Below are 110,528 nucleotides of genomic sequence, written 5' to 3' on the forward strand. Positions count from 1 at the left end.
CATGTGACTCATTATGTGACTCACGGTCACAGTCTCTGGAATTGTATACTGCACACACTTGAACGTCACTGCTTCTCTTGGACATTCATGACAAAATTCCTCCTAGTTATTCTAGTTTTATTAGTTTTCATTCAAAGTATTTCTAATGACAGTTATTAGGCCGTTATTTACCTTTCTGGATTACAGACTATGTTTGTTTGATTCTTTCAATCCCTGTATTTCCTACTGTGCTCTGTTGCCAATATACTGCCTGACTGCTTGTGTTTTGTTTTGTTTTGTTTTACTTTGAGTTGGTTTGTTTGCTCTGTGGATGGTAACAAAACTGCATTTGTGTCCAACTCTGTGCATGATTCATGCCAACATAACATTAAGCTTTTGCTGCAGTACACTATCATTAAGAATTCAATATTTTTAGGTCACTAATGGCAAACTAAAGATATTCAATCGTATGACTCCAAATAATAAAGATTGTTAATGTCAAAAAGTCTGACGTGTTGGCTCATCAATTTGGTTGGTGTGGTCAGTGGGCCACGCAATAGTCCGCTTTTGGGTTTGCTAACTAAAGTTGCTCGTTCAAATGTCCATTGCACAATGATGAAATGAACTTAGAGTGTCCTGTTATTATTCAAAATGGCTATGCTTCATTCTAGGGTGGCACTGGCTACTTCCGGCCAGGGCCGTAGCCAGCATTTTAAAATCACTGAGGTCCGTAATGCGCAAAGCGTGCCCCGAAAAATTTTCAACATATTAATGAGAGGGGTGAATTACATGTCACACAAGAGATCTCATCTCATCTCATTATCTCTAGCCGCTTTATCCTTCTACAGGGTCGCAGGCAAGCTGGAGCCTATCCCAGCTGACTACAGGCGAAAGGCGGGGTACACCCTGGACAAGTCGCCAGGTCATCACAGGGCTGACACATAGACACAGACAACCATTCACACCTACGGTCAATTTAGAGTCACCAGTTAACCTAACCTGCATGTCTTTGGACTGTGGGGGAAACCGGAGCACCCGGAGGAAACCCACGCGGACACGGGGAGAACATGCAAACTCCACACAGAAAGGCCCTTGCCAGCCCCGGGGCTCAAACCCAGGACCTTCTTGCTGTGAGGCGACAGCGCTAACCACTACACCACCGTGCTGCACACAAGAGATCTATTCCTGAAATTACTTTTAATGGTGTTTGAAAAAAAAATCATATATGTGGCAAGAGTAAGAATAATTTAAGCTTGTTTAATGGTTTGATCTGGCCCAAGCAATGAGGACAAAACTGCACTGCTTTGAAAATGTAAATTTAACAGCTTCATGAAAATGCGCTGATGGTGACCATGAAAACCCTGTGTCTCCTGCACTGCGTTCCTCCCCTGAGTCGCGCACTCATTCATTTTTGTGTTCTTGGTCTCAGAGCCACGCTCACGAAACAGACACAGAAGACAGAATCGACGTTTAACATAATTAACAATGCACTTTTTACGGAGACGTTTTAATGTTATTCTTTATTTTTTTATCCAGTTGAATATTTAGCGTACAAATGTATTTTCAGGGGGTGGCACGGTGGTGTAGTGGTTAGCGCTGTCACCTCACAGCAAGAAGGTCCTGGGTTCGAGCCCTGTGGCTGACGAGGGCCTTTCTGTGCGGAGTTTGCATGTTCTCCCCGTGTTCGCGTGGGTTTTCTCCGGGTGCTCCGGTTTTCCCCACAGTCCAAAGACATGCAGGTTAGGTTAACTGGTGACTCTAAATTGACCGTAGGTGTGAATGTGAGTGTGAATGGTTGTCTGTGTCTATGTGTCAGCCCTGTGATGACCTGGCGACTTGTCCAGGGTGTACCCCGCCTTTCGCCCGTAGTCAGCTGGGATAGGCTCCAGCTTGCCTGCGACCCTGTAGAACAGGATAAAGCGGCTAGAGATGAATGAGATGAATATTTAGCGTACAAATGTATTTTCAGGGGGCAACACGGTGGTGTAGTGGTTAGCGCTGTCGCCTCACAGCAAGAAGGTCCTGGGTTCAAGCCCCGTGGCCGGCGAGGGCCTTTCTGTGCGGAGTTTGCATGTTCTCCCCGTGTCCGCATGGGTTTCCTCCAGGTGCTCCGGTTTCCCCCACAGTCCAAAGACATGCAGGTTAGGTTAACTGGTGACTCTAAATTGACCGTAGGTGTGAATGGTTGTCTGTGTCACTTGTCCAGGGTGTACCCCGCCTTTTGCCCGTAGTCAGCTGGGATAGGCTCCAGCTTGCCTGCGACCCTGTAGAAGGATAAAGCGGCTAGAGATAATGAGATGAGATGAGATTGCATTGTTACAACTGGACCCGCTCTCCCCTACAGAATATGGGCCTCTGAAACACTGCAACTCTTTAATTTATTTAAAAAATATTTTTATTTAAGTAAAATAATAATAATGACAAGGTGTGCACATTTGCCCTGCTTTTTTCTCCTGATACATTTTACACAAGCAGCTAAAAACACCTTCGTACAGAAACAACATTTTGATGTAAACAACAACAAGCCCTCCTGCGTGATGACGTCAGACGTTACGTCCGCTCTCGAAGCGAGTGAGCCAAGATGGCGGACTCGGTAGCGGCGGGGCTTGGAGATGAAAAAGAGACGGAAAATGAAGATAAGGAGAGAGAGAAACTGGCTTTCCGCGCTATTTCCAAGACAGAAATAAATAGTGGTGCTTCGGAGCTGACGGAGACTTTGGGGTTTTATGAGAAAAAGGCGAAAAAACGGGACAAGAGCAGCAGTGTGTCGGGTAAGAGCCGAACTGTCAAACGCTAGCTTAGGTGGCTAACAGCTGTGTGTTTATATCCGTGTTATTTGCAAACAGCACGCGCGAGTAATGCTTCTCTCGTGTTCTGAAAACTTAGCGGCCATTTAATAGCATCAGAACAATTCATATATAGAAAAAAACCTCCAAGATACTTTATTTCTGCTGTATTTTGTTTATCTTTAATGATAGTTGCTACGGTACAAACTTGCAGCCAGGTAACAGGCTAACAAAGCTAGTTACGAAGTTACTTAGCAAGTTGTCGTGAAGACGCTTAGTAACAGGACAGAGTTACTTCATGAGCAATCATGCTTCTGCTCTTATCGAGGTTTAAATAGTTCTGGCTTCTTTTTTTTTTTAATAAAAACTTTCCTGTACAGTTTTGCCTGCTGTTCAGTCCAGCATTCCTGTTGTGTGGTGAAAATGTTTACACCCATGCACGTGTTCACACAATTAAAACATCATTTAAAGGTGTCTCAGCTTGCAAAGTGGATAAGACTTACTTTCCCAGAATGCACTGCAAAACTTTACCTGCACGTCCACCATTACCTGGTGTTTCTTTTTTTTAAATTAATTATTAACTCTAATCAGCAGGGCTGCCAACTTTTCGAAATTCCTTGGAGTGAGGTTTTTTTTGGGGGGGGGTCGACGGCAAAATTTTTCCGGACACCATGCAGTAAGTGGGAATTTTGTATTGTTTGATATTCACTTGTCCCCCTGCATTCTGGTGTTTTGTTTGTGGGTCGTCCAGCTGGAGAGGGACAATGGGGGGTTTGAGATTTTGGATTTAGTAGATGTTCCTGCATTCTGGTGGATTTTTGGAGTGGCCTGCTGTGCCATACCTACATTCTTAAGGCCAATTTATGCTGACAACGCAGTCCTTGCAGATGGTGTCTGCGTAGCCCCCCCCCTTCGCAGACGCTCTGCGTGCACCTCCCAAAAATTGTGACCACCGCAGAAGCCTTGCAGACAGCGTCGCAGACAAGAGGGCTCTGATTGGTCCACTCTACATCCGCTGTACACGCACTTCCGCTTCCCTACTTTCCCGGTTTGTTTTGTTTTCACTACCGCCATTTTTAAAAACACGAGCGAAGATGGAGCAGCACGAAGAGCGGTTGATCAAGGAAGTGAGGAAGTACGTACATCTATACGACTCCAGTTCTAGTCATTATAAGTAACCGGAGGATAAACACTCCACTAACCACACCCACCAACTACTCCTAGCGATTTCGCGACTTTGCGCTCCCTTGCGTTGTGGCGGTGAATAACATCGCGCACGCCTATTACTCCCCGCTCAACGATAAATTACAACTGTCTGCGAAAAGCTATCTGCGAAAGCCTTGTCGCAAGAGCATGCAGAGGCCTTTACACAATCTGACTTGCCAGGCCTTCAGCTTGTGGCCAACAAAAGCACCAAGTTTTGGCTTAAAAGCCCCCACACTAGAAAATTACAGATGACTGCCAATGTTCCTGTAGCCCTATAGACCTGTGTTTCAGATTTAAAGGCAAGTTCATGTTTGAAAATATTTCATCAGCTAAGCCTAAACACCTTCTGAATTGAAACTAAATGTTAAGTTTTTAATAACTGTTGCAAAAAATAAGATTGTCCCTCACTGACTATTCATTATGCATTTAAGGGCTTTCCCCACCACTGGGTTCAGCAGAAGATTGGCATGGGGAAAAATATCAACAGCAAAAGAACAAATAAAATGCTTAAACAGTAAGCAAAATGTGCATGTGCTACAAGAAACATTAAAATGATTAAGTTTGAACAGTACTGAAACACAAAAAGCTGAACCTTGGCCATAGGTGGGAATGTGCACACAAAGTTGGGCTTAAAAATTTTGGTCATACTTAAATAAACTATATTAATATATTTCTTATTAATTTATTTCTTATCTATGTTTCTTATTAGTAATAGAGCAGTCTGACAAATATTCTCTACCTGTCTTGCCCTCTTTGAAACCCTGTCTCCTCAGTATATTGTTCTGTCTTTTTTTTTTTTTTTTATTATTCACAAGTTCAAGTTCTTTGATATTACAGGTGACCATGCTTTATTTACTTTAACTAAGCAATTACATACATCATAAATAATTAAAAATAAATACCCTGTAAATAAACAATAGGTATGGTGGCTAATGGCTCTTCTTGCATTTTTAATATCTCTTACTTTATTTTACAGCATTTCCAGTATGGCTTCAAATAAAGTCATAAAGTATGATAACATACAGTAAACAAACTAAAAATGCGCCTTAATAACCGTGTGCTAAAGAGGTGCTCTCCCGTGCTGCTTGTTGGGGAAGATAGAGGCTGTGGCACGGCAGGAGGCCTATAATGATTTAGCATGCCTAGTACACAGCTCTCGATATGGCATTAAATATTCTCACAACACTTATAGGCTAAAACGATTAAGAAACTTTAAGTTCATAATTACGCCAGTAACACCACACATTGGCGTGCATATGTACAAACCTGTCTGAGACACCCATCTTCAACTCGGATACCTTCTCTCTCCTCTTCCTCTAAATTGACGGTAGGCAATTATCCAACTTCCGGCGAGTGCAGCATCATTAGATGCGCCACCTACCATAGGGGAGTGTGTTCAGAAGGGAACACCTCTCTGCCTGTTTAGCCGTGCGTAAGGCGTAATTGATCAATCGCAAGTGGTTGGCGCGATGCAATGGGTAGCCTAGATTAGATAGATAAACTAGATTTTTTTCTAGCGTGAGAAATCAGAGGTATGGCGTGTGAGCGTGTGAAGACAATCAAATGTGTGTGTGTCACGCTCGTTGCGTGAGTTGGCAGCCCAGCTAATCAGTTAAATCTCCAGGCAAAGAAGAAACCTTTATTTGTCACATACACACTTCAAGCACATCCTCTGCATTTAACCCATCTGAAGCAGTGAGCAGCCACACCAGAGCGCCCGGGGAGCAGTCAGGGATCAGGTAGCTTGCTCAAGCAAACTGCACACAGAAAGGCCCTTGCCAGCTGCTGGGTTCGAACCCGGAACCTTCTTGCTGTGAGGCGACCGTGCTAACCACTACACCACCGTGCCAATCTCATCTCATTATCTCTAGCCGCTTTATCCTGTTCTACAGGGTCGCAGGCAAGCTGGAGCCTATCCCAGCTGACTACGGGCGAAAGGCGGGGTACACCCTGGACAAGTCGCCAGGTCATCACAGGGCCGACACATAGACACAGACAACCATTCATATGCCGTCAACAGGCAAAGTCGAGGTTCCGTTTTACTGATGCTTATTACACACAAGCACACCAACACTGTTGTGCAGACACCGTAAACACCGTAGAACTAAAGAAACGCATAAAGAAAACAATAGAGATCTTGCAGTCACGTGACCGGAATGTAAACAGCCGCCATCTTGTCGGTAAAAAACAACGCTGAATACTGCTGCACTTGTATACAAAATGGATCAATTTCAACCGACGGACTACACGGCTCATTTTTCTAATGAACAGATAATTAGATGTATGTCTAAAATAAACGACCTACAGATTAGTGACCCTTATGGTAGGGGTTGACCGATAATCGGCCTGGCCGATATTCTGCATTTTTAGGGTTATCGGTATCAGCCATAATTTCCACCGATATGCCGATAACATGCCTTTTTGCAGCCATTTCGTTCCTAACGCGACTGTCACTGCACGTCCTTTCCTGCACTCGCCTCTCTGAGTTCAAGAACACGGTCCTGCCCACCACAACATCTGATTTGTTTGGCACAAGAGATATAGCAAATCGACACGTGTAGCTAAATGCTGTGAACTGTTTCAAGGCGGCCGTACGCGCACTCGGGCAGAAGCGGCACAAGGGATACAGCCAATCAACACGCATAGCTAAACGCTGTGAACTGTTTCAAGGCGGCCGTACGGGCACTCTGGCAGAAGCAGATCCCACTTCAAGGTAAGGACACGCTGCTTTTGCCGTAATAAGTCATAAACACACAAGTTGCAAAAGCACAACATCATTATAATGTTTACATTCTTCATCTACTACTCGTTAAAATTGTCCATTTGCATCTGTGTAGCCAGGCAAACTTAGCTTACGGAAGGAAGCACTTGAATTAGCCTACAACCAACTAGTCTCGCTGAAACTACATGTAATGTTGTCCATAGTAAGCAGTCCCCAGCATAACGTAGGCTGCAGTCATTTTTAAATCCCCATCTGGAAACGTTGTGAATGTGTCAGTAGTTCTACTCGAACAGTAGAATGACAGCCATACAGAGAGGTGGTCAAGGGAAGACGAAATTAAACGTAGTGTTTGTGCTCTGTAGGCTAGCGCAAGCCTACTGGCTATTTGTTATGGTGATGAGTAAACTTCATGACGTGACTCGTGCTCAAAAAGCGCATTGCACTTGTACATGTTGGGTAACTTTATAAAGCGCTATTTGAACATTTAAACAAGCCAGGTGTGATATGGTGCTAGTAGGCTATGTAATACTGTAGGGAGTTTGTCAGGACGCTTGTTGTGGGCTCAGTAATTAATTGTGTCGTGGATGCACACTTGCTTGGATAAACGCTAATGAACGAAATACATCAATTAAACTCTTAACTTAAATGTTCTTATGCTACTTCACATTGCGCTGTAATGTACTCCACTAGTATTTATAATTCTTGCGCAAGTGATTCTCCTCGCTAGCGCTTCTGATTCGGAAAGCGATATACTCTTAAAGGAGCAGAGCCGCGCGGGGCCGCCCCCTCACTCCGACTTCCGTTCTCTGAACAGACTCTTAAAGGAGCAGCCGCTCCTTTTAACCAGAGCTTTTAACGGTCCATTCTCACTTTCTCTATCCTGGCCGTTCTCATCTACATTAGAATGTAGATGGTTACTTGTTAAGTTGTTACATAATAGGGAGTGATAGCCTACTTTGTTTGATTTTACTTTTTAAAAAAATGCTGCAGGCAGCTCCCTACACTTGATTTGTTATTTAAAAACTACTTGAAGTTGGTAAGTCTTACTTTAGTTCTTAGTGTAAAAGAATCCAGAGTGTATTTTCATTTATTTTCCACTGAAAATGGTGAGCTGTAATATAGTAGGGAGTGATTTTATTTTTTTTATTGGTGAATATTTATTTTATTATTATTTTATTTCTCATTTTATTCTAACTAATGTTTGACTTTATTGTACAAATGCTGCTGGCATCTCCCTGCACAAAATTTCATGTTCAATTTTACAATTAAACATACATTTCATGGATATGAAGGTCTGTGTCAGTGTGTGCCATGTTTAATTTCATGTGAATTATAATGTTTTACATTTATCGGTTGCACATATCGGTTATCGGCATCCCAATTCCATAATAATCGGTATCGGCCCTGAAAAAAACATATCGGTCGATCCCTACCTTATGGCTTACCGGATGTAGTTTTCACAACCGTGTCAGTGGATATTGAACTGCCAGAGGTGGAATACCCAGACGTGCATAATTACCTCATTAACTTTCCCTCGCTGTTCAGTAGTGAAGCACTGCGTGCTTATAAATCTCTGGACAGTTATCTTTACAGAAATTCAGGATTTGTCAGCCGCCCTCAGATGTGGCATCTTGTAAACAAGAAAATAACAATCCTCATTGGATGGGTAAGTCACTTAAGTATTACTAGTACTGATATCAGTAGTATCTAGTATAGTACTGACCAGCCGATTATAGAATAAGGTAATTCCAGCTGTAATTCCAAATCGTCCGTCTTGTTTACCATGGATCTGGCGTTGGAGAGGTAGAGGCTTGGCAGTGGAGATTTGAGTGGCTGCTTTCTGAGCTTAGTCCACAGGCCGGCTCTGCCTGCAGCCTCGCTTTTGCTTCCGCTCCCGACGCCGCCTCCTTCGCCTGCCAGACCCGATGACAATCCACGGAGACCCCGCTGGTCTCGCTATCTCGTCCGGAATGTTGTGCATGCGATGGAAATCGCTACAAACCGTCATTTTCTGCTGGAAACCAATGTCCAGTAAGTCCATACGGTTGTAGTGGATATTGAAGTCCGGTACAGACGAACAACACGCAAAAATACACACAAAAAACATAAACGTGCACAGGTAGGGAGAGCTTGTAGCCGCAGCCATTGTAGAATTGTATATAGTAGGGTTTTCCAGAAGAAAAGGTAGAAGTAGAACCAGAAGTAGAACTAGAAGTAGAAGGCGGAAATATGGCGTTTGACCGACAAGATGGCGTCTGTTACAATCTGGATCGGCTGTGACGTCACATGCAAGATCTCTATAGGCTGTGACTGAATACAGCTCCAGCACAATTGAAGTTTTATTTCATTTTTATTTTCTTTTGTCACACATGTCTGAACTGAGACACAGTAGTATGTGACTACATGTTTTATATTTGAGACTACAGCTCCCTAATCCATCACAAAATCCAATTTTGTGTTTTGTATGTTCAGTACTGCCTAGTTTGTGAGTGAATAAACTCCCTTACCATTTTCTCTTGTCCCAGCAGTTTTTAACAAGTACTTTTAGCATAAAATGTGTTCACTATTTTAATTGTAACACAGGGTTTCCCATACATAGACCATTGTGTGGCACAGCGCCACACAATGGATTCCTAGCGCCACACAATCAGACTCGCGATTTTGAAAAAAAAAAATTCCGTTGCATATCGTTCTGTTCATTCATAGTGCTCTTTCTTCTCGTGCACGCGCGTGCACACACCCACACACAGAGAGAGAGAGAGACGGAGAGGCGTGTACACAGGCCTGCCGTTGCGCATATACCCGGTGTCATGGTCTGATCGCGCGCTGGTATAAATTTACCATGCGCATGCGCAGACCGATTTTATTTTATTTTTTTTTCCCCGGTCAACTTCCGGGAAGTCTAAATTTACCATTTCTTGCTGCGATTTTTGTACTGAGCATTTCAACACATTTGTGGACTAATAGAACGCGAATTGTGACTACAATTGTGAGATTTGATTATCAGTAGACAAGCTGTTGAATATGGATGAGGAAACAATCATTTCCCAGTCACAAAATGAAGATCAGCAAAACACACAGTCCAAAGAGGCACGAGACCAGCAAGTCGCCATTTTCAAAAGAAAGATAACCCAATTCTGACTCGGTCCAATGACAGGAGTCTAATTATACCAGGTTGGTAAATTTGACAGAATAACTATATTATAATCATGATGAGTCTCACTCAAACAAATCAATATTCATCAAGATAAAGTGAAAATAATTTTTTTGTGGATCAAGTATGATCATAAATCTCCTATCATATTGGGCTGGTAAATTCTGACTAGGCCCAATGACAGCAGTCTAATTATACCAAGTTGGTAAATTTTAGAGAATAACTAAATTATTATAATCATGAGGAGTCTTACTTAAACAAATCAATATTCATCAAGATAAAGTGTAAATAATTCAAGTATGAACATGAACATGAATTTCATATTAGGCTGGTAAATTCAGACTAGGCCCAATTATACCAAGTTGGTAAATTTATACCGTGGTAGGGTTAGACCGTGGCTGCTACAGTTTAAATTTACTTGGTAAATTCAGACTGGTGGTAAATTCAGACCGTGACACCGGACTGCAAGTAGGCCTGTTAGGCTAATTAAAAATAACGCAGCCTTCCCGATTCGCCTTCTGACCCCTTATTTTAAAAGGTAGCCTACGTCGTGCTCGTGATGAGCTTCATCATAGCGTTCTTGGCTTACATGAAACGGACATCCCTGAGTCAGGCTATAAACCAATTTTGATGCATACAGTAGCAGCTTGACGCGAGGAACCAGCCTTATTGCATTATCCCGTTTATCCTGCTTCAGCATTAATGCAAGTTATTAATAATGGCTTGACATTCACAATAAATAAGGATTTCCCACTAGCCTAAATAAAATGTTATACTTGCGGGGATACCTAGTTGATGCTATCTGAAGCATAAAATCTGAATATTTTAAGAAACAATGCGGTAGTTGAGAGAGGCTACTGTAGGATGCCCATAGGCTAATAATAACTTCGTATTTATTTGACTATTATAATTTCATTGACTCTCAATGTTTGCTGCTTTAACCCAGATGAGTATTGAAAAGTTTTCTTCTGAATTGTGAGCGGGATTTCTCAGCTATGAATAGGGTAAGCACATAGAAATTCGGTATTCCTTTATTTTTTTTTGATGTAATGGAAATTTTTAGTGCTTTGATGATGAAGAAAATGTACTTTTTTTTTATCCATAGATTAAAACAGACCTCAGGAATAGGTTGCAAGGGGAACACCTGGCAGCCTGCTTACGAATCTCCATAAATGGTCCCGAACCCAATGACTACGTTTACATGCACGTCCAAATCGAGCTGCTGTTGGTAATCGAGCAAAGGGTCCCAGCAGGGGTGCCAGAGAAATCCAATCCTACATGCACAAGTGAAATCGGGCTATTGTGCAAGGTGCATTGTGCACCCGAGCCACACGTGGCGCTACACGCCCCATCGTGTTGGTACACTTCCGGTTGTCGTCATGAAGAAGAGCTATAGTGTTGCCAGATACTGCTGACGTTTTCCAGCCCAAAACATGTTCAAATCCGCTAAAATGCCCTTAAAACCCCCAATCTGGCAACACTAGCAGTTCCGTGTTCAAGCTGTTAGGCTTGCTCTAACAGACTATGGCTACAAACTGTCCGGCGCAGACCACTGTTTTGTAAGACAACTTATTTTGCACAATAATATTTTTCTAAAGTCCTTTTTTTTTTTTTTGCTTACAATTTAACTTATGTCTTAATAAACACAAAAAGTTCAATTGTTTTGTTTTTATTGACATTCTTCAGATGTTGGACATATACACACACACATACAATGACTTATTTATGTACACAATTCACAGCTATGCAACAGCTGTACAGATGTATTTGGTGATACAGTAAGTGAGCTAAATTTTAACAGTGCAAACAATGCCACAAAAAGAAAAGATTCATGCTGTTGTCATGATTCGTTGTCATGCCGACCGAGGCTGTTGTGTTTCCTGCTTGTGGTCTCGTCACTCGTCACTTCCGGAAGTAGCTCGACAACTAGCTCGATAGGGTATACATGCACAAAGTAGCTCGGCAGAAATCGCATAAACTAGGTCGTGTAGCTCGATTCCGAGAAATCAAGTTCGGTTCAATTTCAGCCGAATTAAGGTGTATACATGGCATTTTGAACTTCGATTTCAGTCGAGCAACGGCAGAAATTCGATTCTCTCTATGTGCATGTAAACGTAGTGACTGACTTCCCTTATGATAGGGTACTTGAGTTTTTTTTTTTTTTTTTTTTTCTTTCTTTCTTTTCCAGGAAGCCACACAGAATTAAATGTTCTGATAGGGCATGCAGGCTTTGCACCAGTTAGGGTAATGCTTTTTCATTATTGTTAGTTGCCTTGGTGTTACCTTAAGTGGTTTCTTACATCTAATTATGATATTTTATTATTATTTTGTTGTTACATTATACTATTTATTTCATTTTAGTATTGGTTGAGGTAAGTGTTGAGTTCAATATTTTAAAATAAAAACCTCCAGCTTGTTTTTTGCAATTTATTCCTTGAATGTCAACTAAAGAATGATTGAAAGATTGCCACCAAAAAGGCAAAAAACTAAGGTAAAAAATTTCAATTTTGGTGAGTAATTTTCATAAATTTAAAAGACAGGTTTTCCACCAACATCAAGCCCAGCAAACTAATGACCTGCCCTGTAATGTAAAGTTGGGTCGAGGAATGAAACCAGGCAGGGTTCTGGTAAAAATTGTTTTAGCTGTCTTCTCTTAAAGAACTTAAGAATTTAGATTGAACTGAATAATCTCAAATGCTTCTTGTAGCTTTAAAATAGTCCCAGCAGGTGACTCTGAAGAAAAATACTGTGTGTTTGAACACCGCCCGCTGTAAACACTTTGCATACACCCCAATGACCGACTCCACCGACCGCCACGACACCACCGCGCACGATTCCCTCATCGGCACAGTGGAGCATCACAAATTGCTACCTGGTCTGTGGGAAACACTGTAACATTTCACTTTAAAAGCCTTATTCATTTACATAGATTTAAAAAAAATTCGATTAATCGTGATTAACTATATGAAATTCTGAGATTAATCGCGATTAATTTTTTTAATCGTTTGACAGCCCTAATCTATTTATTTATTTAAATGGTTAAGGAACCACATCTAATACCCATGTTGATAATCTCTAGCCTCAACCAGATGCCCTGTGAACCTTTCTGGCAAATGATGCTCCGCCACATGTTCTGTCTGAATAGCATGTTCATTAGGGCCCGAATGATGAGGGATTTTTGGCACCAATAATGATGATTAAAAAAAGGTCTGTGATTTCCAATAACCGATATTATATTATAACTGCTGATATCCACCCCTTGAAAAAAAAAAATCACCTGAATAGAAATGTATTAAAATATTGTAAATAGTACAAAAACAGTCAAGCAGTCCTAAAAATGCATTTAAAAACGTTTTAGGCCAATATACTTTCTCGCACACATTCTGTTCTTACATACTTGAATACTTAATTTTGTTAGAGCCTTGCCATTTAAAGACAAAACACGTGTCAGTCAATAAACAATGAAATAGCAAAATACTCAATACACTCTTGGGGCCCGTCCACACGAGTACGTTTTTGTCGAATCTGCATAAATACTTTATCGTTTCGGCCTCGTGTCCAGACGGATCTGGCTTTTTCGAGGTGTGAAACCGGTATTTTTTGAAAACGGGTCCCAGAGTGGGAAAATCCTAAAACGACGGATAGCCCGGAGTCGTCTGGACGGCGAATGCGGATTTTTTCAGAAACGATGACGTATAAGCCCCGCCTCTCTAACCTTTAACCTCAGCCGCCACCGCTAGACGCGTCATAACAACAATAATGGCGGACTACAGCCTTCTACCATATAGTTCCACTTCATTGTCGGTCCACACAAAAGACTCTCCTCTTCCTCTCAGTTGCGCTGGCCATGATCGTCCTCTTCTCGTGTTATGAGCTTGTTTGTAAACAGACCTTTATACGCATGCTCCATGGCTTCTCTTCTGGTTTTAGTGTATTGGTGTGACGGCGTCACAGCACCACATACAGGCCTGGCATATGTACTACAGTGTTTTGGGTCGTTTCCAGTGAATCCATGTGGACGCAGATACAGTGGGGCAAAAAAGTATTTAGTCAGCCACCAATTGTGCAAGTTCTCCCACTTGATGAGAGAGGCCTGTAATTTTCATCATAGGTACACTTCAACTATGAGAGACAGAATGGGGGGAAAGAATCCAGGAAATCACATTGTAGGATTTTTAATGAATTAATTGGTAAATTCCTCGGTAAAATAAGTATTTGGTCACCTACAAACAAGCAAGATTTCTGGCTCTCACAGACCTGTAACAACTTCTTTAAGAGGCTCCTCTGTCCTCCACTCGTTACCTGTATTAATGGCACCTGTTTGAACTCGTTATCAATATAAAAGACACCTGTTCACAACCTCAAACAGTCACACTCCAAACTCCACTATGGCCAAGACCAAAGAGCTGTCAAAGGACACCAGAAACAAAATTGTAGACCTGCACCAGGCTGGGAAGACTGAATCTGCAATAGGTAAGCAGCTTGGTGTGAAGAAATCAACTGTGGGAGCAATTACTAGAAAATGGAAGACATACAAGACCACTGATAATCTCCCTCGATCTGGGGCTCCACGCAAGATCTCACCCTGTGGGGTCAAAATGATCACAAGAATGGTGAGCAAAAATCCCAGAACCACACGGGGGGACCTAGTGAATGACCTACAGAGAGCTGGGACCAAAGTAACAAAGGCTACCATCAGTAACACACTACGCCGCCAGGGACTCAAATCCTGCAGTACCAGACGTGTCCCCCTGCTTAAGCCAGTACATGTCCAGGCCCGTCTGAAGTTTGCTAGAGAGCATTTGGATGATCCAGAAGAGGATTGGGAGAATGTCATATGGTCAGATGAAACCAAAATAGAATTTTTTTGGTAAAAACTCAACTTGTCGTGTTTGGAGGAGAAAGAATGCTGAGTTGCATCCAAAGAACACCATACCTACTGTGAAGCATGGGGGTGGAAACATCATGCTTTGGGGCTGTTTTTCTGCAAAGGGACCAGGACGACTGATCTGTGTAAAGGAAAGAATGAATGGGGCCATGTATCGTGAGATTTTGAGTGAAAACCTCCTCCCATCAGCAAGGGCATTGAAGATGAAACGTGGCTGGGTCTTTCAGCATGACAATGATCCCAAACACACCGCCCGGACGAAGGAGTGGCTTCGTAAGAAGCATTTCAAGGTCCTGGAGTGGCCTAGCCAGTCTCCAGATCTCAACCCCGTAGAAAATCTTTGGAGGGAGTTGAAAGTCCGTGTTGCCCAGCGACAGCCCCAAAACATCACTGCTCTAGAGGAGATCTGCATGGAGGAATGGGCCAAAATACCAGCAACAGTGTGTGAAAACCTTGTGACGACTTACAGAAAACGTTTGACCTCTGTCATTGCCAACAAAGGGTATATAACAAAGTATTGAGATGAACTTTTGTTAATGACCAAATACTTATTTTCCGCCATAATTTGCAAATAAATTCTTTAAAAATCAGACAATGTGATTTTCTGGATTTTTTTTTTTCTCATTTTGTCTCTCATAGTTGAGGTATACCTATGATGAAAATTACAGGCCTCTCATCTTTTTAAGTGGGAGAACTTGCACAATTGGTGACTGACTAAATACTTTTTTGCCCCACTGTATTTCTGGAAACGACGCCGTGTTTACGGAGATTTTTTTCAAAACGACAGTGTATTGGGTGAGGCCACGTACTCGTGTGGACGGGCCCTTAAGGCCAATTTATGCTGACAACCCAGTCCTCGCAGATGGTGTCGCAGATGGCGTCTGCGTAGCCCCCCCCCTTCACAGACGCTCTGCGCGCACCTCCCAAAAATTGTGACCACCGTAGAAGCCTCGCAGACAAGAGGGCTCTGATTGGTCCACTCTACATCCGCTGTACACGCACTTCCGCTTCCCTACTTTCCCGGTTTGTTTTGTTTTCACTACCGCCATTTTTAAAAACACTAGCGAAGATGGAGCAGCACGAAGAGCGGTTGACCGAGGAAGTGAGGAAGTATGTACATCTATACGACTCCAGTTCTAGTCATTATAAGTAACCGGAGGATAAACACTCCACTAACCACACCCACCAACTACTCCTAGCGATTTCGCGACTTTGCGCCCCCTTGCGTTGTGGCGGTGAATAACATCGCGCACGCCTATTACTCCCCGCTCAATGATAAATTACAACTGTCTGCGAAAAGCTATCTGCGAAAGCCTTGTCGCAAGAGCATGCAGAGGCCCTTAGTGACCAAACTCTAGTAGAGAGAGTGTGTGTGCATGTGTGTGTGCTGGAGGAGCTCGGGAGACACAAATGCACGCACACTGCGGAGCTTGAACTTGATGGAGTGAAGGCTGCAAATCTGAGGTGGACCCATTTCTGTTGAGTTATTTTGATTTTGTTGAGTTTTGAAAGTGTGTTGAAAAGCATAGACTGAATAAACATGAGCTAAAATCCGGCCTGTTGGGAGGCAGGATCCCAGCTAGCTTACTAATGTCAGCTATGTTCACATTACCAGGTTGAAGTGACTCAAATATGATGATTTTTTTTTGCTTTCGACAGCGAAGTTTCGACACTGGGATTTCTTATTAAACAGATGCACACAATGTATGGTACCAGTCAAAAGTTTGTACATCTCTACTCATTCATAGGTTTTTCTGTATTTTGACGATTCTCTACATTGGAGAACAATACTGAAGACATCAGAACTATGAAATAACATATATGGCATTATGCAGTTAACAAGAAAGTGTTTAAAAAAAATCCCCAACAAAGTTCCATATTTTAGATTCTTCAAAGTATCCAGCATTTACCTTGATGGTGCTTTGCACACTGTTGTCATTACCTCATGAAGCTGGAATGCTTTTCAATTAACAGGTGTGCCTCATCAAAAGTTAATTAGTGGACGAGTTTCTTGCCTTAATGTGTTTGTGATCCAACAGTGAATCGTAAACAATAACAATGCAGTAAATAGCCCTATTCCACAACTGCAGTAATCCATATTATGTCAAGAACTGCTCAACTAAGTAAAGAGAAACGACATCCATCATTACTTTAAGACATTTTTTTTAAACTAATAAAAATAAAGAAAAAAACATTTGAATTAGAAGGTGGGCAAACTTTTGACTGGTACTGTGTGTGGCACCTTTTCTGCTCACTGCTCATCATAGCTGCATGTGTGGTGAATCCTCAGACTAATTCGATGTGTAACTCAGAATAAAGGAGTCTTCTCGGCCCGTGATCAGCCTCGTTTCAGCTGATACAGATAAGGTTATTACACACCATCATCATCTGATCTGATATATTGGTCAGGCCCTAGTATTCATATTCAGTTATATCCTTGACTTGTGCATGTATTGCTTTTGTCCTGGCCTGAGTTTCCCAAAAGCATCATAGCACAAAGATCATTGTTAAATGGTAGAGCGAGCAGCACAATGAATGCTCTCTCTCCTAGTTAAGATGCTCTTAGCGTTAAGAGGCTTTTGGCAAACCCACCCCGATCAGTTATTGCTTTCTTTGTGAAATATGTCCAGGCGATGAGTTAAACATCAAATCCTATATAATATGGAATCAGTATCTACTTTTGTGACATCTAATCACAATTTCTGCTAGTAATCATCCTATTCTATGAGCAAATGTCCCTCAGTAGACATACAGTGTAGTGCAGTTCTCATAATGATGATCCAAAATAACATTGTGTGTGTGCAGATCTGTCTCTGCTGCGGTTTGTCAGAGCTGAACTGACGAGAGGATATTTTTTGGAACACAATGAGGCCAAATACACAGAAAGGAGAGAGAGAGTCTATACCTGCCTGCGCATCCCCAAAGAACTGGAGAAGGTAAGGCAGCTCACTAATACGATACTAATAAAACACTACATGCTTTAACATAACATGGCTCACCACAGGGAAGTACCTTTTAAAATGAACACACAACGAAAGTGTGTAGGATTTTATTTAAAAAACAAAGCAAAACCTCTTTGTTGTACCTAAGCTATCATGAGTCGTTCTAACATTCCTGTAAAGGTAATTCACAGCCAGATCACATAACGGATTTGGTGAGAAATACAGTACTGTGCAAAAGTCTTAGTCATACAGGCACCTAAATAAATTCACTCTTCCCTATGACTCCGTGAAAATATAGTTATGATTTTCACCCACAATGCGATTGTGAATAATAAGCCTTTGATGATTTAAAAAAAAAAAAGCAGCACGATCGAGCAGACGGGATCTGCGGCGCCTTGTTGTGACATAGATCGGGGAACCTCCAGAAACCAGAAGTGCGTGCAGTGTCTGAAGCCAGGACTTTTAAACATCGTTTTCCATCACTACCAAAGGAATACAGATAAGCCCTGTCACAGAATAACATGGCAGTTTATTTAGAAATATTGTGTTTATTAATGCAGTATTCCTTTGTGGTACTTTACAATCCTGAAAAGGTTTTAAAATAATACTGAGACCTAAATAAATTCACTCTTCTCTGTGACTCCGTGAAAATAAAGCAGTCTGGCCGACAGATGGCGCACTCTACTGTACACGTACTCCGTTACTCCAGAGTGTTGAAAATGCTTGAAAACAGTGACGGACACAGGCTTGAACAGTGGGTCGGTACTCTGAGGTAGCTGGAAAAGTACAACCCCGATTCCAAAAATGTTGGGACAAAGTACAAATTGTAAATAAAAATGGAATGCAATAATTTACAAATCTCAAAAACTTCTATTGTATTCACAATAGAACATAGACAACATATCAAATGTCAAAAGTGAGACATTTTGAAATTTCATGCCAAATATTGGCTCATTTGAAATTTCAGGACAGCAACACATCTCAAAAAAATTGGGACGGGCAATAAGAGGCTGGAAAAGTTAAAGGTACAAAAAAGGAACAGCTGGAGGACCAAATTGCAACTCATTAGGTCAATTGGCAATAGGTCATTAACATGACTGGGTATAAAAAGAGCATCTTGGAGTGGCAGTGGCTCTCAGAAGTAAAGATGGGAAGAGGATCACCAATCCCCCTAATTCTGCGCCGACAAATAGTGGAGCAATATCAGAAAGGAGTTCGACAGTGTAAAATTGCAAAGAGTTTGAACATATCATCTACAGTGCATAATATCATCAAAAGATTCAGAGAATCTGGAAGAATCTCTGTGCGTAAGGGTCAAGGCCGGAAAACCATACTGGGTGCCCGTGATATTCGGGCCCTTAGACGGCACTGCATCACATACAGGCATGCTTCTGTATTGGAAATCACAAAATGGGGCCCAGGAATATTTCCAGAGAACATCATCTGTGAACACAATTCACCGTGCCATCCGCCGTTGCCAGCTAAAACTCTGTAGTTCAAAGAAGAAGCCGTATCTAAACATGATCCAGAAGTGCAGACGTCTTCTCTGGGCCAAGGCTCATTTAAAATGGACTGTGGCAAAGTGGAAAACTGTTCTGTGGTCAGATGAATCAAAATGTGAAGTTCTTTATGGAAATCAGGGACGCCGTGTCATTCGGACTAAAGAGGAGAAGGACGACCCAAGTTGTTATCAGCGCTGAGTTCAGAAGCCTGCATCTCTGATGGTATGGGGTTGCATTAGTGCATGTGGCATGGGCAGCTTACACATCTGGAAAGACACCATCAATGCTGAAAGGTATATCCAGGTTCTAGAGCAACATATGCTCCCATCCAGACGACGTCTCTTTCAGGGAAGACCTTGCATTTTCCAACATGACAATGCCAAACCACACACTGCATCAATTACAGCATCATGGCTGCGTAGAAGAAGGGTCCGGGTACTGAACTGGCCAGCCTGCAGTCCAGATCTTTCACCCATAGAAAACATTTGGCGCATCATAAAACGGAAGATACGACAAAAAAGACCTAAGACAGTTGAGCAACTAGAATCCTACATTAGACAAGAATGGGTTAACATTCCTATCCCTAAACTTGAGCAACTTGTCTCCTCAGTCCCCAGACGTTTACAGACTGTTGTAAAGAGAAAAGGGGATGTCTCACAGTGGTAAACATGGCCTTGTCCCAACTTTTTTGAGATGTTGTTGTCATGAAATTTAAAATCACCTAATTTTTCTCTTTAAATGATACATTTTCTCAGTTTAAACATTTGATATGTCATCTTTGTTCTATTCTGAATAAAATATGGAATTTTGAAACTTCCACATCATTGCATTCCGTTTTTATTTACAATTTGTACTTTGTCCCAATTTTTTTTGGAATTGGGGCTGTATTTTATTTTAGCCTTCAGGTAATAAAATAAGTAGAGTAGATCTAAACCAGCACTGTTCTGGTACACTGGCTGCAGTCTCGTGACTACTTTCTATGACAGTTGTCTACACTAAGCGACATAACTCTGTGCCACGCTGTGCTTTTGGGAGGTCGGTATTCAGAAGGCGATTGCCGAATTGGAACAAAAACAATTATTTTATCTTAGCCTGAGTTATAACTTATTGACAGGAGTTACTATTAGACTAACAGTTACAGCAGTAAAAGATTCTAACAGCAGCTGGTATTTACGGAGTCGTAGAGGGGACATGGTGAATAAAAAAATAACAAAGCGTGGGAACGACTTATAAGGCGTGTGCACGAGATATTAATGCGCGCGCACGAGTTATAACCCGTGCGCACGCTTTGCGTTAAGGAGTGCGCTCGGGTAGTTAAAAGTGAGGGGACGAGTTACAAATCGTTCCCTCGCTTTCATTAAGGCGTGTGCACGAGATATTAAATCATTCCCTCGCTTTCATTAAGGCGTGAGCACGAGATATTAATACGTGCGCTCGAGTTATAAAGGCGTGCGCACGGGTTATTAAAAAGTGAGGGAACGTCTTAAAACGCGTTCCCTCGGTTTATATCCAAGGCGTGGGAATGATATCCTATGTCGTTCCCTCGACTTATTAAAATATTCCCACAATATCCTTGTTTTCGTTGATCTCGTTGCGTACACACAGGCTGTAGGTCACCATGGTAGCTCCGGAAATACTAGACGCTATTTTATTATATTTTAATACTGGACTCAGATACACAGAAATCCTCGATGCACTTGCATCCCAACATGGCTTTATTATCAGAGGTGTCAAGTAACGAAGTACAAATACTTCGTTACTTTACTTAAGTAGAAATTTTGATACTTTCTACTTTACTGGAGTAATAATTTTTCAACCTACTTTTTATCTCTACTCGTTACATTTTCAAGCATTTACTTTTACTTCGTTACGTTTATAATAGTCTCGTTACTTGCATTTCATTGCGCCAATCTTTATATTACTTATATTACTTTGTCCACCTAATAAACTGCCACTCAGGGCGCTCCAAGCACACAGCAATCAGAGCTCCGACTTCAACACCGTTAGTAAATTGCGGGCTCTCGTTCGTTTGTCAGGAGTGGAATCCCCCCCCTCCCCCCACGAACCATGCGGCATTCTCTTTTCTGAGTCAGGTTAAGTTTACAAACGCAGTTATGGTATCTTGGTGGGGGTTAGTGAGTAAAGTGACAGGTCTTAGCTTAGTAAACGTTATATTAGCTTGTAGTGTGTCGGCATTCCAGCGGCCGCCCTTTCTCTCCTCGCCTGTGTTCAGCCTCGCATTGCTGGAACACAAATATTCTGTTGACTTCTCTCGGTGAGCCAGTAACTAGTAGGGATGAGAGTGTTTTTCTTGCATTTTAACTGGAACCTGCTGCCTCTACTGCACGTCCCATATGAAAAAGAAAAAAACTGTAATTTTACAGTAGTGTTAGTGTAGTATTCATTCATTCATAGCATTCATTCATAGCATTCAAATACTGTATTATTACTGCCGTTTAGACAGTGAATGCAATGCAACTTTGGACACAAAATGATTGCCAGCATACTGCAAAAATATTGCGTTATACAATATTTTGGACATTACAATGCTGCAATCTTTTCAAATAAATCGTATTACTTTAGTTGTTTTTTCCATCTGTGTGGATCAGTAGGATGGGGTGATGTGGTCGAGACGTGTGTGTGTGTGTGTGTGTGTGTGTGTGTGTGTGTGTGTGTGTTTTAATATATACATTTTCAATAAAAATGTATTGATAACTAACTTCTGAGGTATGAAGTTTTACACCATTACAACACTTACAGACAACAAGTCATTATTACTTGTGCTCCATGAAACACATTTTAATGGGTCAGGAGAATGGACTGTATTTGGACTTCTAGGCTGCGCCTTTGTCCTTAATAGCATTTTTTTCCTCTTTCATTACTTTTACTTTTGTACTTTAAAGTAGTTTAGAAATCAGTATACTTTTTACTTTTACTTGAGTAAAAAGCTTCAGTTGATACTTTTACTTCATGAAAAGTATTTCTAAACCATAGTATCTATACTTCTATTTGAGTAATAAATGGTAATACTTTTGACACCTCTGTTTATTATAAGTCTGAGACACCTCAAGAGAGTTCTGAGAGAGAATGGGCTTCGCCGTCGTAGTTTTTCTGACCTAGGAACGACTATAGATTTCATCATCAGCCAACTAAATAGCCCAGGTCGCCTCCACGGGTACCGCTGGATGCACGCAAAGTGCCTGGAACATGGCATTCAGGAAAAACAGAGGATGTACGGATTATCCTTCAACTACTGGACCCAGAGTGTGTTGCGCTACGCCGTCGTCGTACACTTCAGCGCAGACAGTACTTTTCCAAAGGACCCAATTTCATTTGGCATGTCGATTCTTATGACAAACTAAAACCGTTCGGAATCTGCATAAACGGATGCATAGACGGGTTTTCCCGTAGGATCGTCTGGCTGAAAGCCGCACACACAAGTAGTAACCCGCGAGTGATTGGCAGTTACTATGTGGATGCAGTGGAGAGGTTAGGTGGATGCCCGAGAATCGTACGAACTGATTTTGGAACTGAGAATGTGACTGTGCGAGACATCCAGAAGTTCTTCAGGCGTGACGGAGAAGACGACAGGGCAGGGGACCGAAGCTACATCTCCGGGGCCAGCACTGCAAATCAGCGTATTGAATCTTGGTGGGGCCAGTTGCGTAGACAAGGGGCTGAATACTGGATCGAGTTCTTCGGAGAGCTGAAGAACTTCTGGATGTCTCGCACAGTCACATTCTCAGTTCCTAAATCAGTTCGTACGATTCTCGGGCATCCACCTAACCTCTCCACTGCATCCACATAGTAACTGCCAATCACTCGCGGATTACTACTTGTGTGTGCGGCTTTCAGCCAGACGATCCTACGGGAAAACCCATCTATGCATCCGTTTATGCAGATTCCGAACGGTTTTAGTTTGTCATAAGAATCGACATGCCAAATGAAATTGGGTCCTTTGGAAAAGTACTGTCTGCGCTGAAGTGTACGACGACGGCGTAGCGCAACACTCTCTGGGTCCAGTAGTTGAAGGATAATCCGTACATCCTCTGTTTTTCCTGAATGCCATGTTCCAGGCACTTTGCGTGCATCCAGCGGTACCCGTGGAGGCGACCTGGGCTATTTAGTTGGCTGATGATGAAATCTATAGTCGTTCCTAGGTCAGAAAAACTACGACGGCGAAGCCCATTCTCTCTCAGAACTCTCTTGAGGTGTCTCAGACTTATAATAAAGCCATATTGGGATGCAAGTGCATCGAGGATTTCTGTGTATCTGAGTCCAGTATTAAAATATAATAAAATAGCGTCTAGTATTTCCGGAGCTACCATGGTGACCTACAGCCTGTGTGTACGTGTGTGTGTGTGTGTGTGTGTAGGCAACGAGATCAACGAAAACAAGGATATTGTGGGAATATTTTAATAAGTCGAGGAAACGACATAGGATATCATTCCCACGCCTTGGATATAAACCGAGGGAACGCGTTTTAAGACGTTCCCTCACTTTTTAATAACCCGTGCGCACGCCTTTTATAACTCGAGCGCACGTATTAATATCTCGTGCTCACGCCTTAATGAAAGCGAGGGAACGATTTAATATCTCGTGCACACGCCTTAATGAAAGCGAGGGAACGATTTGTAACTCGTCCCCTCACTTTTAACTACCCGAGCGCACGCCTTAACGCAAAGCGTGCGCACGGGTTATAACTCGTGCGCGGGCATTAATATCTCGTGCACACGCCTTATAAGTCGTTCCCACGCTTTATTTTTTTATTCACCATGTCCCCTCTACGGCTCCGTAGGTATTGGTAATTATTAATGTAAACAAAACCAGGTGGTCTGTTACAATCATTCCTCCACCATGTCCACTCATCAGCCTGCCGAGATCTGAGTGCCACTCACTCACCTCATTGCGGTTGTTAATGTGACGGTCCTGGTACAGGCTCAAACCAGTAGGGCTCCATCCCGAGCCCTACATTCTCCCTCTCCCCTTCTCCAAACTCCTCTTCCCCAACTAACTCCTCTTCATCCCCATCATACAAGACATGCGCTGTGTCCGAAATCACTCACTGCTCACTATATGGTGGACTATATAGTGAGTTTGGCATTTTGTAGTGCTGTCTGAATGTATAGTGAGAATTATTACGACAGAGAGGAGCACACGGTGCAGCAATGAGAGAATATTTAATTAAAAATAATAAGAGAATAGAAAATAAGCTAAAAGAGAATAAGACAGATAAAATGCAAGAATAAAAGTTAGAGTGCAGAGCGAGGAATTAATCAAAAGCCTCAAATTTGCTTGAATAAAAGGCAGCGACAAAGAAGAAAGTATTCAGCCTTGATTTAAAAGAACTGAAAGATGCAGCAGACACAAAATACTATATAGTCTAATACTATAGTCCTCTTTATGGAATTCCCTAGATAGTGAGTCGGGAGTAGTGAATGAGTGAGTGATTTCAGACACAGCTCATAGCTCCTAGCCTCAACACCAGGCATTGCCTGAATGCCTGATTTGCCCGACCAAGACGTTCAGGCAGAAATATTTTAGCGAGTTAGGCCCATTTGGGCACACCTATGGTCGGCTTCTTTAAGCACAAAAATGATTTTCGAGCAAGTATATTACAAAAAACAAGACGTATGTAGGGGCATTTGGGTAATTGAGTGATCAGTCTCATTAAATCTGAAGGTTAATAATTAAAATTGAATCAGTCTCATTTGAATTGTTTTCAGTGAATCATTTTCATATCATTAAATCACTCATGGAATCAGTCTCATAAATTAATACCATTAATTTTGGTGCTTAATAATAAATTACCAAACAGCTAAATTATGGTATATTCCAAATTATGATCACTTACCATATTACATAAATCATATGCACCTTTTGAATTCTTGGAGATTGGGTACTTCGAAGATATTGGAACACAAATAAACACACAGTCTCAATAATAAATGAATTTATTATAACAAAGATAAAAATGGATAATAACAGTTGAAATCATCTCATCTCATTATCTGTAGCCGCTTTATCCTGTTCTACAGGGTCGCAGGCAAGCTGGAGCCTATCCCAGCTGACTACGGGTGAAAGGCGGGGTACACCCTGGACAAGTCGCCAGGTCATCACAGGGCTGACACATAGACACAGACAACCATTCACACTCACATTCACACCTATGGTCAATTTAGAGCCACCAGTTAACCTAACCTGCATGTCTTTGGACTGTGGGGGAAACCGGAGCACCCGGAGGAAACCCACGCGGACACGGGGAGAACATGCAAACTCTGCACAGAAAGGCCCTCGCCGGCCACGGGGCTCGAACCTGGAACCTTCTTGCTGTGAGGCGACAGCGCTAACCACTACACCACCGTGCCGCCCCCAGTTGAAATCATTATATACAAATATGATATATTGTGTGTGTGTGAAAGGCCCTATGGCCTGAGCAGAAGGCTAGCGTGGGATGCTAGCTAGGTATGTTCATGTGTGTCCACGTGGTGTAGGGATCACCATGTGGGATTTGAGGAGAACAAAGGAATTAGTCTTGTGTTGCTAAGCTGAGACAAAGGAATGCTAGCTAAGGTGTGTGTGTGTGGGGGAGGACCACCACGTGGTATGGCCTAGCAAAAGAAAGGCTAGCGTGGGTTGCTAGCTAAGGTAAAGGAAAGCTAACTAAGGTGCGTTTGTGAGTGGCCACGTGTTTGTGTAGGCCTAGATTAACCTCGTGTGGCTAAGCTAAGACAAAGGGAAGCTAGCTCATAACACTACTAAATCCACTGAAATCTTGATGAGGTCAAGATGTGTGATAAGGAAATTAAAATGTTAGTGAGGAATAGAGAAGCATGCACAGCCTATCTATTAAACAATTGAGAGAACATAGAACAATTAATTCAATTTGACACGCTGCGTGTCTACAGTGTAAACAAACCGTTCCTGAGTTTAAATTCACACTACTTCAATAAAAGCTAATTCCTAAGACTAGGTTTTTTGATTATGCCCAACAATGCCAGTCTTACTCGAGATTATGAGATGTCCAGAGACTTTGAGTTTTCACCGTTGTGGAGATCTCCGTGAAGCACAGGGAATTTCTTGGAGAGGCTGAGTTCACAGGAGCCCGTAGAGACTTCTGTAGAAAAACAAAATTCTTGGTCCGATGCTTCATAGCTCGTGGGAAGGAAATCTTTGGAGAACAAGGTGCACAGCACTTCAGTTAAAAAAAGAAAGGGTCCAGCCGCTTTCCTAACTTTGAATTAAAACTGCTTGGGCGGCAGTCATGACGTCACTTCTAATACGAATAAAACCGGTTGTAACTCGATTGAGTTAAAGATCGCGCGACTCTGGAGTCTACCTTGGCCAAGGGTAAGAAAGAAATCGCGCTAAATCGTGGATCTTGCAAGAAAGAGGTCTTTTTATGGTTTGCTCGGGTGAGCAGCCTCTGTGTGTCCAGACAGCTTGAAGTCCGGGACGGAAAAGAGAAAGACGGAAGCGTTGTTCCGTTATTTATGCCTTCAGAGAGGAAGTAACGTTGGTGCTCCCGCCCAGGCGTGACGCAGGTCAACGCAGAAGTTGGTGATGGGAGTTGTAGTCCTTAAAGGGACTGTGTTGTAGTTTTTAGACGGACTGTGTTACCTACACGTATTAACCAGCATCCTCTCCTCACCTCCCCTGTGGTCATCGTTTTTGTTTTTTTTTTCTTCCTAATTTGTAATGGTGATTCTGATTGGCTAGCTTCAGGTGCACGTACGCATTTATGTGCGTGCTCCTGAAGTGATGCATACATTGTTTACCATCCCCTTATCAAGTAGCATCTGTGACCAGCATCTTGACTCAGCAGTCAAAAGTGACTGGAGATTGCACGCACACAGAGATGTTTGTGGGTAATTATATGGCTCTGTGATGCCTGCTGGAAGAGAAGAGCAGAGAGGATTGGGAATTGAGTGGCAGTCGTTTATTTACGCCCGATACCAAAACTTGTAGCGTCCTAGCAACCATTGCAGAGACGTGGACAAAAAGCCCAGAAACTCCTCCTTACCCAGGCAAAAACAATACAGGATTTATCTTGTAGTGTCCTGATCCCCAGATCTTTAACCCAGCCACATATAAAAAGTTGTACGCCTCCATGATCTTCCAGGTTTTCATCTGTGTAGAATGATGTCTGCAGCACCAGGTAGTTTGAGACGTCGGGGAACTCAACGGATGGATCATTTTCCAACTCCTAATGAATTAATAACTTTATTTAAACACAAGAAGTTGGTCAGCAGAGCTGGTGGGGTCGTGCCTGTACAGATACAAATAATTACAAATACAAAAGACTAAAAATAAACAATCTTTTGAAGAAAAAAAAACCTTAAAGTCTTTTGATTATCTGTTAATTATCTTCACATTAAGTTAATAGTATGCGTAACTTTTGTGTCTGTATTTAGTTCCAGCTACAATAGGATCAATTTTTTTTTTTTTGAGGCCAAATTTTAGGGCAAAAAGGAAATTCGGGTGGGGGGGCAAAAACATTTTTTGAGGCCATTTGCCCTGCAAGGCAAAAGGTGTCAAAAGTTAACATTGAGGCCTGAGCTCAAAGTTCATGTTCTGTCATGAAAAAATGTTCTGTTGGCGTGCCTTCCAGGCAGGGGTTCACCAATCTAATGGCCCTTTTCCACTACCCTTTTTCAGTTCGCTTCAGCTCACTTCAGCCCGACACGGCTCGCGTTTCAACTACCTCAGAGCAGCACGACTCAGCTCGCTTCAGCCCTACTCAGCCCCCAAAACTCGCACGGTTTTGGAGTGGGGCTGAAGCGAGCCAAATCGAGCCGAGTGGGGCTAGGGGCGTGAGGAGACACTCCCCTGTGCACTGATTGGTGAGGAGGAGTGTCCTCACATGCCCACACACGCCCCGCGAGCACGCTGGGATCTGTAAACACCGTAAACCCAGAAGAAGAAGAATTACGAGAATTTCTGAAGCCTTATGTGCCTCGCCTCATCTATACGCTCTTGCCAGTATCTGTTGGCGTTGTCGGTGACGACAAGCCACAGCACCAAGACCAGGAACACTAACGACTCCATGTTTATTGTTTACTATCCGGGTCGTGAGACTACCGCTTAAAAGGCCACTGATGTCCCTGTTTGCGCCGCCTAACGACATCACGTGACGTCCACCCACTTTCGCTAACTCCACCCAATGTGTCCACCCACTTCCAGCCAGCACGGTTCAGCGCGGTTGTAGTCGAAATGCAACTCCAACAGCCCCACTCAGCTCGACTCAGCCCAACTCAGCACGGCTCAGCCCAACTCAGCCTCGTTGGTAGTGGAAAAGCAGCATAAGTCATTTCCTGTTTGGGCCATTCTCAGTGGAAGGGAAGGGAATTCCAGGCATCGCTTCGTGATGGGAGGTTTAAATGTTTTTATTTTATCTCCACGCCTTGTGATTACATCAAAAATTGAAAGCTTGTGTTAAAGTCTATAAAATGACACCGAGGAGACCTGTTCATGTCAGTGTCACTTTAAGCACGTGTAAAGAAATGCTGTGGACCAAAAATGGCTTAAAAATAATGAAATGTTTCAACATTTAAAAAATACTATAATCAGTAAGCCATAATGAATGAAACAAAGTCAATATTTGGCATGAGACGACCCTTTGCTTTTAAAAAAAAAAGTAGTCTCGGGTATAATGAGTGCAGTTTTATGCGGAAATGAGCTGTAGGTTTTACTGAGCATCTTGCAGAACCAGCCACAGTTCTTCTGGACACTTTGACTGTCACACTCGCTTCTTCATTTTGCACCAAAACCCAGTAGCCTTCATTATGTTTTCTTTTTTAATCTGAAAAGTGCTCTCTTGTGTAATATGCTGCTCAGATACAAACTTTTTTTTTTTTAACCTGTCACATTTGTGTGCTGGAAAACGAATGTTTGGACTCTAAAATGTTTTTGTACTGACTCGATAATGTAGACGTCATAAAATAGAAATCTATAACCAGATTTGTATGAAAAAAATAGGGGGCTTAAGACTTTTGCACAGTACTGTATATACCAGCTTGGATGTCTTAAACATCACACTCCAATTTTAGGACTCTAACCAAAATGAACTTTGTTTTCGAAACAACCAACAAGGAACTAGGTACGCATGTTGGCAGTGGCATTAAGTGTTTTCCTCTTTATGATTATACTAAATATCACTCATTCGGTCTTTCTCCCTTTATTCCTGTAGCTGATGATCTTTGGCTTCTTTCTGTGTCTGGATGCATTTCTATACGTGTTCACACTGTTACCCCTCAGAGTGCTGCTGGCACTCATCAGGTTGCTAACGCTGCCATGCTGCGGACTCAGGTAACTAACACACACTCGCTCGAAGGTGATCAAATGCCTTCAAAACTTCCACTAAATTTTGCAAGTGATTTCCTCAAACACTGGATAACAAATGTTTACCAAATTTAATCGATCACATTTTAATTGAGATTTTTTTTTTTTAAACTCCATTCTGTATATTTGCAGGTGTTTGATCTTGTGTCTTAAGTGTCATGATAAAGAGATAAAGCTGATTTTTAATTCATTCCACATTTGGTATTCAGATCATACAGTAATGGAAAAAGATTAATTCCACTACCATTAACTGTTTTGCTTTAACGAAACCTAATCAAAATTCCACCACTGGACGATCTTATTCTCATCTCATCTCATTATCTCTAGCCGCTTTATCCCGTTCTACAGGGTCGCAGGCAAGCTGGAGCCTATCCCAGCTGACTACGGGCGAAAGGCGGGGTACACCCTGGACAAGTCGCCAGGTCATCACAGGGCTGACACATAGACACAGACAACCATTCACACTCGCATTCACACCTACGGTCAATTTAGAGTCACCAGTTAACCTAACCTGCATGTCTTTGGACTGTGGGGGAAACCGGAGCACCCAGAGGAAACCCATGCGGACACGGGGAGAACATGCAAACTCCACACAGAAAGGCCCTCGCCGGCCACGGGGCTTGAACCCGGACCTTCTTGCTGTGAGGCGACAGCGCTAACCACTACACCACCGTGCCGCCCGGCTGTTATTACTATTACTTTCAATTTAACAAAATCAGACTGGCTCAGAAAGGCAAATGAATAGTTAGATTTTATACAGGGTTTTGCAAATGTGCAGCACTTCGCCATTTACACCTGCATGTACACTACTGTTCAAAAGTTTGGGGTCACTTTGAAATGTCCTTATTTTTGAAAGAAAAGCACTGTTCTTTTCAATGAAGATCACTTTAAACTAATCAGAAATCCACTCTATACATTGCTAATGTGGTAAATGACTATTCTAGCTAAATTCTACTAAATGTCTGGTTTTTGGTGCAATATCTCCATAGGTGTATAGAGGCCCATTTCCAGCAACTCTCACTCCAGTGTTCTAATGGTACAATGTGTTTGCTCATTGCCTCAGAAGGCTAATGGATGATTAGAAAACCCTTGTACAATCATGTTAGCACAGCTGAAAACAGTTTAGCTCTTTAGAGAAGCTATAAAACTGACCTTCCTTTGAGCAGATTGAGTTTCTGGAGCATCACATTTGTGGGGTCGATTAAATGCTCAAAATGGCCAGAAAAATGTCTTGACTATATTTTCTATTCATTTTACAACTTATGGTGGTAAATAAAAGTGTGACTTTTCATGGAAAACACAAAATTGTCTGGGTGACCCCAAACTTTTGAACGGTAATGTATCATTCGTCTCGAAGGTGTCCAGCTGACCACTTGTGTTCAGGTTTCATTAATACTGTTGTCATTTCCGCTAGAAGCTCAAAGAGCCCTGGTGCGCAGTTATGTTAAAAACATTAAACCTGCAAAATACCTCCATTGTTTTGTTTTTCTTCTACTCCAACCACGTACATCAGTGCTCCTCTGTATTTTTTGATGGTTGACGCATTATCAAAACAACCACCACTTCCGGGAATTTTTTTTTTTATATATACATGTTCCTGTCAAACACATCCGAGACCACCTCGCCAAGTGGTTTGAGTGACCAGATCACAATGTTTCTTGGTGCATCACTTGTCCACTTGTGATCTGATCCCCAAGACCCATTTTAAAGGGCACCTGTAGTGAATTTTAATTGCTAGCTATTTCAAAAGATCACGTATGATACCAGTGGTTCCATCATGTAACGTTTGTCATAAGCTCTTGTTAAGTACACGCGAGTTTTAAGTCACTGCTCTGCCAGTCAGGCATGGTCAGCGACATGTTGCCTCCTTCATGGGCTGTTCCGGCACTGGTAGTGACGCACAGTCGTTGGTTTGTCCGATTGTCTGGGCTGCAGTGGACTGGTTACTGACCCCGTGCTGCAAATGCCAGTCTAAGATAACGCATTATCAGCCGATCTGCTCATAAGAAATCGAAGAAATATTTACACTTACTCAAGCTGATCTTTGGCTGGATCAAGTTGAAGTTTAAAAAAAAAAAAAGGGGGGCACCATTCATCATCAGTGTCGCAGTTCTCAAGATTGAACCGAATCGCTGTCCTGAATCATAAAATGAATCATCCGAAGCACATAAAATCCGCGTGCCGTCTCACAACAAGTTTTACCTCCAAATAGCCCAAACTGTCGGACAGATTTTATCCTGTTTACAGTGGGAGTTCCCAGCGCGAAAGAGGAAACCGATCGAAACCGAAAGAGCAAAAGTGACTATCATGCCGTTACCATCCCTGTGTCTGAAATTGCTCCCTACTCACTATATAGGGCACTATATAGCACGGGCGCAGATAGAGGGTGGGACGGGTGGGATTCGTCCCACCCAGATTTAAATTCACCTCGTTCGGTCCCCCCCACTTATAGGGAGGAAAAAACGTCTATGCTGTCTTTCTTTGCATAAGGCAAACCTCACGGAAAAATCAAAAGACTAATTACCATTCGGTTTATTGAGGTGCACAGCAGTACATACATAGTTGCAACAACTCACATAAAACAAAACAAAGACTGATATTCGGTTGGTTGAGCTGCGCAGACTGCACAGGTTGCGAGTTCGAGCTTGGTTGCTATGGTTACCCACAACAAGTTTGACAGGCATATCGGGGACAGCTCCTAGTTCAGGACCCCAACACGGCATGATGAAGGGTGCCAAACTGAAAAGGCAGAAAACGATTGCATCGTTTTTTCAAAAAACAACGACTGTAAGTAAACTGTGCCTTACTTTATCATATCACCTTGCAATTTTTTGATAGTCTGGTCAAAGTAATGTCGCAGTGAAAGTAAAATCGTACGGAGTAGAGATGCCTTTCTGGTAGCCTCCTTCTTTCGGTGGTAGCCTGTAGATACAGTGCTCAGAAGGCAGTTTTAATGTTTAATCTGGCGTTCCCTGCCATAATTTCAGTGAGCATATTGTTTCATAAGGAAACTTTGCGAAGAGTTGTTGACTGACTGCCGCTCACGCAACACACAGGCATAGTTAGAAAGTCAGGATGCACTGGTTTACACTTTACACACACACATGTAGCCCAGCCTCTCGCTATGTTTAACAGTTGGAACTTAGCAGTTTTAAAACTAGTTTTGCAATTTCTGTGCGTGATGATAATGTGTAAACTTTGGATTTCCATAGGCTATGTTAAAATGTTATCATTGTCCTGGCCTGCAGGTAGTTCCTGGTGATGGCAGTGAGGGAGGTGAAATAAGTGATCCACAGGAGGGTAGTAGTAGTGCACTAGGCCTGCAACTGCAAGAGGCAGAAGGAAGAGAGAGAGAAGAAGGGGGGTCAGAAGAAGGGGGGTCAGAAGAAGGGGGGTCAGAAGAAGGGGGGTCAGAAGAAGGAGAGAGAGAAGAAGGGTCGGAAGAAGAATGGACAGGAGACGAGAAAGCAAGGGCAGAGACAGCTGGAGGAAAGGGAGAGGAGGTTGATGTGTCATATACAAAACCAAATCAACCTGACCCCAAATCTGTTCAAAAGCAGGTGATGAAGCACCGTACACTGTACAGTGATGACTGTACCGTACACCGTACAGTGATGTTTTTTTTTGTCTTAGCTGAGTAATGTCACTGCCCTGAGGGCATCAGAGTATATTCCTTGCACAACACATGTGGGGGTTGGGGTTGGTTTGCTGGCAGCTTTGTCCCCCCCAGTTCAAAAAACGTATCTGCGCCCCTGCTATATAGTGAGGACGCCATTTTGTAGTACTGTCCGAAACATAGTGAGGATTATTACACCCTATATTGTGCACTCAAAGTATCCCACAATGCATCACGAAAAGTAGGGCCATTATTAAAAAATTTTCTGTTTCCGGTCCACCGGCCGGGTGAGTGCCGTTTGTGTGGTTGAAATTTTTTTTTTTAACGCCGGTTTTTCGACATTTTTTTCGGGTTCGTAAATCTAAAATCGAACTTGACATTTCCGCATTCCCAGGGCTTTCCACTAAGGCTCATACTAGCCAGCCATGACAAATAAGTAGCACAAAATAAACTCCTGTACACGCAGCTCCCAGGGTTAAATGTATTTTCCACAGACCATTTATTTATTCACTTTACTCAAATACAAAGTAAAATGGCAGTAAATCTTCTTTCTTTTCTTGCGTATTGCATCATGAGGCGTTCCTGGCTTGTAAATCTCTTATTTTCGGTGCATGACACATTCACGCAGCTGAACATGCTATGAATTAACAACGACAATGGTCTGCAGTGGGGCTACACAATTAAACACTCAGCGAGCATTTCTCCATTTGTGTATGAAAATACACTCCAACGACTCAGTTTGGGTTCATTTACAACCAACGGTGTCTTTTGATGCCAGCACGTAATTGAACGAGAGAAGACTGGTTTACCGGAGACAAAATAAGCGTTATCTCTGCTTCTGTTCCCTCCGACACACTACTGCCTCCGCCGAGTGCGCGCGCACTCTGAACTGAATCAGCTCTGCGCATGCGCCGTGCGGCACAAAAAAATGGCAGCCACCATGAAGGAAGCAGATCCGGAGTTTTAAATTTTGCTTAAGTGTGAAATCGCAAAATGGTATTCTAGCGAACAACAAAATAGTAAAGATTCAGAAAAACACATCATTCAGTGATCATTTTAATAGTGTAATTTCATCCGAACTAGGCCTAACGGTCGATTTAGAACTACAAAAAGTCCGTGTGTTGGACATTTTAAGTACCTTTTGTAAAAGTTTGCAAATGTTGCAGTCAGCATTTAAAATGCTAACTTAGTTTTTGTACAAGTTTCAGTTGATTAAACAGTCATTTTATTAAATGTGTCTGCTTTTGTAATAAAGTACTGAAAGAAAAAGCAAACGCAGCATTGCGATTTCTTATCCGTCCATATATTAAAAAAAAAATCCCTCCCTCCCGACTGAATTTTTTTTGCTCACCCGGTGGACAGGAAATGGATTTTTTTTTTAAGGATGGCCTTATTAAAATGGTTAACCGATGTATCGTAGGAGCAGAGGTGGGTAGTAACGCGCTACATTTACTCCGTTACATTTACTTGAGTAACTTTTTGGATGAATTGTACTTGTAAGAGTAGTTTTAATGCAGCATACTTTTTACTTTTACTTCAGTATATTTGTGAAGAAGAAGCGGTACTTTTACTCCGTTACATTGGGCTATATTCTGCTCATTACTCACTACTTTATTTTTATTGATCTGTGCGATGCGTGGTCTGTTTGTTTGTTTTGTCGAGACTTCCAGCAGAGGCTCTGTCACATGACCGCATCTCACCGATCAAATGGAGCAGCCAGAGCCATAGTGGGAGGAGCTATGGTTTAACTCCGTTTCGCCAATCAGACCCTCCAGGATTTCGCGATGTTGCGATTTGCAACATCAGCGCAAATTCAACCAATCCCCGTGAATTCAGGGCGGTGTTGCAATTATATCCAATCACAGCAACTTTCCCGCAGATTTGACCAATCGTTGGCGTCATCTTGAGGTGACGTCGACAAACTACCTTCCGTCTTACTTCCAGTGTTGCCAGATTGGGCGGTTTCAAGTGCATTTTGGCAGGTTTTGGGTCTGGAAAACGTCAGCAGTATCTGGCAACACTGCATGTGCGAGTCAGTGTTTATATAGGCTTAAATTCTGTTACTGAAAGTGTGTTATGTTTACAGTGAAGGACTGTGTGCACTTTATTTTTTTAATTAATACAAGAAATTAATGGATGCCAACATTTTTGCCAAAATGGTATTTTATTTTCCATTGTTTAGGCAGCTTCAGCATCATACTGAGAGATTCTGTTCAAATTGTTTTTTTTTTCTTCTATGAAGCCTGAGCCATTTATTTTATTAGTTTATAATTATTGTTTAATTTAGTCTTCAGGAGAGACTGCCTGCACACAGTACTAGTATTAATAGTTTTTTTTTCTTACATGAAAGCTGAGGCATTTACATTATATTTTAAGGTAACTTCATGTTGTGCTGTGAGGTTCTCTGCACTTTAACTTTTGAACCAACAGGTGCATTTGGATAAGTAAAGCCTATTTTTCTGCATTTTTGTAGTCCTGGTAATCTTTTATATTGGTAAAGTTGTTTATAGGACCATTTCTCAGTGTCTTTTTTTTTTTTTTAATCAATAGTTTTTCAGTAATAACATAATATTTAACATATCACTCAATTTTAATCACAAAAAGAGAAAATCGCAACAATTTCTCGCAACTTTCACTTCCTCCCGCAATGTAATCGCAACAAAAACCTAAAAAACACCGCAACTTTCATTGCAATGTTTTGGAACCCCCCCCGCAACATCAGACATTTTAGTCCACAACAATCACAAAAAAGGCCCGCGGAATCCTGAGGGGACTGTCAATCAAACAGAACCAAGCACACAAAAATCCCGCGGCAAGACCAGTCCAGGTGGAAAAGAGCCCGGAAGCAGAAGAAAAATGGCAGAGACAACGGCCAGCGTTTCTCATCAAGCCAAAGAGGCACACCCCGGCCACACATACAAACCATGTTCACTCTCCAAACAACAAAAAATAATAGTTACGTTATGCGGTGTCACATGTGTCTCCCCAAACCAGTGGACGTTTCAGCGTATAAAAACTCAACGTTGAATTTGAGGAAACACATTGCGGTAAGTAGGCTATGTGCTTCTGGCTGTCTTCGTAGGCAGACGTTAGCCCTGCTGTAACATCATAAATAACTGCAAAATACATTGTTTTGTGGAAATGTATTGATGCACTGCGGCCTCAGACGGCAAGATAACACACACACACACACACACACACACACACACACCAGAAAACCAAGAAATAAAACTACAAAAAATCTTCCTAATAGACTGGTACCAAAATCCAGAATTGTGACACCCAAAGGCATTTTTGAGACAAAGTCGGCAAACAGTCTTATTTTGTCAATTTGGGTGTGCCGAATTCAAATCTGCAATATGCCGAGCTCTATCTGACCTCTGTTGACCTCTAGAGGTCATTGAACTTTAGGCCTGTAAACGTCTCAGCTGAACCCAGTTTCTCAGCTTTCTAAGGAATGAAATGTACTAAAATGATTAATGAAGTTAGCAAATGGCCTTGTTTGTTAAATGTTTGGGTGCTGAATTCATTTTTCATTTGTAAAACGACATATGACCTCTGATAACCTCAAGGTCATTAAACTTGGCCTATAGGCCTATGCATTTAACAGCATTTTTAAACTGACTTTACTCCCCCAAAAAGAATATGAACAGACAAAAAAACAAATAGAAAGGAACAAATACAACATTAAATGCCAGTCCATGTACATGTGACTTACTTTTCACAATGAGAATGCCTAGGCGATCACCTTACATAACATTGCACTACATTTAGCGGTTATTGTTTTTATACAAAGCTACTGAAAAAGGACAGATTCAGCAGCATACAAAATGTGGGGGCATACAGGGTATACAGGTTAATCAGGGTTAGTATATATGAGAGTTTTTTTCTTTGTTTTTTGTAAAGGCTTTACCCCGTTCAAAACAAAAAACAAACAAAAAGGCCAAGTTTAATGACCTTGAGGTTATCAGAGGTCATATGTCGTTTTACAAATGAAAAATGAATTCAGCACCCAAACATTTAACAAACAAGGCCATTTGCTAACTTCATTAATCATTTTAGTACATTTCATTCCTTAGAAAGCTGAGAAACTGGGTTCAGCTGAGACGTTTACAGGCCCAAAGTTCAATGACCTCTAGAGGTCAACAGAGGTCAGATAGAGCTCGGCATATTGCAGATTTGAATTCGGCACACCCAAATTGACAAAATAAGACTGTTTGCCGACTTTGTCTCAAAAATGCCTTTAACTCCTTAAATCAGCACTTTTTTTTTAATTTTGGTACCAGTCTATAACAATCACTTTTTATTGATGTGAAACCAAAAAATGCTCATGAAAATAAGGTTGCTCGCCTAATGTCAGCTCCTCAATAGCGTTACAGTTGTACACGGCTCTGGCCAAAAACTGGGAATGGAAGACTGGTGAAAACTTACTAAATAACAAAACGCGTAACATATCGTTTGTGAAATCTCCATTTTTCAAGCTACTGTATTTGTTGTGGATTAGAGGGATTTGTGAAGACTTCAGGTGTTGTTTTTTTTTTTTTTTCTGTGAGATTTGTTTTATTTGTCTACAAGTGCTTGTTCACAAACGGAAGGGCATTAGCTTGTTAGCTTGACCGCTTGCTAGCAATCCCCACCACCACCCAGCCAAGCTGGGCACTGGCAGCTAGTTAGCAACCTTTTTGCTTGTTACTTCCACTTGCGAACTCCTCTGCGAGATGGATCCAGTAAACAACTTTTTGGGAGACGAAAGGATTAAAATCGTTGATCGCATCTTACAGGATTATTTCCAGTCTTTTTCGTACGAGGAGATATTACGTGTGATGTTCAGCTGCTGTTAAAGGTGAACAGTCACTTCACGGAGTGAACATGCACGCGCGCACAGTGTTATGGTTTATGTGCAGACTGCCTTGAGCTTCTTGTTATTGTTAATACACAGAACTACACACACCACAGTTTGTGTGAAATATATATGAAATCTCTGCCTGTTATGACATCCTGATCAATAAACAAAAGTTACTCAGCAGTTACTCAGTACTTGAGTAGTTTTTCACTTAGTACTTTTTACTCTTACTCAAGTAATTAATTGGACGACTACTTTTTACTTGAGTAATATTATTCTAAAGTAACAATTGTACTTGAGTACAATTTTTGGCTACTCTACCCACCTCTGCGTAGGAGGGTGTAGCAACACCAATCTTGATGGGATTAGCACTCATCGTTTTCCAAAAGACCGGACAATGAGAGAGAAATGGGAGCGCTTGGTCTACACAGGCTGTGCACTGAAACCGTGCAAGCTCTCGCAGCCTGCTGGCGCTTCCGCAGGTAACGTCATGATTCTGGCTCCAGACTCCCTTGGGATTTTTCCAGATACGTTTTATTTTATTTTTTTCTGCTGTAGACAGATGGCCTTGTGCAAAATTACCCTTCTGGATGAGTGTGTAAAGGGACATACTTTCATATTAAAAAAACCACGAAATTGGTCCAGAATATGCACTTTAAGATGTCTTCATAAAATCCTCGTTGTAGGGGATAGTGATGACCATGTCTTCTTGTTCACGTTTGTACTGTTTGTTCATCCCTCCCCCTCAGCCTTAGTACTTGGCCCTACACTTCTCCCGTGTAGAGTAGTGTGTCCCGTTTCTTTTGGGGTTGGGTGTAGCGGACATCTAGCCCTCCAGATGGACCTCGAAACAGAGGGTTGTTTTTTTTTTTTTCTTTCAATTGCAGACTGAAAACAGAGTAGTAGAAGAAAATTCCCAGAATACTTTGTGATCTGATCAGGGATGAAAATTTTCTGCGGATCTGCGGAATTCTGAGTTTTTCCCGCTGAAAATATCATTTTTGTGAAACGTGTAAATCCGTTGAGAAAATTTGGGGGGGGGGGTATGGTTAACGATCTGTGGTCACCTTATAACGCAGACATCCCGAGTCTCCCGGAAGTTCCGGGAGTCTCCCGCATATTGATAGCGGCTCCCTGATGCCCGCAAATTGGAGAATATCTCCCGCAATCTAGAGCAAGGGAGCAAGCAAGCGCACGCGAAACATTGTCTGCCTCGCGCATCTTAGAATGTGCGCACATGACGGAGCGCGAGAGAGAGACTGTGCGCGCGCCTGTTCATGTAGCGCATGCTAGACAAAGAGCATCCTGATTGGGTTACTCAGCAAAATAAGCCAATCAGCTTTCAGTGTGGGCGGGCTTTTATCCCTTTTCTTGAGGACCGACGTTTTCAGTTGAGTCAGTGCAGCCTACAGGATCGGCATGGCAGAGAGAGAGCGCGCGCCCCAAAAAAACAAAGTACAAAACGCACTTCAGCTCAGATTACACAACAGAATCTCCCTGTCTAATAATATCCCTGTCTAATAATCTCCCTGTCTAATAAGGGTCAACAATAATGACCGTTTCGCACGATGTACTGTTTGCAGCAGTGATTTCAGCATTGCCCATGGTGGCTTAAATGATTGTAAAGGACATGTTGAGGTGAGGAGTGTCATTTCATGTGCATTATAGGTCTACAACAGGCTGGCATGAAAAGACCAAACTTATTGAAGATTTCCGTAAAGTAACAATGTATGAATATACATCATATATATCAAATACACGTCATATATAAGTGTGTATCTTTTTATAAATTGGGTTAGCTTATCTAATGTAGCATGTTGGGGAGAATCATAGTATCATATCTATATTTCTGATTAAAATTTTAGGTATGATACCGTGTATAACTCTCCTACTTACTGCTCATTTCATAGGGGGACGGGGGGGATTGCTGGCGTGTGCCGCGCGGGAGCGTCTGCCCAAGTTTTTTAGGCCGAGATGAATTTAGTTTTTGATTTTAAAAAAATTTCCAATCTGTAATGCCAATTGTACATGCCTGTTCTTTAATTCAAAATCACCATCTTGATCTTCAGATTGACCATATGGTATCTGTATTACATTACACAACATCCTGTCCAGATAAAACCTCGTTAGTACACACAACAGTTGAAAGGGAAGTGATGAGTGATGTTGAATGTTGCCTGCTTAATATGCAAGACCTCCTGCTACCATGATAACATCAGAAGAAAGCTTCAGAGAATTATATGACAGAACTTTTTTCTGGTTTGCACTTCATTTTAAAGGATTAGAGTATTCAAAGACATGAATAGCTAAAATGCAGAAATATAATACTGTAGAGCTAGTTTATATTAAAAGGTGCATTGTTTTTTTTTTTTTTTTTTTTTGAAATCATCAAATGTGAATTCATTAAAAACAAGTCTCTTGTCCCATATTAATCGTTTTCACCTGGTAGTCCACCAAGAAGGGGAATTTATTTCCAAATAAATTGCAACTTTTTGCTGATAAAATTAATGGTTTTGGGGTAAAAAAAAAAAATAGCCAAAAATCATTAGCTCCCGCCCCCTGGGCCCCCACCGGGGCTCTGCCAGGGAAATCGATAAATCAAATGGGATAAAGAACTGTTTCCGATGGGCATGGCTCGATAGTAGCGTTACCGTCGTGTAGATAGGGACACAAACTGTGACGACGTGCCTGACGGAACATATCCGAAAAGTGGACGTGCCGGGAAAGGTTCTGTGTATTCTGTGCTCAGATATGATCAGTTATGGAAACAGAGCTAGAAACATCCAGGAGCACATCAAAACAAAAAAGCACAAAGGTACGTTTTACTTAAATTGTCAAAGATAGAGTCAGGAGGAATCTAATATATCATTACGGTTACCTCCATTATCGCTCACGATATATAGTTATCTTAAAGTTTATAAACGTTTTAAACCATCATTGAATTTGAAAACATATAAGGCGCATCCCCCTTTGAAACCCCCCCCATGCACGCTTTGCATGCGTTATGTCTGCCCTTGGCAGACATTTCAGAGTTTTTTTTTTTTTTAAATGTCCCATTCTCATCGCTGTCTGATGCTGTGTAACATGCAACACGGTGAAGGGGAAGCATCCCGTAAGTGTAATATATCTTCACAAATAATCATGAAAAAAATGTTAAAATCCATTGGGATATCCTAGTCTAATGTCGATACACAGGAATATTTAATTGGATTGTTCTAACAAGCATTCCAGAAAAACAACTATTCACAAGGTCAATAGAACTTTGTGGAAACAACAATTTGCAAGTGAGAGTACAGATATTTGTTTCCATGTCACATGTATGAAGCTTGAAAAATGATCCAGCAGCAGATTTTCTTCCCCACTCATCTGATATTGGTGCAGGGCAGAAATGTCGATGAACTCGACTACACTGAAATAGCTGATGTGTAAACATGCTTCCTGGTTATTCTCAATAGATTGATCTGCACCAGCATTGTGGAAACCTCTGTCTGGATTCCCTCCTTTGTTTGGTTTAAAATGATTTCAGATTATTTCTCTCGTCACTTAAAACATGTACTGTAGTAAAATGGCAAGAAAGATTTGTGAGGATATACTGTTTCATGTCGTTTTGATTTATACCCCTTATTTTTTGAAGTCTTTGTTCCTTTTTAAATCTATGTCGAGTGATTTTAGAAATGACTGCTTTTTAGAAATTTGTTTTTATATAAATCCCTCATGTTTGTTAATGTCGATTATACGTAACAATGAAAAAAATTAATAACCTGTGCCTGGAATGAGAGTCCCTCGTTACTGGTGTATTATGTATGCGACTGATGATGTAATGAGTGGCGTCCCATTTTCAACCTCTACCCCTTGTAGCTCTATTTTGAAGGGCCCCTACATAGTCCAGGGCACTCCAAAGCTAGGGCTGGGGTGGATTGGGATTGGGCCCTGATGTGCAAATTACTGTACATATGCCACTTTTGTGCACACAGGTTTACAAAATAGTAGAAACTCCATTTTATTGTGGTTAATTATTTTAATCCCACACTGGAAATATGAGTGAAATCTAGCCTTTATTCCAAGAAAACACAGAAATGAAAATCAACAAGTGTATTCTTCAACAACAGTGTTTCGCAATTATTGCCACCTTTGTATTTAGTACTTTGTGGAACTCCTTTTGCCAGCATAACATCACTGGGTCTTAGATCAAGGAATTTGAGATCATTCCTCGGCACAGAATCTCACTATATCCTCCAGGTTCCAGAGTCCTCTCGTAGGGACTTACCTCTTCAAGTTTATCCCTCATGACCTAGATGCAGCTTCTTGGCAGAGGCAAATAGATTTTCACTTGAAACCTCCTGGTACTTGAAGTCCATGTATTTTAAGGATGGGCTTCAAGTACCATCCTTCAAATACAGGATGAACAAATAATCATGAAAAAATGTTATTTGAAGTCCAGTGAGATTTCAATTTTCACTTGAAATCTCCTGGTACTTGAAATCCATGATGCCAGGTGTCCATGAATAAGGGAATTTGGCCTCTGTGACCACTTAAGAGTTCCTAAAACTCAGGTGAACTTAAAGTAAAATATAAATCAAACCATGAGCGTTACATTTTGTTCATAAGAATTTCTAAGGTGTCAATAAAGCTTTAAAAACCGTATTTTAATTGCACACATTTTACTTAAAGGTTGCATTTCTCAGTATGGGGTTAAACTAATTAACCGCAAAGAAGTTTGGTTGTGGGTTTTTTTTTCATAAACTTTTACCCATCTTTACTAAGGGTGCCAATAATTCTGATGACTGCAGTGGTTAGTAAATGCCAACAGTTGATAGGGTGGTAGGTGTATGCATATTTATATATGGTGTTAAAACGGGTTATCATGTATTAAAATGGGTTATATAATAACCTATGTCCCTAGTTCCCACTGAACATATTGGAATGACAAGGCCACTTCCTTTGTTTTTGAGATCAAAAGATGAATGAGGCTAGCGATTAGAATTTCAGCTTTCATTTCCTGATAATCGCATCTAGATGTAAACAGTTGAGTATGGCAGCTTTTGTTTGAACCCACCCTTTTTTTCAGGTGATTGAAAAAATATTGGAACATGTAACTGATGGGTGTTTTCTTGTTGCCCAGATGTGCCATGTTAGAGTTTTAACAAACACAGTTAATATCTCTAAATGTCTACTCTTGGTTTTGAGCCCTGGGTTTGTGAAAACTGCATTTGTTAAAAAGGACAAACCAATATGAAGACCAGAGAGCTGGGAGAAAAGCAAAGAAACGTTGCGAGAGCAGTGAAGAAAACCCCAAAATAAGTCCGTTACCTCACTAACAACCACCACAGGGCAGGGGTGAAGGTATCACAATCCACTGTCTGAGGAAGACTTCGAGAGCAGACATTTAGAGGCTATACCATATGATGCAGTAAGAATTAGAAGGCCAGGTTGGAATTCACAAAGAAATAGAGATAAGCCACAAGAGTTCTGGAAAAGTGATGGAAAGGCCAAAGTGTAGAGGAAAAAAAGTCTGATTTTGATCAAAAACATACACGCTCAGGGCGGCACGGTGGTGTAGTGGTTAGCGCTGTCGCCTCACAGCAAGAAGGTCCGGGTTCGAGCCCCGTGGCCAACGAAGGCCTTTCTGTGCGGAGTTTGCATGTTCTCCCCGTGTCCGCGTGGGTTTCCTCCGGGTGCTCCGGTTTCCCCCACAGTCCAAAGACATGCAGGTTAGGTTAACTGGCGACTCTAAATTGACCGTAGGTGTGAATGTGAGTGTGAATGGTTGTCTGTGTCTATGTGTCAGCCCTGTGATGACCTGGCGACTTGTCCAGGGTGTACCCCGCCTTTCGCCCGTAGTCAGCTGGGATAGGCTCCAGCTTGCCTGCGACCCTGTAGAACAGGATAAAGCGGCTAGAGATGATGAGATGAGACATACAAGCTCTTCGGTCAAGCCTGATTGTTTGACTGCTTCTGGAATGAGCTCACTACTCTTTATTGATGTAATTCATGAGCATAGCTGCAGAATGAATTCAGAAGTCGACAGAAACATTTTCTGCTAACTTACAAATGACCCAAGACAATGACCTGAAGGACACTGCCAACACAACATCATCAGGGGACAAAAGTGGAAGGTTTTAGAGTGAACAAGTCAATCACCAGATCTTAAACCTATTGAACATGCATTTCGCCTCCTGAAGAGGAGACTGAAGGAAGAAACCCCCAAAAGGAACCATGGAAAGAATCTGTGATACAGGACACTGTTGCATTTCTATGTGTAGAGTATCATGACTCTATAGCCCTTTTTACACACACATTCTGCAATATTGGCATAAGGAAGACACCTCAATATTCAGATTTTGGTTGTTTACACAGAACTGAATAAAGCCGGCATGAAGCCGCGGCAGCGTGTAGTGGTTTTTTTTTTAAAAAACATTGCGAGCCAGCATTCCACAACCAGAGGCATGACGTATCGCAATGGAGCACCAGAGTCTAGGGTGACGTATCTACAGTGGGGCAAAAAAGTATTTAGTCAGTCACCAATTGTGCAAGTTCTCCCACTTAAAAAGATGAGAGAGGCCTGTAATTTTCATCATAGGTATACCTCAACTATGAGAGACAAAATGAGAAAAAAAAAATCCAGAAAATCACATTGTCTGATTTTTAAAGAATTTATTTGCAAATTATGGTGGAAAATAAGTATTTGGTCAATAACAAAAGTTCATCTCAGTACTTTGTTATATACCCTTTGTTGGCAATGACAGAGGTCAAACGTTTTCTGTAAGTCGTCACAAGGTTTTCACACACTGTTGCTGGTATTTTGGCCCATTCCTCCATGCAGATCTCCTCTAGAGCAGTGATGTTTTGGGGCTGTCGCTGGGCAACACGGACTTTCAACTCCCTCCAAAGATTTTCTATGGGGTTGAGATCTGGAGACTGGCTAGGCCACTCCAGGACCTTGAAATGCTTCTTACAAAGCCACTCCTTCGTTGCCTGGGCGGTGTGTTTGGGATCATTGTCATGCTGAAAGACCCAGCCACATTTCATCTTCAATGCCCTTGCTGATGGAAGGAGGTTTTCACTCAAAATCTCACGATACATGGCCCCATTCATTCTTTCCTTTACACGGATCAGTCGTCCTGGTCCCTTTGCAGAAAAACAGCCCCAAAGCATGATGTTTCCACCCCCATGCTTCACAGTAGGTATGGTGTTCTTTGGATGCAACTTAGCATTCTTTCTCCTCCAAACACGACAAGTTGAGTTTTTACCAAAAAGTTCTATTTTGGTTTCATCTGACCATATGACAATCTCCCAATCCTCTTCTGGATCATCCAAATGCTCTTTAGCAAACTTCAGACGGGCCTGGACATGTACTGGCTTAAGCAGGGGGACACATCCGGCACTGCAGGATTTGAGTCCCTGGCGGCATAGTGTGTTACTGATGGTAGCCTTTGTTACTTTGGTCCCAGCTCTCTGCAGGTCATTCACTAGGTCCCCCCGTGTGGTTCTGGGATTTTTGCTCACCGTTCTTGTGATCATTTTGACCCCACGGGGTGAGACCTTGCGTGGAGCCCCAGATCGAGGGAGATTATCAGTGGTCTTGTATGTCTTCCATATTCTAGTAATTGCTCCCACAGTTGATTTCTTCACACCAAGCTGCTTACCTATTGCAGATTCAGTCTTCCCAGCCTGGTGCAGGTCTACAATTTTGTTTCTGGTGTCCTTTGACAGCTCTTTGGTCTTGGCCATAGTGGAGTTTGGAGTGAGACTGTTTGAGGTTGTGGACAGGTGTCTTTTATACTGATAATGAGTTCAAACAGGTGCCATTAATACAGGTAACGAGTGGAGGACAGAGGAGCCTCTTAAAGAAGAAGTTACAGGTCTGTGAGAGCCAGAAATCTTGCTTGTTTGTAGGTGACCAAATACTTATTTTACCGAGGCATTTACCAATTAATTCATTAAAAATCCTACAATGTGATTTCCTGGATTCTTTCCCCCCATTCTGTCTCTCATAGTTGAAGTGTACCTATGATGAAAATTACAGGCCTCTCTCATCTTTTTAAGTGGGAGAACTTGCACAATTGGTGGCTGACTAAATACTTTTTTGCCCCACTGTACATATCAGAAATATGACTACCACGAGTCATATTTCTGCTTTAAAATCAACGGTGGGTGAACCAAGTGTTGAAGTGCTTTTGTTAGCCGTCACATTTATACCACTCTTCAAACGCAAGCAAAGTTACTGAGCATCATAGTCAACATGTAATGACTTCTGTTAAATAATTCACGTTTAAGGGAAGTAATAGCCTCTGTGTGTGTAATACACACACACAGTGCTCAGCGTAAATGAGTACACCCCCTTTGAAAAATAACATTTTAAACAATATCTCAATGAACACAAACAATTTCCAAAATGTTGACAAGACAAAGTTTAATATAACATCTGTTTAACTTATAACGGGGAGAAGTAAGGTACACGTGCACGCCAGGGCTTTACATTAACTTTTTTGCTCACCGGCCACTGTGGCTAGTGGTTTTCCCGAGTCACTAGCCACAATTTTGTTGCCAGGATATCGCAGTTTTTTCTTCACCATGATACGTTAAAGTTCGGAAGATCTAGATTTAATTATGTATGGCAGCCTATAATGCATCTCTACAGTAGCACTCAAGTATTCAGTGCTGTTAAGGTAGCTATATGAAAACATGCAGCCAATTCAGACAAAAATATAAACAGAGTATTCTGTTTATTGAACTCAAATTCAAGCCCCTTACAATATGAAATATCGTATAATATGAAAAATAAGATTCAGTACAACTGAACTGATTCTAATATTAAAAGTCCAACTCAAAACATTGATCATTGAAAAACATTTGATGTTTTGATATGCAAGTATTGTGTATTATGTATTATCTATTAATAGTGTGTGTGTGTGTGTGTGTGTGTGTGTGTGTGTGTGTGTGTGTAAAATGCATGTGTAGAGAGAGACATTAAATGTCCTCATTACATTCATCATCAGATGAGTCTGACTGGTCCATGAAAAATGGTCTTCGTGACCTGAGGCTTCCAGCAGGCCATAAGTTGAGATCAAAGTCTCCAATAGGGGCAGAGGATAGCTGTACAGTTAGCAGGTCAGACAGTGTCTGACTCTTAAGACTGGCACGCCAGACACTTTTTACCAGCTTCATGGCACTGAATCCACGTTCACAATCTGCTGTTGAAGCAGGGATGGAAAGGATGAGGTCAATCGCATGCAGTATGTCTGGGCAGTATTGGCCAAGCTTGCGATTGATTTCAGGCCAGGTGATGTTTCATATGACACCAGGGTCCTGGTAGAGCCTGGACTTCAGAATAGTCCACTGGTCAAGGATTTCATCCACCTTCACTCCAGATCTCTGAAGCAGAGGTTTGAAGTGTGTAACAAGCTCCTGGATGTCAGAATCACCAAAATCTACAAGATGCAAGAAAAAAAGATGTAGAAGATGTGCTAGGCAAATATGACCACAGTAAGTTTTGTTGTAGTCAGGTTTTGTGTAGTCTGGTCATTTTTCATTTAAAAAAAAAAACAATCTCACCGTCATTTCTGTCCACCTCTGGCCAGTAGCAGAAGTTAGTGATCTGCATGGCACACAGGATCCCATGGCTCATATCTTTAAATCTGTTGAGCAATGTTTCTGACCGCAGATCTATGAGACGGTCTTTAGTCTGGTGACGGGAGTGATCATCACATGGCCTCAGACTGATGCCCTCATACAGGTTTGTTCCCAGCACTGTTTTCAGCCTAGGTCCAGGTCTACATTATGAAAGAGAGAGAAGAGAAGAGGACAGATTGAATTACATCAAGTTACTTAATATCATGGCATAACATAACTGCTTATCAAAGAGTGTATTTGGTGATTTTACTTGGATTTATATTTGAGAATTATGGCGCAGGTAGAGGACAGGCAGTCATGCACTTCAGCCACAGTTACTGAGGAACGCTGCGTGGTTAAAGACAGGCTGCTGAGCTGACTTAGCAAGTCATGGAGGAAGCAGGAGAATTTCAGGACTCATGATATGAAGGAATCCTCTGGCCTTTGCTTGCTGTTTTTCACTCCCACCTTCAGGTGACTGCATCTGATTTGATATTTTAAAACATTTTAATACAATTGAGTAATACAACTATTAAAACATTTTAATGCACACTATTTATTGCCCTGTCAAGCCTAGACAAATTACTACAGTACATTTGTAGATATGAAATATGAATTCAAATGTCCTAGTTAAATATGCCAGCTAAATATTATTGCCAATGGCGTTCTAACTTGAGCTATACTATAGGCCTACCTGGTCTAGGTGGTGCACAAGTCCCTTGTAACCTCTCAAAAATTTGTCAAGGGCTTGCAAGACATGACACTCACTGTGTCCCCCCCCCCCAATCCTTGTTGGCATAAGATGTTTATACCTATTTCTTCAAATCCTTTCAAGTTTGCTCTATTAACACAGCTCTTGCGATAGAAGGTGTAGAGGCCACTCCGTAACTCTTCAACTTTCCTAGCCATACTAATGTGGATCATGGCATCTGAGAAGGCCAACTCTAGTCTGTGGGACATGCAATGTATTCCTAAAACATATAATCTGTCCTGGCGCAATTGGGTGACAACTCCTTTCTTAACCCCTGTCATCACGGATGCACCATCAGTCCCACAAGCTACAAGTTTCTCCAGCCACTGTGACTGCCCTGTTCCATCTTCATTTCCTGAGACTGTTTCCATTAATGAAGTGATTGCCTCAGTAATGTAGGTGGCATCAGGTTTGTCCACTGACTGGACACCAACAAAACACATATCCATCTTCCCTGCTGTTGCGAACCTCACATAGACCAACTCCTCTTCCATCACTGAGCTGTCAGTAGAACTGTCACTCATAACAGAAAGAAATTTTGTGGTAGCTAGAGCTTCTTTTAGTTTTTGTCTTTCAGCCTCAGCAATGAAATACATGAACTCTTGAGCATGTTGTGAGTTCCTGTAAGTGCTACCTATTTTCAGGCCTTTTTTCTCATCCACCCTAGAGAAAACGCAACGTTGACTAACGTTATAAACTCAATGACGTGATTAGATTAGATAAAACTTTATTGATCCCTTTGGGAGGGTTCCCTCAGGGAAATTAAGATTCCAGCAGCATCATTACAGATAAACAGAGAAAAGAAATAAAGAAAACTTCTAGATAAATTAAGTATTTTGTATATACAAATATAAAAGAATAAGATATGGGGACGAGAGGAAGGGGGAGGGGGGAGAAGTGGGGTTAGGGTAAGTGTGTGTGTGTGTGGGGGGGGGGGAAGCAAGAAAGATATTGCTTATTGTTAGGCTAGGCTACTGCTCCTTCCCGTCCTCTATCTTCCTGTTACCCCTCCTCCCCCCCCAGAGAGGAGTTGTACAGTCTGATGGCATGAGAGACAAAGGAGTTTTTGAGTCTGTTCGTCCTGCACTTGGGAAGGAGCATTCTGTCACTGAACAGGTTCCTCTGGTTGCTGATGACGGTGTGCAGAGGGTGACTGGGATCGTCCATGATGTTCAATAGTTTGCCCATAGACCTCTTCTCTGCCACAGTCACCAGAGTCCAGCTTCATGCTGACCACAGAGCTGGCCTGCCTGATCAGTTTGTCCAGCCTGGATGTGTCCTCCTTGGATGTGCTGCCCCCACAGCACATCACGGTGTAAAACAGGACACTGGCGACCACAGACTGATAGAACATCCACAGGAGTTTCCTGCAGATGTTAAAGGACCGCAGCCTCCTAAGGAAGTATAGCCTGCTCTGTCCCTTCCTGCATAAGTGTTTGGTGTTGCAAGTCCAGTCCAGCTTGCTGTCCAGCCACAGCCCGAGGTACTTGTAGGAATCCACAGCCTCCACCTCGACTCCCTCGATCAGAACTGGTCATGACCTTGGTCTGGACCTCCCAAAGTCAATGACCAGCTCCTTGGTCTTCGAGGTGTTGAGCTGCAGATGGTTCCTGTTGCACCACACAGCAAAGTCCCTCACCAGGCTCCTATATTCCTCCTCTCTGTCATCACTGATACACCCAACGATGGCTGTGTCATCGGCAAACTTCTGAATGTGACAGCTCCGAGTTGTAGCAGAAGTCCACGGTGTACAGGGTGAAGAGAAGAGGGGCCAGCACCGTGCCCTGGGGTGTTCTGGTGCTGCTAATTACAGTGCCAGACGTGATGTCCTTCAGCCTGACGTACTGTGGCCTGTCAGTGAGGTAATGGAGATCCAGGTGGCCAGGCAGGGGTCCACTCGCATCCTGTTCAGTTTGTCCTGAAGCAATAGGGGCTGGATGGTGTTGAAGGCACTCGAGAAGTCCAAGAAGAGGATCCTCACTGTGCCATTTCCCTTATCCAGATGCGAGTGGGCTCGGTGTAGCAGGTAGAGGATGGCGTCTTCCACACCGACACCTGCCCGGTACGCAAACTGCAGACAGTCCTGGGCATGTTGTACCTGGGGTCTGAGGAGGCTGAGGAAGAGCCGCTCCAACGTCTTCATCAGATGTGAAGTGAGTGCCACCAGTCGGAAGTCATTCAGCTCACTGGGCTGATTCTTTTTGGGAACTGGAACGATACATGATGTCTTCCAGAGGATTGGCACTCTCCCCAGCTGCAGGCTGAAGTTGAAGTGGTTCACCCAGTTCAGCAGCGCAGGTCTTCAGTAGTCGTGGAAACACCTTGTCCGGGTCTGCTACTTTCCTGGGGTGAAGCTTCCTCAGTTGACCTCTGACCTGATCTGCAGTAATGCATAGAGGAGTCTGTGTTGAGGTGGGGGAGGAGGAGGCTGCTGTGATGACTAGGGGGAGGTGTGTTGAGGGAAGGAGAGATGGCTGCAGTGAGGGAGAGGGTGGGGGGGACGTGGGCTGGTTGAACCAATTGAAGAAGTCATTCAACTCGTTTGCCCTCTCCACTGTCCACTGATCTTGCTTAGCTAACAATAAAACACTGGGCTTATCCACACCAAAAACCCTAAAGTTACTTACTCGCACATCCAGACATAGTCTGTGAATGGTCGACTCTTCTTTCCAATCGCGTGAACGTTTCTAAACAGCAGCTCCATCCTCTCCAGCTCAGCCGACTTCATGACAGCCAGGGACTTGAAAGCAATGCTGTCCTGTAGTGAACCAGCCGTCTTCGCCGGCTTTTTTGTCTCATTTGTTTAACTGGGTTCTCTTTATCTACTTTTAGGACTTGTGTGAAAATCTGATGTTTTAGGTCAGTAATATAGAAAATTCTAAAGGGTGTGTGTGTGTGTGTGTGTGTGTGTGTGTGTGTAAATATAAACGCTTGTGTTCTTTAACCGAGCCGGCTTTTTATGTCACAGAAAACTGCACTTGCAAACAGGGAAAGGGCGAAAGGTAATGAGGGGGAGAGGAGTGGAGAGGCTCATGCAAGCAATGTGTTTGTGCGATCAGAAATATGTTGGAGGAAAAAGTAGAGAGGTCGGAAGCGATTTAAGGCAGAAAGGCCTGCGGACCTTCGATGCTGTAGACAGAGATATTCATTCCTTTTTCGTACTGGTCTCGGAAAGAAGAATATCATTGTCAAAAACTTCATACCCCGTCCCACCATGCTGGCTGTCCGTTTTACACAGCTCTGGCTCAGGGGTGGAACAACAGGTACCCCCACCCCCTTCCTCACATTTGGAAATTTTATATAGAATGTGAGGCAGAATAAAGGCGTAAGATTCCTGTCTTGAACAAACTATGTAAAAGGGGCTTGTGTTTAGCTGCTGTTGATCAGAGTGATGGGAAAGGAGAGGGGTGTGAATCCCCTACTGGGCAAACAATTTACACCTGTCCACAATACCATTTAGCATAGAGATAAAACAGGCAGCACAACTGTAGCTTTTTTTGATCGTAAAACATTGTATAGAACTGCTGCAATAAATTATAACATTTAAACCTAGTGAACCATGAGTTGGCCTTGTGGTTAGCGTATCCGCCTCTCGTCCGGGAGATCGTGAGTTCTACTTATGGTTAGATCACACCAAAAACCATCATAAAAATGGTACCTACTGCCATCTGGCAAGGCACGCTGCAACAGATGCAAGTGGGGATGTCAAACTCTTGCGGTTACCAGAGGACTAGCCCCCCACTGTAACCCAAGCTGTATAGAGATCTTGCATTCACATGACCGGAAAGTACACAGCCGCCATCTTGTTGGTCAACAGCACAGCTGAATACTGCTGCACTTATGTACAGAATGGATCAATTTCAACCGACGGACTACATGGCTCATTTTTCTAATGAACAGATAACTAGATATATGTCTAAAATAAACAATCTACAGATTAGTGACCCTTATGGCTTTCCGGACGGAGTTTTCACGACCGTGTCAGTGGATATGGAACTGCCAGAGGTGGAATACCCGGACGTGTATAATTACCTCATCAACTTTCCCTCGCTGTTCAGTGGTGAAGCACTGCGTGCTTATAAATCTCTGGACAGTTATCTTTACAGAAATTCAGGATTTGTCAGCAACTCAGATGTGGCATCTTGTAAACAAGAAAATTATCCTCATTGGATGGGTAAGTCACTTAAGTATTGAGTATAGCACTGACCAGCCGATAATAGAATAGAATAAGGTAATTCCAGCTGTAATTCCAAATCGTCTATCTTGTTTACCTGGCGTTGGAGAGGTAGAGGCTTAGCAGTGGAGATTTGAGTGGCTGTTTTCTGAGCTTAGTCAACAGGCCGGCTCTGCAGCCTCGCTTTTGCTTCCGCTCCCGGCGCCGCCTCCTTAGCTTTGCTTCCAATAACAATCCATGGAGACCCCGCTGGTCTCGCTATCTCGTCCGGAATGTTTTTTTTTTTCTCGTCCGGAATGTTGTGCATGCGATGGAAATCGCTACAAACTGTCATTTTCTGCTGGAAACCAATGTCCAGTAAGTCCATACGGTTGTAGTGGATATTGAAGTCTGGTACAGACGAACAACACGCAAAAATACACACAAAAAACATAAACGTGCACAGGTAGGGAGAGTTTGTAGCCGCAGCCGTTGTAGTAGAATTGTATATAGTAGGTTTTTCCAGAAGAAAAGGTAGAAGCAGAAGTAGAACCAGAAGTAGAAGGCGGAAATATGGCGTTTGACCGACAAGATGGCGTCTGTCACAATCTGGATCGGCTGTGACGTCACATGCAAGTGCTCCATAGGCGAGAGATTGAGGGCTATGGAAACGGAGATCAGCGCCACACCCATGTGCCTCAAAGGGCTGGTTAGTACTGGGACAGGAGATTGCCTGGGAAGACCAGGTCCTGGTGTGGAAGGGACTTTGACTTTAAACCTAGTAGTCTAGGTTAAAAAAAAAAAAATACTACTATAAAATTCTTCAGGCATTGAGTGTCTACTTTCATATGAGCCTCCAACCACTACTATGGATTGTAACATCACAAATTCACTGCTGAACACCTCCGAAAAAGGTGTTTCCTATCATCTTGCTCACGTCTGTCATTTAAAGGTGTGAAGTTGTTTAACACAAAGATGTAAATATTAGGAAATAAAGGCTGAAATTTTGATTGTTTCATATTCATCTTTTGATCTCAAATGTCTTTTAATGTACAGCAAAAACAAATTAGATGACTTGCAACCACGTGATCAAAATGTGCTACGTCATGAGCGTCCGCCATGATGGTGGATATACAAAGCAACTAGGATGGCAGCCGCTGAAAGCACGTCTGTAAACAATGCTGAATTTTCTCAGTATTACCACAATTTGAACGCTCGAGCAAAGATTCGATACAAAGAGAAGATAGATCTGTGTGGTTTTGACCCATATTATTTAAAAAAGTCAGACTTTTCTGAAGATAAGACGCTTCTACTGACCGAGTACCCAAATATCGCGTTCTATCTGGTTCGGCTGCCAAAGAATCAAGTCCGACCTTGGACTAAACATCCCGTTTTCTTTTTTAAAGATTTTTTGGGGGGCTTTTTTTTCACCTTTTTTATTGGATAGGACAGTGTAGCGACAGGAAATGAGTGGGAGAGAGAGACGGGGAGGGATCGGGAAATGACCTTGGGTCGGAATCGAACCCGGGTCCCTGGATTTATGGTATGGCGCCTTATCCCATTTTCTGAGTGGATGCCCAGTTTGGATTGTTTCTATTGTCTAATTTTGCTGGTGCTCCTAGAAGCAAAATGGTAAAACACGTGTTAAAATTATAACAACGACCGCGTGAACCACGACAAGAGAACATTCATTCTATAGCAAAATTCTAGCAACACAAAATAAAATTCTTCCATGATATTATCGAGAGAGCTTTTGAATCTCACCTGAGATAAAATGATTACTGCAAACACGAGCTGTTTTGGTTTTAGCCTCTGTTAGATCAGCCCTGCCGATGTTGTTCAGCCGTGCTCGTCTCCTCTCCGTACTAAACCTCAAAGTTTCATCACCCTCTTTCTGAATCACGGACGGAATTCTAAAAAGTCGGAACGTGCCACGGTCACAAGTACTGTTGTGACCACAACCATATACAGCACAAAGATACGGAATAGCTAAAAGAACACTTAAAGCAGTGGAAAAACAGAGTTGCGCACGCATGACTACATTTTGTATGGAATGTCACTTGACCCCCACATTTGTATATCCACCAACATGGCCGACATCTGGGTTTCTATTTTGTTTTGACGTCACTTGCAAGTCAAGGATATTGGCCTTGCCTTTCCAATACTTTCAAATGGGAATGTGTACTTTTTTAGATTTTTTATGTAATTTTTTTTTTTTTTACCCTACAGTTAGATGTAATCCTTATTCACCATGGGCTCTCACCAAAATATTGCTTTAGGCGTTGTTATAATAGTCCATATCACCTGTACATACAGCCTCGCGCACAGAAGCCTTGTAAATTAAGACTGTAGAAGCTGCTCATTATTTATCTCTCTGCCTGCAGGGCAAGTATATGCCCCTACTGCAGAAAAACAAGGTATGCAGTAACACACAGTAGTGCTAGTATGAATGTAGCCGCTTTCTGTGCTCACTCAGCGCACACACCCATTCACTCCACGCGCATTCTCACACGCATGCAGGAATGCACACTGCAGCTGTTTTGGCTGGCTGATTTGGTGCTCGCGGGTTTATTTTTATTTTTTAAAAAACATTTTCCCTTCCCCCCACTTTTGGGTTTCATCTGTTAAAACTTCACAGAATCTGCCCCATATTCTTAAATTCTCATGTTCAGACAACAGGTGGCAGCGTTCTACCATTTTTTTTTTTAAGAAGAGAGGGATTGTACAAATAGGTTACAATTTATGTAATTATTTTATATCAAACTCAATCATAGCAGCGTCAATAACATTGTTAAAATATGACCACCTTTACAACCCCCATCCAAAATCAGCAGTAGGGATGCATGGGACAGTGTACAGGAAGTAATTTAAAAAAAAACCCAGTAAATAATATCTTTATTATCTGATGCTTTATATTTTAGTATTTTATAAAATTCAGCCAAGATTTTATTCTGATCATCTCATACAGTGTAAGTCTCTTCAAAGGTATAAATATGCATGTAATACAGGAACATGTGCTGATGTGATCTATCGGCGTCTCCAAGTATGTGTTGTATTATTGCCGAAAACAGAACTTGGCAGCAATACTTATTGAAGTGTGCTGCATGATGCATGTCCCATTTAGTCTGTTGTTCTGCCTTATGTAACTAACAGGTTGTGTGTGTGTCAGACAGTGCAAGATTTATTTTTTATGCCCATTTTATTGCTTCAAGTAGGTATGAAGGAAATGTATTACTGTTGTAATAGACAAAAGTTGAATAGCACCTAAAGCAAGTGTGTGTGTGTGTGTGTGTGTGTGTGTGTGTGTGTGTGTGTGTGTGTAGTGACTCTCGTCTCCTTCAGCCGGCTCAGGTGTGTGATGTGCTGAAAGGCTTCATCATGGTGCTGTGTTACTCCATGATGCACTACGTGGACTACTCCATGATGTACCATCTGATCAGGGGGCAGTCAGTGATCAAGCTCTACATCATCTACAACATGCTGGAGGTAACAAGCACTGGTTTCAGATCAGCCTGCATCACTGTATCATCAACAACGGTTCCACAGTGCAGTCCTGGGAACCCAGGACTTTTCTGAAGATCTGTGATCCCCCTTCTAACACACCTGATAAATCATCAGTTCATTATTAAGTAAGGACAGGAAAACACACTCGGGATTTATTTACTCAGAGAAGAAATATCAGTTTTGCAATATTTTGCACTTTACTGAGTGATTTTGCTAATATGCATAATATACAGTACAAGTAAACACAAGTACACTTCCCTTGTTATTTGGGTCAGCGCAGTATCAAACCTTGTTTCAAACACTTCTCATTGTCAGCCGTTCTACAGGCAGGTCTGGTGTGTTTTGTGACGACCATTGTAATTCTAGTTTTTGAATTGCACGTAACTTGAGCGTCTAAGGAGTGCATTTTGTTTTCTGGCTGGTGGGAACTAAATACAGTGGGGCAAAAAAGTATTTAGTCAGTCAGCAATTGTGCAAGTTCTCCCACTTAAAAAGATGAGAGAGGCCTGTAATTTAAATCATCGGTATACCTCAACTATGAGAGACAAAATGAGAAAAAAAAGTCCAGAAAATCACATTGTCTGATTTTTAAATATTTTTTTTTGCAAATTATGGTGGAAAATAAGTATTTGGTCAATAACAAAAGTTCATCTCAATACTTTGTTATATACCCTTTGTTGGCAATGACAGAGGTCAAACGTTTTCTGTAAGTCTTCACAAGGTTTTCACACACTGTTGCTGGTATTTTGGCCCATTCCTCCATGCAGATCTCCTCTAGAGCAGTGATGTTTTGGGGCTGTCGCTGGGCAACATGGACTTTCAACTCCCTCCAAAGATTTTCTATGGGGTTGAGATCTGGAGACTGGCTAGGCCACTCCAGGACCTTGAAATGCTTCTTACGAAGCCACTCCTTCGTTGCCCGGGCGGTGTGTTTGGGATCATTGTCATGCTGAAAGACCCAGCCACGTTTCATCTTCAATGCCCTTGCTGATGGAAGGAGGTTTTCACTCAAAATCTCACGATACATGGCCTCATTCATTCTTTCCTTTACACGGATCAGTCGTCCTGGTCCCTTTGCAGAAAAACAGCCCCAAAGCAAGATGTTTCCACCCCCATGCTTCACAGTAGGTATGGTGTTCTTTGGATGCAACTCAGCATTCTTTCTCCTCCAAACACGACAAGTTGAGTTTTTACCAAAAAGTTCTATTTTGGTTTCATCTGACCATATGACATTCTCCCAATCCTCTTCTGGATCATCCAAATGCTCTCTAGCAAACTTCAGACGGGCCTGGACATGTACTGGCTTAAGCAGGGGGACACGTCTGGCACTGCAGGATTTGAGTCCCTGGCGGCATAGTGTGTTACTGATGGTAGCCTTTGTTACTTTGGTCCCAGCTCTCTGCAGGTCATTCACTAGGTCCCCCCGTGTGGTTCTGGGATTTTTGCTCACCGTTCTTGTGATCATTTTGACCCCACGGGGTGAGATCTTGCGTGGAGCCCCAGATCGAGGGAGATTATCAGTGGTCTTGTATGTCTTCCATTTTCTAATAATTGCTCCCACAGTTGATTTCTTCACACCAAGCTGCTTACCTATTGCAGATTCAGTCTTCCCAGCCTGGTGCAGGTCTACAATTTTGTTTCTGGTGTCCTTTGACAGCTCTTTGGTCTTGGCCATAGTGGAGTTTGGAGTGTGACTGTTTGAGGTTGTGGACAGGTGTCTTTTATACTGATAACGAGTTCAAACAGGTGCCATTAATACAGGTAACGAGTGGAGGGCAGAGGAGCCTCTTAAAGAAGTTGTTACAGGTCTGTGAGAGCCAGAAATCTTGCTTGTTTGTAGGTGACCAAATACTTATTTTACTGAGGAATTTACCAATTAATTCATTAAAAATCCTACAATGTGATTTCCTGGATTCTTTCCCCCCATTCTGTCTTTCATAGTTGAAGTGTACCTATGATGAAAATTACAGGCCTCTCTCATCTTTTTAAGTGGGAGAACTTGCACAATTGGTGGCTGACTAAATACTTTTTTGCCCCACTGTATGTTTGAGTATGGCACATTACACTTTCATTGACCCCCCACTAGGGTGCATCAGTTACCCTCACTTTCATAAAATCAGATGCATTTTTGTTTGGGTGTTCCTTTTCACCAATAAAGACATCCTGTAAAATTTTTTGACCTTATTCAAAAGTCTAATGGTGGCACCATGAGGTTCATTTTTTGCCAAAAAACGCTTATTTTGTTTTTGCGTAAGGTTTGAATCACAATGTTGGACTCCATTTATTATTCTTGTGACCCAGAGAGCATGTTAAGAACCTTTGCAAGGGATTGAGAAGCATTAATATGATGTATTTGATGATCATCTGCTCTCAACACCAGTGTCACAATGGGATGGCTTGGCATCTTACCAGAGGATAAAGGCAACACTCTCAAACTTCATTGTGACAAATGATGTGGCAGAGCATGGGGTTAAACTAGCTCATGAGAAAGTTGGTTCTGCCACAATAGAAGACAGATTCCAGAACATTGTGCAAGTTGTAGCAAAAGACAGAGTAATGGTTCCAAATCTGAGATGGCCACATAGGAAATAGACATTGAGAATTTGCTTCTTAACATTTCACTTGTATCTTCAGTTGTCTTGAAAACAGGTAATCCAGCATCATTATAACTTTAATAGGGGCTAGCATATGCATAGGCGGCAAGCTTAAAACCAGGGTTATAACATTGATTGATAGATAATGCTAGTGACACCCTAAAATAAACCTCCAAATATTTTTAGACATTCTAGATATACTGTCTACAGTATCTAAGATATTTGGTATACTCTATAAGGTGCCATGATGTTTCATGAAAAGTGATCGAAATTTTGTCATAAAAGTCATAAAATAGCAGCTTTTTCCATAACTTTGAGCTCCTGGTGCCACCATTAAACTTTGAATTTTGTCAAAATATTTCACCCAGTGTGTTTTCTTACCAAAAGGAACATAAAAACAAAAATGCATCATGATCAGAGGAACTTTTCATTTTTAGGGGGCAACTGATGCACCCTACCCCCCCACCAGTAAAGTCATAATAATATCACCTAGCAGGAAATATGTATGCAAAATACTTGAGATGGTCATTGGATATAAGTTTTAAGAGAGAATTTATGTCTCAGCACCCAAACCAGTCAATGTTTGAGCCAGGCTTGTAGTACATGAGTCCAGGACTCGTGACTTGACTCAGACTTGAGCACTGATGACTCGACCTCTGACCCGGACTTGTGCATTAACTGCATTCGGACTCGTAAATTGGAGACTAGGGCTCGGATTTTTTCTTTTATTTTTTTTGTAACGTGCCATAATAATTTGGTGTAAGACATTTATAACTACATTGATTTTTATACTAATTTCGTGCAAGAGAATGCACATTCACCTGTTCATACATCATGTTCAGGAACAAACTAACGTTAATGGCGCTAAAATGCCTGGAGAGACGCCCCTAGGATTGTCCGCTTTGCTTATACAGACTTCTCATGCAGTGGGGAAAAAACGCACTGCTGTGTGTTCTGTATGTAGAACTATCGAGGAGACGACGGGGACAACCTCGAACTTCAATTATCATTTGGCAAGACTCCACCCAGAGAAGGAAGTGACGCGCTATGTTCATTGCCCTGTTGATAGCGGGGCTTGCTTGCTGAGCGATGAACTAGCTAGTGTAAACCCTTAGGGCTGCACCAATACACTCAAACTTCAGTTCGATACGTATCACGATACTGACACCTCGGTTCGATTAATTTCAATACGATACAAGCAGTTCCAGGTTTTGCGTTTTTATTCGTAACAAACTTGAAACATAATTAATTAAATTCATCACAAACATGAATACATCACATAATATGTCAAATAAGACATTTACAAGACTAGACTAAAGTCAGTAGTGGTAAGGAGCATTGGCTATAAGCCCATATTGAAAGAAGGTGCAGTACCAACAATTAAATAAACTACAAGAAAAGGAAGGTATTTTTTTTTTTTTTTTTAAAAAGAAAGTAAGTTCAGTTGCACCAGTTCTCCTGGAGTTGTTGGTAAAACCTGGGACGGAATGGGACATGACCTATCGCTCGGGCAGTGACCTCCCCGCGGTTGTTGCTAAAACCGGTGACGTCCCGTCCCAGGTTTTAGTAATTGCCTGAGTCGAGCGGTAATGGTGGAGTACTCAGTATGGAGAAAATGGAGAGTGGAGCAGCCGTCTAATTTCTCCACTGGATATTGCTGCCATCTTGCCCTTGCGTGGAAGAAGCGAATAAACGGAGAACTGAACGAACAACTGAAAGTCAGATTGTTTCAAAACAATCGGCCACAAGTTTGGCCTTCAAGAAGCGAGAACTCAGACGGCTAAGCGCGGACTCTCATTTGGATACAAAACAACAAAAACAACACGTTTACCTGCATTTAGATTAATACATGTAACTTATATTGTGTGCAACTTATGTATGTTGCGTAAGTTTTAACGCCTATCCTGTTTTAACGAGAGTCAACCCACAATCAATGAAGTCAAATCAGTCTTAGTTGAGCGAGTCGGTAACGGCATTTCTTATTTTCACCATAATTATTATTATTTTTTTTTTATATGATCTTGGTCTATAGCTGTCAAAGGCCTCGGACTTAAAACCGGTTAGCGCTGTGACATCACGCACTCAGGGCTGGCTGGCTCAGCGGGGCAGCTCGAATATCAACTTTGCGATCGATTTTAACTCTCAAAAATATATATATTTTTTTATTTATCCCCATTTATGCAGCATACAAGAGTCAAGGATGGAGATACTATCCACTTAGAAATGTATTTAAAAATAAAGGTTCTGCGTATCTGCTTTAAACACGTACATGACGGCGGTTGTACCAAACCGAAACAAAGTGATTTGACATCAAATATTGAACCAAAGGTGGTGGAATCGTTTCTTGATGCACCGCGGTAAACCGTTGCACCTCTATTAGCCCTCTCTCCTGTTATTTACCCTGTTGGTAGTGGGGCTTTTGTCAGACTCGACTCAGATCAGTAGTGGACTCGACTCGAAATTTTCTTTAATGACTTGGGCTTGAACACTGGGGACTCGAGGCTGGACTGTGACTCGAGGTTTAGTGACTTGACTGCAACACTGGTTTGAGCAGAAAATCTCAGCCTGTATCCAAATTACCGTCCTCTTTATTACAAACCTGAAAGTGCTTGATGAAGGTTATGGAAGGATACAGTGGGATATTAAAAAGTCTGTTAAAGTAGCAGGTTTTTGTGAAGTGAAAGAGCAACACTAAGATAAATCATGTCAGATCTTTTTCCACTTTTAATATAATATTGCAAAGTATACAAATAAAGTGAAAAACAATCAGGATCTTTTTTTTAAGGGGGGAAAAAAGAAAAATAAACTTGCAACAATCTAGTTACGCAAGTGAGCACGCTCCTAAACTAATACGTCCTGGAAGTACTTTTGATTTTAGTACATTACTCGGTCTTTTAAGAGTTTATCAGCATGGCACATCTTGACTTGAATATTTTTCCACTCTTCCTTTCAGAAACATTTTAGTTCTGTCATTCAGTGCGTTTACATGCACATAGAGAAAATCGAATTTCTGCCGTTGCTCGACTGAAATCGAAGTTCTAAATGGCATGGAAACACCTTAGCTAGGCTGAAATTGAACCGAACTTGATTTCTCGTAATCGAGCTACACGACCTAGATTATGCGATTTTTGCCGAGCTACTTAGTGCATGTATACCCTATCGAGCTACGTAGTCGAGCTACTTACTTCAGCACTGCCCCTTCTGGGAGTGATGAGACTACAAGCGGGAACCACGACAGCCTCGGTTGGCATGACAACAGTAGTAGCGAGCAGCAGAAGAGGTCAGGAGGAACAAATGAAGAGAAAATGGCAAGCAGAAACGTGCACTTCTGGAGCAATGAGGAGACAGAGTTCATGCTCATTCAGCTTAAAGGTCCCATGGCATGAAATTTTCACTTTCTGAGGTTTTTTAACGTTAAAATGAGTTCCTCTGACCTTCTTAAGTCACCCCAGTGGCTAGAAATTTCATAATGTGTAAACCAAACTATGCCCACCCTTTGTCAACATTTGAGAATGGCGCGTCAAAATGGCACGTCAAAATGGCGCGTTGATAGGCTCTTCCCTTTACTACGTCAGCAAGGGAGATGATCCCCACGCCCCCCCCTCTGGATTCCCACCCACTGTATGGATTGCCCGCCCAGCTCAAAAGTTGCCACCAAACATGGAAGTTGCGCTGTACATGGATGTGACAACACAGAAAGGAGTCTGTTTTTACTGCCGACGGGAGAGCCCCGAAGACGCAGTGGCTTAATTTTATTTACTCCAATAATATGCCGTCGAGTCTACCTAAGATGGTGTATGTTTGTCGGAAGCATTTTCCTGAGGAATGTTTCCACAACTTGGGACAGTACAGGGCAGGTTTTGCACATCAACTGTCACTGAAGCCTGGGTCCGTACCAAGCATCCCTGCCGCATCAGCCACAAACAGCGAACAAGTAAGTGTATAACTGTTGAGTTGTTTTGCCGTGTTTTAAAATCGGTGCCACGTTAGCCTTGCAATGGCTACATTAGCTGTGCAGCTAACCGCTTCCTGCAGTTAGCCAGGTACTCTGCACTACAAAACCAAAAAGCATGCAGCATGCTCTGTTATAATAGCCAATCAAAACAGTTTTTACAAAGACACCTACATTCTTTTAAGTCACTCGTTCATTTTATTTGTTTTTGTTTAATAAAAACCCAAACATTTGTTGAATTTATTTTATTTCCTCGCATTGCACCTTAATGACGTCAGCGCGCGGTATTTTTCCCTTCGCGGTTTGTTCCTTCTCTCTCGCCATAGTAAGACACCCACATCCGCTTGTTCTGACCCACTTGAGGTAGCGTCACAGTGCTGTTAGCCAATCAGAGGTAACACGTTTACATGTCATGAATATTAATGATAAGAGCTGAAATCCTGTCGCTCTCCCGCTACCCGCTCCTCCACCAAACTAGAACAGCCTGAAACAGGAGAACCGCAGCATTTTTTTCACCAAAACCGGCTCACAGGGCATTCATTCATACTAGAGACCACCGCACAATTAATGAAAAAACGATGCCATGGGACCTTTAAGGAGTTGAATATATTACAATTCATGGACGGGAGAAAAACGTGCAATGGAGAACACAGAACTGATAACTTTGTTTATACTCTTGAATAGCTCTTCTTCATGACGACAACTGGAAGTGTACCAACACGATGGGGCGTGTAGCACCACCTGTGGCTCGGGTGCACAATGTACCTCACACAATAGCTCGATTTCCTTGTGTGCATGTAGGATTGGATTTCTCTGGCACCCCTGCTGGGACCCTTTGCTCGATTACCGACAGCAGCTCGACTTGGATGTGCATGTAAACGCACTGACTGTGAGGGCATCTCCTGTGCACTTCAGGCCCAGCTTCAGGTCACCCCACATATTTTTATTTGGATTCCAGTCTGTGCTCTGGCTAGGCCATTCAAAAACATTTGATCATCTTTTGGTTAAGCCATTCTTTTGTTGATTTGGGTGCATGTTTTGGTTCTGAAAGGTGAAGCAGATGCCTGAAAGTTTTTCTTTAAAACCAACTGGTATTAGTAACTGTTCGTGAGTCCCTCCACTGTGTTAAAAGCCCCATTTCTGGCTGAAAAGAAGCAGCTGTGAAGCATCATAGCACATTTTCCCACATGGTTTGGGGTGATTTATTTGGACTTGGATATTTTTTGTATGAGAGAGGGCTTCTGTCGAGCCAACCCTACCCCATAGCCCAGACATGTGACGAATACAAAAGATTAATACTTGTCAGATTTTCCTGCAGCTCGTTTAATGTTGCCATAGGTCTCTCCACAGCCTGCTGGCAAGTTTTTGTCGTGTTGTCTTTAGGGGGAGCGTCCTGTTCTTGATGATGTCACTGCGTCGCTCCATTTTCTCCACTTGTTGTTGATTGTTGGTGTTCCATTGCACATATAATGTTTTTAGAAATCCTTTAATATCCCTCTGCTGATCAATATATCTTTCAACAAGCGAGATCCCATACATGCTTTGTTAGCTCATGTCAAGATGTACTGTAGATGTCGAGTCAGTCCTACAGAAACAACTGATCTTTATTTGAGGTTAATCAGAATAATTTATTTGATCGCTGTATGATCATGAGATTGAATGTGATTGGTTCATTCTGAGGACAGCTACATCTACAATTATAAAAGGGTGTGAACACTTGTGCAATCAAGTTATTGTTACTACTTTTATTTTTTTCGCCAAAATGTTTGTTTTATACTTAATTTTTTATTTATACATTGTAATTTCATAATGAGGGTGGAAAAAGTTTTCTCATCTCATTATCTCTAGCTGCTTTATCCTTCTATAGGGTTGCAGGCAAGCTGGAGCCTATCCCAGCTGACTACGGGCGAAAGGCGGGGTACACCCTGGACAAGTCGCCAGGTCATCACAGGGCTGACACATAGACACAGACAACCATTCACACTCGCATTCACACCTACGGTCAATTTAGAGTCACCAATTAACCTAACCTGCATGTCTTTGGACTGTGGGGGAAACCGGAGCACCCGGAGGAAACCCACGCGGACACGGGGAGAACATGCAAACTCCACACAGAAAGGCCCTCGCCGGCCACGGGGCTCGAACCCGGACCTTCTTGCTGTGAGGTGACAGCGCTAACCACTATACCACCGTGCCGCCCTGGAAAAAGTTTTCTTTTTTTTTTTAAATCACAAAAACCTGCCATTTTAACAGGGATCTGTAGACCTACTGTAGAGAGATGAGACTGTAGTCCACTGTAATAGTGAATGAGGTGTAGTTTCAGACATACCTGCTTTTAATGTTAAATTGTGCTTTAACTCCGAAGATCCTCAGTCTTGAAAAATGCATTGTAGTAAAATTTGACCAGCATGTTGTGATTTTAAGAAGAAACCTCACCTAAATGTTCATGCAGTCAAACAAAAATGTAAAAAAAAAAATTTTTAAGTAGTGATCGCCCCCTGCCTTTTATTTTAATTTCATTTATTCTAGTGTTTAATATCATATAGATTTTTATTAAAAGCCCCTGCAGTTGTTCACTCCAGTTAAATACCAAAATACATTTTTGTCATTAAGAATTGCATAAGAAGTGTCATTACATACATTGTCGTCATTTTTTAAAAATAATTTAAAAATGTAATATTCAGTACACAAGTAATAAACATTTACAATAATTCCATTGCAGCATTCCAACATAGTTTCTCCTCTTTGTCTTCTGTAGGCTAACCATGGTGTGTGTGTGTGAGCGAGAGATCATGGTACAGCACCTGTAACAATTGGTCACAGCTAATAAAGGAAATATTGCTGCTCTTTTTTTTATGTAATAGTTTCTTGAGCACAAAAGCAGATTGCTTTGACCAAGAATCAAGATCACAGTTTAATCTTTTTGTGTGCATGTTTTCCAACCTTATTTTTAATTCTTTTTCCAGAGTACTTACTCCATTTTTTCCCTCTGTGTCTCTTCCTGCTTCAGGTGGCAGACCGATTGTTTTCGTCCTTTGGGCAGGACATTCTGGACGCTCTTTACTGGACAGCCACAGAGCCCAAAGAGAGAAAGAGAGCTCATATAGGTGTAATACCCCACTTCCTAATGGCTGTCCTTTATGTCTGTATCCTTTATATGCTGCACCCACAGGGGTTATGGATTGCCATGGGCCATAGTTAACCTGGCGTTATTTGTCATTAGGCATGAATGTAATTAGCTGAAGGTGTATAACATGGACGGGTATAAACAAAAGCTTAGATCCTCACAAACTGAGTGCTATTAACCCTCTGGGGTCTGAGGGTATTTTCTGGCACTAGTGATTTTGGCATGCTCTGATTTTGTCAATTTCAACAAAACTAAGCAGTATTTTCAGTCATATGACTTTTGTAATCAGTACAAGTTCAGCCACAATTGTGACACCTCACCGAATCCAGGGACGCATGTCGGCCGAAACGAATCCAAGATAATCGCAAAAGAAGCATTTTTTTTCCGAAATTTGTGATTTTAGTTTTTTTCCATCATGTGCAAGTTGAGATCTTGAAGAATGCAATCAGTATTTCAGATAATAGATTGTTTTGTTGGAAAAGCATACATTTTTTGTTGCAAATTGTCTCGTTTTTGTCAGGACTGTAGCCTGCTGGGGGGGGGGGTAAATTACCATATGGGCCATTCACATGATGATTTAAGTCTTTTGTTTTGTTTTTTTTTCGCAAATCAGCTGTATGATACGAGCTGAGCTCATGGCTACTTAAGCTGCATACAGGCATGTAATTTCACTATGGAATGAGCAAGTTAAACAGAGCGCAGAGGAGCTGAAACACCGCGAAGCAAACAGACACTCAGTATTTACATCGGAGATAACCATTTCTAGCAAAAAAAAAATGGAACCAAAAAGTGTTCTAGGATTACATTCCGTCGGAGGCATTGGTGTGTGCAAGGCGCGGTTTCTCTTTCTGATGGGGTAAGTTTATTAATCTAAGGCTGTGTGGTTATTTTTGCATGTAACGGAGAGTGTTGTGGTTTGGTTAAGCCTAGGTCACAACCGGACGTACGATTTTTTGGCCGTGCGATTTTTTTTTTTTTTTTTTTTTTTTTTTTTGGCGTTTCCCAAATCGCTGGGTTTTTTTTTTTTCATGGAGAAAGATGCGCGTTGGCCGTAAGTTTGTCTTGCAACCTGAAAAAAACGTAAGCGCCCGCAGAGTTTGTTTGAAATGACAAAGAACCTCTGCGGCCAGTCTACGGCTCGAAAATCAGCACATCACACGCGCGCGCTCGTGCGTTTCACACGCGCCCTCCATGCGTTTCTTGCGTTTTTTGCATGTAGACCGACCGTAGGAACAAGTACAGCCGGTTGTGACCGAGGCTTTACATGAAACTAGCGTTGTTAGTTGTGTCATCATCGTGCTATCTTTCTTTCTTACGGTGTAAGTAATTTTTCAACCACAAAACGTTAAAGTATACTTTAGGACTTATTTTTGTACTTCATAATTGTTTTGGGCATACTTTGCATGGAAGGAAAATTGACGTGGTGATCTTTGTTTACATGAAAGTAGCATCGTGCTAGCTCGTAGGGGGTAGAGCTTTCCTTAATGTCATGCAAATGAGCACCATTATGTGCCCGCCCTACACCCAGAGTAGCTGAGATGGAAAACTTTGAGGGCGATTTTCTCCCTTTCCTGTTTTAAGAAGTATAAACTTTCAAAAGGCCACACATTCTTCAAATATTGTCAGATCTCCATATGGAAGGCATCATTGGAAAGCTTAGAAACTGTACTTTCTGAATCTGTCAATAACTCAAAATGCCCCCGGACGGACATGTGTCCCTGGATTCTGGATTTGGGCACATATTTATGTAGTATGTATGTCATGAATTGTACTAAAAAAAAAAAAAAACAGATGAATGAAGATGTTGTAAAAAGCAGTTTTAGAACGGTGTTGGAATGTGTGAAAAAAACATGACCTTACCCATTGTGACGAACCATTTTGATCACTTGACGTGATTCTGTTCAGTCTTAGGAATGTATCAAGCACAAACATTTAAATCTGCTCCATTGATTTGGACAATTAACTGGCCGTCAAAAAATTTATGTCCTATTGTTTTGGGATAAAGGGTTGGCAGTGGGAGGGGTGTTCAATGAGAAGAGTAAAAAATTCCATTACATTCAATGAGAAGAGAGAAAACCCCTCCCACTGCCAACTCTTAATCCCATCAGGTTAAGTGATGAAGACGTTTTGTCACAATGGGTAAGGTAATGGTTTTTTTTGTTTTTTTTTCACATATTCCAGCACAGTTCTAAAATTGCTTTTTACAACAGCTTCATTTATCTGGTATTTTTTTTTTTTTTTTTTTTAGAAGTACAATCATACATACTACAGAGATACAGTGGCATGCAAAAGTTTGGGCACCCTTGCTGAAAATGTCTGTTACTGTGAATAGTTAAGTGAGCAGAAGATGAACTGATCACCAAAAGGCATAAAGGTAAAGATGACACATTTCTTTTCAGCATTTTCTGCAAGATTTGTGTATTATTTTTGTTTTGTACAATTGGAGAGTGAAAAAAGAAAAGCAACACCATGCAAAAGTTTGGGCACACCAATACATTTGAGTTCTGAGGTAACTTTTACCAAGGTCCCAGACCTTAATTAGCTTATTGAGCTGTGGCTTGTTCAAATTCTTCATTAGGAAAGGTCAGATGATGCAGATTTCAAAGCTGTATAAATTCTCTGACTCCTCAAACTTGTCCCTAAAATCAACAGCCATGGGCTCCTCTAAGCAACTCCCTCGCATTCTGAATAATAAAATAATTGATGCTTACAAAGCAGGAGAAGGCTACAAGAATGTAGCAAAGTGTTTTTCAGGTAGCTGTTTCCTCAGATCGTGATGTTATTAAGAAATGGCAGTTAACAGAAACAGTGGAGCTCAAGGTGAGGTCTGGAAGATGAAGAAAACTTTCTGAAAGAACTGCTCGTTGGATTGCTAGAAAGGCAAATAAAACCCCCTGTTTGACTGCAAAAGACCTTCAGAAAGATTTAGCAGACCCTGGAGTGATGGTGCACTGTTCTATGCAGCGACACCTGAACAAATATGACCTTCATGGGAGAGTCATCAGAAGAAAACCTTTCCTGCGTCCTAGCCACAAAATTCAGCGTCTGAAGTTTGCAAATGAACATCTAAATAAGCCTGATGCATTTTGGAAATAAGTCCTGTGGACTGATGAAATCAAAATAGAACTTTTTGGCCACAATGTGCAAAGGTATGTTTGGAGAAAAAAGGGTGCCAAATTCCAGGAAAAGAACACCTCTCCAACTCTGAAGCATGGGTGTGGATCGATCATGCTTTGGGGTTGTGTTGCAGCCAGTGGCACAGGGCACATTTCATTGGTCGAGGGAAGCATGGATTTGAATAAATACCAGCAAATTCTGGAAGCAAACATCACACCATCTGTAAAAAAAAAAAGCTGAAGTTAAAAAGAGGACAGGTCCTACAATAAGACGATCCAAAACACACCTCAAAATCTACAATGGAATACCTCAAGAGGCACAAGCTGAAGGTTTTGCCCTGGCCCTCACAGTCCCCTGACCTAAACATCATTGAAAATCTGTGGATAGATCTCAAAAGAGCAGTGCATGCAAGACAGCCCAAGAAACTTGTAGAACTGGAAGCCTTTTGCAAGGACGAATGTGTGAAAATCCCCCAGGTAAGAACTGAAAGATTATTAGCTGGCTATAAAAGTGTTTACAAACTGTGATACTTGCCAAAAGGGGTGTTACTAAGTACTGACCATGTCAGGTGCCCAAACTTTTGCTTCAGGTCCTTTTCATTTTTTTGGTATTTTACACCTGTAAATGATGGAAATAAAAATGTCATCTTGCAGAAAATATTAAAGAAATGTGTCATCTTTACCTTTATGCCTCATGGTGATCAGTTCATCTTCTGCTCACTTAACTATTCACAGTAACAGACATTTTCAACAAGGGTGCCCAAACTTTTGCATGCCACTGTATTATTGTAGCTGAACTTGTGGTGAATACAAAAAACGTCATATAACTGAAAATACTGCTTAGATTTGTTGAAATTGATGACAACATGCCAAAATCATTAGAGTGCCAGAAAAGACGAAGAAGAAAAGAGAGCAAACAAGCGCCGGTGCACATTTTTATTTACTCAAGAAGCACGCAAAGATTATACAGGAAATTTGCCTGAGTAAAACTTACTCAAATTGAAGAAAATTTTACTCTACACCAGATAACATTTGGTTCTGCTCTAAAAAGAGTAAAATTGACTCTTGATAGAGCTGTTTTTCCAGGGTCAATTCTTCTCAATTCAGTGTTAATATTTTTGTGGCTACTGCCATTGTCTCATCATATTGTAAGAACGAGTGTTAAAATGGCGCACAACGCATGCAAGTCAGTCAAGTCAAGTTTTTGTATAGCACTTTTAACAATTAACATTGTCGCAAAGCAGCTTTACAGAATTTGAGCGACTTAAAACATGAGCTAATTTTATCCCTAATCTATCCCCAATGAGCAAGCCTGTGGCAATGGTGGCAAGGAAAAACTCCCTCATGCCCCTTTTCCACCAAAGCAGTTCCAGGGCTGGTTCGGGGCCAGTGCTTAGTTTGGAACCGGGTTTTCTGTTTCCACTGACAAAGAACTGACTCTGGGGCCAGAAAAACTGGTTCCAGGCTAGCACCAACTCTCTGCTGGGCCAGAGGAAAGAACCGCGTACGTCAGCAGGGGGTGGGGGGAGTTGTTAAGACCAACAACAATAACAAGACCGCGAAAGATCGCCATTTTTAAGCGATGAGAAGCAGCAGCTGTACAAATGCGAAGTCATCCATTATTATTGTTGTTGTTGCTGCTGCTTCTTCCGTGTTGTTTTTGCTTCAATATGCGTGCCAAGGTTTATGCAAACGTAGCGACGTAACTGACGTATACAGCGACGTAATGACGTGGCACCGCGAGCTATGGAAAAGCAAACTAGTTCTCAGCTGGCTCGCAAGTTGAACGAGTTGTGAACCAGCAACAGCACTGGCCCCGAACCAGCCCTGGAACTAATTTGGTGGAAAAGGGGCATCAGAAACCTCGAGAGGAACCAGACTCAAAAGGGAACCCATCCTCATTTGGGCAACAACAGACAACATGACTATAACATTAACAGTTTTAACATAAAGTCAGCTTCGTTGATGCTATAAACCCCCCACCGACGGAAACCCGAGCGCAAAACCGCTCACGACAACCGTAGTCCTAAAGTCAGCAAGTCAACTGTAGTCCCCAGCCACAAAAGCACCACTGCATGAGTCCAGAGCGTCCTCCAGGCGCGACCCCCAACTGTCCACATGGGGCCGTCCTCCACAGGAGCGATGCAATGAGACTCCAACCAGACACAGGGCACCAGGATGGATCAGGCAGGTCCGAGGAGCAGAAGAGGTCAGTATCTTGATCCCAGGAGGGACAGATTTGGGGGGGAGAGAGAGAGAGAGAGCATAGGTTGTTAGGTATGCCCAATGTCACCTGAATAAGTAGGAACAGTATACATATTGCGCTGAGTACAAGCAGGGACTCCGGCAACTAACTATGACAGCATAACTAAAAGGGGAGAGCCAGAAGGTAACACAGGCATGAGGGAGCCCCGGGGCATAAAGCAGCCAGCCACTACACCATCAACAAACTCGAGTGAGCAAGCGAGTGGGGACTCACAGCATCCATACATCCCAGTTTACCAAAACACATACAAGTGTCCTTATTAAAATGGCCAGTGAGTGTATACAATTCAGTTCACCATTTGAAATAAATGGACTAGACTAAAGAAATCGCTTTCAGACATGTTTATGCTTATTACCAAGGGAAAGCGTGTTCCTATTTTAAAATATACTCCAGGTTGTCCCCCTTTCTTCACCACCTTCGGCCAGTGGTCCCATGTGTGATGTAGATGTGACGCACTTGTGAGTTGTTACAGGAAGTTGTCGAAAAGAGTACTGAGACCACTGAGCTCTAGCGCTGGGCCTTTTCCAGGAAATAAGAGTTTCGGTCATGGTGACGGTGTGTGTATGTCAGCCTCGGTTCAGAGGTTTCAGTTTTGAAAACTGTAAGGGTAGAATAATATAAAGTATATATAAAATTATATAAATTGTATATAAAATATAATATACACTTGATATATTTTACTTGTGTGATTGTTCATTTTTGGATTACCTTTCATTTTTATGGCTACTGCCTCATAGAGTAAATATATATGCTATATTTACTGTATGGACATGCTGCGGTCTCAAAAGTAGCCGGTCACCGGCGGCAAATCGCCGTCTGTGGCTTGTTATGCCGTCGGCTATTGTCAGTCGAGTCACAAAATTCAATATTAAATATTTCTGACGGCAAAAAAAAAGTTGTGAACGTAAATTACATCCACCATGTCATGTATGTCCGTTGCCGGGTCAACTTTGTTTACATCCTCGACATGAGTGCAGCCATTACTGCCCCTTGTGCCATATGTAAGCCGTACACTGATTGGCTTAGAGTGTTCCATGGACTATGAATGGTTCATACCATCATGTGACTCAAATGGCGACGAAGAGAGTTGCGAGCGGCTCCATGCTGGATGCGTGGCTAAAAAGGTCTAGAGGGAAAGGTAAGTACGTTTTGAACGGAAATTTATTCTGTCATTGTGTTGATATAGAAAAATAAATATGTCTTAGTCCACCGTTTCTCAGCCTTGCTTAAGACATTATAATCGCAGATCATAAAGTTGACTCTGCGTTTGACAGCTGCTCGAAAAAACAAACTGCGTGCGTAACAACGCTAATCAAGCTTAAGCTAGACGACCCGCCTCAAATACCTGTCCCGGGTAAATTTTATCCCAATTTTAGATGACCTGTTCCAAACCATCCCGCCCCATGAAAAATTCGTACTTGCATCTCTCTCTCTCTCTCTCTCTCTCTGTCTCTCTCTCTCTGTGTGTGTGTATCTCTCTCTCTCTCTGTGTGTGTGTGTGTGTGTGTGTATACACACACACACACACACACTCGTATAATATTTGTTGTGCCTAACCCGCACTAAATAACTAGATTTATATAATTTCTATTCAGTAGGCCCCTACATGATTAGGTTGATGAGATTTGGATAAAAGTTATTTTCAGTAGAAATGCCGAGACTGTCAATGAGTGCTGCTAGCTGCTGTTTTTTAATAACGATGAAGTCAGCTGATGAAGTACATGTAGCCAGAGGCGATTCTAGGATCTGGTGGGGCCCCAAGCAGAAATCCCCCCCATCCCACCCCACCCCACACCACACCACACCACACAACAGAAATTCACTAGGACAAACTCTTTATTTTAATAAAACATCAACAAATTCTAAGCAATATAGTTTTTTTTATTTCACAAGTTACAAATTGTGAAGTTACGAACACATGCAGTTCAATAAATCAACAACAAATTGTGAACAGTAATGTTTTTTTTATTTCACACGCTACAAAAAGTGAAGTTACAAAAAGTTACAAATAGATATCAGCATTTTCATAAATGTTTCATAAAAACAACAATTTGTGAGCATCTATATTTCTTAAGTTACTGTAAGTTTCTGTTCATTTTAACAGACAGTGCAAGGTAATTGCCAATTATATTAAAACAAACAAAACAAAAAACTTTAAAGGCTTTTAGCCTTTGTGTATGGGCATGCATGGCACACCGTGCGGTCTGTTGGAGAGCCAACTGAAGTTAACTAACTTTGCTGTCAAATTAAACCAGGCAGTGACTGTAGTACAGTCATTAAAATCAACAAAAGAAAAGTATGGCCATGCTAACGCGAGTGAAACTAGACTAGCACCATTCTATAGCACTACATCATTCATTATTATTTCGACTGACTTACCACTGTCTTGCTTTCTTCTCTCCTCTTCCTCTTTTTTCTTTTTACATTCCCGGGTGGATAGCTCCTCTTCATTTTCTTCTTGACGTCGTAATTAGAAGAATAGCTGGTTTATGTACGACAGGCACAATTTTCTATTTGCAGGTTAATACGCACAATGACTTTTCAAAATGCAAGTGTCAAATCTCGACTCTCTTTCGCCACCTAGTGGATCAGGGGCCCCAAGCAGCTGCCTGCCTTGACTGGTGACAAGATGCGCCTCTGCATGTAGCTGCATTTTATGTAACAGTTTATTGACTGCCAAAAAATAAACACTTTGATTATAATTGAAGTTTTGTTCTTCATCTGTATTCAAGATTTCACCATATTCTTCAATAGTATTAGAGAATCTGGAGAAACTTGTCACCTTAGCTTAGTCAAAGTGCACATCAGACTTAAAATTATTATATCATCCATATGTGGATTTCAATCGGACTACTTTTTATGTGTTTGTTTGCAAATATTTCTGAAATTTGATAAAATGACTGAGGTATGGTTTCATATTTCAAGTTTCCAAATAGTATTGATTACCCTTTATTTTCACTGTTAAAAGTTACCAGAGGCCACCATTTCTCAGTGCATTTCATAAAATTTTCCGGCACCCCCCTTTGAACCCCCCCCCCCCCCCCCCCCCCCCCCCCACACACACTTTGCGTGCATTATGTCTGCCACTGGCAGACATTTTACCATTTTGCACCCTGCTGTAAATTATTTGTACCCTGCTATTCTCCCAAACTTTGAAGCCCCTGGACATGGTATCAGAAAACAATTTTATTTATAAGCAGTATCCACATGTTCCCATAGGGTACCTATTTTACTCTTTGTGGTGGCATTTGACTCTATTCAGTGTGTCTTGAAATTGACTCTTGTACTATGTCTGTTAAGGTTGAGGAACTGAGTAACACAAAACTGAGTATGCACTACAGCGCACGCATAGCAACCAATATGTTCATAAGAAATAGAAGAAATATTTATGCTTAGTCGAGTTGATCTTCGGCTAGATCGAGTCAAAGTAAAAAGAAAAAAAAAAAAGAGGCACCACTTATCAGTGTCGCTGTTCTCAAGATTGAATTGAATCGCTGTCCTGAATCATCCGAAGCGCCTCCTGAGCATAAAATTGCCGTTCCATCTCGCAGCAAGTTTTACCTCCAAACAGGTAGCCTAAACTATGGCTGACATATTTTATCCTGTTTACGGTGGGCATTCCCACAGCGAAAGAAAAACCAATCGAAACCGAAAGCGTGAAAGTGATTATCATGCCATTATCTTGTGATTAGTCTTTTATGAATGCGTAAGTGGGCGCTTAGCACGGCAATTCCAGTGTGAGTGAGTAAGGAGACAAGTTTTATGTTTCATCTAATTTAGATAATTTATAATAATATTTGGTAGTGGGTACATAGGAAAGTGTAAAGTATAACGCTTTGGTCATGATGTCATCATCTGTTTATCATGCTTGTATGATAAACTCGCGAAGATATTTATCTAAATACATGACCTACTCATTCTAAACCTGCCGAGCTTCGCCGGCGAAGTTCCCGACCCCAGAGGGTTAAACTGTGTAGATTTTAGTTTTCTGGACATATAGTAGAATACTAAATGTGTGGACTATCTAAGATGTGCTTAGTTATGCCGCTTTTCCACTACCAACGCGGCTGAGTTGGGCTGAGCCGTGCGGTGCTGAGTTGGCCTGAGTCGAGCTGAGTGGGGCTGTTGGAGTTGCATTTCGACTACAACCGCGCTGAACCGTGCTGGCTGGAAGTGGTTGGACACATTGGGTGGAGTTGGCGAAAGTGGGTGGACGTCACATGATGTCGTTAGGCGGCGCAAACAGTGACATCAGTGACCTTTTAAGCAGTAGTCTCACGACCCGGATAGTAAACAATAAACATGGAGTCGTTAGTGTTGCTGGTCTTGGTGCTGTGGCTTGTTGTCACCGACAACGCCAACAGATACTGGCAAGAGCGTATAGATGAGGCGAGGCGCATAACGCTTCAGAAATTCTCGTAATTCGTAATTCTTCTTCTTCCGGGTTTACGGTGTTTACAGATCCCAGCGTGCTCGTGGGGCGTGTGTGGGCATGTGAGGACACTCCTCCTCACCAATCAGTGCACAGGGGAGTGTCTCCTCACGCCCCTAGCCCCACTCAGCTCGGTTTGGCTTGCTTCAGCCCTACTCCAAAACCGTGCGAATTTTGGGTGCTGAGTAGGGCTGAAGCGAGCTGAGTCGTGCTGCTCTGAGGTAGTCGAAACGCGAGCCGTGTCGGGCTGAAGTGAGCTGAAAAAGGGCAGTGGAAAAGGACCATTAGTGTGACATCTTTAGAACTTTACAATTCGTAAGTCACTGCTTGTAAAGAGGCATTTTCAGGTTCTAGTGTTGGTATTCATGGTAAGAGTTCCTTTATTATCTAAAAAAAAAAAAAACAGTACTTTAAGTCTGCGGTCATATGTAGAGTGCTAGGCATTGTACCTTAGCTTGAATAACTGAAGTGGAAAGAAATGTTTTGTGTGTATGTCAATGTTCCTTAACTTGAGTGTCAGTTCTTCATGCCATTCTGATCATGGTTCAGGCCACCACTCTAAACGTGGCTTTCAACTCCCACAACAAATCTCTGCTCACCATTATGATGTCCAACAACGTGAGTACACACGTTCCGACAGTCACAGCAATTTTATGTGATTTTCCTCTTTTTGCTGTTTGTTGGTTTTGCAACAGAAAATATTAGAAAACTTAAAACAAACATGGTCAGTTCTTGACTGCAAAGAGTATTTATTCAAAAAGTGTTTTTCGTCTGTCTCGTTCTTTGTCACTGCAGTTTGTTGAGATCAAAGGCAGCGTGTTTAAGAAATTTGAGAAGAATAACCTCTTTCAGATGTCCAACAGTGGTAAGTTACACTACACCACCAGTGTAGCTAGTCATCATAGACTAACAGAGCTAAAGGTTTATGTGACAAATAAGGCTGCTTTCACACTTGCTTTATTTAAAAAACAAAAAGAAAGAAAGATTGATTAGTGGCTAGAACACGTGCTCATATGAAAAATGTTAATGATGTATTTTCAGTTCAGAAGCTCAAATTTGCTAACTGAGATTTTTCACTTGCACTACGTCTTCCCTTTTGTTTTTTCTCACTTGTCCCCCAAATTACAACATCGAGATCATTTGCCACTTTGGATGTTTTCAACCTTGGAAGCTCCACTGTGACCATAAAATACTGACAGCAGCACTTTTTAAAGAAGTAGCTGCTTCTGCCTGTCTTACAGCTCCTTCCCACAGGATTACATGTAAAACAAAGGCTACTGAAGAATGTTTGAGTTCTGAGGAGTGTTTGAGTTTACATTAGTGATTGGCCAGTGGGGGATCTGATGGAAGAGTGCAGTTTACATGTACCTGGGACATTGTTCTCAGCTGTCAGACAACATACACACATCTAACCTCTGATCATGTTGATCTTAAAATTTCTCATCTCATTATCTCTAGCCGCTTTATCCTGTTCTACAGGGTCGCAGGCAAGCTGGAGCCTATTGCAGCTGACTACGGGCGAAAGGCGGGGTACACCCTGGACAAGTCGCCAGGTCGTCACAGGGCTTACACATAGACACAGACAACCATTCACATTCACACCTACAGTCAATTTAGAGTCACCAGTTAACCTAACCTGCATGTCTTTGGACTGTGGGGGAAACCGGAGCACCCGGAGGAAACCCACGCGGACACGGGGAGAACATGCAAACTGCACACAGAAAGGCCCTCGCCGGCCACGGGGCTCGAATCCGGACCTTCTTGCTGTGAGGCAACAGCGCTAACCACTATATATTCACCTAGGTGTCAGTAGCCCCTAGGTGTCAGTAGCCAACAAAGGTATTTGTACCCGGGGTGGAATAGCCAGTGTGGCTGTTTAGACCCGGGCGTATATAGCATGGCAGAGCAGAGACAAGAACCCTGGTGTCCATAGCCAGCAATACTATTTACACCCAGGCACGCATTAGATACCCTAACCTTCGGCATTTAACTGTCAATTTACATCATAAAGTGTTACAACACAATGTTTACGGTTTTTGATGAGCCAAGGGGTAAGAAGTGAGGGGGCCGGGTGTAAATAGCTGAATAGCTGCCATATAACTATTCTCACCCTTGTGCAAATAGATACTCTGTTACTTTTTGAAGTAAATGTCAAATTTATGTTCAGTCTTCTCCCCCCCCCCCAATTTTTGTTAGATGAAGTCAGGTTAGCCTATAGCCCTCTGACTAGAAATCTTTAACGTAGACAACACTGCTATAGATATTAACATGGTTTCTGAGGTTCGGTTTAGTTGGGTAACTTCTGTTGCTATATAGTGGATATAAAAAAAATGTACACACCCTGTTAGGTTTTTCTAATGTAAAAGAAAAAAAATGAGACCACGATAAATAATTTCAAAACTTTTCCCATCTTTAATGTGACCTATAACCTGTACAATTCATTTGAAAAAAAAAATCTGTTGGGGGGAAAAAAAAAAAGTACAATAAGCTAATTGTGCAAGTGTGCACACCCTTAAACTAATACTTTGTTGAAGCACATTTTGATTTAATTACAGCATTCAGTCTTTTTGGGTTCACACCTGCCATCAGTTAAAATGACACTAATTCACCCCAAATAAAGTTCAGACATTTACTCAGTTGTATCCTCCAGCAAAAGCCAGGGTTCACAGAGAGCTTACAAAGCATCAGAGGGCTCTCATTGTTGAAAGGTATCGGTCAGGAGAAGGGTACAAAAACATTTCCACGGCATTAGATATACCATGGAGCACAGTGAAGACAGTCATCAAGAAGTGGAGAAAATATGGGACAACAGTGGCATTACCGAGAACTGGACGTCCCTCCAACATTGATGAAAAGACAAGACGAAAACTGGTCATGGAGGCTGCCAAGAGGCTACAGCAACACTGAAGGAGCTGCAGGAATTTCTGGCAAGTACTGGTTGTGTACTACATGTGATAATCTCCAGCATTCTCCATATTTCTGGACTATGTGAGGTAGGGTCAAAGAAACATCCAGGCCTGGTTAAATTTTGCAAAAAAAAAAAAATACATCAACTCTCCCAAAAGCATGTGGGAAAATGTGTTATGGTCTGATGAAACCAAGGTTGAACTTTTTGGCCACAATTCCAAAAGGTAGGTATGTTTGGTGCAAAAACAACACTGCGCATCACCAAAAGAACCCCATACCCACAGTGAAGCATGGTGGTGGCAGCATCATGTTTTGGGGTTGTTTTTCTTCAGCTGGAACAGGGGCTTTAGTCAAAGTGGAGGGAATTATGAACAGTTCTAAATACCAGTCAATTTTGGCCCAAAACCTTCAGGTGTCTGCTAGAAAGATGAATTATTTCATCTTTCAGCACAATGACCCCAAAAAAGTTTTGGAATGGCCCAGCCAGAGACCAGACCTAAATCCAGTTGAAAATCTGTGGGGTGACCTGAAGAGGGCTGTGCACAAGAGACGCCCTCGCAATCTGACAGATCTGGAGCGCTTTTGCAAGGAAGAGTGGGCAAATATTGCCAAGTCTAGATGTGGCAGGCTGATAGACTCCGACCCTAAAAGACTGAATGCTGTAATTAAATCAAAATGTGCTGCAGCAAAGTATTAGTTTAAGGGTGTGCACACTTATGCAACCAGCTTATTGTATGTTTTTTTTTGTTTTGTTTTTATGTTTTTGCCCCTAACAGATTTGTTTGTTTTTCAATTTAATTGTACAGGTTATAGGTCACATTAAAGGTGGGAAAAGTTTTGAAATTATTTATCATGGTCTCGGGTTGTTGTTTTTTTTACATCAGAAAAACCGATAATTTTAATGGGGTGTGTGCACTTTTTATATCCACTGTAACTGTGACTGAAATAGTGTTGAAAAATAAAAATGTAATCTATCTTATTTATGGAATTTGTAGTATTATTTTAAACTTGGTGTCTGAAGAGTCACCTTTCTTTGTGTTTTGTTTTATTTCAGATATCAAAGAAAGATTCACAAACTACGTGCTCTTATTAATTGTATGTCTCAGAAATATGGAGCAGTTCTCTTGGAACCCAGGTACACACGCTCTAACTAATTAATACCCATAATTTTTCTTTACTGGTCTATAGGCATGTAACGATATATCGTGCAGCAATAAATTGCAGAAAAATTTATGATAATTGAAATCAATGAAATAAAAAAATGAATCACGATTATTATAAGGCTGCATAATCTTTTTTTTTTTTTCTTCCGAGCTGTAATTGTGGTATTTAGACAGCAGAGAGCGGAATAACACATAACAGGAATGCACGTGACTTCACCCTAGGCAGAAGTAACACAGTGGTAATACCACAAAAACAAACGCGCACACAGATCTAAAGTAGGAAAGAACTGTTGTGTACAAATAGATTTAAAGTGATACTGACATGAGCAGGTCTCCTCGGTGTCATTTTATATACTTTAACACAAGTTTTCAATTTTTCATGTAATCGCAAGGTGTGGAGATGAAAACTCAACAAAATAAAACATTTTAAACCTCCCGTCACGACGCGATGCCTGGAATTCCCTTTCTTTCGGCTGAGAATGGCCCAAATGGGAAATGACTTAGATCGGTGAACCCGTGCCTGGAAGGCGTGCATGTTTTCATGATAAAACATGAGCTATGAGCTGTATCCGAAATCACTCACTCATTCACTACTCCATACTCACTATCTAGGGAATTCTATATAGAGGACTATATAGTGGTAAAATGAAAAAACACTTTCGGACACTATTCCGCTGCGTCGTTACTTACGTCATTACTGTCACACAATTAAAACGTGCCAGATCGGTCGGCTGGTGGGTTTTCAAAAATAATAAATACATGCATGTGTTTTTGTGATAAATCCATATTATACTAAGCGTATTTCCCACATTAATAAATACAGAGTACTTTGTGTCTGCTGCATCTTTCAGTCCTTTTAAATCAAGGTTGACTACTTTTCTTCTTTGCTGTTGCCTATGAGTCCTCTATATTGGGTGTAATAATACTCATTATACATTCAGACAGCACTACGAAATGGCAAACTCGCTATATAGTCCACCATATAGTGAGTAGTGAGTGATTTCGGACACAGCGCATGTCTTGTATGATGGGGATGAAGAGGAGTTAGTTGGGGAAGAGGAGTTTGGAGAAGAGGAGAGGGAGAATGTAGGGCTCGGGATGGAGCCCTACTGGTTTGAGCCGTACCAGGACCGTCACATTAACAACCGCAATGAGGTGAGTGAGTGGCACTCAGATCTCGGCAGGCTGACGAGTGGACATGGTGGAGGGATGATTGTAACAGACCACCTGGTTTTGTTTACGTTAATAATTACCAATACCAGCTGCTGTTAGAATCCTTTACTGCTGTAATTGTTAGTCTAATAGTAACTCCTGTCAATAAGTTATAACTCAGGCCAAGATAAAATAATTGTTTTTGTTCCAATTCGGCAATCGCTTTCTGAATACCGACCTCCCAAAAGCACGGCGTGGCACAGATGAGAGTTTTTTTCTTTGTTTGTTTTTTTTGTTTTAAACGGGGTAAAGCCTTTACAAAAAAACAAACAACAAAGAAAAAAACTCTCATATATACTAACCCTGATTAACCTGTATACCCTGTATGCCCCCACATTTTGTATGCTGCTGAATCTGTCCTTTTTTCAGTAGCTTTGTATAAACAATAACCGCTAAATGTAATGCAATGTTATATAAGGTGATCGCCTAGGCATTCTCATTGTGAAAAGTAAGTCACATGTACATGGACTGGCATTTAATGTTGTATTTGTTCCTTTCTATTTGTTTTTTGTCTGTTCATATTCTTTTTGGGGGAGTAAAGTCAGTTTAAAAATGCCGTTAAATGCATAGGCCTATAGAGATCTTGCAGTCACGTGACCGGAAAGTACACAACCGCCATCTTGTCGGTCAAAAACACCGCTGAATACTGCTGCACTCGTGTGCAGAATGGATCAATTTCAACCGACGGACTACACCGCTCATTATTCTAATGAACAGATAACTAGATATATGTCTAAAATAAACGATCTACAGATTAGTGACCCTTATGGCTTACCGGACGGAGTTTTCACGACCGGATTTTGAACTGCCAGCGGAATACCCGGACGTGTATAATTACCTCATTAACTTTCCCTCGCTGTTCAGTGGTGAAGCACTGTGTGCTTATAAATCTCTGGACAGTTATCTCTACAGAAATTCAGGATTTGTCAGCGACTCAGATGTGGCATCTTTGTAAACAAGAATCCTCATTGGATGGGTAAGTCACTTAAGTATTGAGTATAGCACTGACCAGCTGATTATAGAATAGAATAAGGTAATTCCAGCTCGTCCGTCTTGTTTACATGGATCTGGCGTTGGAGAGGTAGAGGCTTGGCAGTGGAGATTTGAGTAGCTGTTTTCTGAGCTTAGTCAACAGGCCGGCTCTGCAGCTTCGCTTTTGCTTCCGCTCCCGGCGCCACCTCCTTCGCTTTGCTTCCGATAACAATCCATGGAGACCCCGCTGGTCTCGCTATCTCGTCCGGAATGTTTTTTTTTTTTTTTTTTTTCTCGTCCGGAATGTTGTGCATGCGATGGAAATCGCTACAAACCGTCATTTTCTGCTGGAAACCAATGTCCAGTAAGTCCATATGGTTGTAGTGGATATTGAAGTCCGGTACAGACGAACAACATGCAAAAATACACACAAAAAACATAAACGTGCACAGGTAGGGAGAGCTTGTAGCCGCAGCCATTGTAGTAGAATTGTATATAGTAGGGTTTTCCAGAAGAAAAGGTAGAAGTAAAAGCAGAAGTAGAAGTAGAAGGCGGAATATGGCGTTTGACCGACAAGATGGCGTCTGTCACAATCTGGATCGGCTGTGACGTCACATGCAAGTGCTCCATAGGCCAAGTTTAATGACCTTGAGGTTATCAGAGGTCATATGTCGTTTTATAAATGAAAAATGAATTCAGCACCCAAACATTTAACAAACAAGGCCATTTGCTAACTTCATTAATCATTTTAGTGCATTTCATTCCTTAGAAAGCTGAGAAACTGGGTTCAGCTGAGACGTTTACAGGCCCAAAGTTCAATGACCTCTAGAGGTCAACAGAGGTCAGATAGAGCTCGGCATATTGCAGATTTGAATTCGGCACACCCAAATTGACAAAATAAGACTGTTTGCCGATTTTGTCTCAAAAATGCCTTTGGGTGTCACAATTCTGGATTTTGGTACCAGTCTAATACACATGTATTGATTCTGATACATATTGTTCGATATAATAGTGTTTTTATTTCAATAAGTATGAAAATAGGCATCAGGTGTTTTAATTAACTACAGCTCAGATTGCAGGAAATAGGGTGTATAAGGTCTCATTTTGAAAAAAATTTCACGGGGGTGTTCCCCTGGCAAGGGCGTAAAAATGGTGTTGATATTGGTGGGGACATAATTTGGCCAAGCGCCCCAGTGCGCCATGGTTGTCGCATGAAATGTGGCCTACACTGTACAAATTATTGGTTGTCCATTCCTTTGTGTTATTTTGATTTTTAGCACCAGGTACACTTAGGCTAAAATCTGCATGTATACGGGCAATACATTATCACACAAAGTGGACATTGAAGTTGCTGTGAATTTCGCTGTAGTGGATGACCTACCCAAAATACAACAACACAATTAATCAAAATTATGTGCTGCTGCTTCATTTTCACACAACTTTTACTATTTTCACACATTTGAAACATCATGTGCTTCCTTTTGAGTTACTGCAATTTCAGAATCTGGAAGTACTGTAGGTATGGGTGGTAGAAGTGTGAAGAGTTTTGGTAGTTGTAGTGCATTTTGCAAAAATGTTTATTCATTAAGTTGAAAGGGTTAAGTGACAATTGTTTCACATTTTTACATTTTCACATTTTATTGCAGAGGTTACATACATGCGCATATATACATGCAAACAATGAGCAAGAAAAAAGTAAATATAAGTAAACATTTAGCATTACCTACAAGCATTTAGTGTGTGTGTGAGAGAGAGAGAGAAAACGTCACTGTCTGAAGAGGTTCTCTAACAAGGCTATTTTGTTTTGAATAGCTTACCGTTGACTGGGTAAAATAATGTCTTATGTCCTCCTTACGTTTTCTTTTATTGCCCGACATCACTGCCTGTGTGCTGTTTTACTGTAGCAGCGAGCTGGATGCTGATTTTACCGCTTGCTACTGCTTACAGCCAATGACAACAAAAAAAACATAGCAACGTCAAGGCAACGGGAGGTGGGCCAATCAAAGCTTCATAAAGCTTTTTTACCTGCTGTCCCCACCAATAGTCAGCCGTCTTTTGAGAGGTCTGTTCACAACTGAAAATCAGCTGGAAGCGATACCGCGTTTGGTGTTTTTATTCAGCGTTTCCCGCATCGCGGCTTCTCCATTCAAAAATGGTGTGGACATTTTAAACTCAGCTGAATATTGGTATGGACGCGTCCATACCGTCCATACGCATTTTTACACCCATGCCCCCTGGACCCCCCTTATTACTTCGAGCGCCCTCAGGACATTTTACAGATTTTCTGCTTTTTTCCATCAGGACCCACTCTCATCCCTGACTAAGGATTGGTAATGTGTTAGCAACACAATACTTCACGATCTGCAAGTGTTTTCCAGGTCCTTTATATACTGTAGGTACGCTGATTGCGCCTTAATCCTGTGCAGGTGTGAGTCATTTACGGTGCGTGCGCTGTCCAGAGCGCGCCCAAGAGTCAGTCTGATGCACGCACCACAGCACGTAGGTGTGACGTAATGTAGACAACTGTAGTAGAAAGTAGTCACTAGACTGCAGCCAGTGTACCAGAACAATGCTGGTTTAGATCTACTCTACTTATTTTATTACCTGAAGGCTAAAATAAAATACTTTCCCAGCTACCTCAGAATACCGACCCACTGTTCAAGCCTGTGTCCGTCACTGTTTTCAAGCATTTTCAACACTCTGGAGTAACGGAGTACGTGTACAGTAGAGTGCGCCATCTGTCGGCCAGACTGCTTTATTTTCACGGAGTCACAGAGAAGAGTGAAATTATTTAGGTCTCAGTATTATTTTAAAACCTTTTCAGGATTGTAAAGTACCACAAAGGAATACTGCATTAATAAACACAATATTTCTAAATAAACTGCCATGTTATTCTGTGACGGGGCTTGTCTGTATTCCTTTGTGAGTGTGTGGTCTGTGTGTCTTGGGCTTAGGCCACTGTTTATTGCTTTTTACCCTATTATTTTACCCTATTTATTGACTCTTTGCACTGACTGGATAGCACTTTCAATTTCGTTGTACTTGTGGCAATGACAATAAAGACATATTCATATTCATATATTCGTCGTGATGGAAAACGATGTTTAAAAGTCCTGGCTTCAGACACTGTGCACGCACTTCCAGTTTCTGGAGGTTCCCCGATCTACGTCACAACAAGGCGCCACAGATCCCGTCTGCTCGATCGTGCCGCTTTGGTGTTTTCACTTTTTTATTATCAAAGGCTTATTATTCACAATCGCATTGTGGGTGAAAATTATAATAACTCTATTTTTATGGACTCATAGGGAAGAGTGAATTTATTTAGGTGTCTGTATGACTTTTTTTTAATAGGAGACTGGAGCTCTCTGTATACAGGCTGCTGAAGAAAATTAAGGCACAACAATATTCATAAGTTTATTAAGAAAACGCCAATTTATGAATTTTTTCCCCCATTTTTAATAAAAGGAATATTTTAGTTAATAGGTTATTATATTTTACTCCAACCTTTATAAATGTGGGTAAAAAATTGTTGGTTATTAAGAAAATGAAGAAAAATTTTAAGTAACAAAAGGAATATTCAAGTTGATAAAGAATAGGAAAATAATTTTCAAAAAAGAAACCTTTTTTTTCTTCATTTAATTTTTCAGAAATAAAATTAAAAATTGACTCATCAACCCAGTATCATGAATTGAATCGTGAATTGGGAGAATCGTTACATGCCGTTGATTCATCCATGTTGTAATTACTGTTTTAACTGTATATGTACAATTGTAGATGATGATTACTGATTGTAATGACATTGTAGCCATTGTTTTTGGTCACTTATTGTAGATCATTTGTGGGTGCTGCTTCCTGACGTGTGTATGGTCATTGCTTCGGAGATGGCTGTGGATGTCGTGAAACACGCCTTCATCACCAAGTTCAATGACATCCCAGCAGATGTGAGTGTACCATGTGTTGAGCTGAATATTTCAGATATGACTGTTGCGTATTGACATGCCACAGTATGGTGCTTATCAGTTTTCATCAGTCATATATATGACTGTGCAGAAGTCTAAGGCACATATAAAGAAATCCTGTGGACCAAAAATGGCTTAATAAATAATTAAATGTTTATATGTGTGTGTGTGTGTGAGTGAGATATGTTATTTACCAGCTGGGAGGTCCGTATCGTGAAATACAGTGACCGAGGTCTTGAAAGTACTGACCAAGGACTCTGGGCCGAGGTCAGTATTCAAGGCCGAGGTCACGGTATTTCACCATACAAGTTAAGTCAACTTTGTCAAATGTGCTATACATGCTCGACATGCAGCACAGATGAAATTTCAGTCCTCTCTGACCCACGGTGCAAACAGGCAATGCAATGAATAAAAATTGAATAATTGAAAAAAACGGGCGGCACGGTGGTGTAGTGGTTAGCGCTGTCGCCTCACAGCAAGAAGGTCCGGGTTCGAGCCCCGTGGCCGGCGAGGGCCTTTCTGTGCGGAGTTTGCATGTTCTCCCCGTGTCTGCGTGAGTTCCCTCCGGGTGCTCCGGTTTCCCCCACAGTCCAAAGACATGCAGTTTAGGTTAACTGGTGACTCTAAATTGAGCGTAGGTGTGAATGTGAGTGTGAATGGTTGTCTGTGTCTATGTGTCAGCCCTGTGATGACCTGGCGACTTGTCCAGGGTGTACCCCGCCTTTCGCCCGTAGTCAGCTGGGATAGGCTCCAGCTTGCCTGTGACCCTGTAGAACAGGATAAAGCGGCTAGAGATGATATGAGAATTGAAAAAAACCAAACAATATAAACAGTATAAACACTCTAGATAGGAACTAGACATAGACTAAACACTCAGACAAACAATATAAACAATATAAATAAACAGTATAAACTAAACACTCAGACAATATAAACAGTGTAAACACTTGACAAGAATTAGGCAAAGACTAGACACTCAAACAGACAATATAAACAGTATAAACACTCTAGATATGAACTAGATGTAGACTAAACACTCCTATATATACATACAGACACACACAAATTGGTTCAATAACCAAACAGTCAAGGGCACTTGAGGTATAGCAGGTAAACATGAAATAAGCAGTATAAACCAACTAGCAGCTGTTAAGATGAGGTAGTGCGGAATAGTGCAAATGAGCAAGGTAAAGTGAGATATGCGGTCCCTGAGTTCAGTGTGTTAATGAACGATGGGATGTGTGTGTTGGGGGGGGGGGAACTGTGAGGATGACATGTCAGATGCTGAAGGGGGGGCAGGGGGGTGTGCGAGCAGAATCTGTGGCAGGGGGCAGAGGGGGGAGGAGGGGCAGAACAGGGAGGGAGTTGAGCCTCCTGACCGCCTGGTGAAAGAAACTGTTCTTGAGCCTGCTGGTTTTGGCCTGGAGACTCTGCAGTCTCCTCCCCGATGGCAGCAGGCTGAAGAGGCTCTGAGATGGGTGGGTGGGGTCACCTGCAATCCTGATGGCTTTGCGGGTGAGGCGGGAGTTATAGATATCCATTAGAGAAGGGAGAGAGACACCAATGCAGAGATGCCTACTAGTACGGATTGGCCGTATTTTGTACGGAAAAGTTACGTAAATACGATGTTACGGCAAACAGTGTTATTCTGTACGGAATTATTATAAAGTCTTAAAAAATTCCAGTGAGTTGTTTTTAAATGTCCAAGCGACTTTTTCAATCCATGCGCGATTCACGGCTAGGCTATTTATTTTTACGACAACCACACATGCTGTGTGTGACATGCGCAGATACCGCACATTTGTTCGCGCTATTTTCGCTCGGCATCACACATGCATGGTGCTGCTTCTCAATAGTGGAAATAAAACGCTCAGTATCGGGACAAGTGAAGCACAGGTTTCCGGTGTTCCTCCCACGATATATGGTAGAATGGCCGTGCATTACACCCAGTCAAAAGGGCAATGGATACGTGCACTGCAAACTGTGTAGAACTGACATTAACATGGTGGTCACGATGACTGCAGCCAGCATGTCAACTACAAAAAAACATATGGAGTATGCTGAAGTGGCGAGTCAGGCGGAAAGTAAATCTGGGGGTATCCAGCAGTTTTTTACGAAATCTGTGGATGAAAAGACACGGAACGTGACACGTGCTGAAGCGGTGATGGTTGACCTGTGCTTGGAGTTGAACTTGCCGATTAGTGCCATGAAATGTGAGTTAAACTTATTCAGTTTCTTTTTACATGTCTGATTTTTATTCACTGAAATATCAAACACTGGCTGTACTTCTTTAATTCAAAGTCTTTTCAGTGTTGCAAGTACAAATGTACATGTAGTATGATCAAAAACAGAATTTTATGATTAGTGCTGTTGGGATTGTGGCAAAAAATTGATCATTCCACTGTTTTAAATACAATTATAAATGTCATTTTATTCAATGTCTCTTCTGAAGCATTATGCTGAAGTATTTATATATTTGGACATTAAGATAACAATGTCGGACTCTCTTTGGCATGAAATAAGAATTTTTAAAAATTTTATTAGAATCCGTTAACAGGTAGAACATTTTGCCAGGCAATATAATACTTTTGAGGAGTTACATTCAATACCAATGATTGGTAGTCAACCGTAATGTCTGCAAACAGGGAACACTATTGTATTTATAAAAATGTGATCTATTGTATGCTCTACAAATTTGTTGAGTGGAAATTCAGTTGAGATGGCTGCTCGTGTTTTGTTTATTCAGGTCACACAAAACAGTACTTTTTAATAATTTAAATGTTAAACATATTGGTATATACACCTCTTTATAATGGAAATGCGCATAAATTAATGTTACTGAAAGTCATTCCAAAATACTGAAAAGTGTTTTCAAGAATACTGAAATTCAAAATTTGGGGTAGGCATCTCTGCCAATGATCCTCTCAGCTGCTCTCACGATGCGCTGCAGAGACTTGCAGCAGGACACGGTGCAGGCGCCGTACCACACGGTGATGCTGCTGGTCAGAATGTTCTCGATGGTGCCTCTGTAGAAAGTGTGCATGATGGGGGCCGGGACTCTTGCTCTCCTCAGTTTGCGGAGGAAGTACAGACGCTGTTGGGCTTTTTTGGACAGTGATGCGGTGTTGTTGCTCCAGGACAGGTCTTCAGAGATGTGCACACCCAGAAACTTGGTGCTGCTCACCCTCTCCACTGCAGCACCGTCGATAGATAGTGGAGCATGCTGGGTGTGCTCTCTCCTGAAGTCCACAACAATCTCCTTTGTCTTCTCCACGTTCAGACGGAGATTGTTGTCCTTGCACCACATGGCCAAGCGGCTCACCTCACTCCTGTAGATTGTCTCATCGCCATTGTTGATGAGACCCACCACAGTCGTGTCATCCACAAACTTAATGAGATTTGAGCTGGATGTTGGTGTGCAGTCGTGGGTCAGCAGAGTGAAGAGGAGGGGCTTAGCACACATCCTTGGGGGGCCCCTGTGTTCAGTGTGATGGTGCTGGAGGAGTTGCTGCCGACCCGTACAGCCTGTGGTCTCCCCGTCAGGAAGTCCAGCAGCCAGTTGCACAGGGAGGTGTTGAGTCCTAGCTGGTCCAGTTTATGAATGAGCTGCTGAGGAATGATTGTGTTGAATGCTGAGCTAAAGTCTATGAACAGCATTCTGACATACGAGTCTTTTGTCTCTACGTGGGTGAGGGCTGAGTGGAGGGCAGTGGAGATGGAGTCATCGGTCGAACGGTTGGACTGATATGCAAACTGGAAAGGGTCCAGGGTGGGGGGAGGGCAGACTTGATATGCCGCATGACTAGCCGCTCGAAGCACTTCATGAGGATGGGAGTGAGTGCGACAGGGCGGTAGTCATTGAAGCAGGAGGGAGACGGCTTCTTCGGGACCGGGATGATGGTGGTGGTTTTGAGGCACGTTACCAAATTCTAACAGAAAACGAGAGTGCCTGAAAGGGAAAACCGAGCCGCCATTTTGAATCCTCATTCACGGCTATCATGCAAATGACTTCCTCCTCGGTATACAAGTGCACTTCCATGGCAGGAAAAAAAACTACATTTTGCCGCCTATGTAGTCCCCTATTTATACAAATAGGAGTCATTCAGGATTCAGCCATGTTTTTTCTCGGCGTTAACAACAGTTACAGGTTTTCAGCTTTCTCCTGAAATGTTTTCTTTTATTTCTTCTTCCTCAGGGTAGTAAAACTCGCTTTCGCTGTGAAGACTGTCATTATCGCTATCCATGCTGCAAAATTAATGCTATTCTCCTGAGAAATGCGAAAATAAATGTTGACAAAAATTGCTATTATGTTTGTTGTTGCTGTGAACAAGCGAGTCGCCAGAGGTCTGTATCGTAGGATACGGACCCACTCGCCAGCCAATCGGAGCGCAGGATTTGATGGAAACCGGACCGCGAAAAAAAAAAATTATAATTGCACGCAATTCTTCAGCAGAGAGGCCAAAATTATTAAGATTGCCTTAACTTGTCAGCTCAGTGATGTTGCTAAAGTATGGAATCCAAGGCAAAATGTACTGAAAACCATATTTAAAAATCGTCATCCCAGTGATAGCAATTTCACTTCAGAGAGATCTTGGTTTGAATTTGAAGAAATGAAGGTTCAGTTTTTTCTGATGTAATTCCGTTACTGACTTTTCTTTCCTCATAAAAGATTTTTTGTTCACAGCCAGTTTTTTCTGTGCTTTTTTAGGGTCAGAAGATCCCACATACAGTGTGAAATGTTCATTTAATACTATTATCTTGAGTACTACGACTAAATAAAAAAAAGTTACCACATTTTGCTGTGAATGTAATTCCGTTACCGAAGAACTAATAAATAAATAAATAAAACACACACACAGAGTACTGTGCAGAAGTCTAAGGCACATATCAATAAATTCTGTGGACCAAAAATGGCTTAAAAAAATGAAATCTTTCAAAATTAAAAGATACTACAATCAGTAAGCCATAATAAATGAAACAAAGTCAGTATTTGGTGTGAGACGACCCTTTGCTTTAAAAAAAAAATAGTCTCAGGTACAAAAAGTGTTTACAAGCTGTGATACTTGCCAAAGGGGGCGTTACTAGGTACTAACCATGCAGGGTGCCCAAACTTTTGCTTCGGGCCCTTTTCCTTTTTTGCAGCACTGCTTTTTCACAGTAGCCAAAAAGATGGTCATTTTGTTTCGTTATGGTCAACAACGCCATATTCCTCTGTGTGTTTGAAGGCCCTTGTGTAATGTTGCAAGCATGCTAGGAGTGACGACAGGCGTCTGATCATACACCGTGACTAACCATGAAACTGCGACGTCTTTCCAGGACAGTTCATATCGTGTGTGTGTGTGTGCTTCCCTGTGCATAGCGCTATTGCAAACATACGCGAAGATCTCTGGAGGTCGTGGAGTAGTGGGCTGTAAAATTTGCACATCGATTGTTGTGAAATCCTGGCTGTTGTGAGGAGAATAAGAAGTCTATTGACCTGTCTGGGTTTTTTTTCTTTCTTTGAGCCACGCTTTTTAATTATGAAAAAACCTGTAATTGTAAAAAAGAAATGAAACAAAATTGCCACTTTCTCGCTCGCTCACTCGCACAGTTCAGCGGGGACCCTACCTCATCAGGTTGGAGACCTCTTCTTCCATAAATGTTCAGTGAACATCTCCTTACAGAAAGCATCACCATGGGGGCGTCGTGGCTCAGGTGGATAAGGCGCCATACCATAAATCTGGGGACCCGGGTTCGATTCCGACCCGAGGTCATTTCCCGATCCCTCCCCATCTCTCTCTCTCCCGCTCGTTTCCTGTCTCTGCACTGTCCTATCCAATAAAGGTGAAAAAGCCCCCAAAAAATCTAAAAAAAAAAAAAGCAAGCATCACCATGGCAATGATTATATTTTCTTTTTTAAACATGTTAGAGTAACAAAATGTAATTATGACGCTATTATAAGATTTGCTACTGTCAAAAATTAATCAAAATCAATACTTTCTCATCAGCTGGATTTGACAGTGTAACAGTGCTGTGATATATTTTACAAAGAGATGAGTGACGATCAGTGACTTACTCACTTTGGGTAAAATGAAGTAAACAATGTTTTTGCACAGTGCCAAAAAAAAAAATTGAAAACCTAAAGTACTAAAAGCACAAATTGTAGGACTTGGTTCAGTCCTATCCATTTTACTTCTCTGTTTAGGAAATTTCATTTCCACATAAAGTATGTGTCAGCAAAGTGAAAAAAAAAAATAATAACAGAAGGAAACACCTAAAAGGATAGGGAACATTTATCACTTGACCTGATTAAACTAGCCTGAGCCAACATCACCAGCACTTCTTTCTTTGGCCATGTGAAAAAGAGAAACAACACCACACTAGAGCGGAACCTCAAAAAAAGCGAGACGGGTCTCCCAGGGGGGCGTGTTGAAAAGCGACACGGCTCTCAGACACTTCAGATGAGCCGATTAGTTCCATTAACCCCAAATCATCTTTGACACACATCTCTCCCTTCTACTTCACGTTACATTCCTTAATACTTAAGTGAGCATGAAGGCTGCATATTATTCTGTATTTGGTGCAGCATTATTAGTGTGTTTTTTAAACCGGTTTATTGATTTGATTTATAACAAGCAGAATGCAGCAAAGGAAGGGAGAGGAGAGAGAGATACATGGAGGGAAAGGGCGAGTGAGCTGTGGTTACTGGAAGGGATTAGAGCCAGAGATCTGCGCTGTCTTAGAGAGGCTTAGTTTAGTTTAGTCAGATGATTAGTGCCACACACACTTGCACATCACTGCTTTTCCTCTTCAGTTTCTTGCTCGGTTTTATGAGGTTTGGGGGTTTTGTTGGGGTTTTGTTTTTTTTTTATTCTTGACCTCTCCCTTCAAAAATGGAGAGGAAAAATCTTAAATTGTTGCAAATCATTACACAGATTCTATAGGCAGAAAGCTTGTGTGCACGTGTTCTGATCTAATATAAAGCAAGCTTACACATACCCCTTTTCCACCAAATCAGTTCCAGGGCTGGTTCGGGGCCAGTGCTGGTTCACAACTCGTTCAACTTGCGAGCCAGCTGAGAACCAGTTTGCTTTTCCATAGCTCGCGGTGCTAAGGGAAGCCACGTCGTTACGTCGCTGTATACGTCAGTTACGTCGCTACGATTGCATAAACCTTGGCACGAATATCGAAGCAAAAACAACACGGAAGAAGCAGCAGCAACAACAATAATAATAATAATAATGGATGACTTCACGTTTGTACAGCTGCTGCTTCTCGTCGCTTAAAAATGGCGATCTTTCGCGGTCTTGTTGTTGTTGTTGGTCTTAACAACTCCGCCACCCCACTGACGTAAGCGGTTCTTTCCTCTGGCCCAGCAGAGAGTTGGTGCTAGCCGGGAACCAGTTTTTCTGGCCCCAGAGCCAGTTCTTTGTCAGTGGAAACTGAAAACCCGGTTCCAAACTAAGCACTGGCCCCGAACCAGCCCTGGAACTGCTTTGGTGGAAAAGGGGCAATAATGCACCTTAGCATTAACCCTTAAAACCACCCCATGTCAAATTCAGTTCACGTGCACATTCATTCATTAGGAGCTAATGAATAAAGTAACACCACCCAGCATGTCCTCACACAACAAACACCAGTTCTCTCCGTTAACTCCTCTAATGAAGCTTCTTGATAAATTCAGATTCAGTTAAACTATTAAACTGACCAAACTGGATTGTGATGCCTACGATCTCACAACAAACTCTGTGTTTATCACAATTATTATTAGAAAATTATTGGTGTCAACCTGCCCTCCATCCAAGACCTGTACCTGTCCAGAGTCAGGAAACGGGCAGGTAACATCTCTGCGGACCCATCACACCCTGGTCACAATCTGTTTAATCTTCTCCCCTCAGGGAGGCGATATAGATCACTGTATGCAAAAACAACCAGACACAAGAACAGTTTCTTCCCTCAAGCTGTCTCTGTGATGAACAGCTAAAATCCAGATTCATATATCAGTAATATCAGTTGCAAAATATCTGCACACTCATACTGTCATTCTGTGCTCACTGTTATTTATATTATATGTACACTTTTATTTATATTTACTATTTCATCTTTGCACTATGCACCATATTGCACCAAAAGGGAAAATCCTTTCTGTGATGAACAGCTAAAATCCAGATTCATACATCAGTAACATCACTTGCAAAATATCTGCACACTCATACTTTATATTTATTTCATACTTGACTTACTTGGATTACTTTGCACTATGCACCTATTGCACCATTTTTTGTTGTTGTTGGTTTTTTTGTTTGTTTGTGTATACGCTTTTTTTTATCTGTTTTGTACTATGAGAGCTAAGTGAAACCTGAGTCTAATTCCTCGTGTGTATCCACATACCTGGCAATAAAAGTGATTCGGTCAAAATTTAACACTTAATTCACTTCGTTGTTCATGCTTGGAGAAATGTCTCTGAAACTATAGATAGATAGATAGATAGATAGATAGATAGATAGATAGATAGATAGATAGAGTGGCATGCAAAAGTTTGGGCACCCTTACTGAAAATGTTTGTTGCTGTGAATAGTTACAGTGGGGCAAAAAAGTATTTAGTCAGTCACCAATTGTGCAAGTTCTCCCACTTAAAAAGATGAGGCCTGTAATTTTCATCATAGGTATACCTCAACTATGAGAGACAAAATGAGGGAAAAAAAATCCAGAAAATTACATTGTCTGATTTTTAAAGAATTTATTTGCAAATTATGGCGGAAAATAAGTATTTGGTCAATAACAAAAGTTCATCTCAATACTTTGTTATATACCCTTTGTTGGCAATGACAGAGGTCAAAAGTTTTCTGTAAGTCTTCACAAGGTTTTCACACACTGTTGCTGGTATTTTGGCCCATTCCTCCATGCAGATCTCCTCTAGAGCAGTGATGTTTTGGGGCTGTCGCTGGGCAACACGGACTTTCAACTCCCTCCAAAGATTTTCTGTGGGGTTGAGATCTGGAGACTGGCTAGGCCACTCCAGGACCTTGAAATGCTTCTTACGAAGCCACTCCTTCGTTGCCCGGGCGGTGTGTTTGGGATCACTATCATGCTGAAAGACCCAGCCATGTTTCATCTTCAGTGCCCTTGCTGATAGAAGGAGGTTTTCACTCAAAATCTCACGATACATGGCCCCATTCATTCTTTCCTTTACACGGATCAGTCGTCCTGGTCCCTTTGCAGAAAAACAGCCCCAAAGCATGATGTTTCCACCCCCATGCTTCACAGTAGGTATGGTGTTCTTTGGATACAACTCAGCATTCTTTCTCCTCCAAACACGACAAGTTGAGTTTTTCCCAAAAAGTTCTATTTTGGTTTCATCTGACCATATGACATTCTCCCAATCCTCTTCTGGATCATCCAAATGCTCTCTAGCAAACTTCAGACGGGCCTGGACATGTACTGCCTTAAGCAGGGGGACACGTCTGTCACTGCAGGATTTGAGTCCCTGGCGGCGTAGTGTGTTACTGATGGTAGCCTTTGTTACTTTGGTCCCAGCTCTCTGCAGGTCATTCACTAGTTCCCCCCGTGTGGTTCTGGGTAGCTGTTTCCTCAGATTGTAATGTTATTAAGAAATGGCAGTTAACAGAAACAGTGGAGCTCAAGGTGAGGTCTGGAAGATGAAGAAAACTTTCTGAAAGAACTGCTCGTTGGATTGCTAGAAAGGCAAATAAAACCCCCTGTTTGACTGCAAAAGACCTTCAGAAAGATTTAGCAGACCCTGGAGTGGTGGTGCACTGTTCTACTATGCAGCGACACCTGAACAAATATGACCTTCATGGAAGAGTCATCAGAAGAAAACCGTTCCTGCGTCCTAGCCACAAAATTCAGCGTCTGAAGTTTGCAAATGAACGTCTAAATAAGCCTGATGAATTTTGGAAACAAGTCCTGTGGACTGATGAAATCAAAATAGAACTTTTTGGCCACAATGTGCAAAGGTATGTTTGGAGAAAAAAGGGTGCCAAATTCCAGGAAAAGAACACCTCTCCAACTCTGAAGCATGGGTGTGGATCGATCATGCTTTGGGGTTGTGTTGCAGCCAGTGGCACAGGGCACATTTCATTGGTCGAGGAAAGCATGGATTCAAATAAATACCAGCAAATTCTGGAAGCAAACATCACACCATCTGTAAAAAAGCTAAAGTTAAAAAGAGGACAGGTCCTACAATAAGACGATGATCCAAAACACACCTCAAAATCTACAATGGAATACCTCAAGAGGCACAAGCTGAAGGTTTTGCCCTGGCCCTCACAGTCCCCTGACCTAAACATCATTGAAAATCTGTGGATAGATCTCAAAAGAGCAGTGCATGCAAGACAGCCCAAGAAACTTGTAGAACCGGAAGCCTTTTGCAAGGACGAATGTGTGAAAATCCCCCAGGTAAGAACTGAAAGATTATTAGCTGGCTACAAAAAGTGTTTACAAGCTGTGATACTTGCCAAAGGGGGTGTTACTAGGTACAGTGCCACCTAGTAGTATTGGCACCCTTGAAGTTTATGTACTTAAAGTTAAGCATCTCCTGAACAAAAGTGATGTAGTGATGCAGAATTTTTCTACAGATAGCTCGTGGTTAATATAAAAGAGTAAAAGTATCAACAAAATAAAAAAATAAACAATTGGAGTGAAAAAAAATGAAAAAGGTAAATCTTGCTGTATCACTAGTATTGGCACCCTTTGCTGTTAGTCCTAAAACCTAACCTAACTAAACCTAATTTGACTCACCTATGGTAAATTACAAATGGAAATCACCTGTGAAGACCTGTCTGTGCCCATGTGACATGAAATGGCCAATGAATGATGAGATTTGTGTTTTGAAAAACCAACTGTTTCACTCAGTCCCTTTTTCACAATGGTGAAGACAAAAGAGCTGTCTGAAGAAACAAGAAATGCAGTTGTTGACAAACACAAGAGCTCCAAAGGATATAACGCCATCTCCAAAGAGCTTGGTATCCCTGTGTCAACAGTGCATAATGTTAAGAAATATTTGAAGCATGGAACTGTCAAGAACCTCCCTGGGCGTGGGGGTAAGAGAAAAATCAATGATAGAAGTCGTCGAAGGTTGGTGCGATTGGTGGCAGAATCACCTCGGTTAACATCTACGGACCTGCAGGCCCACCTGGACCAGTCTGGGGTAACTGTTTCAAGAAGCACCATAAGGCGCACACTCAACACAGCAGGGCTACATGGGCGGAGGCCAAGGAAGACCCCATTATTGAAAAAAAGACACAAAAAGGAGCGTCTGGAGTTTGTGAAAGAGAACCTGGACAAGCCACAGTCCTTCTGGGAAAATGTCCTGTGGACAGATGAGACAAAAGTAGAGCTTTTTGGGAATTCTCACAGGCAGTATGTTTACAGGCGCTGCAATGAAGCATTCAAAGAAAAGAACACCCTACCAACAGTCAACCATGGTGGAGGATCAATAATGCTGTGGGGCTGCTTTGCTGCATCTGGGACTGGAGGCCTTACCCATGTCATAGGTATTATGAAATCTGAAGATTATCAACAGATTTTGGAGCAAAATGTCCTGCCCAGTGTAAGAAAGTTCGGTTTGAGGCGAAGATCTTGGGTACTCCAGCAGGACAAAGACCCCAACACACATCTAAAAGCACACAAAAATGGTTAGAAAAGAAAAAATTGACTGTTTTGAAATGGCCAGCAGAGTCCTGACCTCAATCCAATTGAGAATCTTTGGGGGGAGTTGAAATCTGCCATTGGCAGAAGGAATCCTTCAAATATCCAAGACCTAGAGCGCATAGCGAAGGAAGAGTGGGAGAAAATACCACAAGACAAATGCAAGAAGCACATTGATGGCTACAGGAAACGTTTGGAGGCCGTCATCGCTGCCAAAGGGTGTGCAACTAAATACTAAGGAGGGGTGCCAATATTCCTGCACCTGCTGTATTTCTGTTTTTTGTTGTCTTAGAAATTAAAATGCCTATTTTGAACGAAAACAACTTTTCAGTTCCTTTGGACCTTCAATTAAAAGATCTTGGTATTGCAAATTGTGTCCATTTCCATTTATTTCTGGAGATATTACAAAAGCTGTGAATAAAATTAAGGAGTGCCAATACTGCTAGACGGGGCTGTACTAACCATGCAGGGTGCCCAAACTTTTGCTTCGGGCCCTTTTCCTTTTTTGTCATTTTGAAAATGTAAAAGATGAAAATAAATTGTTTTTGCTTAAAATATAAAGGGAATGAGTCATCTTTAACTTTATGCCTTTTGGAGATCATTTCATGTTCAACTTACTTAACTGTTCACAGTCACAGCAATTTTGACCAGGGGTGCCCAAACTTTTGCATACCACTATAGATAGAGACACACAGAAATGCCCCTTCTACTTCACATTTTCACACCAGACTGTATAGTGCACTGTGCTGCTGTTTAAAATCAGTGGCAGTCTGCTGCATCTGAAGTCACACCCACTTCTAAAATAATTCAGAAATGTCTCAGAATGTGAATGTGTCTTTGATTTAGAGTTAGCATTAAGCTCATACGTGTGGTTGTGTTTTGAGTACCAGGTCAGTGTAAACTCTTATTATTTTTGTTCTTAGCCTTAGATGTGTATTTTATAACATGATGTTAACTCGCATCCCACAAGTAGAACAGTGTGTCTGTGTGTTTAAATGTGTGCAAAAATGTGTTTTTTTTATTATTTATTTAATGTACAAAAGTGAAAACTTCCTCTTTCTAGTCCTACTGACTGTATCCCGGTGTGTGTTTGCAGGTGTATGGGGAATACAGAGCAAGCTTGGCCTTTGATCTGGTTAGCAGTCGACAGAAAAATGTAAGTCAGTAATGATGTGAAAGTATTTCTTTATTAATGGAACACCTGTACTTTTTTTTTTTTGTGTGTGTGTTAAAATATAACACTTAATTTTTGTGTTTTCCAGGCATATACTGACTACAGCGATAGTGTATCAAGGAGAATGGGCTTCATCCCTCTTCCTCTAGCTCTACTGGTAACGTTATTCTCAGTGTTGTCGAATACATTCGACTTCAAATATTCACCATATTCTTCGCCCGGATTTGAATTTAATAAAAATGTCTTATATGATATTCATTTCACTCATTTTATTCAGCCAGTTTCGTAAGCATTGATAACAAATGTATACATTTATATAGAATTTCTGACTATGTATGGTGATGATACGGTTATAAAATGGCATAAACATGCACTTTTTTTTTTTTTCTCTTCCTAAGCTCATTCGGGTGGTGACGAGCTCAGTGAAAATTCAGGGTGCCCTTTCCATCGTGTGTGTGATACTTTTTTATCTGGGGTAAGTTTTCTTTGTCTGTGTGTCTGATTGTTGTATTCACCAGCAGTTTGTGACAAATTATTCCAAGATGGCGCCGCGGACGGTTGCCTTGGTACTTCGCTCTCTCGTACTTTCTATGTTTTTGTGTATTTGTTGTGTTTCTTGCGCTTCTTCTCTGGTCACATACTCCACAGAAGAACTTATAAACATTGGAATAACCACCAGTAAAGTTTTTTCATCGGCTTTCATTGATGTGGAAAGTTTTCCGGAGCTACTTGTTGGAGGAGCGGCAGCTCTCTATGGATTATGCCGAGGACACCGGGGAAGCGAGCGGGCGCGCTCGTTAGACTGAGGCAGCGGGGGTTTCGCACTGCTCTCCCGTCTATTCACCTGGATAACGTCCGCTCTCTGGCCAAGAAGATGGACGAACTGCTGCTCCTCAACACAATCAACACAGGTTTTAACAGATCTGCTGCCTTGTGCTTCACCGAAACCTGGCTCGGTGAGCACGTCCCGGACTCTTCTCTCCACCTGCCTGGATTTCACCTTCATCGAGCGGACCGTGAAACGGAGCTCACGGGGAAAACGAGGGGAGGCGGAATCTGCTTTTACATTAACGAAGGTTGGTGTACTGATGTCACAGTTCTAAATAAATCATGCAGTCCTCATCTGGAGTCATTATTCATAAACTGCAAACCGTTTTATGCTCCGCGAGAGTTTTCCTCGTTTATTCTGGTTGGAGTTTACATCCCCCCTCAGGCGTGTATTAATGAGGCGTTGCAACACCTGGCTGACCAGATAAACAACGTCGAGAAAAAACACCCGGACCTTTTGCTCATTGTTTTGGGGGACTTTAACAGAGCAAACCTCAGCCACGAACTGCCAAAATATAAACAGCACATTAAGTGTCCCACCAGGGACACTAACACTGGACCATTGTTACACTGTTTTAAAGGACTCCTACCACTCTGTCCCCCGTGCAGCCTTGGGACCATCTGATGGTCCATGGTATGGTTCATCTTATCCCATCCTACAGGCAGAAGCGGAAAGCTGCTAAGCCTGTAGTTAAGATGGTGAGGAGATGGTCCGATGAGGCCAAAGTGGAACTACAAGCCTGCTTTGACTGCACTGATTGGAGTGTTTTTGAGGCTGCAGCCTCAGACCTGCATGAACTGACTGATACTGTGACATCTTGCATCAGTTTTTGTGAGGATGTGTGCGTGCCTACCAAAACCTTCTGCATATACAACAACAATAAACCCTGGCTCACTGCAAAACTCAGGCAACTTCAACAGAACAAAGAAGAGGCCTACAAAAGTGGAGACAGAGGCTACATCCACACGACAACGGCAACGAGATTTTTTTTTTTTTTTAAATATCGCATCCACATGGGCAACGGATCAGTAAAATATCAGGTACATATGACAACGCAATGCTTGCTGAAACCATGCAATACACATGCCACACCTCTACATGCGCTGTAAGACGGTCCCATCGGAGACACCAGAACAATAGAAGAAGTAGGACGCATGCGCATAAACCCCTTCTTCTGTAGCATCAGCCACATAAAGTTTTGATTATTAATAAGTAGCGTAAAATAGTATCTATTGTCTAAGACACTTATTTATATTTCATATTAAAACGTCTATGTAAATTAATACATAGAAAGCCTGGCCAGGCGCTGAACGCTCTTCTGCCTTCACTTTAAGAGAAATTCAGGGCGAGCATGAGCCTAGGTTCTTCCCTGTCACTCACCCTGTCACTGTCACACACACACACCTTCTCACTCCCTATCCTATGGATATAGTCCCTTTAAATCACGTGCTTGTTTTTTGAATGGAGACGCAGAAAGAGGAATGAACGGGGGTAGATGGAAGCCGGTACGCCAACATTCTGATATCCTCCAGAATTCTTTAATGGATTCGTTGATGGATTACTTTGTTCTTCTACGCCCTTTTTGAGGAATGTATTGTCGGACTTAAACCAACATCTGAAGAGGTGAGATCGCTCCTTTTTTTTTTTTTTCCCTATTTTTGCTGGCGGGATTGTTTTTGTTTTTGGAACGCGCACGGGCGGTGCGCGGTTTTGGTTATACTGCTTCCGCAGTGTTTGGACTAAAGACTCTGCCCTAAGGGCTATTCTCTCTCTCACTTTGCACCATTACACAAATATTCACAGTGAAAATATTTTGTAAGCGTGTTTCATGAACCAAGTTACAGGATTTGTTGACAACTCGCATCGAGTTCGTTACACTTCTACCCGGCGTGAAGCACTCAGTCATGTGGTTGTGACGTCATCGTAAACAAATCCGTTCTACTCATCCAGACGACTTCGCAATGGCGCCATTGCCAGATTTTTCCACTCTGGAACCTGTTCTCAAAAGATTTCGTTTTGGGGCACCCAAAACGCCGGTGCCGTGTGGACGCCAGGCCGAAACGATAAACAATTCTATCAGATTCACCTGAATCTGTTGCCGTGTGGACAGGGCCAGAGTTCTGTATAATCAGACCAGAAACACACTCACTACGTTTATATGCACATAGAGAGAATCGAATTTCTGCCGTTGCTCGATTGAAATCGAAGTTCAAAATGCCATGTATACACCTTAATTCGGCTGAAATTGAACCGAACTTGATTTCTCGGAATCGAGCTACACAACCTAGTTTATGCGATTTCTGCCGAGCTACTTTGTGCATGTATACCCTATCGAGCTAGTTGTCGAGCTACTTCCGGAAGTGACGAGTGACGAGACCACAAGCGGGAAACACAACAGCCTCGGTCGGCATGACAACAGTAGTAGCGAGCAGCAGAAGAGGTCAGGAGGAACAAACGGAGAAGAGAAAATGGCGATGTAGAGCTCTCTGAAGTGTGGGTGGAGCACAGAGGACGGCAGGACAAAGTTTCTGGTACTAATGGGCTTTTTATTGTCAGACTTTTCAGTTTAACAGCCTACTTTTATTCTTGAGAGAAAAACACGCGCGCGCTGTGTTCTAGTCCCGGGATGAGCTGTCCCCTCTGCTCTCCCTCTGCCTCCTTAAATAGGGCGCGGTTACTGGGAAGACACACACACAGGTTAATTACCGTCAGGTGAAGTGATTCTGCCACTCACCTTCCCTGGCTCCGCCCTCCTGTCACAGACCGGCGCTTGACCACGCCCCCACTGCCACAGGCAAGCAGAAACGTGCACTTCTGGAGCAATGAGGAGACAGAGTTCATGCTCATTCAGCTTAAGGAGTTGAATATATTAAAATTCATGGACGGGAGAAAAACGCGCAATGGAGAACACGGAACTGATAACTTTGTTTACACTCTTGAATAGCTCTTCTTCATGACGACAACCGGAAGTGTACCAACACGATGGGGCGTGTTGCGCCACCTGTGGCTCGGGTGCACAATGCACCTCACACAATAGCCCGATTTCAGTTGTGTGCATGTAGGATTGGATTTCTCTGGTACCCTGCTGGGACCTTCAGCTCGATTACCGACAGCAGCTCGATTTGGATGTGCATGTAAACGTAGTCACTGACAATGGAGGTGAAAGCAGCTAAGAGGAGCTATGCTGATAAGATTAAAAACAGCCTTTCAGCAAACGATCCGACGTCAGTGTGGAGAGGCCTGCAGAACACTTCTGACTATAGGAGACCATCCCCCAACACTGCAGTGAACCATCAACTGGCTGATGAGCTGAATGTTTTTTACTGCAGATTCGACACATTCACACCTCTCCCCCCTTCAGTCATTAAAGACCCATTTACACCCTCTACCATTCTGCCACCCCCCGCCTCTGACCCCCCCCCCACCAGCACTCAAGATCTGTGAAGAGGATGTCTGTCAGCTTTTCTACAGACAGAAGATCAGGAAGGCACCTGGCCCAGATGGTGTGTCACCCTCTTGTCTGAAGGTCTGTGCTGACCAGCTGGCTCCCATCTTCACCCAGATCTTTAATAGATCCCTGGAGCTGTGTGAAGTCCCCTCATGCTTCAAACGCTCCACAATAATCCCAGTTCCTAAGAAAACCAATATCACAGGACTGAATGACTACAGGCCTGTTGCCCTCACATCTGTAGTCATTCAGTCTTTCGAGAGACTGGTGTTGTCATACCTGAAGGACATCACAGACCCCCTGCTGGACCCCCTGCAGTTTGCCTACCGGGCAAACAGGTCAGTGGATGATGCAATAAATATGGGTCTACACTACATCCTGCAACACCTTGACACTGCAGGGACGTACGCCAGGATCCTGTTCGTGGACTTCAGTTTGGCATTCAACACCATTGTTCCAGATATCCTCCACACCAAGCTCACCCAGCTCACTGTGCCCTCCTCCACCTGTCAGTGGATTACAAACTTCCTGACTGACAGGAAGCAGCAGGTGAGGATGGGGAGCATCATATCCAGCACTTGGACCATCAGCACTGGCGCCCCCCCAAGGGTGTGTGCTCTCCCCACTGCTCTTCTTCCTTTATGGACCCTTTTCACGTGACGTCATGACAAACGCGGCTGCCATTTTGGACATGTACTACCAGTAGTTTACCACAGCCAGCATTGAGGAACGGCAGCAAAGAAAGTGTTTATTTTCAGCAAGACTTCCATCATGCCACTATATTGTTGTGTACCTGGATGTAGTAACCATCAACAAACAAGGCAAGGGTTATCATTTTATCGGATCCCGGTAGATGCTGACCGACGGAGAAGATGGATAGCGGCATACCAACGCTTGTGTAGTGACCACTTTGTTGGAGGTAAGACGAATAAAATTAGCCAGAAAAGGCATTACATTGCTGTTAACATTCTGTGGCGGCGAGTGTGTAACCAAATAGGCTAAAATAACCCATTGTAACCTCTTTGTTCTTCTGTAGTAGCTATTAGCTAACGACATTAGCTAGCGTTGTGTTCCTTTGCTGTTGGTAGACTGTAGGACAGATCAGAGGCAGTGTCCTACAAACAGCGCTTAATTTGAGGGGGAGCAAGCCGGAGTGCGCTCCGGAACCTCGGGCGTTGGCTCCGGCAGCTATTTACACTGGATCCGGTGATCCGACACCTCTTTTGACTATGTAACAAAAAACAAAACAAAACCCAAATAATTAAATTAAAAAATGCAAGTTTATTTAGTGTTATTGTCTGATTTTGATATCTGTCTTGTTGGTGATTTCTCTCATGAAACGACATCCACAAAATATCTGCAGATGAACTTAATTTGCAGTGTTATTACAAAACATGCCCAGAAGCGCAGCGCCGCGCCCCCCTCCCCCCCTCTTTTTTTCCGCACCGGAGCCGCTCATCCTCTGCGCTCCGGGACCTCCCACTTTACAAATTAAGCACTGCCTACAAATAAGTGTTCAAAACAAGAGGAACATGTATTTGTCTCTTAAATCCAGGCCGTTCCCTGTAATCTGTAACAACGGTTGGAGAAAGTAATGGCAAATAGTGAGTGCACAAACCATAGAAGGTAAACTGTACACAGCGCCAGGGCAGTGTGATGGTATGTCTACTTTTAGATTGTGTTAGCTTATCAATGAACACACTCATCACTCGACGAGTTTCACGTCTTTACGACGGATACTTAAATGTGTGTTAGGTATTATTGTTGCAGTCTAAGCAGTCATTGTAGCAGCTAGATGAGCAAGAACCGAAAGGGTCTGTGCCATAAACCGTTATTTCTGTACGGCGTTGCTAATGTGTCGTTACTGTTATTTCTCCCTCTGCTCGCCCTGTAAATGCCCTACGTCGCTGGATAGTGAAGGTGTTTTCTGCATCTCGCTCCTTTTTCTTGTATGTTCTCCGTTTGCCGCCTTCCTCGCATTCAAACCAATTCGAGCCGAAGTCCACTACATGTCCAAAATGGTGGTCGCGTTTACGAAGGTCACGTGACACTATACCAACGACTGCACCTCAAGAGACCCGTCTGTTAAACTCCTGAAATTTGCGGACGATACAACGGTCATATACCTCATCCGGGACGGTGACGAGTCTGCATACAGACGGGAGGTTGAACGGCTGGTCTGTTGGTGCGATCAGAACAATCTGGAGCTGAACACGCTCAAAACTGTGGAGATGACAGTGGACTTTAGGAGGAGCCCCCCCACTCTGCTGCCCATCACCATCACCAACAACATTGTGACTGCTGTTGAAAGCTTCAGGTTTCTGGGTTCCACAATCTCTCAGGACTTGAAGTGGGAGACCAACACAGTCTCTATCATCAAAAAGGCTCAGCAGAGGTTGTACTTTCTGCGCCAGCTCAGGAAGCTCAACCTGCCTAAGGAGCTGCTGACACAATTCTACTCTGCCATCATTCAGTCTGTTCTTTGCTCTTCCATCACTGTTTGGTTTGGATCGGTCACCAAACAGGAGAAGAACAGACTGCAACGGACAATAAGGTCTGCAGAGAAAATTATTGGTGTCAACCTGCCCTCCATCCAAGACCTATACCTGTCCAGGGTCAGGAAACGGGCAGGTAACATCTCTGCGGACCCATCACACCCTGGTCACAATCTGTTTAATCTTCTCCCCTCAGGGAGGCGATATAGATCTCTGTATGCAAAAACAACCAGACACAAGAACAGTTTCTTCCCTCAGGCTGTCTCTGTGATGAACAGCTAAAATCCAGATTCATATATCAGTAATATCACTTGCAAAATATCTGCACACTCATACTGTCATTCTGTGCTCACTGTTACTTATATTTATACTTATTTATATTTACTATTTTGTCTTTGCACTGTGCACCATATTGCACCAGAATTGCATCATCCTTTCTGTGATGAACAGCTAAAATCCAGATTCATATATCAGTAATATCACTTGTAAAATATCTGCACACTCATACTGTCATTCTGTGCACACTGTATACTTTATTTATCTGTTTCATACTTGACTTACCTGGATTAGTTTGCACAATGCACCTATTGCACCTTTTTTGTTGTTTTTTTGTTTGTTTGTTTGTTTGTTTGTTTGTTTATACTCTTTTTATTTGTTTTTGTACTATGAGAGCGAAGTGAAACTGGAGTGAAATTCCTCGTGTGTGTCCACATACCTGGCAGTAAAAGTGTTTCTGATTCTGATTAATATTGCTGTGTGTGCGTGCAGTATGATCACACTAAAGGTGCTGAATAGCATCGTGTTGCTGGGAAAGTCGTGTGTGTACGTGAAAGAAGCGAACATGGAGGAAAAGCTGTTCCAGTCACCCCCCTCTGCTGCTCCCAGCCGAGCGTCCAGTAGAGCTCATCATGCGAAACGCACACGAGAGCCAACAAGTAATGCACATGCACACACATGGCACATCCATACCCACCAATCTGTGTATGTAATGTAAATAAATGATGAGATCAGATCCTACACAAGTCATTATATCTATTCACATTGTACAAGTTTCTTACAAATGGGTTATTATAGTCTTAATAGGTTAATAAAATTAAAAATGAAATGTTAAATATATCCCCGCTCCAAAGGAGGAGGGGGGTATACTGGTTTATGTCCGTCCGTCCGAAACACCCTTTTTCTCAGCAACCACAAATCATAGCCACTTGGTACCAAACTTCAGCTTGGGGTTCTATACTGTGTATAGAGGATGTGCAGTCACGTGACCCGTCCGTGTTTACTCCGCCATATTGGACGGCTTCAGGATTGTTTACCTTGCGTGAGCGTAATGGATCCAGGGAGTAATCCCCAAGAAAATTCGGAAAATACCCCATCTACATTGCACGATAACTTGTCTAAGTTTGTTAAGCATCTTGAAGGTGACGTGAGGCAGCGTTACGTGGAAAAGTGTTCCAGGTTGGGGATTGCAGATCCGTACAACTTGCCGCAATTCTTGTTCAGGGAAATTCGGAGCTGCGGTGCCGGCGATTTGCCCGATCTGGCCTACCACGACATTTACAATTTTCTTGTGAATCGTGTTACACTGGCAAAGCCCTCAAAGCTTACAAGAGCCTGGAAGCTTATAAATATTTTGTTGCGGGATGGGTATCCCAACTATACCTCTGGAAGGTTCCGAAGAAGAATGTCTACTTGATAACCTCACGGGTAAGTGGCATTAAGACGTTTATCATAAAGAGACTATGCAGGACGTTTTATCGTAAGAATGTTCGAAATCTAAACTCAGTTCCAGATAATGACAGGGCTGTAAATATGTATGTTTTTGTCTGAAAAAAAAATCACAGATCACCGCTATCTTTATCTGTGCAGAATTATTATTCAATATCAGATATATAAATGTACAGGGGTCACAGATATGTCCAGCTTCTATATTCAAACAAATTAAAATATTTTCTTGCACCTCTATGTGCCTAAAATAACATACATATTCTTTTTCAGTACTTTACACAATCTGATAGGAAGAACTTTATAAACAAGTTATGCATTTGTATACATATTTTATTAAGAACATTAATATTACACGTCCATGTGAAAACCAGTTATATTTTTTTGATCACAACTTAGTGATAGGTGGTGTAAATTCGGCTGGTAGAACTGGGGTACCAGTTTTCTCTTCGCACAGCGATCACCCATTTTGCGCGTCTCTCCTCGTCTGCGGGGAATCTATAAAATGACAGGCCCTCCTTTTGGCCCTGTCTATTGGTACAACCAAATGCTGAACAAGATGTAACCATTCTCGAAAGATCTACTCCCACACACTTGATAATTAGAATGGGTTCATCTAAGTTCTATGCGCGGCCATGCCGTCCAAGATGGCAGATAAACAAATATCACGTGACCTCGTGACATCACGTGCACGCTCTCTATACCGTTTTCAGGTCTGTCGCACATCGACTTCCTGTTTACCGACTGAATGTATTTACGAAGTGTGTAGTGTGGATTTTACAAAATTTTCCTAACACTTCTCAGCAACTACAAATCACAACTGCTTGATATTTGGTACTGAGCTTCAGCTTGGGGTTCTATACTATGTATACCGTTTTCAGGTCCGTTGCATATCAACTTCCTGTTTACCAACTGAATGCATTTATGAAACATATAGGGTGGATTTTGACGCTATTTCAAAATGACAGTTTACCAGAATGCTATTTGAAATCCCTGGGAGGAACACTGCTCTTTACTTAGTTGTTTCAGGGTTAATTATTTGTTGAAGTCAGCATTCATAAGAAGTGTTCTATTCCTTCGATTGCTTGCATTCTGATATAAGCGAGAGCAGGGGGATACAGTACATACCGTAAGTGAGCAGTTGATCTTGTTAAAGTACTGGAAGGACCTGACTTGGGAATTTTGAATGAGAATTTTGTTTTTATTTGCCATGCTTTTTGATGAGTAAATTATTGCTAATTGCAGAGTATCTTGGGGTTTTGATGTCTGAGGTTTAACGAGACAAAGAGTGCAGTGAATTTCTGTATTCATGTCTGAACTAATATCCACTAAACTTAGTGATGTAATTCTCATAGTAAATTTCTTACCCTTAGGCGAGCCAGTGGAAGAGGGCATATCTCCAATTATAAATCAACCCGTCCACCAGATGGAGAGCCCTGTGCCTGATCTCCCAACCAGCGAATCAGATCAGTTCCTCACGACGCCAGATGAATCGGAGGAGAAAATAATCACGCAGGATGGAACAGAACTCATCCACAGAGTACCTAAGAAAGACCTGCTGGAGATCGATCGTTTCACGATCTGCGGGAACCGAATCGACTGACACTTGACTACAAAATGACGAAAGCTAGACAGTTTCAACTGGCTTGACCTTTGTGACCTTTGATCACTTCACTTTGCTTGAAGGATCAGGGTAGAAAGAGAGAACAGAGCAGGATATTTATTAAGAAGTGCACCTAATTTATTTAAGTTTCAAACTGAGACACTCACCGTTACCTTCTCCGCTGTACTGGACTTGCAGAGAATTCCGGCCTTTCCGAAGGTCCAGACCATTTTCTCAGACAGCACCAGGAACAGACCTTGACCATTCACCATCCTGACGGACAGAAAGCGTGACTGATCACTTCAGTGACTAAACAGCACACCGATGTTCATATGAGATCAATCAGAACTAAACTTTAGGTCATTTTGAAGTGGTGGCTTAATATGCGGTATTTTTTTTCATGCTAAGTTGCATTTTCTTAAAGTTCTGAAATTGCACATTTCTTTCTCACTTTGCTTTTTTTATTTTTTTTATCATTTTTTGTGAATCATGTATGCTTGTACAGAAATGACAGATGGGTAGGTAAGACTTTATATAACGGGTTCCCTTAGCTAACATTTCGTTTTGCATTAACGTCAAGAAACAAAGCATGAGTAATGTTAGCAAAGTAACAGGGCAAGTTAACAGATGTGTTGATTGCCATTTGTTCAAATGTTAATAAAATACACCTGTTTATTTAGTCCATGGATGAAAATAAGTCTATGTAAATGATCAAAAACTTAAATAGCTTCACATTCCTAAAATCAAACTTTGGTCTGTAGGTGTAAATATTGAACTTTTGCCTAAGTCCGAGTTCTGAATTTTGCCAGTTAACAACAGCAAATGTTCAATAAGGTGTCTTGTTGTTCACTGTGAGCTTCATTTTGCACATTAATTGTTGATAAATGCAGGTTGAATATTTGAAACCTCTATTAATACAAGTGTCAGATACTGTGCTTTGTTACTTTTGGTGCATTCATGCTAAAATTTGCCGTTAATGTTAACTGATGCCTTAAATGTCAGTTACGGGAACCTTAAGGTAAAGCGTTACTGATGAATATCTGTGTAAATTGAGTAGAGCAGCTCAGCTTTGTTTGTCTGGATCCATAAGACCAGCATTAGACTGAAATATCCTACTTCCTTACGTTTTCTAGAGTCACTTTGGACCACTGAAATTAAGCACAAATGTACAGAGAATTTTCTGCAGCATGTCCAAAGTATCAAATGTAAGCTGTGTTGTGTTTTTACATCCTTTTTATTTTATATATACACACACACATACATAGTGTGTGTGTGTTATATATATATATATATATATATATATATATATATATATATATATATATATATATATATATATAAAAACAAACACACACACACTGTGTGTATATATAAACAGCAAAGTTAAATGTGTTTTTATTTCAAAGCATTTTATCAGTCAGGTATTTTATATTTTTCTGCCAATCTTAATTTAAGCCGAACACCTTGTTAATATACATTTACACTTTAACGCTTGTGAATTGCACATTAATTTGCTACATAGACCTTAAACATGCATAGTGTGTGTGTATATATATAAATTTAGTCAGTCACCAATTGTGCAAGTTCTCCCACTTAAAAAGATGAGAGAGGCCTGTAATTTTCATCATAGGTATACCTCAACTATGAGAGACAAAATGAGAAAAATCCAGAAAATCACATCGTCTGTCTGATGTTTAAAGAATTTATTTGCAAATTATGGTGGGAAATAAGTATTTGGTCAATAACAAGTTCATCTCAATACTTTGTTATATACCCTTTGTTGGCAATGACAGAGGTCAAACGTTTTCTGTAAGTCTTCACAAGGTTTTCACACACTCTTGCTGGTATTTTGGCCCATTCCTCCATGCAGATCTCCTCTAGAGCAGTGATGTTTTGGGGCTGTTGCTGG

At 41.9% G+C, this 110,528-nt stretch overlaps 1 protein-coding gene across 2 annotated transcripts; it reads left to right on the forward strand.

Moving 5' to 3' along the window:
- The first annotated feature begins 2,546 nt into the window (after positions 1-2,546).
- Positions 2,547-109,864, forward strand: tapt1b (transmembrane anterior posterior transformation 1b). 2 transcript variants are annotated; one of them, XM_060916527.1, is made up of 14 exons: positions 2,547-2,750; positions 17,541-17,671; positions 29,369-29,487; positions 55,819-55,981; positions 65,556-65,691; positions 76,007-76,104; positions 76,282-76,351; positions 79,448-79,528; positions 85,572-85,681; positions 98,445-98,504; positions 98,611-98,679; positions 98,921-98,997; positions 106,063-106,229; positions 108,390-109,864. In XM_060916527.1, exons 1-14 carry the CDS (start codon positions 2,561-2,563, stop codon positions 108,617-108,619), a joined length of 1,701 nt encoding a protein of 566 aa, XP_060772510.1. In that variant the 5' UTR covers positions 2,547-2,560; the 3' UTR covers positions 108,620-109,864. The 2 variants fall into 2 exon arrangements, with proteins under 2 accessions (XP_060772510.1, XP_060772511.1); XM_060916528.1 differs by lacking the exon at positions 2,547-2,750 and adding an exon at positions 6,288-6,684.
- The last annotated feature ends 664 nt before the right edge of the window (positions 109,865-110,528 follow it).

This window comes from Neoarius graeffei, chromosome 3, assembly GCF_027579695.1.
Source record: "Neoarius graeffei isolate fNeoGra1 chromosome 3, fNeoGra1.pri, whole genome shotgun sequence".
NCBI lineage: Eukaryota > Metazoa > Chordata > Actinopteri > Siluriformes > Ariidae > Neoarius > Neoarius graeffei.

What these genes read in the sequence shown, in the direction of transcription:
- tapt1b (XM_060916527.1), top strand. Translation starts at nt 2,561, where the DNA reads ATGGCGGACTCGGTAGCGGCGGGGCTTGGAGATGAAAAAGAGACGGAA. An exon ending in TCAATGACATCCCAGCAGAT is followed by an intron (nt 85,682 to 98,444) that starts GTGAGTGTACCA and finishes GTGTGTTTGCAG; the next exon opens with GTGTATGGGGAATACAGAGC. An exon ending in ACGCACACGAGAGCCAACAA is followed by an intron (nt 106,230 to 108,389) that starts GTAATGCACATG and finishes TCTTACCCTTAG; the next exon opens with GCGAGCCAGTGGAAGAGGGC.